Here is a 144,179-nt window from a genome sequence, read left to right on the forward strand (position 1 = left end):
AATCATTACAAACACACACATTTCCCTGAGGAAGTTAAACCACTCCAGCTTTAAAAGAATCAGTGGCTGAACCTTTGCTTTTATCGTTTTTGATAACATCTTAAATGTGTGTTACATTTTCACAAAAATGAAAATGACAAATGGTACGAAACTAACAAAAGCAAAAGATCCAACACACGCTGACCATCCTCCAGTTATCAAACACATTTTCCTGTGCATGTTTATATAACGCAGATATGACATGATCATGGCCCCAGTTTTGAAAAAAATATTCAAGAAAATTCAAAAGGTAGCAAGTTGAATTTGTGCGCAGGTGTACAAAAAAAAACAACACGAACGAAAACGTGTATTAGATGTAATTGTAGTAGAACATGCAACAACGTTCAAGCAGAAGTCTTAGTAGCAACCCACCGCCCCCTACAGGTGAGGAAGAGAAACTGCTAGCCACACCACACGATTCTGATGAAGACAAACTCAAAGATTAAAAAAAAATCTACAGCAAAAATTAAAAGTAATGAATTTTACATTCTCCAATCCCAAAAGTATACAGAAACGCATTCACATTTGTTGAGGACATACAGCACTCTAAAAATGGCTGGGTTATTTTTGACCCATAATGGGTAAATTGGGTTATTTTAACCCAAATGCTGGGTTATTATACCTCATGGTTGCATAACAACAACCCAACATTGGGTCATTTTTAACCCAGCACGTTTTCTGTCCAATATTTACCCATTATGGGTCAAAAAAATAACCCAGCCATTTTTAGAGCGAGGGTTAAAGAGATTGATGTGTTTTATCCAGACTCAGTACAGTAGATGGTGCGAGGAAATGCTGCGAGGTGATCATTTATAAAATAGAAACAGTTGTCTGTATACATCGAGAGTGATACCAGCAATAAGATTTGTTGTTGCCTCTTTCATTGAATGCCCTCGTGTTTAAAAAAAATACAAACAGAGAAAATATTGGACAGACATGGTTGAAAAAATTATAATAATAAAAATAATAAAAAAACGCAAACATGACAGATGATCAATATCATTTCAAATATTAAACAGTACCAAAATATATTGCAAAAATGTAGCAATAAAACTGATAGATTTAGCCCTTATTTAGATTAAACCAAACATTTAAAAATGCCCACAGCCAAGTAAAACAACTTGAGTTTGACAAAACTATAAATAAATATACAAAGGACCGTAAACTCAATATGATTAGTTTACAAGATTATTGTATCAACTTCAACTTTGTGGCTTTTTTGTGATGCAGTTATGCGTCACGATTCTGTCGACATGAACATAGCAATGGCTTTCGACAAAAGCTTTAGTAGTAAAACATGTCAACATGTTTCTTTGCTTTTGAGGAAATACATTTGGGTGAGTGTGTGTACATATTCATTATACACACACATTATATATATAAATGTAAACTTTATATATTTATAAGTTATAAATTATATATAACTACATATAGTTATAATCATATAATAATCATTTCCATAATAAAACCGCATTCTGTGATGGGAACATACGAAAAAAAATTGAGACTCTGAAATGAGTAACCAAACCTTATGAACACAATAATTAACATGAGCGATAATACAAATTGACAGTGTATGATGAACAAAGGTGATCACCTGATATTGCGTAGTGATTCATTTCAGGAAAACAAGTGTTGAAATATTATTTAAAAACCAAGAATGTATACACGTTTTTTTCACAATATCCTGAATGTGAAAGGTAGCTGGACTGCACTGAATAAATTATGCTAATTAATGACATCTGAAAGTGGGAGGAACTATCTGCAACCGTCAAAAAGAGACATGCGTCAAAGAAATACTGTTTACTGGCTTATTCAGTTCATGGTGTGGCTAGAAGGGATACAGCAAACGCCCAAATCTTGAGAAATCTCAATCCTACTCCCTGAACGCAATAATTCACGGGATTTAGGCAATCGCTGTATCCCAACTAGCCAGAACCCGTTTTCACCCTTAAAGGAATATTCCATTTTCTTAAAAGAAAAATCCAGATAATTTACTCACCACCATGTCATCCAAAATGTTGATGTCTTTCATTGTTCAGTCGAGAAGAAATTATGTTTTTTGAGGAAAACATTGCAGGATTTTTCTCATTTTAATGGACTTTAATAGAGCCCAACATTTAATACTTAACTCAACACTTAACAGTTTTATCAACGGAGTTTCAAAGGACTCTAAACGATCCCAAACGAGGCATAAGGGTCTTATCTAGCAAAACGATTGTCATTTTTGACAATAAAAATAACAAATATCCACTTTTAAAGCACAACTTCTTGTTTAAATCCGGTTGTGATGCGCCAACGTGACCCCACGCAATACGTCATGACGTCAAGAGGTCACAGAGGACGAACGCGAAACTCCGCCCCAATGTTTACAAGTGTTGAGAACAAGGACCGTTCCTACGTTGTTGTATGTCAACTGATACTAATTAATGTCTTTGTGTCAGTTTATTGTTTAAAATGGTCTGCAAATGTGCGTTTTATATATGTAACACGTGACCTCCCTACGTCACTACGCATTTACGTTAGGTCGCACTGGACCGGATTTAGACGAGAAGTTGTGCTTTAAAAGTGTATATTTGTTATTTTTATTGTCAAAAATGACAATCGTTTTGCTAGATAAGACCCTTATGCCTCGTTTGGGATCGTTTATAGACCTTTGAAACTCCGTTGAAAAAAACTGTTAAGTGTTGAGTATTAAATGTTGGGCTCTATAAAAGTCCATTAAAATGAGAAAAATCCTGGAATGTTTTCCTCAAAAAACATAATTTCTTCTCGACTGAACAAAGAAAGACATCAACATTTTGGATGACATGGTGGGGAGTAAATTATCTGGATTTTTCTTTTAAGAAAATGGAATATTCCTTTAACCGAACCCGAAAGCCATCTTGCGAGATTGCTGTATCCCTTCTAGCCAAAACTCGATTTCATGTGACCTGCCATTGTGCTAATTGCAACATTTGAAGGTAAAGATCTCATCAGCCCTCACACAAGGGCTCAAAATGTCTGCTGTATGATCATGTACTGTAAGGTTTGAACCGATAATGTGTGAAAAAACATGCATCTGTACGACAACTGTGTTGCTGTGTTGAGTGTAAATTTCAGTTACACTTTACATGACCACATTATTACTATAAATAACCCTAATCACAAGCTGTACCAGTAATAACACATTTAGCACAGATGATTCATATTCATATCGCATTATAAACATTGCAACATGAGCACTGATGTAAAGTGTGACTTCAATTTCTTCAACAACCGAGGCGCTTTTCTCTTCCTGTAAATTCCCAATACGATAAAATTCCCAGTAACGTGCCATTGTGATAATGATGATGGACGATTTACAGTGACAGTTTTTCTGTCAACAAAACAAACACTAAAGCTTCAGGGTGGACCAAATCACCAGATACTGTGCCGAGTGATGTGAACAAAACAAACGAACAAAATGTTTGGCTTTATGCAACTGAACCCCACTTGGTTCTTCCATGGGAAGAGATATGAAAGTAAAGTAAAAATCAGGTTTAAGTTTCCGTCTATGTTGAAATGTCTATGGCCAGATTGAATGATTTAAACTGGATTGGATTCTGTGAAGCATTACGGTATGGGTTGCTTTGTTCCACATGCAGCCTTATACGATGGTCCTCAAGGCATTAACATGCAGTAGAGATGGTGGAGATGACAGCATCATAATGCATAAAGTTCAATACAGAAGCTCCGGTATACTGTTGGAGAGGATGATGGAAAGAGCCATGTCTGATAATAATCACGGTTTGCTTTGTGTCCAAAGGTAATAATGGTGGCGTGTCGACATGGGGCGGAGCAACCACAGTTCCCAGCCTGTGAACCCCGCCCATTTCTTCCAAAAAATAACAATCATTGAGCAGCAGAAACAAAAAAATTAAAGAAGAGAACCATTGAGAAATCATTACTCTCTCCCTCGCAGGTTTCTGTTTTTTGGTGCCTTTTTGTATCTCTTGTATAACAAAATCGCCGCAGTTTCATTTTCTTTAAGAAATCCCTGGTGGTTCAGACGTGCAGGATGGAGTGCGCACGGGTAAATGCTAGGAAACGGCCTCGATATGATAAGAGCAGTTGTCCGAATGGGCAGCGGCTTTCGCTTCTGTAGTGCTCTTGGGTTTGGGTGGCCAGTCGGGGTCCACGCTCAGCTCCTGGGCCAGGTGCATGTACCGAGCCTTGGGGAGCTTCTTCCGACGACAACACAGCAAGGAGAAACACGACCGTCCGTAGACGTCTATCCCTTCCTATATGGAGAAACACATTGGCACGGGAAGGAGAAGAAAGAGATAACCTGTTTTTAACCTTTTCTTAAATACGACATTGAGGTTTATGTGCAGTAGCCTGATGTAAGTAGCCTACTAATATTAAAACCATCATGCCTGTGAGCACATGCAAGCGTGATGTCTTTTCAGTTTGATGCACATCTACAACCTCAGTTGGTAAAACAAATGAGGTGCTTTAATTAGGTTTCCGAACTCGAATGGTGTTGAAGGAATATTCCAGGTTTAGATCGGTGGCGTGTTGTCAGTTACCACAAAAATAATCCTGACTTAGTAGTAAGAAAGAAATCATGTGTCATGTCAATCAAAAAAAAATTTGACAGTAATGAACCTCCAAAAATCTAATGTGCTGCACATTGGGTGATTGGGGAGACCAAATCATTTAGCAATCTTGCCTGCTCTATCTGTTTCTAAGCTTTCATACGATATACATACTGTAAGGATATCAAAAAGTAACAGTTTTCATATTGAAAATTCAAGGGAAATATATTAAAGCAACACTATGTAGTTTCCATGTAAAAATGACTTACAGCTCCCCCATGTGGTTGAAAAGCGCAACAGTGCCTGGTATCAGACACTCTTCTGCAGGAAGGGGGAGGGGCGGGGCTGTGTTTCCTACCCTCCACTGCCACTTTCAGAGTGTGCTTGTAGCAGCTAGGAGGTTACTCAGGTTGCAGCAACAGTACAATTTGTCCAGTTAAAAGTTGTTCTATCCCTGAAATAATTTTAGAGACATTATTTAAAGGTAAAAAAACTACATAGTGTTGCTTTAATGTTATACACTGTGCCCCATAGACATCCATTGTAAGTGCATTACCATTACTGTACAGTCCCTCCAGTAAAACGTGATTATGCGATGGCATGATTTAACATTTGGGGGACGCATTTATTCAAGTACGGCACGGATTCGTAGCATAAATTGCAGATTTCCATCGGCAAAATATGCTGGGCTTGCATGATTCTCGCATTTTCCTAGCAAAAATCACATACATCTTAGCAGAAAGTTGAAAAATGTTGCATTTACCTCACACAAGCGCAGCCATGTCCCCTGTTGCCATGGGAACGTTATGAAGTGAAGAGAACATCATTGAAAAGCTGCAAAAGCTGCAAACTTTTGCAAGTTCCCGCAATTTTTGCAAGTTCCCGCAATTTCATTGCATAAAACTACATAAATATCCCGCATATTTCATCGTATTTTTTAAGAAAACGTGCCGCAAGATCAAGGATTTTTGGCTGCAACAACACAAAAAACTCTGCGTTTTCTGGAAGGACTGTAATGTTTTTATTGAATAGTTAATACCACCTGAGGGAACAGTTATTGTCAACCATTGTTAATAGTTACTTGGAACTCATGACCTTCTTTTGAAGGAATACTCCAGGTTATTACTAATTCAACAAAAACTTTATGTCAATTACAATATAATGACAACATGAACCACAGAAAAAGTGAATAAGGTAGGGCTGAATAACGATTAATCACGATTAATCGTTTGCAGAATAAAAGTTTTTGTTTACCGCATATATGTTTGTGTACTGTGTATAATGTATATATGAATACACACACATGCATATAATTTTAAGATTTTTTTTTTATATTTTAAGTATTTATATATATGTACAAATGTACATACACATGTAAACATTTCTTAAATATATATATAAATGCGTCTGTGTGTGTATTCATATATATACACATGATTATTATACACAGTACACAAACATATATGATGTAAACAAAAACTTTTATTCTGTTATGCAGCCCTACAAAAAGGTTACTTTGGCTTTAGACAGGAACCTAAAAAAAATATTCATGAAGCACTCATACACTGTAAAAAAACTTTTTTGCACTTAAATTTGTAAGTTTGATCAATTTGAAATCTTGAATAGTGAGAAGAAGCTATAATTTATATTAATGAAGTTGAAATAACTTCTAGTAGGATCTCTTGACCAAAATGCAATATAATATACATAAATATATTATCAGTGGTGTATAAAGACCTTAGATTAAATGAACTGTATTGTTTTTATTGTTTTAGAATGAATTGATTTTATTATCTACATACACGCGGGACCCCTTACCCCATGTTTCTACAGTAGCCCTAAACAGACAAACTATTCTACAGAGTGCGTTTTGTCCCTGCGTTGTCTTACACGACTACATGTTTGTCCTGCATTTTGAAATTTTCGCAATCTCACCACTAAACACCGATAAAATTCACACACCATCTTTAAGCAAGAGATGAAACTGTATGAAAATTTACATCACGGTTATAGTGACCAAAATCACCATTATGGTTTTGTAAACAATTTTAAGATATGTAAAAAAGTACGGATGCAAACCATATTTAAAATTGATTGACCATGTATTTGCAGTTTTGTTTGCATAAACCTTCGCAAATCAGATTTTCATATATAAATATAAATAAATTGAAAATATGGATCGGTTTTAAAGAGATATTAAATAAACTAGATTTCTCTAAATTAAAAGCAAAAAATTTGTACAATTTAAACGGTAATTTAAAAAAAAGAACCGTAATACTAACTTTTTTTAAGCTTATAATACTACCAACAACGGCCACTAGGTGTCAACGGTTTGCAGCATACTCTTGTCACAAATTATTAAATTACTGTCACCTCATTATAACAGACTACAAAAAGGTTTTGAAATATGAAAACTACATTCTTGAAGCTTTCAAACAATATATAGTTTGTCAACATTTTTGAAGATTTATGCTAGGATATAGTTTTATGAATATATAATAATTAATAAGCATTCCTATGGGGGGGGGGGGGGTCATGTAACAAAAACCTGTCAATTCATTATTTCTATCAACAGATGACCTTGAAATATGAAAACTACATTCTGAGAGCTTAAAATAGACATTTTTATCTATTTTAAGCTAATTTAACTTTATTTTTAGAATTTATAGCAACTCCTCACTAGTCAAGAAAGTTAAAATTAATAGTAAATGCAAGTTGATTAAACCTAAATTTAAGTGCAATAAGGATTTGTTTTACAGTGTAGCTTAGGTTAAGTTAAATGCCTAGTCTTTGGTTAAATGCCTAAATGTAAATGTAAAAAAGTATTCCCACAATTTTCGACACATCAAAATTATTTTAAAGTGGTAACCGACATACTTTCCAAAAATAACAATAACCTGCAATATTCCTTTTTACACAAAATACACAATGTTTTAGAAACCTGCTATGTGTTAGTGGTTAACATTGCTCAGTACATATTTGCACTATTACTCCAAACAACCGTTGTTAACAGACTCATAACTTACAGACGTATGCAGTAGTAGCCACTACAGAAGGAGCATTAGAGGAAAATGGGAGGGGGGCGGTGGAGCAATCGTAGCCCCCCCCATAGCATGACAAAGTAGCTCACTAGAGAGTTGGCGCATGCAAGGCCAAACGTTAAAACAGGTTGTTGAGTGAAAGGGAGTGACAGGAAGAAGTGTGAGAGGGAGTAGAGCGAGTGGAAATAGGGCGGAGTCAACATCAGGAAGTGAAAAGGCAGTGGTGAACAGAAGTGTCAGATTTTCCCAACCTGTGGCGTCGGGGCTGCAGGGGAGACGTCATAACTTCCCTGCTTGTCTCTGCTGAACACATGCTTCCATAAGATGACGTCAAGCACGACGGTCTAAAGAATATCGCAGTAGGACGGAAAGAATGAAGAGAGCTACGGATCACATGGCTAGTAAAAGCTTTTCTTACATCATTTGCTGCTTCTTTTTTCCATTTCAAAAGCAAAACTAAAAACATTTATTGAAAAGGAAGTGATTCTTTTTGTGCGTTAGTTAAATAAGAAAAGTGGAGGCAAGAGAATTACATTTTATTACTTTAAAAGATAACTCAATAAAAAAAAAAATCTGGATAATTACTAACCCTCATGTCATCCAAAATGTTGATGCCTTTCTTTGTTCAGTCGAGAAGAAATTACGTTTTTTTTTTTTTTTAAGAAAAACATTCCAGAATTCTTCTCAATGTAAAAGACTTTATTGGACCTCAACAGTTTACAGTTTAAATGCAGTTTAAAGGGCTGTTAACGATCCCAAACGAGGCATAGGGGTCTTATCTAGCAAAGCAATTCATTTTCGGTCAGAAAAATTAAAAATATGTACTTTTAAACCACAACTTCTCGTCTTGCACCAGCCATGTGACGCGCCAGCGCGACCTCAAGTAAATGCGTCATGATGTCAAACGGTCACGCATGACGTATGCGAAAATAACGCCCCAGTGTTTACAAGTGTGGAGAAAGAGGACTGTTCAGACATTGTTGTATGTGGAATTATAAAAAATGAATGTCTTTGCGTACGTTTATTGTTAAAATTGTCCAAAAATGTGACGCGTGACCTTTCGACGTGCTTACGCGATTATGTGAAGTCGCGCTGACGCATCACACAGCTGGCACTAGACGAGAATTTGTGGTTTAAAAGTGCATTTTATATTTTTCTTGCCAAAAATGACAATCATTTCCCTAGATAAGACCCTTATGACTCGTTTGGGATCGTTTAGAGCTGCATTGAAACAATAAAGTCTATTAAATAAAAAAAAGTAATTTTTTTCAACCGAACAAAGAAAGACATCAACATTTTGGATGACATGAGGCTGAGTAAATTATCGTGATTTCTTTTAAAAAAAAGTGGAGTAATCCTTTAAGGTAATTGGCACATCATATGATTGGCTGCTGCAGAATATTGTGCTTTACTGATTGGAGGGTGCACAGAATGGCTGTAAAGTGGGCACCCATGAACCCGGGCCGACCTGTAGTCAGCCCCAGGACGTTTTCGGGCTTTAAAGGGATCTAAACGGCAAAGCAAGCAGCCACTAGGTCACTAAACAGCAGTGCAATTGTGATTGCTGGTGTTTTTTAATCAGGGTGAGGAGCTTCGGTGTTTATTCCTCTCATTGGGATTTAAGGATGACAAAAGCTGCTGATATGAAATTGAATAGATTATACAAATCTTGGCTTGGCTATGCAGATTAAAATACATTCAATATTTATTTGCGACAGAATTATGCGCACATGTTTTCCTATAGCACTGTACATCCCATTATGTAAACTGAAGGATTTTAATTGGGCTACAGAAAGAGCAGTTTGTTTTGACCCTGGCTGAGGGGTCCACAACATTCAAGTGTCATATATCCTATAAAGATAAACATAATCCTTCACATAATACCTTCCAAAATGTATAAACTAGAGGTGCACCATAAAACACAAAGACATCATTCACAGACATCATTATTTTATCGCATTATGTATTTGTTTGTGCCAAATTTCTTGTGTAGCTTTAAATATTTTCAGTCAATGGATATTAGCTAAGATGCTCCATTTAACAGGGCTACGTTAAATAAAGTCAAACGATCTGTTCAGTATAAAACCATTGATGTGTCCTTACATTTTGCTTTCTTAAATTTTATCAGGTTGCCCAATCTGTCTGAAAACAGACATTTAATTTTCTTTCCCTACATAACGGCCAAAATAACACCCACGTACCTCGATAAAGAAAGACACTGCAGCGTTACTCAGTATAATAAGTAGCATAGCCACACGCCAGCTCAAAGGAATGCACACGAGCTGAGAAGAAAGCAGACAATGTAAATATATATCCTTATATTATATTTCTGTGTCGGACTTATGAATAAATAATGAGAGATCATTATGTAACACACCTCCAAAAATGTATAAATCCCAGAAACAGGAAAGAACATAATGAAAAATAAGAAAATGATGAGAATTATACACGAGAGGACGAACGGCCCTGAAAGAAACCAAACAGAGAGAAACACCATCAGATGAAAACTGAAGTACACCAGCATTTCTTAAAAACTAGACTTTTTCCGGCAAATACGATGTGTCTGCAAAACAATGTTCAATGAGGACCTATCAAAAAAGCAGTATGCAAATATTACTTAAAGGTATAGCGGAAGATTTTCCCAATTTTTTTTAAAGAACAGCCCCTCCACTTTAAAAAAAAAAAAAATGCACATGCGCAACACTCTACCTACTCCCAAGAGGGAATGCCTATAAATGTGTGCACGAGAGAGAGCATGCACGAACTTGTAAACTTTGTTTACAAGCTGCTGTAGGCATGTTTACCGTGTCTGCGCGGTTCGTGACTTGTGCCAGGGCTAGCATCGCTAATCATAGGTTACATCAACTTTTACTAGCAGTGATTTTAAATGGATTTCTCCAAATAGCATGCCAAACTTTACCTGTCGAGTATAAACTTTGCGAGGGAAGCCCAACCTGTGTTTTAGCGCACGCTAGCGTGTGAAATAGTCTCCAAAAAACACTCTCATCTTGTTTCTTTCTTCATAGGCCTTTCTCTTCTTGTCATACAATTCGTAGACACTTTTTCTCTTGCGACCCTCAGACATTTTGAAAAAACACGATGAGAACACGAGCTTCAATGAATGGCTGAAACCGTAGACCACCACACATATACACCTGAAAGTGGGCATGTACAGAAAGCAAACCTAGGGAGGAGTACGTACGACGGCTTTACGTCAACATATCACCAGAATGATTGACAACTGGGATGACCAATAGTCTTGATGATCCACACGGAAAAAGAAAACCTTCCGCTATACATTTAACATAATCGCTCTTACAAATTTTATAAAAGCACAATGTATTTAACTGAAAAATGGTCTCACTAAAGGCTCATAGAGACAGTGTTAAGACTAATTCATTCATGCTAATTCATTAAAATACAAAACCAAAATTAATTAAAATTGAAAAAATGTTGCAGCGCAAGAATACACCTCATTGTTATCTACTTCATCACAATGTGCTTTGAATAAATCACACTAAATAATGAATCACAAAAAAATATCAAAATCTTACAGTTCTTATAGCTGGGCTCACGGAAAGGTTTTCCTTTTGAGAAAACCATGGCAACTATGAGGTACTGAAAAGACGAGACGAAGAACAGCGTGGTGTTGACATCGCTCTTGATAATTTTTTCACGCACTGTTGAGTTAGTGATGATCCCTGTCTCACTGGGTGCTGTACAGTTGTAGATACTATTATAATAAACCACATTAAACAAAGAAAACAAATATTAGGGGTTTAGTAAGATAATCACTTTTTTAAATGCACAATGTATAATGTAAGGTTTAGGGATGTTCATATTGACCGGTTAACCGAAAGTAACAATTTAGGACCGATTAATATTGTCAGTCAAAAATTTTTTTTTTACGCACGTTGTGTGTCGACAAGTACCTACAAACATTTCGCCACTTCGGTGTCCGGTGAATAGTAGTAAATCGCCATCACCTGCTTTCAGATGGAGCAGCATTTACTACACAGAGCCGTATTTTTGAGAAAAACCCTACTATCGTTAAATTGTAAATTGCCTGTAAATTACGCAGATCATGTTGCCCTGGCGGTCTGGTAATCATTTGTATGAGAAATCATTTATACGGCATATATGTCCATGCTCGAATATGGTTTGGAAGCTGCACAAGAGTGTGTGCAAGATGACTCAGTCCATCTCGGTCTTGCGCACGTCCGGACAAATCTTCGCTGATCTCCTCTATCCTACGCCCTGACCATAAACATATCTCTTTTTGCACAAACAGAGTAAGACGACGCAAAAGCAAAACTTTTTGAAATGTGTCCTGCTTTAGAAATGGCCACTGTGGTAGATGATTAAGGGACAATCCGCCCACTATGGATATTAATCCTTTTGACTGATCGCGTGCTTTTTGATGAAGTAATAATTTGTCCTGGTCCTGGTTCTGTTGTTGATCTGTTGCTCCTGTTTGCACGTTTAAATTAAATAAAATGTTTGTATCGTTTTAACCGGGTTACAGACAACGCCAATGTATTTTTACTCAATGGCAATTTAATATTAAAGAGCACCCATTTCACTGCTACAAAACAATGTTATTTTGGGTATTTTATATTATACAATGTGTTCACATGGTTTATGGTTAAAAAAACACATTATTTCCACATAATGTACATTTTTGTAGGTCCAGATTTAACTCGCTTCCTGAAACGCATGGATTTGGAAAGCTCTGTGTCCCTGATTGGCCAGCTAATCTGTACGTTGTGATTGGCCTGAATACCTCTAAATGTGACCCTCTTTACAATGTTTTAAAGATTCGGTTGCTAACAGGAGTTAATTTACAGGCTGTGATAATGTCGGCCTGGTCTTCATCACCAATCCCAGGAAGGAAACTGTTGCCTACAATCTGTGTGTTTGTTGTAGTCAAAGAATTTTTTTTTAGCTTGAGACGATAACTCGCATCATTGTTTATTTTGGGGTTTGTACCTTTTGCATATCATTAGCATGTACTAATACAAACTTACACACCAAACGAAATTTAAAAATGTAAATCGGACAATATGTGCTCTTATCAATTAACAATTAATGTTCGGTTAACAAGCTGCGGTTGTTGGTCGGACGCATAAACTGAAATGAACATCCCTAGTAAGGTTTGAAAAAAAAAACACTAGCTGTTTATAAAGAACATGAAAAGCTGCTATATGTGTAGGGGTCAGACTTTATCCCACTTACTCTGACTTCAAGTACCAGTTCAAATTTTTGACCAAGTTGAAGGCCACAACCTGAAAACCCAGGCAAATGATAATCTGGGTCATAACTGAGCAGAGAAGAGGACCTGAGACGAGACCGGAGGGCGGCCGACGGGCAACAAGCTCCTTCCAGGCAGAGTTTAGACTCACTAGAAAACAAAACAGAGAAATTATAACACAATATTATACAATTAGCACATTAAATGCAAAGTTAAATTCAAATGTATTTATTTAGCACTTTTTACAGTTGCATTGTTTCAAAGCAGCTTTATATAATAAAGGAAACCACAGAAAACTTACTAAAAAATAAATATACAGAATAACATATAAAAGTATAAAATAGAATACATGATATTATTGCAAATGTTATTATTGTTTTTTAGTTGTTGTATTATTATTATTGTGGTTAATCTAAGAAAACCAGCATAAGTTAATTTTAGATGGTAAAAATGCTTCTGGCTAGTGCGATAGACTTTACAGGCCTGAAACTTACTGGTAAAGACTATAAGAAGAATGATGGCAATGTCAATAAATAGGAACTGGAAATCTCCCAAGTTACTGCGAATCTAAAACACATTTTTAACAGATCAGACAAAGGCAAAAGTGAATTAAACAAGAATTTATGACCATAATACCCAAAAAAATAAAGATCTTTCATTATTTCCTTAACCTCATGTGACGGATTCACATGGTACCCACACATGGTTCGGAGTCACATGAGGGTGAAAATAGTAAATGATGACAAAACTTGAACTCTTTTTTTCTATTTTAAGATTAATAACAATAAGTGTGACTTTAATGACAGGGCATCTCACATCAATGACTCACATTACATGAAATACGGTTAGTAAACTGATCGTGATTATTGCACTATTGTATTATAATACTATTAAAAGGGGAACTTACAGAGTATAGCAGGGCAACACTGAGGCATTGAATAATACTGTACAGGGCCATGAACTTAAACACACAAAATGAAGTGACGAGAGCAGCTCGACCCTCCCTGTAAGAGAAAAGAAACAAAACTAAGCATTTTGTATGTAAGGCATTTCTTAATGTATACATTATGAAGAACCCTTTCAAAATAAATGGTATGTAAATGTACACACCAAAATCAAAAGAAAATAAGATTTATGAAGTATATTTAGGACTATTTATGTAATTTTTTCATGAAAATTCAAGCAAATCCTCCACCTAACTCGCTTTTTTTACTACAATGCAAATAATTGTACTCTCTTTATTATAACTTGCTTATTTAACTCTTTCCCCGCAGCATTTAAATCCAGCACCAGCTTTTTTATTATTTTTAAGTTTAATAGTGTTAAGCCTAATTTCCTTCTTTAACTTTTTCACCACCAGCGTTTTAAAAAAAAGTTGCCATCCAGCACCAGCTTTTTTTTATTATTTTTAAGTATAAGAGTGTTAAGCCTAATTTCCTTTTTTAACTCTTTCACCGCCAGCATTTTTTTAAAAAGTTGCCAGCCAGCGCCAACGTTTTTCATGATTTTCACCAAAGTTTAATGCCTTCCAGAAAATGTTCTTCTTTAAATATATAAACATACAATATACCAAATGAAAGAACCTTTCATCCTACCTTCAGGGGTTCTTTTATAATCAGCTTTTGAATATGGGTAGGTTTCTGCAAAAACACCACATTTTGAGCAAAAAGCAGAGATAATTCCATTTTTGTGACGGACTTTTCATAGAGATCCCATTCAGAGCGATCTTTAAAACAGACACGGACATGTAGCCGCTTGCCATAGGGCAATACTTCCAGGTTTAAAAAGTTGTGGAAGGGCGCCACCTGGTGGATATTATGGCGGAAAGACGGAAAATCTCGTCATTGGCAGGGAAGCGTTTTCTCTTGATTGACGAGATATCTCGTCAATGGCGGCGAAAGAGTTAAATATATAAACATATTGATATAATATATCAAATGAAAGAACAGACCCTTTGTTTTCATCCTATCTTCATTTGTTCTTTCTTATCACCTCTCAAATATGGGTAGGTTTCTTCAAAAATAACAATTTTTTTCAGCAAAAAAATGAGATAATTGCATTTTTCTAAAGGACGATTGTTAGAGATCAGATGATGATGAAAACATACAAAGAGATTTTACTGTTTTTGGATCAGTGGATATTTCAATGTTTTATAAGTTGGATTAGAGCGGCACCTAGTGGATAATATCAGAAATATGGATTGCCATAAAAACTCATCATTTGCAGGGAAGCGTTTTCTCTTAATTGATGAGATAACTTGTCAATGGCAAGGAAAGAGTTAAATATAATTTCATATGAATGTTTTTCATTTTGAAAACTGATCTAGAAATTCCTCTGAAATTTACATTAATATGCAGGCCAGCCTGACTCTAGAAACATTACTGTGAAACAGTGCTGCGGTGGGGCGCATATACAACACCTGATCAAATTAGGGACACATGAGATGCTGGGAGTTGTGGAGGTGAATGGAGACGCCACAGATGCCTCCAATTCAGACAGGGAAATCCCGGCGTGAGCCCTCTTCAGTGCCTGAGGAGAAAGAGACAGACATAAAAAAAATCTCCCTCCAAAAGGCTAACTATTATATAGGATATAAAGTGAAAAGAACAAACAGTGACAGTGAAATAACTCACCCCACAATCATTTGCTCCATCACCACACATTCCTACGAAATAGCTAAAGTGGACAAAAGAAAATATTCAATTTTCTCAAGAAAATGTGAGCGATGTTTGCCCATGCAAAGCTCACAGTGAGGTTGCTTACTGGCTCGAAAAAAACAGCCCAAGTCTCTGATATTGTGCACCTCATATAAGAGAAAACAAGCGTGCGTGTATGCGTTTAATACTCACTCTACACTTTCTAATGTCTCAACAAGTTGAGTCTTCTGGTCTGGTGCCATCCTCGCGAACACTGTACCATGAAGAACCAGCTACACCAACAAACAAAGCATCATAAGCAGTGCAACATCATCACTTCAGAAGCGTATCATCAAACGTGTGTGTTTTCTACTGACCTTCTGCATCAGGTCTTGGAAATGCTCGGTTATAACGGCGAAAGATTTTCCACTCATAGCAAAATGATAATATTCCTGAGGTCTCGGCTCATCCACACAATTTCCATCTTCCATTATGATCTCCATCTCCTGTAACCAGGCAACCCAACACCAAAGTAAATCACGATAAATGCAAGTGGTTGAGAGTCTAGACACATATTGTCGATAGATAGCTTTGTGCAATAAATTAACTGCAACTGACTTGAATTAAATAAATGGCATAACAGACCACAAATCTCTCTATGAAATTGTACTGCAGTTACAGGGTTTGACCAGTAGAGGTCACACTGACCTCTAGCTTTGTAGGCTTATTATTGTGTTTGCTTGGTTTGTCGGCATAGTGCCAGGTGATCTTGGCAGCATGTCCGTCTTTTGGAGGCAGAGCGTCGGCGATAATGACTAAGTCTTGAGGCTGAATCATGCCGCAGTCTCGTGCTACGGAGATGGCTGTCAGCATGTTGTCACCTGTCCAGACACACAGAAGAAACACATTAATGGTACAATGGTTTATTAGTGTAGAGAGCAATGCACAAACTTTTAATGATATCTCACATGATCTTATATTATGTGAACTGGTAACTGGCATTGATCCAGTGTCCCTCATTGTAAGATCGAGTACAAACTCAATCTGCTTACATTCACAATGCATCATTCAGCCTTGTCTGAACTCGGCTGGTAATCTGAAGGGCTGAGAACCTTATTAGACCGGATTCCAGAAATACCTAATGAATTAAGCTTCAAAGCTCCCAGACTCCCGTCTGACTGTGGCTGGTCTGGATAGCTGGGTCTGAACTTCTATCTATAAACAACATGACGAATAGTCCTATCCTGATAGACCAAGCAAGAAACCTCTTCAAATGAGACAGACAGTGTGCTCAAATAGATGTGAGTAAACTAAAAGCAGTGCTTTGCTCTGGTAAAAAACTGTTTTTGACTGCGTATTCTTTATGGTCTTAAAGGGACACTCAACTTTTTTTTTTAAATATACTTATTTTCCAGGTTCCCTAAAGTTAAACATTTAATTTTTACTGTTTTGGAATCCATTCAGATGATCTCCGGGTCTGGAGCTATCACTTTTAGCATAGCTTAGCATAATTCATTGAATCTGATTAGACCATTAGCATTGGGCTCAAAAATAACCAAAGAGTTTCGATATTTTTCCTATTTAAAACTTGACTCTTTTGTAGTTACATCGTGTACTAAGACCGACGGAGAATTAAGTTTTTAATTTTCTAGGCAGATATGGCTAGGAACTATACTCTCAAACTGGCGTAATTATCAAGGGCTTTGCTGCCGTAACATGGCTTCAGTAGGTGCAATGATATTACGCAGTGCCCGAAAATAGTCCCCTGCTATTGAAAGTTACTAAGGGGACTATTTTCGGCTGTTGCATAATATCACTGCGCCTCCTGCAGCCATGTTACGGCAGCAAAGTCCTGGATTATTACACCAGAATGAGAGAATAGTTCCTAGTCATATCTGCCTAAAAAAAAACACACACAACTTTTAATTTTCCGTCGGTCTTAGTAAATGATGTAACTACTACAGAAGAGTAAAGTACTGAATAGGAAAATATCGAAACTCTTTGGTTATTTTTAGCGCAATGCTAATGGTCTAATCAGATTCAATGGATTGTGCTAAGCTATGCTAAAAGTGCTAGCGCCAGACCCGGAGATCAGCTGAATAAATTCCAAAACGGTAAAAATCAAATGTTTAACTCTAGGGAAGCTGGAAGATGAGAATATTAAATAAAAAATGGAGTGTGCCCTTTGAGAATATTTATTATTCGTATATATGAAAATAAAAATGTTCACTATTTACAGAATATTTACAATTACAAATACATGAGATGAAAAAAATATATAAAATTTATTGCAAATTTAAGAAGAAAAAAAACATTAGCCGATTGCTGGAAAATTTGTCATAATTTTTGTACCTGTGACCATAACCGTGCGTATGTTGGCGTGACGCAGGTCCTCCAGCACCCCGGGAGTCTCTGTTTTCAGCTTGTTTTGCATGATAATCAAGCCCAGAAAATCCATATTTTTCTCTATTTGATCCCTGTGGAATAATAGTACATAAACAATAAATTCAAAATAAGATTTCTAAATACCTTCCAAGTAGGGATGCTTAACGATTACTCGCGATTAATCGTTAGCAGAATAAAAGTTTTTGTTTACATCATATATGTGTGTGAACTGTGTATAATAACTTTGTATAAATAAATGTACACACATGCATGTATATGTTTAATATACATTTGTATATTTATGTATAATATATATTTTATATAAATACTTAATATATACATTTTTTTTCGTAAAATTATACATGCATGTGTTCATATTTATATATATACATATTTATTATAGATAGTTTACACACACATATGTGATGTAAACAAAAACTTTTATTCTGCTAACGATTAATCGCGATTAATTGTTTAGCATCCCTACTTCCAAGTAAATAATCCAAACATTTTACCTGTTGATATTCTGCACTTTGTGAAATGTGAGTTTGGACTCCAGCCGTCTGTGTGCCAGGGCGATAACTCTAAAGCCCTGTTTGGTGTAGTCCTCCAGAACCTCTGCAAAGTCCTCTGGTACTGTGATGCATTGTGGGAAGAAAACAACAAAAGTAACAGTAATGCAACTTCAATCTAATATTGATGTTAAGTGAATGATAATGCATAGGTAGGCGGTTGTTATCCCGGAAATAAGCCCCTTCAGTGTTATATAAGACCCTCCACTTTGCATCAGGTCCTAATCACACTGATAGGGCTAATTTCGTGATAACAACCAGCTGCTTGTACATTATCCCTCTTATTACACGGCTATTTACGCCATAAGTAAAGTTAGTCCATTAAATATTGATTTGCAATATTTTATTAGCTAATTTTGAACAAATGCAGATCTTCCATGAGGAAAACCCATTTATTTTTGGTTTTAAAGGTGACATAGAATGATTGAACGGAGTATTTATCCTTGTTCTGTGATGTGACATGTAGACAAAAAATTTTTTTTGTTTGGGTCTGTAATGCCTTAGAAGCTTCCTAAAAACCTCTCTCAGATAGCTCTATTAGGGTGGGGGATTTTAAACAAGTGGTTGTGCACCTATTTGGCTCCCCCTACTGGCTTAACTTGCAATCTCATTACTGATTGGCTGACATTGCTGCCACTCAAAAAATGTAGCCAATTATTTTAAAGTGGAGGGGCAGTGAGATGCCTGTGATGTCATAAGCATCAGTTTTTCAGATTGGGCTGTTTTCTGGCTGACATTTCTAAAAGAGGAATTTCTATAAGACTGAGATGTTTAGCATGTCTAGCACTTTTTGTATGTTTGTAAATGCGGGTAGACTACCATTATTCAACAAAGACAAGGTAAAAATGGTTTTTCATTCTCTGTCCCCTTTAAGATAAGATGTCACGAATGTGTACAAACTTCACGAACAGACTATTTGGTTTAAATATAAAGTCAAATATGTTATTATTTTTAAGATTATGTTTTTGAGTAATATTATACTGTAACTGTCAAAATAATTTGCAGCATCCGGGTTACTGTGTATTATTAATTGTGAGTGGTTGTTATATGGGTATAACATATTGCAAATGTCGCAACTGGCCAATCAGAATCAAGCATTTCAACAAGCCGAGTAATGATAATGGATGGATGACACACTGACCCGTCTCTTTCTTGCACAGGCTGGCCACGACCTCCGGTGCTCCTTTCAGATAAGCATCCATTCGGCGTTCTCCGATCTGTCGGACTACCACGCTCATTCTCTGCAGGGCGGAGGAAAAGGAGAACTGCCGTACAATACCAATCATGTATGACGCCTGCAGGATGAAAAAACAAAACACGGCATTTAAAAAAATCTCATGTTTATAACAAAACCAATAATTCATTAACAAACCTGCCTGCATACTTACAGAGAGCTCATAGAGGTCAGACAGCTCCTGAAAAGAAATCATTAACATATCAGCACATCATTATGAAATAGAAATACTTTATTATTATAAAAAGCATTCAGACACGTTTATCCAAAGAGGGAAACATTTCATCAGAATGTGTGCTCCTTCATACTATAACCTATGACCTTTGCTCTACTAAAACCAGTTGAGCTATTGATTGTCTTTGATTTATTGGATGGGGGTTGTCGCTCACCATGTCCTGCTCAGGTGATATGACTGGTGGTGGAAGAAGCTGACTGGGTGGTTTTACATAAGTGAGCTCAATACGATCGTGTTGAGCCGTCTCCTCTTCTGTGGCTTCAACGAGAATCTGAATTACATAGAGAAATATGTTACACAAATTAAAGGATCATTCTGGAATCTGGTGAGAGGACTACAGATTATAAAAACTTTATGGTCTTATATGGAGGAGTTAAAAAGTGAGCACTGGTTGTTGCAAAAAGTAAATGAGAACATTAAACCACACACTGACCCAGCCTGTAGCCTCAAACATCTTGAGGTCCAGGGGATCTCCGGAGAGCTGACCCTCGATCTTTGTGAGGGAGTGACAGGTGGCCATGCAGGATACAAACTTTGTCTTCACCAAGCTTTTTTCATCAGCTTTTTCTTCTGAATGGTGGAATCTGAAGAAGAGAGATTTTTTTGTTTGCAAAGCACAACGTGACCACTGTGCTAAATGAAGTAAAATATTTGATAAACATTTGCTTGTACCTGCCATCTTCTGACCGCTGAATGCCCCACATGTCCAGACCGTCTTCTGTGAGGGTTCCTGTCTGAAATGATGAAAAAACAATAAAATCAATTAAAAAGCCATATTGTAGTTCAGAGTCAGCATTATAGCATTTTTCTTCCACAAAAAAAATAAAATATTTTTTCTTCCTGAAAACACAGAAAGCTGAATTTTTGTGAATGACAGAATCAGTCATCATTCACTTTCATTGTATAGATATTTGAAAAGATGCAAGGTGGATAGCGATCGAGTAAGTAAGAATTACAGACCATTTTGCAAGATGTTAACAAAACTGGTATAGAAACACTTCCTGTTTAATGTTTGTAACCGTTTTATATATATCTTAAAGATGTTTGTTTAACTTTTTGATTCAGTTGTATATATTTTATCCTAACAAATATGTAGTGTTAAAAAAATTGAAACAGGAAGTGCTTCTGGACCAGTGTTGTTTACATCTTACAAAATGGTTTATAACATGAACTATACCTTTAGTTCAGTAAAATGCAACCACAACTAGTCACAAATTATTAAATCATTACAAATAACAGATTTTGCCTGATGCCCAAGTGTCTTTCTTTAAATACATCGTAAACATTTGACAACTGAAGTGCCACTGAAACACTTCAAGAAGTTTCAACTAGATGTCTTCACGGGTCCACGAGCTGGTTCGGGTCTAAAAGTTTTATGTGTGCTTTGAACAGGGGTCGGGTATAATATTAGCTGCCTCGGGTATTTAAAAATTAATGTGATTTGGCCGAACGAACCTGAGAAGACCTAAACATGTCTTATCGCGTGGATGCATCGACTCCTTTTCAAACCGCCCCTCAGTTTGCCAAGAGCACTTGCGACATCGTTTGGCTGACGGCAGGTTAATTTTTGTTGAGACAGACCTTTCAATTAATTTAAAATTTCAAACTTTGTGTCTTCTTTGGATAACAAAGGAAAAAAAAAATGGAGCAGCGGGTCAAACTGGATGCGAGATCAACGGGGTTTCTTTCTGTCTGACTGGTGCGTGCAGGGCTGCAGATTGCACACACATTGGTGCAGTTTACATTCGGGTCCAATTGGGTTAAAAAACATTGCCACTGGTTCGGGTCAGACTTGTGCATAATTTTCTCGGGTTTGTCTCGGGTCTTTCTTAAAAAAATAAACATGATTTACCCATGTCGGATTCAGGTAAAAAGTGATTTGGGTCATCTCGGGTCGGGTACATTTCTTTGGACCCGAGAAGACGTCAGGTTTCAACACATAAAAGACTTCAGTCTCCATGCTGTACCTTGTCGAAGCACACCAGGTTCAGCTGGCCACAGACGTTAATTCTCTGTGGACTGATTGAGAAAATTCCCACTTTCTTGAGGCGCCGTTGAGCGTAGACAATGCCGGCCGTCATGGCTGCCGGTAGGGCAGGAGGCACTGTGATGGTTATGATGTCAAGAGACTTGACAATGATTTCCTTTACTGATTCCTGTCAGGACACATACAGTATCACACCAATGAAATGAACATTCCCAAACTAGGTTCAAATCACTTACCAGATAAAATTCTTCTAGAATTCACATTTCATAACAATGTAACGTAAAAGCATTTTACAACACAGTAAATCTTATTTTCTAGATATTTCATAAACCTTTCCAGTTCATAATCTCTCTCTGCACATAGTAGTTTGTGTTTACTGTAACTGCTTTGCATTGTTTGCAACGATGTAAAATTGTGAAAAGTGCTATAGAAATACATTTTAATTGCATTAAATAAAGCAATTCTCCTACACTGCAAAAATTCCTTATTGCACTTACAGTTTTTTGTTAAATCAATTTGAAATTACAAAAAAATGTTTTACTTTCTTTATTAAGGACTTTTCTCACACTAGTCAAGAAAGTTAAAATAAATAGTTAATTTAAGTTGATTAAACTTAAAAGTCCCATTCTTTTTGTGTTTTTGAAGCTTTGATTGTGTTTAAAGTGCGCAATACAACATGTATTCTTGTTTTACGTGTAAAAAAGCTGTATTTTTCACACAATTGACTTATCTGTATAGCGCTGTTTTCATTGTCCTTAAAAACGGGCTGATGTCTTTCTTGTTCTATGAAGTCCCTCCTTCAGAAATACGTAACGAGTTCTGATTGTGTAGTTTTTTAGTGTGTTGTGATTCGATAGCAGCCTAGCTTGCTGTTAGCTTAGTTGGCGACTGATGTATTCCTGTGGGCGGAGTTTAGTCAAAAAACTGTTCTAGTGACGTCATTAAAGCAGAAAGTAAAGGGCTGTAGTCCAAACCGGCCATTCGCTGTAGGCTTTGAAAGGCGGATTCTGTTGAATATATCCGCTGGCAGTGAACTTTGAGCTTTATAATTTTACAGGTATTATTTATGCTATTATAGGAACATTACACACTAACTAGAGTTTACAAAATGGGATCAGGAAGAACGTGACCTTTAAACATTTAAGTGCAACAAGGAATTTTTGCAGGGTAGGGGCTGAAATTACAGCTTGTCCTCACTCCTTTGTTTATTTAAAGACAAAAAGGGTAGATAACAACCTGGTTGATGATTTTCATGATCAACGAATAGATAAAGACCAAGCTGGCCACACCCACGAGACACAGCAAGAACAGGTAGGCATCTCTGTACAGCTTGAAGTCTGTGGGTTTAGGGTACAGGATCGAGCGGATGAGCTGGCCTTTAGCAGTGCTGAAGCCTGAAAAAAATAGCATGAGTTATAAAAAAGCAAAAAACGCACTCCCAGGCTTTATTCCACAATATATTGAGCTAAAGTATAAACAGGGTTCCCACAACTTGGATAACTTCAAATTCAAGGACCTTTCAAGGACTTTCCAGGTCCAATACCCTCAAATTCAAGGACTAAATGTGGGAACACATTTCAAGTGAGAGCAAGGTTACTTTTTAAGATACATTGTTACAGTTCCCTTTTGTGGAAACTTGCGCTGCGTCACTGCGGTGACACTTTAGGGCGCCTCCAGTGGTAAGTGCGTCTGAATGTGTATATCAAATTCAACCAATGGTGAGGCTTAACGACAAAGACAGGGTGACGCGGAGTCAGGAAGTATATCGCTATGTGAAATATTGCCAATGACGGCGTTACATGGACGAAGGAAGTATGGCAAGGGAGACGCAGCGTCTCGTTCCCTTCTCAGGGAACAACAGTTACATACGTAACCCGAGACGTTTTCATGTGTCAAACACAACTATGCAAAAAAGCATTTTGGTATGAATCAACATTCGCATACAGAAGATATAAGCATTTAAAGCGAACAGTTAAGCACGTGTGAAGAATTTTTATGATATTATCCTACACTACACAGGAAATAATATGGATTTTTTTCCTAGAAAACTTCTTGCATTAAATAGATTCAAGCACTTTTAATGACCTGTATCTATGTATTTATATTTTCAAAAACTTCCCAGGGCCTTGAATTTTTCCCACAGATTCACAAACTTTCAAGGACCCGTGGGAACCCTGTATAAAGTAAAGTAAAGTAGTGAGCTGCCTGGAGCCTACAAAGAAAGAACAACCAAAAAGGAAAATATAAAATACAAAGGCTGTAAATCAAGTAAACTACATTCGAATTTGATAGAATGATGCTCAGATGACGTAAATGTATATCACAGGGGTCTTCACACACTATTTCATTTATCTCACACTGCATCAAAGAACACAGGAAATATATAAATACACTCATACCGGTTCTCACCACCACGGCTTTGACCATTTCTCCTGTGTAATAGCGGGTCTGAATGACATTTGTGCCGCAGAAGAGCGTGTGCCTCTTGTGTTCCTCCGTGCTATAGATGGCATCATCCTCCCCACCCCTCTTGTCCAGCTGAGGGTTCGGAATGTCCGTCTTTGTGACCGGAACACTCTCACCTGTAAACAGGACAAGAAAAGAGGACAAATATATCTGTGAGACACACTTTGAAGGTCTTTTATAAAAAAATCAAAAACATTCAGATATCATTAAAAAATAACTTATTTAACCTTGTTAGCAAATTAAAATGAATGGTAATACTTTACAACAAGCTTATATTTGTTAATAATGGTGTAATTTGCCATTTGTATCACCATCAATAAGAGTTCATTGACATCCAGATGACTTCACATCTGGTTGTGGCCAATCACCTGTGAGCATGCTCTCATTAACAATGCAGGTTCCACAGATGAGCACAGCATCACATGGCATGATGATCCCATTGCTGGGGATTACAATGACATCACCGGGAACCAGATCTGTGGACAGTGCTTCCTCCGTTTCTGTATGGCGCAAGCAAATAAAGCAGGGGACAGAAAGAGGAGAAAGAAGACCAATGAAATAAAGCACACCTATTCGGTCTCAACAGATCACTTATTACCCACGCTTCCTTTCACAGGATGCTGACTCATGATGACTTCTGCCACAGCCAGGTGTCCTGAAGAAAGGTTGTTACAAGCGTACTCATTTTAGTGTCAGGAAAGAAACTGAAACCTGATCGTACCGTTGTCGCCCCTGTAGATCGTAACTCGAACAGTACTGTGTGTCGCCACCATGTCGTGTAGCATTACGTATTGCTATAAGAGAAAAGAATAAACATTCCTGTGATGAACAAATAAACATTACGAAAGAAAGGATAACGTGATAGCCCAATAAAAAAACACGTTATCTGATAATACGCAATTATTATCAAAACAGTGACCTTGTATGCACTCCATGATATCACCTCATCCCCTTTGTTGTATAACTTTAAAGGCCTGAGTATAATTCACTTTTATGCATACGCGACATAGACTGTAAAAAATATTACATCACCCATATGTTTGTGAAGAGCTTTTTTGAAGCCAATAGTTGGCGAAACCCGCCGTTGCCATCTTAGCCGCACGTCACTCGCTTATAAACAAAAATTGGTAAAGAGGCGGGATGTGGGTGAAGCTGAGGTGGCTGGTTGCTGAAACGACGACCGCCTAGCTTGATGGTAGGGACAGCAGTGGCTGTTCACCTGTCAATCAAGTGGCCACGCCCTTAATTATGCAGAATTTCAAGGCCTAATATCATTGGAACGGATGAGTTACAAAAAAATTCACCCCCTTACATCTGCCAAAAACTACTTTTTGTACCAGGCTGCAAGCATATTAAATTTCTGCTGTAAACTTGGGCATTTTAACATGGGGGTCTATGGGAATTGACTTTCTTTTGGAGCCTCTGCATGCGCTGAACGCCTGTGTATGCGTACAAGTCAAAAGTCCCTGTACAACAAAATCAGTCATAAGGGTTGAAATTGAGATGTATACAATCTGAAAGCTGAATGGTTTGTTCGAATATTAAAATCTGCAATCTGAGGGTGCAAACAAAATATAAATATAGACAAAAATCGCCTTTCAAGTTGTCCAAATGAAGTCCTTGGTAATTATATTGTAAAATGTAATTATATACATTTATTTACAGGAAACGTACAAAATATGTTCATGGAAAATAATCTTTTCTTAATATCCTAATGATGTTAGGAAAAAAAAATCTCGCAAATTTTACCCCAAATTATTGTTGGCCATTGCTACAAAGGAAGAGTTTGGTTCCAAAACGCAATAAATCCATTTTGACTAATTTGGGTAAAAATGTGTTTTCACTACCAAGAAAGTAACAAGATGAAAAATTGTTTCACGTGTGCGCGCACGTGAAGCTATCGCGCGCACGTGAAACAATTTTTTATCTTGTAACTTTCTTGGTTCGATAGCTTCACGTGCGCGCACGCGATAGATTCACGTGAGCATGCAAAACTAAACTTTAAAAAAAAATTCTGCACATGAAGGTTTCGCGTGACCACATGAAAGTTTTTTCGTGAGCACATAAAAGTTTTTTCGTGAGCACATGAAAGTTTCGAGTGAGCACATGAAATTAACTTTATTTAAAGGGCCCATGTCACAGGACTTTTTTAAGATGTCAAATACATCTTTGGTGTCCCCAGAGCACATGTGTGAAGTTTTAGCTCAAAATACCATATAAATAATTTATTATAGCATGTTAAAATTGCCACTTTGTAGGTGTGTGCAAAAATGTGCCGTTTTGGGTGTGTCCTCTAAAATGCACATGTGCAGATCAAGTGCAAACACTGATCACAATGATGGTGGTTTGTTGAAATTGAAACTCAATTGTTCTGTGAATTATTTTCTCTCTGCACTAAATGGCAGTGCTGTGGTTGGATTAAGGGGTTGGATTATTATAATAAGAGCTCCTTATGACATCATAAGGAGAGCCAAATTTCAACGACCTATTTTTTCATGTGCTTGTAGAGAATGGTTTACCAAAACTAAGTTACTGGGTTGATCTTTTTCAAATTTTCTAGGTTGATAGCATCACTAGGGACCCGATCATAGCACTTAAACATGGAAAAAGTCAGATTTTCGTGTTATGGCCCCTTTCATTTTTGCTCCATGTCCCCTTAGGGGCTCCGTATGATACAATACTGATTTTGGTGGTAACTATTTTTTTTTAAATTGCGTTTAAAAATGGCGTCTTCAAATATACCTGTGCGACTGTTTTTGTGGTCCAGGGTCACATATACTTTGCAAGGCTGTGCTTTCGACGGTCAAAAAAACAGTATACTTAAAAGTATACTTAGGCCTTAACACTAACAATCAAGTGGATTCTGATAAGTTTAAAGTTGGATTTTTGAATGTAAAATTAAAAATTATTTTATTTAAAAAATGTCTCTGGTCTTGTTTCAAAAACATTCATGAAACCTGAAAATGCCAAAATCATTAATCAACCTTATAAACTTTTTTTGTTAAGCTATAAAGATGCAAAATATCTTTGGGCAAAATTGAGCAAATTCAATTTATACTGGTTGAGTGTTGCTAGTCCAAGAAATGTGATTGATGTAATGCAACGTTTCACATTACGTAACTAAAACACAGGTTCATGCTGTGGTTACTGTAAGTGTCGTTTACCTTTTTAATAGTGTAGAGAGAGGTAGCTATTGATATAACGGACATGAGGATTATGGCCATTGCATAGTAATAATATTCATCCGTACACCACAGGATAACACTGAAGAGCTGAAAGATGTAGAAAGGATTGAGGACCTGAGTAAGAGAAAGAAAGATAAATATCTCTTCCTTTATTTAAACTTCCTGAGAGAGCAAAAGAGAGCAGTCAGCAGTGCTACGTCATCCTGTCACGACACGGTCTGGATGGCTTTCACATCTCACATTCAAACACAGGAACCGAGTCCTCTTACCTCTTTAACTAGCAGCTTGAAAAGAGAAGGCACTTTCACATCTATTTCATTCAGTCCGAAAAAGAATCTCCTACAACGGAAAGAAAAGAAAGATAGGTGAGGTTTATGTTTGATGATAAACTTGAGCGTAATCCTTTTGGTTAAAGAGGAAGCAGTTCGAAATCAGTTGTGGTGGGAATGCAGCAGTGTCTGATGAATTAGGCAAAAACTCCAAGAGGGTCATTCATATTGTTTAGCTTAGCAATCACATTTTTTCTTTTAAAGGTTTAAAAATGTAAATGAAGCAGATTGAAGGTTTCACCTGTACTCCTGCTGGTCTTTGCTGAGCCCATTACTGTGCTTTGAATGAACGGAGGAGCAGGTCATGGCCAGATCTTCTAGACCCCTGTAAACCAATTTACACAACAGTATTATAAACATTACCCAGAATACCACAGAGCAAAATTTACACCAATCAATCAGCGTTTGGTACCACTGACGTCCTGTTTTCTTACTTCAATACTTCAAAGTTCTGTATTCCATCATTCCAAAAGTATTTAGTGCTGTGGAGGGTAAAATAACGCATCTGTAGGGAGAAAAAGCAAACATTAAAACAATTGACGATGATGGTTGAACCATGTTGGAATTTCGTAAAACATTCAATTAGGTGAGACCTGCACATGCTGATTCTCTGCAATAGGGATTTTCTGGGAGGCGGAGTCAGAATGGTTGTGGGCGTGGTCATTAGCCTGGGGGGTCTGAGAGGGCAGGCTGTCATAGGGGTTCTTCCCAGGGGCCATCATTATCCGAACCTTCGCCCGGAACCAGCGTTTAAACTCGTCCTACAACAGGATTAAAAATTAGCTTACAAATGAGCAAACTTTTGACCCTAATACACACACGAAATTATAGAAAAGCCAACGCAAAATGAAAAAAATAGTTTTGTCATTTGTTATTACGGCCTAATTTGCAACAAACTGACAAGATAAATTTATCCAAGTAAGGTCATTGTGCCATGACAAATATTAAAAGAATCTTGAAATATTTATTTTCAGCGATGGGGTAACGCATTACGTAATAATATAACTTTTCTGAAGTAACGAGTACAGTAATGCATTACTTTTTAAATGTACACATGAATATTTGAGTTACTTTTTAAAAAAAAGTAATGCAAGTTACTTTTTGATTTTAATAAATGTGATAAAAAAAAAATTATGTACTGAATTAAACTAAACGTAGTCACATTATGCACTCAGAAGCAGAGATGGCAGGCCAGAGCTCGACATTTTTGTGATGAAATATGCAAAACTTTTCAGTCATAAAAAACACCTGCAAGACCTGAAAGAGATCAAGCCTCAGCCAAGAAAAATTAATGCAAAAGTAACTAAAGTAACGTAAGAATTACATTGCATGAATAGTAACTAAGTAACGCAATTAGTTACTTTTTTGGGAGTAACTTAATATTGTAATGCATTACTTTTAAAAGTAACTTTCTCCAACACTGTTTATCTTTAAAGTGTGACTGTGTCAGTTGAACAAGTGTGGTACTGCATTTTGTGTCACTTAGATGACAATAAATACAAAATTACACACACTTCTAATTATAACTATAATTAACTAAATATTATTATAAGGTCTACTCATTCAAAAATTATCTGTGAATCACAAGAGATGCCTCAGAGGGGAGGGTTAGCTGTGAAGCAAGAAGAGGACATCTCACAATAACGTGAAAAAATGTCGTAAAGCATTACATAATTATTTAACTGAAAAAAAAATTAGGAAGCTCCATTCTTAAAGGAACATTTCACAAAAAATGACAAATTTGTGATACATACAGTGCTTCGTAAGAGGGCGACATCTGCTTCTCTGACGGAGGTCCGTGTGCAGGTGGCCTTCACACACCATTCGGGCATCCAATAGAGTAGCAGAAAAAGAAAACCGCCCGTGCAGATACCGCAAAATCCGACCAGCGCCAACTTCCATCGACACAGCCGATATCCACGAAGCTCCTTAAAAAGACAGAGAGAATGAATGATGAACAAACAAAAATATATAAAACAAATAAACTAATAGGAGGTAAATGAATGAATGAACTTTGAAATCCATATTGAAAGTCTTGCTAATGTAATCTGACATTGTGATCACAATGAACTAAAAAAAGGGAAAGATGTGTCTATGGCTACATACCATCTCATCCTCCAAACCCTTGTTGACAATCTTTACGTCTTCTTTCTCCATCCTGAACTTCAGTGATGGCTGAATAACTGCTGCTCTCCTGCAGACACACACAGAGATCACATGCTGAGTGTGTATGTGTGTGTTTGTTGTACAGTAAACGTTGTACGAGAATCTCAACAACAGCTGTTATATCATTGGGCAGTATCGTCCTGCGCACACATAAACACAAACACATTGAGGAACTGTCTGTCACGACTATGATCGCTACAGCTGAGTACCATGCTGAGAGAAACATTTTTCTCATGTACAACAGACTGACAACAGCTGTCAAACCACTGCGTTATTCAGAAGAGACAAGAACATGTGATTACAATTCATTGGTCTTTTAAAACAGTGATTCCCAAACTTTTTCAGCGTGCGGCCCCCCCTTGCGTACGGTGCATTCCTTCGCGGCCCCCCCAAAGAAAATTTGTGACAAAAACTGTTCTAAAACTCAACATTTTAATAAAAAAACATTAAATTATACAAAAAAGTAGTGCTTTTGGTTAGTAGCCTTATTTTGTTTAGGTTTAATTACACAGAATTCATGATAAATTAATGTATTTCATAAAATGTCATAAAACTGGGGCCCCCCTGGCACCATCTCGCGGCCCCCAGTTTGAAAACCACTGTTTTAAAGCACCTATAAAGAAAAAAAATTTCTTACAGGATATCTTCAATGGAACAGTGGCGGCCGGTGACTTATTTTTTCGAGGGCGCTCGATGCGAAGTTCATCACAACATGTATGTAGCTCGTCATGTGTTTGGTTCGTAATTTCAATATGTGTTCTGCGAGTCAAGTGATCCTATGTGCATCACGCGTCTTGTCAAAATAAGTGCCTGCTACAGACGCGTCTAAAGGGTTTATGATAAAAGAGACACTCGCGTTTGCCAGATACTCGCAAAATCTCATGCATAATCAGAGTTTACTGTTAAGGGAGTGTCTTGCGTGTATTTTGTAAACGTGAGCGTCTCTTTTATCATAAACGGTTTTGACGCGTGCAGGCACTTATTTTGACAAAACACGTGATGAGCATGGATCACATGACGCAACAAACACATATTTTGAAAACGCAAGCAACACACCACACTCCAAAAACTTATTTTGAATTTGCACCCCTCGGATGAGCAGTCACGAGCCGCCACTGAATGGAATTGAAAGCTGTTAGTACTAGGGCTACAACAACAAATCAAATATCCAATAATAGTCGATAACGAAAATAGTGTACAACAAATGTCCTTATTGATTAGTTTGTTGCAGTGGGCATCACAGACCAATGTGAGTTTTAAAGTCAGGCGCATTTGCGAAAACACAGACAAAGTCACTCAACGAAAAAAATGTACATTTAAACTTTTATTAACAAACATTGCGTCAAAAGGGGCGGCCACACTAGACCGAGCATGCGAATCATTATTATGCGAATAATTTTTTCGGATGTTGCTGTGAATATGGGCAGGTAGCACTACGTCCATCTTTGCTTTTCAGTAGAGAGAAAGGTCACGCCTGTGACATACTGGTTTTGTACTGATCACATGTCTCCATGGGATATGAAATCGCAGGAGTTTCCCCAGACTTGAACTTTGGTACGCAGCAAAATATCTTTGCATGAGCTTGCGTTTCCAGTCTGACACATTTGCATGCGTATGAATGGAAGTCAATAAAATGAAAAGTGTAGTGTGACCGCCGCTTAACTCCCACTGCTCTGTGCTGTATAATAGTGATACGTGGGTCAGGTTTTTTTCCAACCCGCAGGTCTTGCTTTTATAAACATTTTTGGCCCGCCTCAGCATCCCCTGCAACACTGTATCTACCTGTATAAAACTCGCCCCACGATCATTAAATAGACATAATAGGCATTGTAATGTTAAGGCTTTTTTCAGCCTAAAAGAGCTTGGAAACAGCTATTAGATTACATCAGAACTATTTCCGAGAACCCCGGTCCCAAACATTACATTTAGCAGATTGGCCTTCTTTTCTTTTAATGATGTAAATTCCTGACTTTAACTCATTCCCCACCACTCTTTTTTTTTTTTAAGTTGCCCGCCAACATTTTTGGTGATTTTCACAAAAGTTTCACAAAATGCCTTCCAGGAAAATTTTCTTCTATAAATAAATAAACATACAAATATATAAAATAAAAGAACAGCCCCTCTGTTTTCACACAAACAAACAAAATGGGGAAAAAAAAGTTTCATTCTATCTATATTTTTTTCTCTGCTTATAAACTCTTAAATATGGTTAATTTTAAGAAATAAATTATATTTTTTGCAAAAAGCTAAAATAATAGAATTTTTGTGAAGATCAGTTTATAAAATGATTATCAAAACATACACAGAGTTTAAAATTAGTAAAAAAGGCTTTAATTTTTTATTAAATTGGGTTTAGTCTAGTGCAGTGGTTCTCAAATGGGGGTACGCGTACCCCTAGGGGTACTTTGGGGTACTGCAGGAGGTACGTGAGAGAAAGTGGAAACTGACATTTAGGAATAAATTAATAAAATCAGTAATTTATGATGATAGTATTTTTATATGACATTAGGACTACACAAAGATGCATTTAAAAAATCATAAATTTAAAGCACATTGTACAAAATGCATGGGCGAGTTCAACCTGTTGACCTTGTCTGGCGCATGCACAAGGTTTTAGTTCAGCAGCTTCAGCAACGGAGATACATGGAGTCTGCTCCTGTTATAATTTCATACTTAAAGTTTACTTTCTTTTGTGGTGTTGCTGTGCGTATATATATGTATATATATATTCAAGTAAGTGACATCTGTCAGTGTTGTAAATATGTTTGAGTTTTATTTAAATGTACATTAAATCTAACATAATAACCTTGGGAAAGCAGCTGTATTCCACACAAATTTCGCGTCTTAATTGAAGGTAGCTCGCTCGTGGGTTTATTTATTTTCTGTGGTTATGGCGCATTTGGATGTCTGGTTACAAGCGCCTGTGATAAAGACTGGGTACGTGTTTGACGTCGCGTTGAGCTGTATCATATGACATCAGTAATTTAACATGTATGAATTAAAAACAAAAAGATAAGTCGGCGCACCCGCGCCGGACGATCCGCGCAACGCTATGAAGCCCGCGGCGCGGCAACCGGACGATCCGCGCAACGCTGTGAAGCCCGCGGTGCGGCAACCGGACGATCCGCGCACATCTCGAGTCGAGGCACTATGGTTAAAATGGATGCCGTCATTTTCGAATTCATTTTTGATAAAACGAAAATACAGTTGTCACAAGTTCAATATCATCTCATATTTAAACATCAAATGTCAAGAGATACCAGAGAGCCATACGTGACGTACATGCACATCCCTATTATAAATCCAAAAGCAGTAAATACTCTATGTTTGGATCATCTTTCTAATTCTGATCTTTAATAATTTATTTTTTTATTCAAAATGTGGTATTTTTGGACGAATCCTACCTATATAAGAGGTGATTAAAAAAAAGTATAAATAAAGACAACATGAAAGTTTTTTTGTTGTTTAAAAGGATCTTTTCTTTCATTTGATGTATTGTATGTTTATGTTTAAAGAAAAGCATTTTCTGGAAGGTATTACAATTTTGTGAAAAATAAAAAAATGCTGGCACTGGCTGGCAACTTTTTTTTTAAATGCTGGCGGGGAAAGAGTTCAAATCACAGTGAGTTAATAGACAGGTGTCTATGAACTCACTAATTTAGGTATAAGGTGACACAAGTAGCTCTCGACCACTTTTATTTTTTAGAAAGTAGCTCTCCAATAAAAAAATGTTGGAGACCCCTGATATATGTTCAGTACTGAGATCATTAACAGTATTTATTGAGACCTGAATCCAAAATCAGGAGCAGGGTCTGCGCGAAATAATAAAAGTTATGAGAGGTGGCTTCTTAAAAGAGGATGCTAAAAAGAAAAAACAAACCAGAGCCTCAAAAATACCACCAGTTTCGTGATGAATACTTATAAGCAATAAACCTGCTCTGGGGCATCAGATATAATAAATGTCTCACTCTCATTTCGCTGTATCTCAAAATCAAATGTTGTTGACTGGTTAAGGGGTACTTGGCTTGAACAAATCATAAAAAGGGGTACTTCAGCCAAAAAAGTTTGAGAACCACTGGTCTAGTGGATAATCGCAGTATTACAGATAAAAAAAACTCATCAGGAACACTTTTTTCATGCAAATATGTTCTCGAATTGACAAGATAACTATTCAAATAGATTGGAACTATTCAATCTTCCATCTTCACCTCCTTTTTTCCATTTGTTTTGTTGTTGTGGCTGGCAGCAGGAGCTGCTTGGCATTTCGTGACGCTAAGTCAAAGGTTTAAGGACATCACGCAAGTTGTGTAGCTATGTAGCTAAGTATTGTAACTTTATCATGAACCTAATAAAATACGAAAATATATATTCCCAAATATTTATATAGGCTATATACGGTTTCATCGGACGCATGCCCTGACGCGATACACGTCTGGATCCGAACTTTATTTCCGGTTTTGTTTTTTTAACGGTCTGACTAGTTACTAAACTGATCTCTTGAACAAATGCCTCGTCGAAAATAACAAATGTTTTGGTTTCCTAGGTAATCTATGTGTTTTTTTTTGCTTGTTAATAGGGATGCACCGATACCGATACTGGTGTTGGGTATCGGCCTCGATACCACATTTTCAAAAGTACTTGTACTCGTTAAAAGTCCCCCGATACCTGGAATCCATACCACGGTCTGAGAAATGTCTATGTTTGAGCAGTGTGTAAGGGGTTAATGCCTCGTGTTGTCCAAAGAGGCAGAGTTTACAACAAACTGGAAAACTAGTCCTTTGGTTTTTTTTTGTTAAATTATATGACTAAAGCTGTTACCTGTAAATTTAAAATGTATTTTTATAAAGTACTCCGTATCGGTATCGGCAAGTACTGAAATGCAAGTACTCGTACTCGTATTCCAAAAAAGTGGTATCGGTGCATCCCTACTTGTTAATATATAAATAAACTACGTTTAAAGGACTTTGTTGTTATTTATTCTTAGCGGAGTTAACTGTAAGTTACGTGCGGACCACGACAGCCACTTTTTTATGTTGTTACTGCTGAAACCGTCTATAGGGAATTGGACACACAAATAAAGTGACAATTTCTTTATCCGCCCTTACCCGACCCACGGGTTATGGGACGACCAGCGCATCACTACTGCAAAAACAAGGAGCTTGCTTTGTATGGTGCAAATCCACCTCTACGTAGCTCGCACTGTTGTGATGGGATGGTGGGCAAGTGACGTTTCAGATCAAATTAATCGATAAAGACATTCGTTGAATACTATATTCATCATCAAATATTATCAACTATTATCGAGTATTTGATAAGTTGTTGCAGCCTTATTTTGTACACGTGTCTAAGCATATTTAGATTTGATTTAAAGCGCACACCGTATGTGTGGAAACAAATAAACATTGTAACAATTACACTAGTGATGCACCGATGTATCGGCCGCCGATATTAATCGGCCGATTTTTAATGAATTTGAAACCATCGGCATATCGGCAATAGCACGAGAAAGGCCGATACCGATTGTTTATTAATTAACTGCATAAAGATATTCATTATATGTAAAAAATGGTTAATGTTGTTAATAAAATAAATGCTGAATAGCTAAAACCACCTTTGAAGGTTGTCATGCTGTCTTATTATATTTGTTTTAGCTTAATTTTTTGTTTTAGCTTAATTAATTAAAATAATTTGATGCAGAAATAAACTAGCTAATAGACCAATATAGTATTGTATACAAATGTTTAATATCGGTATCGGCATCGGCCAGAAGTTGTCTGTTTAAATCGGTATCGGCCCAAAAAAATCCTATCGGTGCATCCCTAAATTACACTCTATTCATAATAGTTATCACCCGAGTAAATATTTATGGCTCAAAGTCCATTTTACCTGCTTATGCTGCTCTTCAAGTGCTAATTATGGACCCTTAATGTTCATAAACTGCTAGATGACAGAGATTAATGGCTGAATATTTCATGACTCAGTGCAATTCAGAGCTGCAGTTGTCTTGAGGAGTGACAGGAATGTACAGTCAGTGTGTGTAACCTAAGAGCTTTCCGGAAGAACGTGTAGATGGCTCTAAGGAGACTCGAAAGATTGGGTTGAATTATTTAACAAACTTATTTATCACCTTTCATAATCATTAGATACACTGATCTGTTGTTTTCAGACAGACAAAGTTTCGGCCATTAGATACTTAAAAGAATTCTAATAACCTACTTTAGGTAAACCTTTGTAAGGTTGTTATCCTTAACTATTATCAGTTTCAAGCGTTTAATCCATTTGTAAGTGTGAATCTCATGAAGCTTGTCCAGATGATGTCAAGGTCATGTGTTACGCTCAAGAAGAAAAAAAAAATTATATAAGTGGTAATCTGTAACTTCTTGTGTTTATATGTTATAAAAAGTATTTTAAAGTTTGTTTCAAACAGAAATTGTGATAGAGGCGCAAAAATAACAGATTTCAGCTTTAAATTACGTGCACATAAAGGAATTTTTTGTGTTATGCCATAACTTTACGACAATTAAGATATTACAGTTTACAATAATAGGAATAAGACTTTTAGGAAAATATCATTACAAACATCTTAATGGTCCTACAAATAGGTTTTTTAAATCATTTCAAGGTAAAACCACATTTTATACAAGCCGTGCAAATATATAGAAGCACAATTTAAAAATATTAAGTTAACTCATTCGGAAAATGAGCAGAGATATCAGCCTTCATATAGACTTCATTAGTTTCACATTAACCAATCAGAATACAGCATCTGCTATTGGTCAGGTTCAGAGCCAAAAACGCAGCATGTCCTTACAAAGGAAAGGAATGCTCATTGCATGTTGTCAGATGGCCATAAAAATACCATGACATTACTGAAACTCCATCCCCTATTTGCTCACTGATTTCATGAATCACTAGATTAGTAAGGTTACCAAACCAAAACATAGTGAGCTCCTTACATAGTCAGCACTTTAATCATCATGACTGTTTAACTCCAACATAAACATCATATAAAAATAAACCCATAAGATAACCCATAACATAACACATAATTAAGCAATATCGCTCAAGTAGGAGTCTTGTGATATAGCTCTATGTCATTGTCATTACGGCTGTGACAGGGAACTACTTTCTGTGCCACTGATTTGAAGACCAGATTGACTGGCAATTCTTTCGGCTGTTTGTTTTGAATGTCATAATTAGGGGTGTGCCGGTTTCAGAATTGGTGATGACGGTTATGACGTGAGTCAAATGTGACGGTTCATAACATAACCGTCTGTGGGGGGCGTTTAGCTCGTTTAAATGCTTGTGGATTGACGCGAAAGTGTCATTTTACCATAAAATCATGAATGTGATTCCAAGTGTATTTTAAACAGTAATGACTTTAAGCAATTTAACAGAAAGCAATGAAATATTTAAAAACACACTGTTGACAGAAGACTGCGCTGTCACTCTCTGCTCAGCATAAATGAATCCTCTCTCATATTTTGATAATCTTCAGAGAAACAGATTTAATTGTGTCTATATCTGTCATTACATGGACCAGAATGTGGGTTAAAAAGCGTCTTGAAGAGGTTTTGCTCATAAATGCATGTAAAGTAAAGTAATATGAACTTGAGATTTTTATACTGTTAGTAAACTGCACAGTATGCGCAGCAAACGCAGCCGACAATGGCCACGCGCGGCAAACGCTCCACATACAGTACGCGCTGTTCAGTGCTCACACTTGCGAAGTAAACCGGCGTTTGAATAAACAAGACACTGATTAGCTACTTACTCTACGTTTATTTAAAATTAACAGCAAGACAAGCAGTGAATCTGCTTTCAGGAGAGTTAGTAGATTAGCATGGGAGGATTTGAACTTGAAAAGAGGAGTGTACTGACGCCTTTCCGCGGTTAAGACAACATTCCTTCTTATGGTCATTCATGTTTATTTGATGCTATAAATTAACTAGAAGGAAGAGATGATTTGAAAGGTGAGACTTTGTTTAATACGTTTAATCTCAAAAGTAACCGAAAAGTAACCTGGTCTGTCCTGTATGTCAGCGAGTTGTCAGTGTCTGCTCCGCTCTGTATTTTTCACTGCGTGAGAACATGGTGGGGCGTATAACACAGACTGTTAACAATTGTTTTAAATCGTATTTAAAAATTCTTTATGATAAAAATGTTTTTTAAATATTTTAATAACACGGTTTTGCCGGTTATAGAGTTCTAATGACGGTGTTCAACTATAACCGTCGGTCTCACGGTTATATAATGACCGTCACAGCCCTAGTCATAATAACCCAATAGACGGTTTCTCAATATTACCATTTCTTGGTCACAAAGAGTAGTTTAAAGATTAGTTCAGGCGAGAATGTATGTATAATATTCAAATCTGCAGTCGATTAGTAAAGATATCGCTTATTTGAACATTTGCTTACAAAGATTCGGACATGAGATCCAGACGTGGCCAGGGGCGTCAGTGTTCGTTACCCCGCTGACTACAGCATTTTCTCGGACACTTTAATTACTTTGATGTATCTGTGTTTGATGGTCAAAAATGAGATTTTATTTGTTTTGGGTTGATTAAACGCGCAGTATTTAGTCTCATGAATCTTTTACTTGCTTATTTTATTCATATTAGTGTCTTTTTGTGTTGTTTGTTTTGCACTCTCTTTTTACTGGACTTAGTTTTTTGTCAGTACTACATGAATAATTAAGTGTTTTATATTGTAACCATTTTTTCTTTTTTTTTATAAGCCAGAAAGATGTTTCTGCGTGCTGCTTATTAATATCATTGGTGTGATATCTCACAACATGTTTAAATAGTCACGTAACCAGAAAATAAATCATCAAGTGTCCTAGGGGTGGGTGATTAACCGGTAGATATTTGTCAACCGGTAGAGATTTTGGACTATCGTCTGTTTTGAGGTTACGCGCCCACATCACGCTCCTGTGCGCGTGGTCACAAAAACGTAATGTTTGTACACGTATTTAAGCACCGCAGTTTTAAAACAAGTTATTTTAAGTCATTGAAACACTAACAACAGATCTACAGTATATATATAAACAATTAATCACGATTAATCGTTAGCAGAATAAAAGTTTTTGTTTACATCATATATGTGTGTGAACTGTGTATAATAAATTTGTATAAATAAATGTACACACATGCATGTATATGTTTTAGAAATGTTTAGATGTGTATATACATTTGTATATTTATGTATAATTTATATATATAAATATAAATACTTAATATATAAAAAAAAATTCTTAAAATTATACATGAATGTGTTCATATATATATATATATATATATATATATATATATATATATATATATATATATATATATATATATATATATATATATATATATATATATATATATATATATATATATATATATATATATATATATATATATATATATATATATATACATACATATTTATTATACACAGTTTACACACATATGTAATGTAAACAAACACTTTTATTCTGCTAACGATTAATCGCGATTAATTGTTTAGCATCCCTAATATACATATAAATATATACATATATATACTAGAGGTCGACCGATTTGGTTTTTCTGTGGCCGATGCCGATTTTTAGAAATCAGGGCAGCCGATGGCCGATATGTTTGGCCGATTTTCTATATGTACATAATAATCAAAATGTTCTCATCATTAGCAGATATTTTAAATGTAAAAATGTCACTATTTAAGTCAAAGTATTTTAAAAAATTATGACTGGTCTTTCTGAAGAGTTTTACAACCTCCTCTGCACCATGCATTTATCAGACACAGATATTACCTGACACTATGCTGTCATCATCTTTGATCAGTTTTTTACCATGGCTTTTATTGTTTTGTAGGATAAAATCCTTATTTGGTAGACCTGATAAATTATTTATTCATCATAAAGTTAACATAGTAAATGTCTATGTTTTTTAGTTGAGACTGTTATTTAGGGCAAATCTTTCTAAACACATTTACATTCTCATTTCTGAGGTGCTATAAGTGACTGCTTGTGCTGACAGTGACGTCTTTTGAGTTTAGTGTTGGGACAGATCTGTTGTTTCAACCGTTCATTCAAACAAATCCGTTCAAAGGAGTCAGTTCGCGAATCGGACGCGCTGTGTTCTTATCCAGGCTGAGCAGCGCAAAACTGTAAACAAAGTGTTACTGTAACAACACGAAAAACATTTCCTCGGTGGATATGATTTGGTCTTCCGACCTTTCGCCATCGAGTCAGTGTTGTTTTGAGTAATAAAAGCAGGGAGACTGTTTAAAGACAGAAAGTGCGCGCGGCTCTGCTCTCTCTGGCATGCAAACAAAAGTCATCATCACTCATTAATCACATGAAATGAGCCTAATCTTTGCATGGACAGTGCACCGCGAGACATAACCCCGTCGCGCTGTTGTACTGGCTGCTTAATTCGCGCGATCCCACCATCTTTTACTAAAGCTGTTTGTGAACAAGTCATGGCTGCACACACACGGGACGTAAGCGATCTGCTTGAAGCAAAAGGCAGCGTCACGAGTTCTACAACAACGCTTAGGTGCCTGCAGATGCGCCTGCCTATTAATCGGCCTAATTTTGCAGCAAAATCGGCCAAAGCCAAATTTTTAAAATATGCCAAAAATCGGCCGGCCGATAAATCGGTCGACCTCTAATATATACATATATGTACACAAATATACATACAATTATACATATATACATATATATATATACATATATAATTATTTATTATCATTCCTTTATCATTGACTGTTTATCTTAAGAGAGCTTGAGTATTGTTTGTTTTTATCGTCTTTTTATGCCTCTACTCTACCGTGATACATATCATTATCATGACATAAAATGAATCCTATCATGATAATTTTGGTCATATCGCCCCCCCCCCCCCCTAAAGTGTCCTAATGTATAGTGAACCAGTGTCCATACCTTACCAGTTTCAAACTGTGTTTTTGCATCCTTTTAAGGACACTTCTGGGAGAAGAGACGCGTAAACAGATGCTCCAGATAAAGAGAAAATGATTGTTTTCATTGCTTTATTTGCCAAGTGTATTTTAATCGTCATGATATGACATTATGGCGGTACTCCCTCTGAAGTTTACATCCAAGAGCTCTGATCTTCGAAGGGATTAGGGCATAGGGATAATCACTTCCGATTAAGATTCACAGACTGATTTACGAGCTAGGGAACTTATTAAGACATACGGAAAGTGTTTAAAAACAGTGTTTGTGCCCGTGGATATGTATGAGTGACCATCCGCTCTGGTGGCAGCTTTTCCGGTCACAGATATGCGAGCGTATGGCTCAAGTGTTTATAGAAGCCTCCCTCACCAATTCTAAAATGACCAGTAGGTGGCGTAATGATACAAACAGTGAAGCGGTTACTGTTATGTCATCAGTAGCATATCTCACGGATGGAAAGAGATCTTAGTCCATCAGAATCGAGAACCATAAAGAACTGTTGTATACATTTCTCTTAACATACATTCTTTCAGCCAAAAATTTAAACCTTGCATGTATCTCTATCTGAGTGCACAATCCCGTATTGCATTGCAATGAGATCATTTCAAAAATCATTCCAAAATGTCAGAGGGTTATTCATATTTGGCACAAATAACACGGAACAAAGCAGGGAAAGTGAGGAATGCTTGTGCTATTCAAAGGGGTGTCAGTGGCCATACTCTGCCCCTGCCACTGGCCCTGATCTTATCTCCCTCCTGCACCCGTACAACACACCACGGAAATGGGAAACCGAACTCAGGGCCGAGCCCTTCCTACCATTTTCCCTGGCTCAAGCGGCCGCTACGAGGCCACGTTTGCTGTTGGCTACAATTTATATTGAATATTGCGGGTGCAACACGCTGGGCTTTTTACTCTTTACTTCCTCCTGAGCAGACTGTAGAATGAATACAAGGAAGCATTGCAATCATAAAACTGATGGATATATTTACCAGACCATGACAATGTGTCTCGCGTAAATATGCGAGCGATCATTTAGTCCACTTTTGAACCACCCAGATTTGGGTGTCTTGTTTAAGGATACAATAGCAATGGTTCATGTAAGATCACGGTCATATTGGACTTACCTTTAGATCTTGGGCACTGTGGCCCTGGGCAATCCTTTCGCCTTTAAAGTGGCCTCTCTCTTGTTCTCTCTCACCACACAGACCTGGACTCCTGAGAAGAAATGAGAGGAAATTTTAATTAAAGTCCATGAATCACAAAGCCTACTGTGGTTTAATGGCAGACTTCTGTAGCTTTTTTACATGAGATATGAGGAACATAGATTTATTGTCTTTCTAATCAAATGTGACAACAGCTCCCAAAACATCTTTCCAGATTTAAACATCCAAACAAAGGCACTAAAATGGAGGACACGGGGATCTGTACATTAAGATATATAGAAAACAAAGACATAAAGGTCAGGATGAAGCCTGCAGGACATTTATATGCGGAGTCTATTATTCAAAACATCTGATGTGAACAAGGACTGAACACAATAAAGCTTAGAGATGTTTCCATGCCATCCTGACTTATCAGCGTTGACACTGCACTTTTACATTTACATGTATTCACTTGGCAGACAATTTTATCCAAAGCTTAGACTTTGGAGCCGTTTACTCGATTATGCACTTCAATGCATTTGGGGGTCATGAAGAAAAAACTTTTGAAATGTGTTTCAAAGTGCTAGTTTTGAAAATGATAGTGTTACTGTGTAAGCACTAGGTGTGTGACGAAACATGAGATTGGGTTCACGAGAACAAGACGAGACAATATTTTTACACTTTTTTAGAAATCCTCAATGATAAAATAAATGAATAAGAAACTGAAATCACATCATTTTTAAAAGTTTTAACTAATCAAGGACTGTCCCTGACAATTATTTTGCTTACTGATAATAAAGTAATTTGTTATTTTTGGGTAATAAAAATAGACTTAAGTGAGCAGTAGCCTTTTAAATTACATAATAACGAAGATGCAATAATAATTGGTTCAAATAAAGTATTAAAACCAAGTTACATTAAACAACATTACATTAACAAACACATTACATTGGTGTCCTATAAATAAAAAGCATTATGTATGTATTATAACAAATGCCTGCAGGGGGCGATAGTGGACTCGTCTCGTGGACGCTATCTTCACTTTTACTTTCGACGGAGAGAAACACTTATTTTTAGCCGAACAATGTTTAAACCCATTTGAATATTTAATATATGTCCATTTCTTTACAATAGAAATGATACAGCCGCTGTCATTTTTTAGCAAGAACATGCAGACATTAAATCATGTAAACTCTGAGTAAGGGTTTAATCTGCTGAGACTTCTGACAATGATCAGACAGACAAACACAACCATCTCAGACTTCACACGAGTTCACAAACGAACATTATTGGAAACCCAAACAAAAAAGGAAACGCTGTAAAAGACAGAATATAATGCATGCACTGTAAAAGGTTCAAACAGAAAGCTGCATACTCCGGAGGTCGGATATGCCGGCTGCATACTTTATCAAGGTTTATTTCAGTTAATTATCTGAGCATCACATTCGCAAGTCGTGAGCATATTACAACAAGTTGCAATTAACTAAATAATTAGTAAACTTTATAATTGATAATATTCTCTAATAAGACAGTCTTTATGAAGTAAATGCAGTTTAAAAATGCGACCTCCAAATGATGCAGTCTTTTATTTGAGAAACGGCCAGCATTTCACCTCCAGAAGAAATCTCGTGAGACACATTTAATCTCGCAATATCTCGTCGCACGAGATCTCGTCACATCCCTAGTAAGCACCAATCTGTAAAAACCATGACGTCATGGTTGTGAAGCACATGCGTGAGACTAAAGTCACGTAACTGCAGTGATGCGGATTACGTACAACGCGGTCGACGTGTTATCTGGTGCGCCCCAGCTGTTTTTTTTGTGCGCCCTGGCTTCGTTTACAGCGTGAGGTAGACGCACGCTGTAAGTTTGAAAAAAATCTTTGCAAACATTTCTGAGGATTACACGTCATCCGCGTCACTGCCGTCACGTGACTTTAGAGAAGACAATGCTGAATAAAGTCGCAAATTTTGTTCTTTTTGGACCAAATGTATTTTCGATGCTTCAACACATTTTAACTGACCAACTGATGTCACATGGACTTCTTTGATGACGTTTTTATTACCTTTCTGGACATGGACAGTATACGTACATAGATTTTCAATGAAGGATCAACAAGCTCTCAGACTACATCTAAAACATCTTATACTGGTCGTCTTATGAGTTTGGAACGACATGAGGGTGAGTCTTTAATAACATTATTTTCATTTTTGGGTGAACTATCCCTTTAATGCCTTGTTCTGCATGACCATGTTTTACGTCCCTTAATCCAATACCTAAACCTAACCACTACAACAACTACCTAATTAGCTATTAATTTGCAGTAAATTAGCGGAGTTTAAGGAGTTTATTGAGGCAAAAGTCATAATTATTAATCAATATGTGTTCCCCATTCTAAAGTGTTACCCCGTGCAGCCCTAGTATACAGGCATACGCGATTACTTAACAACCATAAAAAGTGTTTGTGCTACAGTTTATTACCAACACCTGGACCAAATGCCATTGCTATAGAAACCAATCCAGCTATTTCAGAAAATAAAAGAGAGCGCTACAAGACAAACAAATGGGATCTCAATAGTGGTGATACACAGTGTGTGGACAGTGGGCAATTCATATCGGATATGTGGGAAAATCGGATTAACAGTGTTTTTAGTCGTCTTTGTGGATCTTTGTAAACATAGATAGTTTTGACAACATTGTGGAATGCAAAAGGTTTCAAAAATGCAAAAAAAAAAAAAAATGTTTTTAGTACAAAAAATATGTAGTACAAATGTTATAATGTATACCCTATAAATGCCCTTACATTGCACTACAAGGTGTAAATGTAGTCATCATGTGTACCTAACCGCACTGTACCTCAAGTAGTATGGCACTTTATCAGCTTTGTTGGTAAAACATTACCTCAATGTATTAAATTACTAAACTGAAATCAGGCGCTTTGCTCCAACAAGCAATGTTGGCAGTGTGTAAACCTACATCTTACTTGGCAGATTGTACAATACATAAATGTTAATGTCACATAAACAGCGTTTTCCAATTTAACTAAGAATGCCTAAAGAGAGTGACAACTAGATAAAACAAGTCCTGTTAGAGAAAAGCTCACGGTCCATGCATGGCTTATTCAGCTGTCTCGCATCCAGCTGATTGATGGTCTAAGTTTTCTGAGAAGCTCTGCACGCTGAGTCAGTGCTCTGGAGGTAGCTCCATTTACCGTGAGTTTCGCAAGAAAAACAAGCCGTTTCAGCATTCAGACACAGTCGGCTTTCCCTTTTGGAAGTGAAACTGATGCCTCCAAACCCTGTGTACCCTACCCATGCAAAGACAACAGAACCACAATGCTTAATATCCTAGCGAAGGATCCCACGATCATTTGTGAAAGCCATCAGAAGAGAAAGTTCAGCTGCTGTCATGTTTTGGGTCTAAAGTGCTTTCTGTATCCTTCTTTATCTCAGCCCATTAGAACAAGAGGTTTTGTTTCTCGCTATGGTGGGTCACAGGCACCCTGACCTTAACTGTAGTCTTGAACTCTTCCTCTTTCAGACAGTTTGACACCGTGGTCATGACCTACACTTTTAGACTCCAGTATCACAAAGTTCAAAAATTCGTCATAACCCATAGACAGGAGGACAATCCTTTAGAACAATGACAAAGCAAATCCACTGTATATTTTGCAGATAAGCGGTAAAATAGTCGTACGGGTTTAATAATTAGAGTCCTAGGAGTGAAGTTAACCGATGGGTTAATGTGTAACAAAAAAATAGGCGTGTTCCATTGAGTGATTTACTTCGTCATCATAAAGATAAAACTGAGCAGGACAGAAGATAACATGACGACGAAACAATAAACGTTTCTACAACAACAACAACAACATATAATGCTCACACATAGGCAATATTAAGATCAAAAAAGGCTTTTTAAATTAAACTTATTATGGTTGATTCTCACTAAATCCAGATTTAGAAGGTGTCCAGTATCAGATTTTTTAAAAGCCCTTGATGCCAATTTTTTTGCACATAAGATTAAGGTCTGAACTTACTATAACCATTATTTTTAGAGGATTTAAAAATATTTCCTATAGAATTTAGTTTTTTAGATAATCATTACCGCAACATGATATTACATTAAATATATGCATTTACAAACTCATGTTTCGGTAATGAGAACTAAAAAGTTTTCTAGGTACTATGACAAACAAAATTTCAACTTTTATCTGAGGAGAAAAGATAAGAACTGCTTACCTGGTAGCCATCTTGAGTGTCACAGTCAATTATGTCCCTTCCAACAATTAAATTTTTTTGAAAATGTAAGTTCCTTGAGGGCTTAAACAAATTTTTCAAAATTGTTGCGGAGAATGAGAAAATTGGTCTTGGACACATTTATATTCCTGATATTGTCTCTACATTTACCAATGATCACCAAATACCACACGTTTCTTTACTGTAAATGTTTATAGTATAACATGCACTGAAGCTTTTTATTTTTTAGATTTTTTTTATTATAAATATTTCCATGTCAAAGAACCCAAATCCAGTAATGGACATGTTGCGATAATGAAAATGTTCCCCTTAAATGTGGAAAAAAACAACAAAATTGATTTGTATGATGTCATTTGAAATCATGTGCAAAATAGAACATGAAGAGATGTTTGTAACTGTATGCTTCTTATTTTGATACTCCTACTTTGCATTTACTTTATCAAAATGTTTCATGACACCTCGTAAGTCTAATTTCGTGAGAATCCCCTTTTATGTTTTGTTGATTGGATTTAAAAAGGCTGAAAACGTAACTCTTGCAGCGCTTGCGTTAACTTTGATTTCGTAAGTTTATCGCGCAACATCCTGAAAAAGTAAATGCTGAATAAACCAAATATGGGTACATTTTTTAAAGCAGGATTCCTTCTGGTAAGAATGTTTAAGTTTAATGCAAGTCTTTTAAATACTTCTCACAACAACTTTATAAAAAGTCATGCTACTGTTCATAGACACAATCAAGATTTAGAAAAAAATTTTTACTTTTCTCATACATTACAAAGGGATTTAAAAAAACAGAATATATTTCTAATCTGATTAAAGTCAATAACTTTGGTGAAGAAAGTATGATCAAAGTAGATTGGTGGATGCAGGCAAGGGGGAAAAAGAAGAAAAAAAAACGTATCTCAAAGCATCTGACCATAAGAAATGTTCAAAAAGAGAAAATGCTATTGTTGTTTTCCTATTTAAGAAGCTAAAGTCGTGTCGATCAAAGGTTAAAACATTTTCAAAATCTGGTTTAGTTTACATCAAAAATATAAAGTAATTTTGACAAAACCAAATGTTAAATGCTCTATTATTCAGTGAGTCCCTGTGGATGAAACTAGGGATGTCCCGATCAGGTTTTTTTGCCCTCGAGTCCGAGTCCGAGTCATTTGATTTTGAGTATCTGCCGATACCGAGTCCCGATCCGATACTTCTATAATACATTAAAAAAAAAGAATAAAGAAGAGCAAAAAAACAGAACCAGTCCAGGATGTTCCTTATGTCATGCCGCACGCATTGCTGTTTCTGTGTGGAGTCAAAAGAGTCTAACTCTGTGCCAGCGCATAACTACAGATGTGTTAAAAAATAATGAATATATACTATATATGTTCAGGGGTTAAATTGGGGTTTGTTTTGTGGGGATGCTCTGTTAGGAGGGAGGGTTCGAGGGGTAACATGTTTAATCCTGATGACAGCAAAGCAACTGGGTGTGTTTCAATGACATTTTGTATCTCTGATAGGATTTTATAAGTTTCAGTTTTAAAGCTGTGCCACATGTTGACCCAAACTTTAAAACCTGAACTTTAAATTATGCAAATCTATGAGTCTGACACCCTATATGCATTTGGTGCACATGTCATTATGCACAATTGATCAAACTTTGAATGAAGTTATAAGACTTAACCTCCTTGACTCATTCTAGGCATAAGATAGGCTACCCAAAAAGACTCAATTAACAAGAAAAACAACATACTGATTCAGCAATATATCTTATAAATTAGCCATAGAGATTCCCTAAGCTGGTCAGCTGTTAGTTAAACAATCACTATAGTTAGGTCGTAATTGATTTGTATAATCAAAATACATTATTTTATTAAACTATACAATCAGTTGTATCCAGTTATCTAGTTAACATTTTGTAATGAGATGAGTGACATGGCTATACATACTTTAATACTTTGTTTCTAGACTTCTATTAAGTTTTTTCGACATGGGCACCATTCTTACCTCTCTTTCTCTCATCTCTACAGTAATGTCAAATGATCCTGCGCGAATGCGCGTTCTTGAGGTTCTGAGTGAGACGCGGAGCTGCGTCTGAGCACATGTTGACAATAACGATCAACGCGTCGTTTAAATGAGCGGTAAAAACGCGGTTTTGTCGTGGGTTCCTTGCACGCACGAGTGTGTGAAGCCTATGAATGAAAGCACGTCAATAGGCTTGTTCGACTTCATGCGGCGCCGCAACACTCGACACCCTGGTGACGTCAAACTACCGCGAGAGTGATCCGCGAAATCATACGGAGGAGTTTGCTTTTACATCGTTCTCGCGGAACTTTGACGTCATGCAGCACCACAAGAACCGGCAGCCGGATGAAGTCGAACAAGCCTATTCTCTTCAGTTCACACGCACCAGCGCAGCGCGTACACTGGCGCGGAGCAGAGCGAGAACTTAATGGATTTTAAACCCTGCATATGTATCCGAGTCCTGATCGGGAGGTAACGTCCGATCCCGATCGAGTCTGAAACCACGTGATCGGGGCCGATTTCCGATCACGTGATCGGATCGGGACATCCCTAGATGAAACCGTCCGCTAAATGAATAACAGTGTATAAAAATCGGTTAATGAATTTTAAAGTTAGGTAACCCCACAGCAAGATAAAGAGAGTCATCAAGCATACCTGCCAAATTTGTCTTATCTCCAGCTAGCAATTATCCAGTTAAGTTTCTGGCCGATAAGTCCATCAAAAAGGCTATGCAAGCAAAACCTTTGATGCACTCCAATACACTTTCACCAAAGATATCAGAATGTCTTTTATCATCCAGCCCCACTTTATAGCTAAGGAGAAAGGCATTGACACGTCAAGAAAGCTTGGATGGAAAGAAGATCAGAAAAGTGAAAGATTTTGCAAAGTCGCCCTTCAGGAGAGTGAAGCAGTACCAGCTGAGAAAAAAAAAACGTTCAAAAGATCTGTGGTAGGCAGAAAAAAGATCAAACAGAACAGGAGACCAAAGTCACGCTACATAGTCTTGGATTAGCAGCTCTTATACTCAGTCCTGTTAGGGAAAGTAAAAATTTAGCTTCAAGACATAACATTATATAATGTTGATGTTTCAAAGTACCATTGCCTAGCGTAAATGACCCTTCATAAATGTTTTTCTTATAATTTTATACAACCTTTATCAGTGGGTAACTACAAGATTAAACTATAGTAGATCTACAGTATATTGTAAAATCCTTAAATGCAAAGGACTTTGCCTAGTAATGAAAAGCAAGTACTAAAACATAATGTAGGAGTGCACCGATAAATGCCGATATACTCTTATAATATGTGGCTACTGAATCGCACAGCTGATATTATTCACAACTATTTCATGTACTACGGCTCAGTAAGTCCTTATCGATCTGAAATCACTGTTAGTTTGAGTCGATTATAACATGCATTTAAAAAAGCAACACTCGTCAAACATAATCATTATACATATTCTTTTTTATCATGAAAATACCTAAAAAGGTTTGAAGAACAGCAATATAAATATATCCTTAAGCCATTTCCTGGTTCTGCGCGTGTATTGTTCTTCGTCTACAGCGCATAATGAGTATCTGCACAAGAGCGTCCTGGATGTAGCGGCATTTCACCGAAATTCATTGAGAAGCATAGCAAGCATCATTGGCCGATATTTCGGAGCACCCCTAACCTAATGCATTGCATAGATGTTAATATAAAGAGCTCAGAAGCCAATGCCGCTAAACGCCACATCAGTCAAAAAAGGGCATTCAGAAATACTGGTTTGTTGGCAGAATTGCAATGAAATAGGGATTTTGCAATGGTTTACTACGTCTTGTCCAAAGAAGTGGATTTTTTCATGCACTTAGAGGGCTTTGCAGCAAAAACCATTCAAATTTGTTAAATACCAATGAAATTACTAAAGTGAAAATAAGGCATATCAATTACTGACAAAAAGTCTGTTCACTGCCATTAAAAGGAAATGTCTGAACCTAAGATTAAACAAAAAAATTAGCACTTAGAAATATAGATTATGACATTATTAATAATTCATATAATATGCATCACCAAAACCCATAGGCTGTCATTTAACCTGGTAGCAAAATGCTAAAAAGTTGAAAACTCACAAATTTTCCTTTAACTTCTCTTGATGCCGTGCTTCAATTGAATTTTTGACTTTGACTCTTTTGGCAGTAATTCTGTGGTTTTTGCCTCACACTTTGGTCCTAAATTCTACATTTGTTACTCTTTCATCATGCCTCCCATGGACAGAGACTGTTTTTTTTTATTCTCGTTGCAGGTAAACCGCACGTGGACAACCAGAAAAGTCCCATCCATTTCGTTGCCTTCGAGGATTCTGAGAGCAAACAACCAGAGAGCTGCTCAAGAGACTAACACCATGTCACGATATGTGGCACCTCGGCTCTGATTCAACACTGGCAGACTTTCTGTCATACGCCGATGTCTTACAGAATTCTGTGAGTAATCTCGGCATCACCTCAAAGCTTTTCGGGACATGACAGTAAAACCACAAAGGCAAACTTTTGAATTCCAGTTCGTCCATGTAACAAATATATATAAGCAAAGGGATGGAGGGATCGAGTGTTTGGTTCTGCTCAACAACGTGACCATACAGGGGTCAAGATGAGAAGTAGTTAGGGCTGGGTATTGGCAAGGGCCTCACAATATAATACATATCATGATACAATGTATCACGATACGGTATGGCACCTTGCATGTTGCGATACATTGTAATACTATTTTCCCTTTTTTTATCAAAAATGTAAAAAATAGAGCTGATTTAAAAAAAAAATTGTAAAAGCAAAAGTGCTTCATTTTCAAATTTTCTGCCATTTTCTCACTCCCGCTAACTTCCGAGACATTGGCTGAATGGTCGTATATGACAGACAACTGGACAGGGACAACTACAGCAGTGGCGGAGAAGGTCGTTGAACGCACACAGAGGGTTTTTAAAATATCGGCAGTAGAGATCTAAATATCGTTCACTATCATGGAAAAAATTATCACGATAGTTAGCTGTATCAATATTTTTGCACAGCCCTAGAAGTAGTGCTGGGCGGTTTGACCAAAAAGTAATCTGTATAAAGTAATCTGTAAGTAATCTGTATAAAGTTGTATTTTTAATGATGGTGGTTCTACGATTTATCAAAGGTTTACCTAAAAAGATTTCTGAATTTTACCATTACTTTAAGGAGCACTTATTACATTGCTAAAAAAAAACTTTATTTTGTACGTTACAAACGCACTTTTTTGTACAACGCTTATCTTTCTGAAAGTCGTAGTGTCATCCGATTAGCCAGCTAATCTGTATGTTGTGACTGACCTGAATTCCTCTGTCTTCAGTCGGAAATGTGACGCTCCTCGCCATGTTTTGAAGATTAGTTTACAATGCAATACTGACAGGAGTTAATATCGTCTTTACTACCTTATCAACCGGATCAGATCCAGCAAATTCAGATGACCAGATTGATCGGTCAACTTTGCGCACGCAGCTTGAGAAGGACGTAACAGATTTGTAAGGTAAGGATACTAAAACATAAAACCATGTCTGCATTTGTGATCATAGAAATGACAAACAACAAGCACTACTCTGCACTGCTTAAAACTTGCATTTGAATAACGCAATTTTAAAATTCTTTAAATATGAAAACATAGACTAATTACAGGCTATAAGTCAGAAGTGGGTGGAGTTATGATAATGACCGGCGTGTCCACGTCAACTGGCCCAGAAGGTAAACTATTGCCTACAATTCGTTTGTTGTAGTACACGAAAAGAGATTTTTTTGACTAAACTCCGCCCACATGAATACTCAGTCTCCAGCTAGGCTAACGGCAAGCTAGGCTGCTATCCAATCACAACAGACAAAATAAGCTACACAATCAGAACTCGATACGTATTTCTGAAGGAGGGACTTCACAGGACAAGGAAGACATCAGCCCGTTTCGAGGACAATGAAAGCAGAAGTATACAGATAAATTGTGTGTAAATTGTGCGAAAGGTACCGCGTTATTTACACGTGAACACAATATATTGCGCACTGTAAACACAATCAAAGCTTCAAAAACACAGAAAGAACGGGACCTTCAAGTTGTGGTTCATTATTATTTTTAATGAAAAAAAAAACTTTTTTACAATGACAAACTCGCTAGTAAACAGATAATTGAAACTTTTATTAACAAACATTCTCTTGCGCTATTTGATCTTGAGCTTCACTTTTACGTTGCATAGCCAATCGTACCAGTATGCCGTTTTACAATGTACATAATTCAGACCATTTTATTGTTACAACCGGTATATCACAGAGCACTAACTAAAAACTAAAAAAATTGACACATTTGTGGACAGGTAGAGAATCAAAATGTGTCTGTAAAGTGTGAATAGACAAGACAAAAATGTTTATTTAAGATCAAAAGTGTCACACTAAACCCCTAAATTTTACAAATAAATAAATAAATGAATAAAACATTTACCAAATTCTAATTTTTAATTTATTGTAGGTTTATATTCAATTAAACTACAAAAAAAAAGAAATTACAACTTTACTACTTTATTGGGTATTTTCCTAACACGTTTTTTTTTTTCTTTACTTTCAAATGTGTTAAGCCGTTTCTTTATCAAAAGCTCCTCAGTCAATAAACCATTACATACCCTAAAACGTTTCAATGGATTAGCCATACACTTGACCTCACTTATCAGACATAAACAAGTCCTTTTCTTGATGTAGAAAAGAATGTGATGGCAAAACTGCCCTTTGATCCAAAGTGCTTAAACTTCAAAAGCTAAAGTTTAATCTTAGAATCATTTAAGGAAAGATGCCAAATATCAACTTGACAGTAACAGTGTAGAGGTTTTTGTCAACTTCATGATCTTAGGTTAGAAATAATATATTCACAAACCAAACAGTTAAAATGTTACATATTTCACTGCCATTTAACAGATCAAAAATAAACTTAAAAATACAATCAAATACCCAAAATAAGGAGAAACACCTCCTCCAGACAAACCCAACCCTGATAAACGACAGGTGGATCACTCATTCAATTCCCTCTAAGCATGACACATTCACTTTACGAGCATTTATGTGTAATCTAGCAGCTGTTAACAATACATAAATACATGTTTTTAATGGAGATAAATTAGATTAGTAACGCAATTCATTTGACTAGACGTAAAGTCTTTAACGTACGTCGTGCAACACGATACTCATTTACCTAAAAAAACACCGAAGTGAGCAGTAAAATCCAAAGAACAACATATTCTGCACTACAGTTTTACTGACCAATACACATCTCCATAAAGAAATACAGACAACCATATAGCGTTACAAATACGATGACTCATATCCATTCATATATTAAAATAAAACCCTAACGGGAAACATGAGGGTGAACGAATACAGGCAGCCATGACTTCATACTGACACATCAATGAAGAGATCCGTGTGTGTGTGTATGACACGTGCGAACGCGTGTGTACGCGTGTTTATACGTTATTAAAATCACACTCACCCAGCAGCACCGGGACCGAGGATCACCTCTGGGTCATGATGAACGCGTTATAATCACGGACAAAGAAACGCGGGGCTCGTATGTTCTGTTGACAGCAGATGAATGTGTGTGTATGCGCCAGACTGCCCAGATCTGGCTCAGCGTGCACAGGAAGTGACGCACAGGACGTGAGGTCACCGTGGAAACTGCGTCAGGTGCGTGTCGCGAGTCGAGCAACAAGCTCTAGTAGTGCAAAAAAAAAAAAAAAAACTCTAGTAGTGCAGTAGAGAAGTAAGGATTAAAGAAATTGAAGTTATGTAGCTATCGTCGTGTTGATATGGTGCCATTAGTCATGAGATCATGGCAAGATAATGTATCTTTGTAATATTCTAAAAGTAGTTTTAGTAAAATCATACAATATATATATAGTCTCTTTCTGTTGTTATTTGTGAAAAAGCACAATATATTAACCATGCCAAATACTAATAATAAATAGCAAAAATTATATATATATATATATATAACATAAAAAGTAAATCGTGGTTCTCAAACTGTGGCCCCCTGTGTAGCATCCCTTTGTGGTCCCCCAAAGAAAATGTATGACATAATTTTAAGTTTGAATTAAACAAAACACATATTAAATGATACAATGTAAGTAGTTGGTTAGTAGCCTTATTTTTCAGAGGATTAATTGCACACAATTTATGATAATTATTTTTTCATAAAATGTCACTACACTGGGCACCCCCGCAACATCCCAGGGCCCCCATTGAGAACCACGACTCTAAACATTGTTTGTCCCCCCACTACCCCATTTTCTAGACCTTGGCATTACTAAAATATTATAATATATACCAAATACTAAAAATATCTTAATTATAAGATATTTTAGCTTTTTGTAATGCTTTTTAAATTATCTTATTTTAAATCATCTTAAAGGGACATCCCACTTTTTTTGAAAATATGCTCTTTTTCCAGCTCCCTAGCTTGCAAAAATTAAACATTTGATTTTTACCATTTTGGAATCCATTCAGCTGAACTCAGGGTCTGGTGGTTGTACCACTTTTAGCATAGCTTAGCACAATCCATTGAATCTGATTAGACCATTAGCATTGGGCTTAAAATAACCGAAGAGTTTTGATATTTTTCCTATTTAAAACTTGACTCTTTTGTAGTTACATCGTGTACTAAGACTGACGGAAAATTAAAAGTTGTAATTTTCTAGGCAGAGATGGTTAGGAACTATACTCTCATTCTGGCGTAATAATCAAGGACTTTGCTTCCGTACCATGACTGCAGGAGGCGCAATGATATTACGCAGCGCCTGAAAATAGTCCCCTGCTATTGAAAGTAACCAAGGGGACTATTTTCGGGCAGTGCGTAATTTCACTACGCCTGTTGCAGCCATGTTACAGCAGCAAAGTCCTTGATTATTACACCAGAAAGAGTATAGTTCCTGTCCATATTGGCCTAGAAAATCGCAACTTTTTTTGTTGATCTTAGTACACGATGTAACTACAGAAGAGTCAAGTTTTAAATAGGAAAAAATATTGAAATTCTTTGGTTATTTTTTAAGGTTAATCAGATTCAATCTATTATGCTAAGCTATGCTAAAATTGGAAATGCCAGACCCAGAGATTTATGGATTCCAAAATGGTAAAAATCAAATGTTTAACTCTAGGAGAGCTGAAAAATGAGCATATTTTCCCTCCCTTTAAGCCATCTTGAGGCGCCCTTGGAAGTTTGTTAAGGCCCACAAAGAGCTCCGGACCTCATAGCGCGACCTTCAGACTGATGGCAGATCTTCCATAACAGCTTTTATTGGCCAAGGGCCACCCAAGAGCCCAATAGATCAGATGTAAAGCAACAAATCACCGTTCACCTTTGTTTACAGACTAGCCTTTATGTTTTAGTAATATAATGAATCATTTCACTTTTCGTAAGTGAGGCTTGTTGGAGATCAGCTGGCCCTTTGATAAAGCATTATCTTATCATACAGATCATAATGAAATGTCCGGGTGTGAGATAAACTTAAATTTATTATATGAAGTTATACATAAATGTATTTACTGTATACTGTGTGGGTCATAAGGTCACATATGCTTTGCAGAAGCTGCTGAAATGATACATTAGTGATAGCTCACCTAAAAATAAAAATTCTGTCATCATTTACTTATGTTCAGTAGCAGCACATGACTGCTCTTCAGAGGGGTGCAAATTCAAAATATGTGTTCGGAGTGTCATGTGTGTTACTCGTGTTTTCAAAATATGTGTTTGTTCCGTCATGTGAACCATGTGCATTACATTTTGTCAAAATAAGTGCCTGCTGCACACGCATCAAAACTGTTTATGATAAAAAGAGACGCTCACGTTCACAAAATACATGCAAGAAACTCTCTTAACAGTAAACTCTGATTACACAGGAGATTATACGATTATCTGGCAAACGCAGGGCGTTGCTTTTATCATAAACCCTTTAGACGCGTCTGCAGCAGGCACTTATTTTGACAAAACACGTGATGCACATAGGATATCTCGACGCGCAGAACACATATTTTGAAATTACGAACCACACACATGACGAGCTACATACATATTATGACGAACTTCGCATTGTGCGCCCTCGAAAGAAGAAGTCACCGGCCCCCACTGCTCATGTTGTTCTAAACCTCCCAAATTCTTTATTCTGAAGAGATTTTGAATAGTCATGGTAACCACAGAGCTGACAACACCCACTGACCTCCAATGCCCGAAAATAGTCCCCTGCTATTAAAAGTTACTAAGGGGACTACTTTTTGGCTGCTGCGTAATGTCATTGCGGCTCCTGCAGCCATGTTACGGCAGCAAAGTCCTTGATTATTATGCCAGAATGGCAGTATAGTTCATAGCCATATCTGCCTAAAAAATACCAACTTTTAATTTCCCATTAGTCTTAGTACACAATGTAACCACAGAAGAGTCCAGTTTTAAATAGAAAAAATATCCAAACTCTTTGGTCATTTTTGAGCGCAATGCTAAATGGTCTAATCAGATTCAATGGATTGTGCTAAGCTATGCTAAAAGTGGTACAACCAGACTCAGAGATCAGCTGAATGCATTCCAAAATGATAAAACTCAAATATTTAACTTTAGGAGAGTTGGAAAATGAGAATATTTTCAAAAAAAGCGGAGTGTCCCTTTAAGGACCATATTTATTCATTTAGTAATGCCCTGACAGATATCATTCCATTCAGTGCAGAGTATTAAGGATCAAGTATGTAAACTTTGGTGTGTGTGTATCTATTTCCCTTAGACATAATACCAATTGTAACTTGTAAGGTTATTTTAATAAGAAAAGATTTTATTAAAAGTAACAGAATTAAATAAGTTTGCATAGTCCACTTAGCCAATGAGCAGTTTTGGGTGTTCAGTTTGGAGGTTTGCACAGGACATGGATAAATATTTATTTTAATGACAAAGCTAACAAAGTGTATCAAAATGGGCCTAAAGTTAGAGCTTGAACTTACTGCACCTGGTTCTGTCCCCCTACAGTGAGTTCAAAGTGATGTACAAGCCGATCCAGAAGAACAACAAGAAACCCCACACAACTGCAGCTTCAGATGTTTTAATCCATGCTCCAAGTCAGATGTGCAAACAGAATTCCACCTATTTAAACAAACTGGACAGTTTGCTTTCATTTCTCCAGGTTCAAGGGGGAAGAGGATTAAGCGCAAACCCAGGCTGGATCCCTGCTGACGCCCGGGCAGTGTTTTGTGACGTCAGAGGGGAGCAGCATCTATGGCTTGTTATGTCAATGGCTACTCTATGAAATCTTGGCTCAGTTGTCGTCTTAGTCCAATGTCCAAGAGCAGATTTCAAAGATCAAAGCAAAAAGAACCGAATAAACAAGGAACAATTGTGTGGCCAGTGCTTATAAATACAGTATACCCAGGTTCAAGGTTGGCCTGGTTATATCCCAAAACCATTCCACCCCCTCATCCTCTCAAATATTGCAAGACTGAAACTACTAATATTATATATATATATATATATATAAAAAAAATGTAAGATATACTATACAAAAGGTCAAGCGTAAGTTACAGATTAACATTTCGCATTAGCAACTAGTTAGTTGAAATACTCTAAATCGACACATTGTCTTGCTATCAGACTTTAAAGGGACATTCAACTTTTAAAAATATATATATTTTAATTTTCCAGCGCCTCTAGAGTTAAACATTTGATTTTTACAGTTTTGGAATCAATTCAACTAATCTCCGGGTCTGGTGCCAACACTTTTAGCATAGCTTAGCACAATCCATTGGATCTGATTAGACCATTAGCATAAAGGGCTCCTCAACTTGGCTCATCTTTGTTTTCACCGTCTCAAACGGAAATACCTATGACGCAGTTTTTTTACCTGACGGGAGGGGTTCTGGTGGACCAATCACAGCGTTTACGGTCCACGTAGAGCCGACGCGCTGTTAGAAATTTTGTGAGGTGCGCGTCAGGCTACGCAGAGCTACGCACAGGCTACGGATAGCTTACGCCGTAGCTACACCGTAGGACCTACGCACGACTATAAATCGCCCTTAAGTGGAATGTCCCTTTAATGAAGTCTCCTGAATGCAAGTCTTTCAAACAAGAAAGACTGAGACACAAAATCATAGGAGGCAAAGTCAAGTCAGACCTAGTCTGGAGACCTGCAATGACATTCGTCTCGTCCGTGTGTTATCTTCCACCGCTGGGCTTTTTCCAGTCCAGCTTAAATAAACCAACAGAAACCATAAAAATAAAGGAAATGACCCTGTGACCTGGCAAGCCTGCAAACTGGTGATATTGTTTTTATTAGGGCAGTCAATGTGACACCTCCCTTCATTTGTCAACGTTCTGTATCGTCTATCAAAACGACAGGCCTGATAAGCATTTCAGAGCCATCCAATTAATCAGTGGTGTGCTTCTAGAAAGGAAAGGGACCGACAATGGAAAAAGTGGTCAGTATAAATGACAGTGAGACTGAGTCTCCCAGCACTTCCCTGAGAAAAGGCCTTCTAAAGCTGGTAACAATATTTAGACCAGCTTTGAGGTTTAAGATTTTTTTCACCTTATAAATTTGTAAGTTGTAGCTTGGCATGCTAAAAACAGTAAAATAGTGTGTCAGAATATCTTGTTTGTAATGCAAAATATGCAAGAAATGAAGAATATTTATTATTAATCGTTACATGCACTATAACTGAATACACAAAATCTGAATGCATTTTTAGCACATAGCTTAGTTGTTGTTTGATTTTCTGGACACCAACTTCTCAGCTAACTGTGCGCGGTTACAGAGGCAGACGTTAGAGCCAGGTCTGCTGGTTGACTTTGAACCTGGACTCACTTGCCACTCTTGGAGAGGGAACGCCTCCGTTTTCTGTAGCTCTGCAGGGGCTTCTTCTACTGGGATCCATGGAGTTTTTGTTTCTTCAAAGTCCCACTGCATGATGAGAAAGAAATGTTTAAAACAATATGCTTAAAAGAAAAATGCATGCAAAAACTTTGGTACAAATAATAAATCTTTACATAAATAACTTCATCCTCCATCCAAACAAAAGAAATGTAAAGCAAATGCATCTTTTGAGTTGCAAATTAGCTCCTAAATCTCATTCACGCTCGCATTTAAATATGGGAGGTTAAGGTATGTTGCATCAGGTGTGACACATTTTCACGTGGCACATGTAGGTGTAAATTCTACAGAGATTAACATTATACAGTGGGAAAAAAATAAGCATTTGACACATCAGCATTTTTATCAGTAAGGGGATTTCTAAGTGGGCTATTGACACAAAATTTCCACTAATTAATTCATACAAAGAAATCAGAACATTTAGGTATACAAGTTGAGTCATAATAAGTTTTGTATATTTCAGACCCCACTTTGACACATTTAAAACTTTAAACTATGATTTCAGCTTATACAAAAAATACAATTTTCAAACTTGGCCCTCGCAACTGAATGCAGAGCTTAGTTTCGGTAAACCATTTTCTTCTAGCATGTGAAAAAAATAGATCATAAAAATTGTCCACACTTGTCAGAATCTGCACCATCCAACCACGGCACTGCCATTTAGTGCAGAGATCAGCTCATTTGCATTTAAAAGGACACACCCAAAACTGGCACATTTTTGCTCACACCTACAAAGTGACAATTTTAACATGTTATAATAAATTATAACATGTTAAAATTGTAAAAAATTATGAAAAAATAAAAAAAATGTATGAGATTTTGAGCTAGAACTTAACATACGTATTCTGATGACCCCAAAGATTTATTTTACATCTTAAAAAAGTCTTATGAAATGTCCCCTTTAAGATCACCCTGGCTCAGACACCTCTGTTCTCTATGCATCGGCTGGGCAACAGACCCAGTCTTAAAATAGCAACGGGTCAAATCTCCTGTAAACTGAACGAGCATTTTGTAGCACTTCCGAAGCAGAAAGGTCCAGCCCTGTTCCTTTATCATAGATCTTAAACAGCAGAACAATCAAGCAGCAACATGAATTTCTGGAACACCAAACCCACTTTCTTTATCACAATCGCTTACAGTAACGGACACAATGGAATGGCAGTGCAAGCATCTGGCACGTTGATTTGTTGTAGACAAACTCAATTGCCCATAAACTAGTTTTCCCTGTGTTCAACAATGTATGAGCCTAATAATGTTCACAATTGTGATCCTTTGATATCTGTGGGTGTGAACAATGAACATATACATATTTAAAGCATGCAATGTAAAAAAATAAAAAATGTATAATGTGTTAAAGACTTCACACAACGTCATACAAAAAAGATTTTTAAATTATTTGAACTCTAAGAAAATCTGTAATGAGTGCTTTTGTTTTCTATTGCAATGCAGTGCTTGAGAGTTGTTATGAGTGTTTATGTTTTTTGTTTTTTTTGCTTTGCCATGTGGCTGCTTACTGGTCCATAGTCTTGTGTCCTCAATGTCTGGGAAGCATGGATGCTTTGAATGCCCAAGAGGCCATATGAATGACACATAAAGCAACCAATCACGTCACTTTGTGCCACTTCATGCAGGGCGAGGACAAAACACAATAACAGACCGGTGTGCAACGTCTCTGAAGTTCATAACAACAATGGCAAAGGTGTAAAAACCTTTCTTTTAGATTGCACTAATTGCGTCAAGCTAAATTCTTGGACTTTATGCCGCGAACCTCGCATTTGTCCGACTTTGTGTTGTTTCCAGGCAGACCGTTAAAGAACGCGGCACACACGTCTCTCGAAAATCCTGAATAATTTAACCAATCGTGAAACGACTTCGAAGCTACTGAAGTATATCTGGAAATGCATGCCGTATGCATATGAGTGTGACGTCTAAGGCTGAGACTGACTGGCCCGATATCTTTAAGACTTTAGTGTCTATGGACAACCATCTATAGTGTGTGATGAATGTCTTGTCATCCGAAATCTGTCAGTAGGATTCACTGCATGCCGTTTTTCACATTATGATAGATGTCATGGTTATGAACTCTGGCCTGTACTTTATCTCACACAGACTTTGAGGAGGTTCACATGCTTCGAGTTTTTCCTGTTTAGTGAATAAAACAGAGTTCAATTGTTTTCGCTCGGGGCGATTTGCCTTTGTTTCAGATTAAATGACATCCTTAATCACTTGGCATTCTAAACAGCCACTTAAAGTGGCAAGAAAAAAACATGTTGCATCAACATTGTTGTGACTCGTGTAATTTAGGTTAAGATGTTATATAATTTTCTTGTGAATGTTTACTGTGCAAGCCATATGCTGATTAAAGATTGACTATGGATAAAGCCTTGTCAAAATGTGACCATATTTGTGAAAAACATTGAGGCTCCTCATTAACAGATGATGAGACTTTAGCCTGGATTTAACAGACAGTGTCACATATTATCAAAAAATCTATCATAAAGGTTTATTTATAACATTTCACATGTGATTTGATTCAAGTCACTTTTCTGCTTCAAATCTCTACTGCCACCTAACACTAAAAAACATTACTGCAGCATTTAAATACAGTAAAGGTCTGTGACTTGGCACAAGCATGAAGGTTTGGGTCAGTTTCTTAACACACATTTATGAGTTTGTATTGGGTTCGGGTTTGTAATTAATTCAACAATCATAAATATGTTATGTTTAAAGGAAATATACCCAAAAGTAGGAAATAAAAAAGTGAAAAAATTTCTAATTCAGTCCTGCAATTTGAAAACACCGGTTGTAGGGCTGTCATGATTATGAAATTTGGCTGACAGTTAATTGTCTAATAAATTGTGATGATTAATTGCCTGTTTTATTGCTTTGACATTTAATTCTCAATTTATTTATTTTTGTTCATGAAATTATTTTTACACATTGTTGTGATTACTTAAATTAAATATTTTGCAAGGTTTACCTGGCAGTAAATATTAATACACATAACACATATTTAAAAAAAAAACTTATTTAATGAATATAACTTAAAAACTGAAAATTTTCATAAGAAATAAACACAATAAAGTGTCTGAAAAATAACTGAAAATAAAAATGCAATCAAAATAAACTATACCAGAACAGGCCTTAAATAGTAGCCAACTAAGACATATTTAGTACTGGACCACATGTCTGAAGTGGCTGCAAAAAATAAATTCCTCACAGATCCTTAGGAATAGCATCCTTGACTTCCCTAAATTTTGAATTGCTGTTTTCCCAATGTATGTTTGACCTAGCAGTTCATACTGCTTATCAAAGTTTTGCAGCATTTCTTTAAATGCCGGTTTTTCCACTGTATTGAATGGCTTTGACATTGCCAGTTAAGGAGCGCTATCAGATAATACAGTCTCGTTAATACAGGCGCTGCAGCACCCCCTTGTGTTTTTAGAGAGATGTGCAATCATTGCGGTGATCGGAAATCATTGCGATGAGGTCAAACAATCACGATGAGATGATTATTTAATGATTGTGACAGCCCTGGTCACAAGGTCTCAATTTAAGGAAAGATTCAGGCTTTTAGTGTTGCTAATGTGTAAACTACTTTTAAAAGTACAATGAATGATATCATACATTCACTTTTTTAATTTTGTATAAGCGTTTATTGTCCAAATGCACTAATGCAATACATTCTTTTTATTTACATGTAAGTAATGTAAGCTCATTCCCTGAAAATTGAGCCCTTGGTGTTGCTAGTGCCACCCTCGACCAAATAAGCAACAGGAAAGCTAACCTCTAGTTCAGAGTTGAGGGACGACGAATCAGAAGTGCCAGAAGAACATGGTTCATCAACCCGTACCACTCTTACTGTACTTTTAAGAGGAAGAGCATCTGATGATCCATCTCGAGAGATTGTCACCTCCTTTAAACAAACCTGAAATAGGTACCAACCATACTTTCCTCAGTATACAATAGCATAACACACATATACTGTAGCTTATCCTTAACATACTGTAGTATAATACAGTAGGATACAGATACCTGCCAAAAATATAGTGAAAGCAACACTACATTAAATAAATAACATGCTGTGTCAAATTCTGTAGGTCAAAAACATACAAACCTTTCTCATTGGCTGGATGTTGACATCCATGTAGAGTCCCATATCAGTGCCCTTAGAAGAGATGCATCTTGCTAACGAATCACAGTGCTTCTTTCTGTAGCGTTCAACATTGTTGTTGCAAAGCTGACTTGTGGCAGATGTACCTCCAAGTAAAGACTCTGTATCCGAGTCTAAAGGCCGAACAGAAGGACGTTTATGGTTGGATCTGTAACAGGCGAGGGCCACAATCTAAATCAACGTCAAAGAATATTATGGCATTACCCAGAGGATGGAGAATACAGGTTTGCCATATTTATATCTTAAGTCTCATGTTGCATAACCATAAATATTTTGCTACAAGATACAATAACAGCTTAAGTGCATGTGCTTCGGATCTATCATTCTATCCAAGTTTGGGTTTTTAACCCATTTAACAATTCACCATGCAAAACTTCTCATCAAGCCACATGATTTGAGGTTTCATTCATGTCTGCAACACTAATGGTGTGAAATGAGTTGTTCACCATTGTACAATACTCTTTGCCATCAGAAAGCCAGAGATTCAGCCACAGCCTGTGTACAAGGATACAGCTAAATCCATTATAGCACAGCAGATAGCTGTGAGTATCCATGGCATGGCTTTGACAACAGTTCTTGGCTGTATGTCATAAAGCAGAATGGAAGCAGCGTATAAACCTCCGGCGACAGAACACAGAAGTCTAGAAGACACCTGGAGAGCTGAACTCTGTTCTCCTCTGTTCTGAAAGAGACAAAAAATACATCATGTGGCAGCTTGCATTGTGTACTCTGCAGGTTTGTGGTCTTATTTGTGTTCGGTTCACATTAAAGGTATAACGGAAGATTTTCCCAATTTTTTGAAAAGAACTGCCCCTCCACTTAAAAAAAAAAAAAAAAATGCACAGGCACAACACTCTACCTGCTCCAGAGAGGGAACTCCTATTAAACGTGTGCACGAGAGAGAGCATGCACGAGCCTGGTTCTTCTCTTTGCTCTGTTTACAAGTTGTTTACCGTGTCTGCACGGATCGTGACTTGTGCCAGGACTAGCATCGCTAATCAAAGCTTACATCAACTTTTACTAGCAGTGATTTTAAATGGATTTCTCCAAATTGCATGCCAAACTTTACCTGCGAGTAGAAACATTGCGTGGGAAGCCCAACCTGTGCTTTTAGAGAAGCCAGCGTGTGAAGTATTCTCCCAAAACACTCTGGTCTTGTTTCTTTCTTCAGATGCCTTCTCTTCTTGTCATACAATTCCTAGACACTTTTTCTCTTGCGACCCTCAGACATTTTGAAAAAACACAATGAGAAAGCGAGCTTCAATGAATGGCTGAAACCGTAGACCACCACACATATACACTTGAAAGTGTGCATGTCCAGAAAGCGAACCTAGGGACGGGCACGTACGACGGCCTTATGTCAACATATCACCACAATGATTGACAACTGGGATGACCAATAATCTTGATGATCCACACGGAAAAAGAAAATCTTCCGCTATGCCTTTAATGCATTTTGTTATTCATATTCCGGATAGGGCTCATCTTAGTCCCAGACTAAACTGCATGTTTGAGATGCACCTTGTACTGACGTCAGTGCTATTGTTTTATCTCAAGATTCACACTGGTATTGTTTTTTGTAATGTTTGTTTGTATAAACTATCTAAATGTCCTAATATAACTAAGGCCTAGTTCTTGATTAATCTAAACCCTGTCTGGGAAACTGCCCCTATTTGTAGGGGTGAGCGGGGCACAAACTAAGGCAGGGTTAATTGTAACATATTTATATAGGTCTGGTCCGAGCAATCTGTGCTTTTGGTGTTTTTCTCTTAATGTCAGAAGATGATCCCCTTTTGATATTGGTTATCAACCTTTAGTATATAGACAGATTTTTATGTAATTGTTTGTGTTTAAACTAAATTTTCTAGAAGGCGTTACAACAAATCCCCTGTTTGTTACATTGGAAATATATGTAGCGTTGGAAAGCTATAACGCTTGCACTCCTGTCACTTTCGGTGGAATAACGGTAGGTCCCACAAACAAACTTTAAGTGTTCATTAAAAAAAAGAGATGTGTAGTAGTGGAGACTTTGTGCCCCGCTCTGCCCAACTTTTTTAAGATTTATATCTTATAAATCTTTTCAATCAGCCAGTTAATCTTTTTTTTTCTTAAAGCCCCCTCACCTAAAAAAAATGCCCTTTTAAATGTGTTTCTAGCAGAAAATGGGTCACCAGTGTGCAGAAAGAAACATCCTGTTATTATACAAATATTTTCTACTTTGTGTATTCTCCTTTAAGCCGCAAATGTCACACAAAACAGGCTGTTGGAGATCCCCTAGCAATGTGATGTCACATTGACTACGCCCCAAACCATAACCACTCACAGACTCCGCCTAATGAGCCCGTAGTTCAACCTTATGCCAGACACACATGTTTTGATGTAGCCCAAACCACATGTGTAAGCGTTCCACCACCTACTTTTCATACAGAGAGGGGAACAGCAGCTTTCTTTTGATTTAAAGAAACACACACAAAAACAGTGCGTTTTTCATTGTAGCCACAAATGGCCATGTTCAACATCGTATTATGAAAGATCTGGGAATAAATTCTGGGAATACCAGTAATTATTTTATAGTGCTGAAAACACCTAGGTTAGAGGCCCTTTAAAAACATGCAAGTGTGCAGAAATGTCACTCACCGCTTTTAAAAAGAAAGGAAACTTAGCAGTCCAACTGATCGCAAAAGACAGAAGTCCCAGGATGTAGCCGAGGTTCTCAATATAGTCCTGAAAAAACAAAAAAGGCAAAAGTGTAAGATAATATTTCTGGCTTAGAATAAACCTATGTTTGGCTTCAAAATTATGCATATTTCCTTAGTCAGGTTTGCATTTGGATCAGACAGAGCTCAAGGTTTCAGATTTATTAATATTGCGTAATTTAACTCACTGCTTACATCAAGAAAGAGACTGAGTAGCTTTCTCCTGGATGGAGATATTACTGGACTCAAATGAGAAGGTGAAGTCAGGTAAACGCTGCCCCCCATGACAAACAGTAAAGACACAGCAAGGAGATTCTGCCTCCTTCTCTTGGAAATTATTCTCATGGTCTTTCCTACAGTATGAAAATAAAATAAGTACACATGAACAGGAAAATAAGCAGGTTACATTTAAACATTAATAACTACTAAGTAGCCAACGTATGCTTTTTCTGTGAGCTTTTAGTTTCTCCAAGCATTTTTTACATATCAGAATAAAACATATTTTCCTGATATTGCCTTTTTGCCAAATAATCGTGCAAAATCAAATGTATTGTTGTTTTCTTCTTTTTGTACCATACTGTACCCCTAATTTTTCATGTTTGACTCAATGGGGTCATTAAAGGGATACTTCACCCAAATATGAAAATTCTCTCATCATTTACTCACTCTCATGTTGTTACAAACCTGTATACATTTTTTTCTGATAAACACAAAATAAGATATTTTAAAGAATGTTTGTAACCAAACCGATTAGAGGCCCCACTGACTTCCATAGCAGGAATAAAGAATACTATGGAAGTGAATGGGGCTCATGATCGGTTTGGGTACAAACATTCCTTAAAATATCTTCCTTCGTGTTCATCGGTACAAAGACATTTATACATGTTTGTAACAAAATGAGGGTAAGTAAATCATGACAAAATATTTATTTTTGGGTGAACTATTCCTTTAAAAGCAAATATTGTTCAAACATCCCCTCATGACATCACTTTTGACCATAACAATGTAGGTTACATGTCAATTTAACATCTACCTATTTTTGACTGATACCATAAGTAAATGGCGCAGGTTATTGACAAGATATGGACGACATCCAGTACTGCCACATATGAAGCCATGGAAATCTGAAAAGATGCAGAGGATAAGTTATACAAAATACAACAATAGTGACAAAATAAAAACATAATAGCTACATGCTAAAAATGTCTCACCACAAATGCAAACTGATTGGAAAGCAAAGCGCCCACTGCGCTGCATAAATTGCCAACAAAACAATACAAAGCGCATGCTGCCTCATCTCCCCAATGTCTGCATCTCATTCTGCATCTGTGACAAAGAAGTCTGACAGGGAGAAACAAATGTTGCATTTTTATCCGTTTACAGACCTTGTAAAAAATAGTATTGTATCACCAGACACTTACAGTGGACATGAAAGCAGCCATATGAAAGCAGACAGGAGGTAAAATGCAGCTGAGATGCAAACATGTTCTTCATATGCCGAAAAACAACCTTTGCCAAACTCTGGGCTCCATCGGTAGATGATTTCTACAACTGTAAACTTGTCCATAAGGTTCACTTCTGGGGTCACACATAGGAGTAAAACAAGTTGAGTAAATAACTTCGGTGATTACATTTGGTAACTCACCTGTTAGCAACGCCCACATGGACATTGGCTCATAAATATTAATGATGTACGGTGACGTTCGAAAAACAGGCTAAAAAGTAGCCGTTAATGTTATTAAACAATGGCTGTGTCCAAAATAGCTTCATATACCTTTAAACAGCGCACTATTTGGCGGGACATTTTGTAGTGGTGTCCGAAATTATAGTGGATTTTATCGAGTGCACTTTTTCAATCCCACGACGGTCAGCCACTACTTTACTGTCAGGCGCGTGCCAAATGAACTCCCGCGTCTCGACACAAGATGGCGCCCGCAGCGCTTCCGGCGCTCAATCCGAAGCCTGCAGCCTCCGGAGGTCGCGTATGCAGGATGCCTTCATCGTCAAGTCTTGTTAATTTAAGTTAACTGATGACATTCTCAAGCCATACGCTTATTACAAAATTGTACAATTAAATAAGAATAATAGTCACATTTATCATTGTTAATATGCTGCAATAAGACTTGATGACGTATGCAACCTGCAAATACGGCCTCTGGAGGCTGCAGCCTTCGAACTGCTGAATTCCCTCATTTAACTAGTGAACGAGGAATAGGGGGCTATTTCGGACACATATCTTAAATGTATATAAATGTATTCCTTGTAATGCAAAGAAGGAAATAAAGTTCAAACTCCAGCTTGGTTATGCTCAGACTGTTTGTTTGGTAGTGGTTTATTTTAATAATTCCTCTAAAGGCTACACAACCTAAAGTATTATAATAAAACATTATTAGGAAGATATACCTTTAAATATTCTTAAATTGACAAAAATATTTATTATGTGAAATACATATTCATGATAGTATGCTTGCACAACAAGGAAAGATGTGTTTGACAGATGTGTGTGTATTCCAGTAAATCCCGATAAGTAAAGAAGAATAATTTTACATTTTATGATATTGAAAGGAAAGCTTAATTTATTAGCATTTGAATATTTTGGGAAAAGTTGACACCATGAATCTCTTTACACTATACAAAGATGAAATAACAGTGATACAGTTTGTAATTTATCATGAATGTGATCGTTTAAAATGAAGAGAAATACATTTTTCAAAAATTGAATTGTAAAATTCAATTGAGATTTGGAATGTCCTTATTATTAACACATCCAGCCAGGCACGAGTATGTGTATGCATTACCAACATATCCAGTCCAAACACTGTAGATAAGAATTACTGTGTTTACATGATTAGAAAAATAATCACGCATCCAGATGTTTGTTGAGTCTTCTAACTTTCTCCTTCTTGTTCCGGTTACCATGTTTTTTCCAGGGCTTCCCAACCTGCTGTTCTGAACCTGCATTTCCAGGCCCAACTGGGCCACTTCCAGGTTTATATCCCATCACCGTCTGCACTCCCTTCGTCAGCGCTCGGACATTTTCCTATGAGGGATCATAGAGTTTTGTGAGACATAGAAATCTAGTTAAATATTCCAATTAACACAGATATCAGCTCACTTGATGAAAGAAATTTTTATCCACTGTGTTTTCAATGCGTTTAACTTTGGATGGTTTGTCGACACCACTGGAGGTCTCTTCAGTTCCTCCCATCTGCCTGGTAAACTTGGCGTGCTGAGGCTGAAAGTCTTTGGGGTTGATGGAAGGTGGAGGATGGCAGTACAGGAGTTTGCCCTTTAGATCATTACTAAGTTAGTATCTGCTGTTCTTCGTATACAAAATTGTTCATTGTAAACTGGAAGAGGTACTTACGCTAACATAGTCTTTCAAAATATAACGAGCTGATCTTGATTGGTCCGGCTGGCCATGGGCTGTCATGAAGCCTCTCATATCTGCATAAACAAATTTGAATACATTTTGTAAGGTAATGTCAGAATCATGTTATAGACACATTGCCAATCAGACAGTAAAAACACTCACATCCGTATGCCATCAGCAGCTCCTCATAGGTAGGTATTCGATCAGGGTCCTCGTCTTCCCTTGGTCGGATGATGTTGATACCATATGTCCCTTCCAGTACAGCTCGAGGGATAGTCTGACATACGTATTTAGGTTAAGGGCAGCACTTTGCACACAAATAACAACCAAATGGGTGATTCTCACGAACTCCAGACTTAGAAGGTGTCCAGCATAAGATTGTTTTAAAAAGCCCTTGAAGCAGATTTTTTTTTTGCACATATAAGATTAAGGTCTGAACTTACTACAACCATTATTTTTAGAGGATTTAAAAAATATTTCCTATAGAATTATTCAAATTTTTTAGATTATCATTATCAAAAATTATCATTACCGCAACGTGATATTACATTAAATATATGCATTTACAAACTCATGTTCCGGTAATGACAACTAAAAAGTTGTGTAGGTACTATGACAAACAAAATTTAAACTTTTCTCTGGAAATAAAAAATAAAAACTGCTTACCTGGTAGCCATCTTGAGTGTCACAGTCAATTATGTCCCTTCCAAAATTTTTTTTAAAATGTTAGTTCCTTGAGGCTTAAACAATGATTGAAAATTGTTGCGGAGGATGAGAAAATTGGTCTTGGACACATTTATATACCTTATTATTGTGTCTACATTTACCAATAATCACCAAATACCACATGTTTCTTTACTGTAAATGTTTATAGTATAACATGCACTGAAGCTTTTTATTTTTTAGATTTTTTTCATTATAATATTTCCATGTCAAAGAACCCAAATCCAATCATGGACACGTTGCGGTAATGAAAATTTTCCCCTTAAATGTGGAAAAAACAACGAAATTGGTTTGTATGATGTCATTTCGCAATCATGTGCAATATAGTACATGAAGAGATGTTTGTATGCTTCTTATTTTGATACTCTTACTTTGCATTTACTTTTTTTTATCAAAATGTTTCATGACATCTCATAAGTCTAATTTCGCGAGAATCACCCAAATGAGTCTGCATAGTCTGTTGGTAGTAGTCTGGACCATTGCATGCCTTGCAAAAGGGGATATGCATGCCTTGCAAAAGGGGATATTAAGAGACCCGTTTAAACCAATTTACATTATAAATGACATTACATATCTTGATGATGTCTGTTTAAGAAAGGATATGAAAGAGATGGCTGGAACGTGATCCCTTATCTGATCTATGGGCAGAATACCGCTGCAAATCATCTCAGCTTTGGTGGACACAAAGGAAGGCATGACGAGTCCGGGACAATCACAAAGGCAGAGACCGGGTTCAACAAAAAGAGTCTGTAACACATACAGTAAGCATACCATCAGTCTACAAAGCACTATGAAAGGAACAGAACTGGGTCTTCAAAGCTTTGTTCAGACTGCACATCTATTTTGGTTGCTATAGAAACGATATAAGCATCAGGATGATGTCAAGACCTTTTGTTATACGTTCATGAAATGTATTCACTGTGGTGCTGATATCAAAAGATGATAGGAAAATCAGACATGCCCAAATATTCGATTTTAGCAGCCTGTCTGAACCGAGCCAAAGTATACTCACCTGAAAGTGTTTTGTGTGTCCAGGTGTAGCTGAAACTGAGACTTTCTTGTTCCTTAGGATGGTGTTGATGGTGGAGCTTTTCCCAACATTAGGATACCCCACCTAAAATATATATAAAAACGTCTTAGCCTAGCTGACAGATATTTGCATTACTGTAATTATTAATGTTAAACTCACCAGTCCTACTGTGATTTGTCCGTCTTTGCTTGTGGACCCGGAGTGTGCAGATTTGAAAATTTCCAAAAGCTCATTTTTACGTAACAACCGACTTGAGTTGTAGAAAGATGAAGCAGCTGTGGTGTTTGTGTGCTCCTCTTCATCTCCAGATTCATCAGAGCATGTCTGCCAGTCTGTCTCATCAACAGAGCCATGGACTCTTCCTCCCTCATCTTCCTCGTCTTCACTTTCTCCTCTGTTTTTCTCATGAAGATTTGAGGTATCTTCAGAGGCTTTCTCCTGTTCTGCATCACTTTGATCTTCTTGATCCAGCTGCTCTTCTCCCTGTAGGAGAAACTGAAAACTGAATGCATGCACTGAGGATCAAAAATGTCGAAGATAAAATGTGTCAAATCCATATGTGATGTTCCAGCACTACCTGACAGCAGGTACATCATTGTAAATCAGTCTTACCTTTTCTTCTGCCTCGAGTCGTTGAGCTTCAGCCAGAGCGGACCAGAAAACTGCTCTGATGCCCTCTTTCTGAAAATATCGGGCCCAATGTCGCCGCTGTTCTCTAGTGAGCAAGTCGGCTTTGTTCAGCAAAAGCATGTTTACTTTGTGAGCAGAGACTTCTTTTACATATTTTTCCTGAAGGGGACAAAAAGATATTTGTATTAAAATGGGTCTAAGGAACCATATTTTTTTGGATTTTAAAGGAACATTCCACTTTTTTTGAAAATATGCTCATTTTCCAGCTTCCCTAGATTAAAAAAATTAAGTCTTACCATTTTGGAATCCATTCAGCTGATCTCTGGGTCTGGCGCTAGCACTTTTAGCATAGCTTAGCACAATTAATTTAATCTGATTAGACCATTAGCATCGCCCCAAAAACTTACCTAAGAGTTTCAATATTTTCCTATTTAAAACTTGACTCTTCTGTAGTTACATCATGTACTAAGACCGATGGAAAAAATTATATTATAAAAATATAAATAGTCCCCTGCTATTGAAAGTAACCAAGGGGACTATTTTCGGGCAGTGCGTAATATCACTACGCCTCCTGCAGCCATGTTACAGCAGCAAAGTCCTTGATTATTACGCCAGAATGAGAGTAGAGTTCATAGCCATATTTGCCTAAAAAAAATCACAACTTTTAATTTTCTGTCGGTCTTAGTACAAGATGTCACAGAAGAGTCAAGTTTTAAATAGGAAAAATATCAAAACTCTTTGGTCAGTGTGATGCTAATGATCTAATCTGATTCGATGGATTGTGCTAAGCTATGCTAAAAGTGCTAGCACCAGACTCGGAGATCGGCTGAATGGATTCAACAAAACAGTAAAAATCAAATGTTTAACTCTAGGGGAGCTGGAAAATGAGCATTATTAATAAAAAAAGTGGAATGTCCCTTGAAACATTTTGGGCTAACGTCTCCTTCACTTACGAGGTCTGGGCAGCGGAAGAGAAGTGGGTTTCTGGCATCAAGTATTTGAACCACAACATCGCTGAGTAAAAACAGAAACTCTGTTAGTAATTACAAAACATAATCCTGAATGTGGCTTTAACATTCACACACTATTATCTAAATCATGACAGTAAAAGTAATGTAAGACACTTACCTTCTCTCAATAACTCTCCATAGTTGCCTCCAAAAATCCAAATTCCTTTCAAATGGTGTAAGAATCAACTTCTGTTCTTCTTCTAACCTAAAACAGAAAGTGTAATTGTTCACACAAAAAAAAAATCGAACAACCCTGCGTACAAAATTGCATACTGTGGCAGTACATACTAAAATAGGTGTGGATTACCTACTCATCGACTGTTAAAGGCAAACACCTCCGTTTTTCAATATTTCAATATGTTCTTACCTCAGTTTAGACAAATTAAAACATACCTAATTTTTCAATACATAAACTTTTAATCTTTGTACAGCCCTTGTGAATGTGTTAGCATTTAGCCTAGCCCCATTAATTCCTTAGGATCCAAACAGGGATGAATTTAGAAGCCACCAAACACTTCCATGTTTTTCCTATTTAAAGACTGTTACATGAGTAGTTACATGAGTAAGTATGGTGGCACAAAATAAAACTTTCGTTTGGAGCCATAGGAATGAATGGGGCTAAGCTAAATGCTAACACATTCAAGAAGCGCTGTACAAAGATTAAAAGTGCACGCACTGTAAAAAGATAGGTATTTATTAATTCATCTAAGTTGAGGTAAGAACATAGTAAAATATTGAAAAAAGGTGGTGTTTTCCTTTAAAGGTATTGCGGAGGATTTTATTTTTCTGGGTGGATCATCAAGACTATTGGTCCTCCTAGTTGTCAATCAGGAGTGTTGCGCAATTGCATTTTTAAAAAAGTGGAGAAGCCGGTTCTTTTCTAAAATTCGAGAAAATCCTCCGCTACACCTTTAAGAGAGTACATTCTATATAGCAGTGGTTCTCAAACTTTTTCACCCCCCCGTGTATGGTGCATCCCATCGTGCCCCCCCCCCCCCATATATATACCATGTTGGATACTAGCTTTATTTTTCAGAGATTTAATTGCACAGCATTAATTATATTTTTTATGTCAATAAACTGCAGTTTGAGAAGCACTGCTGTATAGTATGAATAAAAAATTCTGACATATTTTTCTTATGGATTTACATTGGAAAGAAGCTGTGTCATCGTTTTCCGACATTTTTTAATGTGACTCCTTTATCTTATTTGGGTGTCTACTCTCCGGGGTGCTCACAGGATAGTAAAGTGTTTATCGAATGCACACTTCTAAATTTGCCAAAAATTTTTGGTCATTCGGTACTTTTCACCTAGTGTTTTTTGGATACTATAAATTCAGATATACTACTCGCCTCGCATACTATGTATTATTAAAGTATGCCATTTCATAAGCATGTTTTACCAAGCATATTTCTTATGATTGTTAAAGCATGGTAAAAGAAGCACCCGTGTCATAGATTTAATTTCTAGGGAAAAAGTACACTTGAAATAAATGCACATGCACAAACACTAATCTGTTAAAGGGATACTCCAGCCAATAATTAAAATTACCCCTTGATTTATATACCCTCAAGCAATCTGAGATACATATGTCTAACATCTTTCAGACGAACACATTTGAAGTTATTTTTGTAAAATGCCCTTGCTCTTCCAAGCTTTATAATCCTAGAAAACAGGGATCGGGGAACCACTTCTGACTTTAAAAACACCAAAAAACTGCATTCATCCTTCACAGAGGTAATCCACATGCCTTTAATGGTTTAATAAAGGTCTTCTGTGGGTAATCAATGCAATTTTGTAAGAAAATTATCCATATTTCAAACTTCATGTCCAAGATGGCGTCGGTACCAGAAGCTTGTTATTATAGTTTATAAAGTTGAAAATTTTGATATTTTTCTTATAACATTGCATCAATTACCCACAAAATACCTTTGGAGTCTTGTGGATTACATCTGTAAAAGATGGATGCACTTTTTGGGGCTTTAAAGTCAGAGGTTGTTTCCTGATTCCTGTTTTCTCCCATTATAAGCTTAGAAAAGCACGGACATTTACTAAAATAACTCCAAATGTGTTTGTCGGAAAGATGATGGATGTATCTCGGATTGCTTGAGGGTGAGTAAATTATGGGATAATTTTGGACATTTGGCTGGAGTATCGCTTTAAGAGAGTTAAACGGTCTTATATTATCACATATTTACCTAGCCAATTCTCTTCTCCATACAAGAAAACTGTCTCTTTCAGTTTGCTGGAGAACCTCAGGACTTGTGTTCTCATCCCAGTGAGGTCTGCAGTGAACAAAACAACAAAAAGGAAAAAATCACAAACTCCATAGGAACTATAACATTTGCACTTAACTCACATAAGCAGCGACAGCCCTGTGGCAAATATTAGACAGCTATACATTAAATATACAAAGCATGTATTCCCATTTAGATTTCATTACACAGTAACCCTGCTCCTGGAGTGTGTGTTCACAACTCACTGGTATAGGATAAATGCAGAGGTCACATTTCAAATATTGGTTAAAAACATGTCACACTTTTTCCCTTTCATACCTTCGGGGTATTCGTAGCAACTCTTTGTTGTCTTCGTGTAATTTCTTCAGCCGTCTGGACTCCTCACTGGACAGCAGACCAGCCCTTGCTTCAGCTGGGACAAATTTAATGTTCATCTTCTCTGTAAAAAAATAACACAACGTCTTACAATTCACTTCTGTTACCACATATGATCTAAAAACTATCATGAATGATCACAACATCAACCCACCTGCGATAAATTCTGTTCCAGCAAGTTCTGCAGTGGCCAGAAAGTCATCGAGAGAGCTTTGCTCTGTCACAGACTGCAGGTTCAGGCGGCCCCAGTCATAACCATCATTCAGTTCACTGGTGTGGAGCTAACACATACAGAACAATTAATATGATTTAAATGTGGAGATCAATCCCTATTTGTTATTAATAATTAATTTATGCATTTAGTTTATTTATTATAAAATATATTTTCCACAATTTCTATTAAGAAATATCTGATGCAATCAGATATATATTAGAAAATTATTGGACCTTATATAAAATTTATACCCAAAAGTAATGTTTGACCAGAGAGCTGAAGAAGTTAACTGTCACTGTGTCATACCCATGTGTCATTTCTTCTGTATCCACGTCCTGCGTTTAGTCTCTCCTTTATCAAAGCTCTCCCCAAACCCGAGCCCTCTCCACGGGTCGTTTTCTTCTTTCCCATATCAAATCCCTTTAGACGATTAAACAGCAATAAAAATGTGTCAGTGAGCTGTTGATCGAGACACCACGAATCAGCGCTTCACCCATGTGATATGTTTGTTGTGGCAGAGGAAGGAAGTTCCCTGGAATAATCCATTTAAATAACGTCGGTTTATATTATGTATAATGTTTAGTGTTTCGGTTTTAAATGTTGTCGTCAATGCTTTAGAAAATAAAAGGTTGACAAAGCGTAGAAAGAACTGTGAAAGAATATAGAACGAAACGTTAATCGTTAATGGTTTATTCCAAAGTGTCTCACTCAAATACTTCCGACGAAATGCCGAAGACTGAACTTCGCATAGTTCCGGATGGTAAACGTTTTATTTTTATTATCAACAACCCCATACATAACTTAAAACAGCATACTTAAGTAAATCTCGTTGTTTTGTTTTTGATTTGCTAAGTTAAAATATTCATTTTATACTCAAGTATATTTTATGTTTCATTTGTACGTGCATTTAACCGTTCCTCTAATTGTTGATATATTTCTATACTGATATAACAAAAATATACACATTCAAGTAGGGGATAGCATATTTTAAAATACAAAAAGTATATTTGTACAACCTCAGTGTCTCCTAGTTATATTCACATTTAAATAAAATCATAAAAAGAAAAAACAAACAATAACAATACATGGGGAAAAGGCAAGGAATAGATGTAAATTTAAAAGGAAAGGGATTCATAAATGTATAAATTTCACAGAGGGATGGAATATTATTGGATATTTATTTTAGGGATAATACTTAATTTTGAAATCATTTTTAAAATTATTTAAGGAATGAATATTGTTACTCCTCTTATATTTATGTATATAGTATTTTCCCATCATCATCATCATAATGTTTAGCATCACTGACAACTTTTAAGAAAAAACTTCCACATAATTTTTTTATCTATAGATACATACACTTTATTAATAGCTACATTTTGCAGCTTGTGCATATGTGGCATTCCGCCAGAAGATGGCAGCACACAACTAAGTTGCATTGCAGCACCTTTCGAGCTATTCCGCTGAAAAGGAGGACTAGTACTGATAAAAATATCAGAGAATTATAATATCATAAAAATAAATTCTTACGATTTAATCCATAAAAATATCATTATTTATTGTTATATTTATGTATTATTATTAATATAATAATTAAAGGGGACATATCACAAAAAAATGTATTTTTCCATATGCTATAATTGGGTCCCCCGTGCTTCTATCAACCTAAAAAATGTGAAAAAGATCAACCCAGTAACTTAGTTTTGGTAAACCATTCTCTGCAAGCATATGAAAAAATAGCTAATTGAAATTTGGCTCCCCTGTGATGTCAGAAGGGGATAATTCCGCCCCTTAATCTGCACTATGCTAATTTGCATTTTAAAGGACACACCCATTTTTTATCAAACCTACAAAGTGGCAATTTTAACAGCTATAATAAATTATCTATATGGTATACCGTATTTTGATGTACTTCACGTACATACTCTACACCAAAGGCGTATTAGACATATTTTAAAAGTCTTGTGAAATGTTCCCTTTAATAATATTGTCGGTAACAATTTTATCAATAACAATATTATCAATAATAATAATAATAATAAATAACAACAGAATTTTTATTGCCAGCAAATATATATATAGACAAAAACAATCTACTGTAGTAGATACAGAACAACACAAAGAATCAAAATATATAGCGGACGCTAATAAATAACTGGGCGAAACATTCCAGAAACACCTTCAAATTCCTTCTTGGTACTTTCCTCACTCTGTTGACCCCTCTGACAGGTTGAGTTGGTTGAGTCCGGTATTTAAGTCACTGCTTCACACTCGTACTGTACAGTATGTTATTTTGTGATGCCTCGGTAACAACAACGCGATACTTCTCTGCCTATGAGTGCTTTGCAACTTTTTAAAAAATGTCTTTAAAAATGTCAAGCTGATAGATGACTACAGACTGTTTCGAGGCGAAATTCAGACGCAACAGAGTCACTTGTATAGATTTAAATTCTTTAACACGACCAGCATGTTGCCTTGGAAGAAGAACAAGTTCGAGCTGATCGAGGAAGACAAGCAGCAGTCCAAGCAGAAGGGCTATGCGGTGAGCCTCAACTACTCCGCGCTCACCTCCTTCGCCAAATCCTGCCCGGAGAGCGCGCTAAATCGAGTCGGGAGCATGTTCAAATCCAAGAGGAAAAAGGTCAAGATCACCAGCGAGGACCCCACGTACACGGTGCTGTACTTGGGCAACGCCACGACCATCCAGTCCAAGGGAGACGGATGCACGGACGTGGCCGTCAGCAAGATCTGGGCCAAGAGCGAGATGGGCAAGAACGGAACCAAGATGAAGCTGACCGTCAGCTCGCAAGGCATCCGTATGGTGCACGTGGACGAGAAAACCAAGAGACCTGGACATTTGTATTTATTGCACAGGATCACATACTGCGTCGCGGATCCGCGCCTCCCCAAAATCTTCGCCTGGGTGTACCGGCATGAGATGAAGCACAAGGCGGTGATGCTGCGCTGCCACGCTGTGCTAGTGTCCAAGCCGGAGAAAGCGAAGGCGATGGCGCTTCTCCTCTACCAGACCTCGGCGACAGCTCTGGCCGAGTTTAAAAGACTCAAAAGAAGGGACGACGCCAGACACCAGCAGCAACAGTTGATAGGGGAACAAACCATCCCTCTTGTCCCCCTGAGGAAGCTGCTTAACGGACAATGTTACTACAAACCTCCCGTGGAGCGCAGCCGGAGCGCACCCAAACTGGGCTCCATCACGGAGGACTTGATGGGCGAAGAGGAAGAGGAGAAAGCCATGCACTTCGAGTGCGAGGATATTTTGGACTCAGACAGTGACTGTATGGCCAACGGCAAGCAGGAACTGTGCCAGATTATCAATGATTTAGGATCCATGAGTATAGGGAACGATGTGCAGACGCTGCGGGCAGACATGCGTGTTACGCGCTTGCTGTCTGGAGAGAGCACGGGCAGCGATTCCTCCATAGAGAGTAACCCGGAGTCTGCGACTATTCCCGATGGCTGTGGGGATGGAAAGATGCAGGAAGTGGGCTGATTTCGTTAGCTAACTGCTTTCAAGAAAACAATAATGACTTGGGATAAAAAAGAGGGTTTGGGAAAAGTGCCACATCCTTATGACTTGAAAGCGCACTGTTTGGTGTGTGGATTAATAAAGCTAGGCATCATTTTAACTATCATGCATACTATCCTGTGTGGTTAGGTGGCTCGATAGGATACGTGTTCAGAAAAACCCAAAATGATGTCTAGGTAAGCACCTCATTAGGTTTTGAGACTTTTTGGACACTTGCACAATAATCCCACATAGCTGGGGCCTGAAAGGAAGCACCAGAGTTGCTCTGCGCAATAATAAGTCTCTGTTTAACCTGGTGTAAGAGAGTTTAGGAAAGATCTTGTTTACCTAATATGTTTTTCTAAAGAAAATGCTTTTATAAACACCAGTCCTACTTTCACTACTTTTTTTTCTTTATGGATGGATGAATGCTATCCACGTATGTAAACATGATCCTTTCAGGATGTTCTGTTTGTATTTTTTTTTTTTTTTTACTTTGCACTGTGGTGGAACTCGGACAAGTATTATCTTATTATTTATGTGCATAATATTGTTTTCTATAAATGTTCTTACAAACATAAATGTTTATCTTTGCTGTGCAAAAGAAAAATGATCCCAATGTACAGAGATGTGTATATATAAAATGCATAATGTGTAAACAAAATGCATTATTTTTTAAAGAATGTGGTTTGTTTCTGTGAAGACCAATAAAAAGTAAAATGGATATCAAAGACTCATCAGATAAATATTTGATATAATATGATAAATCAGCTAAATATAAAACTATGAAAAATGCCAACTGTACTTTTAGACAGGACCTTGCACTGGATATGCAAGCTTTTGCATTAATACACACAGCTAATAACAGCCTGTGTTTACAAATCCATAAATTAAGCCTGCGTGCAGTAACACAGATTGGCATTTGCAGTTAAATGTACTTGACAGACTCTCATGCATTTTGCTGTGTTTGTTTTATGGTCCCTTTGCTGTCACATTTTTTCTTGTCACTTATTGGAGAGCTGCACATTCCCTGCGGTGATCATTTATAATAATGGTAGAGATAAAGAAGCAGTAGTGGCACAAATTTAAGCTATGCATTTTATCATGGTTTTCTTTTCCTTAAGTACTACAGTTGCAAATAGGTTAAAAATATGTAATATGAATTAAGAAGGAGTATGTGTAAATCAATAGGGTGTAATATGTTAAAGTCTATTTGAAACCTAAATACATCTGAGGGCTGGGGGATATTGACCAAAATTAATATCTGGGTTACTTTGGTATGGATTTCTGTATACAGTACATATTGCGGTAATCTCTACAAAGAGGGATGCATGTCTACATGCAAGTCAAGGCTTTATAAGATGTTACAATCACATTTATTGAAACAGCTAATGAAAATTCAAAATTGGGAACTTTGGGTTGGAAAGCTTACGTCAGACCTCTGTGGCAGAGCTTCTCTTGCCGATATAGAAAGTATTGTCTCATCCCATGTACCACTGGGAAAAAATACCAATATATTGTCAAAACTCTATATAGCGCTCACTCTGATGTGTCACAGTTTAAGCAAGGCAAAGTAATGCTTTTAGCTATGACTTGCTTTTTCATACTAGCTCTCTGAATCACCCAACTCTGAATCACCATAAAAAGCTTTTGTGCATTTGACACAGCACTTTGATACTGCTAAAATGATCTTGCATATGACATAATAAGTCTATATGCACGCAGATAACATAACTATTAATTTGTTTTTCAATTATAGTCCTGTTGCTCCCCTTAAAGATCTAATTGATTACATATAACTCATTCTTTTAAAGTATATGGTTTAATACAGATACATTAGCAAAAAGGAAAACCTGTTCAATTTCTCATTAATGCAATTATCTCAACCAATCACATGGCAGTTGCTTTAATGCATTTAGGGGTGTAGTCCTGGTCAAGACAATCTCCTGAACTCCAAACTGAATGTCAGAATGGGAAAGAAAGGTGATTTAAGCAATTCTGAGTGTGGCATGGTTGTTGGTGCCAGACGGGCCGGTCTGAGTATTTTACAATCTGCTCAGTTACTGGGATATTCACAGACACCCATTTCTAGGGTTTACAGAGAGTGGGAAAAACATATGCGGCAGTCCTGTGGGCGAAAATGCCTTTTTGATGCTAGAGGTCAGAGGAGAATGGGCCGACTGATTCAAGCTGATAGAAGAGCAACTTTGACTGAAATAACCACTCGTTACAACCAAGGTATGCAGCAAAGCATTTGTGAAGCCACAACACGCACAACCTTGAGGCGGATGGATACAACAGCAGAAGACCCCAACGGGTACCACTCATCTCCACTAAAAAAAAGGAAAAGAGGCTACAATTTGCATGAGTTCACCAAAATTGGACAGTTGAAGACTGGAAAAATGTTGCCTGGTCTGATGAGTCTCGATTTCTGTTGAGACATAAAGATGGTAGAGTCAGAATTTGGCGTAAACAGAATGAGAACATGGATCCATCATGCCTTGTTACCATTGTGCAGGTTGTTGTTGGTGGTGTAATGGTGTGGGGGATGCTTTCTTGGCACACTTTAGGCCCCTTAGTGCCAATTGGGCATTATTTAAATGCCACGGCCTACCTGAGCATTGTTTCTGACCACCATGTACCCATCCTCTGATGGCCACTTCCAGCAGGATAATGCACCATGTCACAAAGCTCGAATCATTTCAAATTGGTTTCTTGAACATGACAATGAATTCACTGTACTAAAATGGCCCCCACAGTCACCAGATCTCAACCCAATAGAGCATCTTTGGGATGTGTTAGAACGGGAGCTTCGTGCCCTGGATGTGCATCCCACAAATCTCCATCAACTGCAAAATGCTATCCTATCAATATGGGCCAACATTTCTAAAGAATGCTTTCAGCACCTTGTCGAATCAATGCCATGTAGAATTAAAGCAGTTCTGAAGGTGAAAGGGGGTTCCTGATCCTTTAGGGGAGTGTATAAAACATTAATAATCATCAAAATATCAAAAAATCTTTCTTTAAAGTTTATTTCAAATATAAGAAAAAAATATATATAGATACAAAAGATTTAAATACTACTGCAGGTTCAAACCATTTAGTTAGATGAGAAACTGGACTCCTATTACCTAAACTAGTTAGGCGGATGGACAGATCTATTATTTATAATTGTTAAATACTTTGTCTATAGCATTCTGAGGCCATGATGAAATAAGTACACAAAGTGAAAAGCTTTTATTATTTGTATGGGAGTGATGATCTTCCTTCAACATAACATTTTTGCTGAGATGGGTTTGGCGCGGCCATGAAAAGCAATATGCGCTTAAATAATGCAGGCTGTTGTTTAAAGTCATGCAGTCTCACAGGTTAGTCTCCTCTTGTTACACCTGTCTAAGACAAGAATGCTCACCCACAACCTCTCTCTCTCTTTCACACACATACACAGGATTCCCCAATGTTTGAGTCACTTTTTTGCGTTGGCGTACATGTACACAGGAACATTTATGATGTAATCGCAAATACCCTCTGTGACAATGTAGATTACAGGATCATATTGATGTTAACAAAGCATTTTTAACTAGACCACAACATGTATTCAAGTATTTGTGGATTCTTTGAAAAAGTAAGATAAACAGATTCAACAGAAAACATATCAATATAATAACAAACACAGTCCAGTATAGACAGAGAGAGACAGATACTTGTAGATTTACAAACACAGATCGAGTTTCAAGTTTTATTAAACACAGACACATGCACAGTATGTAGTGAAATACAGCCCGCCAGACAGATAATCTATAAATAATGAATTTCTAAAAATAAACATGAGTTTATAAAACTCACACGACGGGTAAATGTGTTAAAGCAAATGTTGTTTTGAGACTACAAGAATAACCAATACTTTACGTAAACTAGCAGATATTTTAACTACAATCTTGTCTTAGATGAGATAAAAACTGGGCTTCATCTGTCAGAGATACACACGCACCACCAAAAGCTAAGGCTCAAAACAAAACATTCATTCTGAAAGTGTAAACAAATGTTATCACGGTGCTTGATGTGGGTGTTTCCAAAACATATGTATGCAGTCAGAGAACTGTTCTTTTACATCCTCTTCCTGTCATGCCCACCTTTTCACAAGTTAGTGCCATTGTCACCGCGTTCATAAAATATTAACGCCAGCCGCCCAAAGCGAGCGTCGTCTCTCTCTCCTAATGTTTTTTCCACACAAGCAGATCCCCCAGAGGGCAATACATTTCTGTACGGCTATTTTAATCCTTCCACTAAAAGACAGGAAATGAAATAATAACAGGGAAACAGGAAAAATTACAAGACACACGCCAATCTGCACGCTCAGATTAGGAGATTTCATGGAAAATTCCCTCTCCGGGCGATGCATTTTTATTTTTATTCGCACACAACACGGCATTCACTTAGCACTGTATGTTCCAAAACCCATCAAAAATGTCCTAATATACAATTTAGCTACAGATATGCATACATTTGGTACCAATATGTACATTTGAGATACTAATATGTATCTTTAAGGTGCAGTAAAATTGATTTTAAATCAACATATATATTTATGTTACTTAACTTCTTTAACTCTGTGGACCCTGTACCGGGTCCAGAATTATCTTATTTTGAGTTAATATAAAATATTCCTTTAATTTTTAATGGTCTGTCATGGACCCAGTACCACATATGAGATACTGTTTGAAAGCTTAGAGTCTCTACTTTCTGCAGATATGCATCACTTTGAGATATGTTTTACTGTAAGAAAGTTATTTACACTTAATTTACACTATCACCCCCCCCCCCCCCGACAATTTATTATATGATTTAATATTCACATATTTCATATTTTTCAAGTATGACAAACATGGGCAAGTCTTATATCAAATGAAAGCTCTCACTCTCAGGAATAAGGCTACATCGTTATTTTTGCTCTTATTATTAACACATATCCAACAATCCTCGAATGAATAATAAGGTAAAAAATGGTCTTTTGTAAACATATGGGAAACTTGAGTGTGACCTGCCTCAGATTTCACATATAGCCACAAATGATACACCATCTTTAATTTTAGGTCCTACTCTAAACAATGAGTCCATTCACAGCATTTTCTTTGGTTGTGTGCATAATTAATCCCTTGCTATTTATTATATGTGCAAAACAAAAAATTTATATTTATATGAAACATTTATTTTCGTACCCTTCAGTAAAATGAGAATAACTTTTGAATGCGACATGCTAAAGAGTTCATTCTTTTTTTGGGTGTTTACTGTCTGCTGCTGGTAACAACCAGAACTGTCTGCAGTCTGCTAGAGCACCCAGAACCAGAGTTATACACTATCAAAGGCAGTATTTACAACATAAAAAAGAAAATTTGGTGTTTTATCATATGAAAAACAACATAAATAACACTATTTGTCACAAACAGCAGCTTTTTATGTAACTTCAAAGGGTTTTCTGCAAAATGATATAAAGATATTGCATTTATTCCACTGTATGTGGTTATGGGAGCCCTTGAAATGTTTTTAGGCAGAAATTGTATACAAAAAGGGTATTATTCCTCCCATCAGTTGGAGTAAAATTACTTTTGCATTTATTATGATAGAGAAAAAATTCCTTTTTCCTCTGTAAGCTGGCAATTGCTGGAATCAAACAAAACTGTCTGCAGGTTTCGTTACCACTCAGGGCCAGAGTTATACACTTTTAAATACAGACTTTAGAAAAAAAACATCAAAAAGCGCCTATTTATTTTTGTGTTTATTAGAGGACTGACAACACATATAACCATGTTGAGCACTTTTAACAGTGTTTTATGTAATTTCAAAGGGTTTCCTGTAAAATGATAACAAACTTTTGTATGTGCACCTCTGCTTGTGGGTATGAGAAGCTTTTGAAATTGGGTAGGCCAAATCCAGGCGGAAATCCCCAAAATAGCCTCAGAGTTAATAAGTTACGTCAACTTAAGTCAAAACTTAAGCTGCATTCAGACTAGTAGCGGTAGCACAGCGACACAATCTCATTTATTTTATTGGAAGTTTGTTGTGCCCGGCGAGACGAGTGACAGTAACCATTGGCTACTGGATGGAGCTTGTTGAGAAAAGTTTACTATATGCAAATTATGAGCGAGTTTCGGGAGCAACTACCAATGAGAGCGAAGCAGTGGAGTTTACGTCATCCATCTCTCGTCAGTTACTGGAGTGGACAGTACTCATTTGTTTATGGCAACCAGATTTAGAAACCCCTCCTAATGACCTTATTGAAAGAGACGAGCGACACACACTGACAAAATCACTTATAATGTGAATGTACCTTTAATAACATCTTAAGTTGAATTAACTTGCAAAACTTAGTTGTTTAAACTTCATGCTGCATTTGACAGTTTTTAATCTGAACTCTATAGGTGCAAAGGTGTATTTTTTTGAAAGGGTATCACAGTGACAGATTGGGATCATTTTACCATTTCAGAATGATAAAGTACATATTTCCTTATTTTGTTGCACAAAATTTAACATTTATTAAATCATGTATTCAAACCAAAAAATCTTTTGAATAAACATACAAAAATGGACAAAAAAGTTCAGAGGTTGGTTTTTCATAGCTCAGGAGATTTGACGGAAGTTCTCAGTTGTGTTTTTTTATTTATTTTTATTGAGTCTCAGATGTTTCTTTCTAAAATTGCTTTAATGAGACAATTGTTAAAATACATTTGAGTATGGAGCTGTAAAGTTAGTTTTGCATGTATAGATAGAACAATCTGGATTTATGTAAATTTGTTGAAAAATGTTTATGTTCGTATTAAAATCTTTAATAATATTGACTTTTCATGCAGACTTGCAAATCTGAGCTCAGTTTGTGACATTGTTGAGATCTTTACAGAAATTCTAATTGAACCATTTGTGAGATTTTTCTCATGAGAAATATCTGAGACACAAGAGACTTGAGCAAATGTTTCCATTTGCTCCCCTTTTAATCCCATTGATGAAAAAAAGTGAGCATAAAACAGATCTCATGTGTGATTTTTCTTTCCGGGTGCTCCCATATGGCAAAAAAAAAAAAATTTCTCTGGCCAAAAATATATTTTAAATATATGCTAAATAAATTGTCTAGAATGTTATAAATTTTTGAATTTAGAAATATATTTAGTTTTAACCTTTATATATAAACACACACTGTAAAAAATCTTTGCTGCCCTTCATTTCTTGTTGAATCAACTCAGATTTACAAGTCATGTCAACTTTCTATTATTTATCTTGGCAAGAGATAGGTTGCTACAACTTATAAAATATAGGAAAAAAAATTCATTTGATAAGTTAACAACTCATCTGTAGTTATAACAACTCATCTCTAGTCAAGATAAATAATAGTAAGTTGACATGACTTGTAAATCTGAGTTACTCAACAAAAAAAAATGTAAGGCAGCAAAGTATTTTTTACAGTGTATTTCAAAATGTATTTCAAAGGCAAGCAAATATATTTCAAATTTTACATCCTTATGGCAAAAGTGCTTTTTTTTGGCCTAAATATATTTTAAATATATTCTTAATACAAGTTAATTTTATAAAGTCTATTTTTCAAGTTGAAAATATATTTAATTTTAACCTTTTTAAAACTGTTATGTTTACAGGTTCGAAAAAGTTTTTCTTCCCATGCGATGTGAATATATTGCCTTGGATTGACATATGGAGAGCTAAATATATTTTTTATGCTTTATAATTTATTTACTTTTAAAATATGTTTTAAAATATACAAAAAATGGCCAAAAATATATCTGTGAAAAATACATTTTTGTAAACATATTCAAAATATATTTTTGCACCATTTTTTTATATTTTGAAATGTATTTTAAAATATATTTTTGCCATATGTGGCTTTCCATTACAACTTTAAGGCAGCAAAAAGTACAATGCCATGGAATCTTACATAAATAAACCAGACAGCATCACGCCAAACAGTTGTGGTTTATTGTATTGTATTCAATATTAGGTTTTAATTTTTCATTGTATTCACTTAGAAAACACACATACATACAAAGCAGCAGATAGGAATCTCAATAAAAACAGGATCATTTTGACTAATTCACAAATGAATGGTGTTATGTTTCCTTAATGGGAAAAGTATCTTATCAATCACTTTCAGTTTCTGGGCATTAACCGCATTGCTTTACCTTTTCACTTCTGAAAATAACATTAAGCAAAGGTTAACGTAGGAGTTAAATTTCTTTGATGTACTAGTGCATTGCAGGGCCGCCAAGCCGGTAAATGCAGGTAGGAGGCTGCAGTGATGGAAAAACCAATGGAAATCTCTGCAATACCTATAGTTTTGGGGGCTTTCCTATGCAGTATGGTTGATTTTGTCACTAGATATCAATCTCAACACCACACAGTTGCGGTCTGATCAAGCTATTCAAAGCCCACAGAACTTCAAAGGATCTGACTCACACAAGAAGACATGAAGGCTCATTAGTGGCTGGGGTGTCTGCTTACGCGCACGACCTTCACAGGATCTCCGGTATTTCAAGGAAGAAGCTGGAGCAGATGAAGCCATGGACTCGGGTGTGAATGTAAACAGAGTTTTGTCATCCATCAGCTGTTTATAATGAGCTGGAGAAAACAACAGAGGAACCGAGAAGCCAACAGTAGGTCAGTAGGAAGATAACCAGAAGGCTGCTACCCCAAATGCACCCGAAAATCCATGTTTAGATTGGCCTTTCTTACCTCTCCAGTAGATGAAATGTAATGTACACAAAGTTATTTCATTCCCAGCATGCATGCAGTAGTTCACATATTTCCATGCATAAAATTGTAAAGCATTGAGATCAGCAACGGCAGCAAAGACATTGCAAGAAGTCTTATGTGACATCAAATCAAAATCCTCCAAAAGCAGCATTGTCCCGAAACATTTCCATTGTTGTTAATGGTGAGAGACAGAGAGGTAGACTGTAAATCGCCATCACTTCCTTCCTGTTTCCTTTTCATTCAGATTTCCTGTGAACTTTAAAGGTAAACAATCACAAACAAAAGGAGGACAAACAAAAATAAGTGCAGTATTTTATTGTGCATATATTTATATGTATGCATTTGGCATGACAATTTCATCCAAAGTGACCTACAATGCATCAATACTGTATATCAATTTTTATCAATATGTGAGTTAAACCTACTGTATGGCCTTCACATTACTTATGTAATGTTTACCATATGCATTAATACTACCGTGTGAAAATAAGTACAACAGCACCAGACCTCTCAAACTTGATGTAAACAAAGTAATTTATTCTGAATGACAGTCCTAATCTTCGTCTGTTTTGCTGAACTGGCTTTAACTAGTATGCAACCGGTTTGTCTCCTTGTTTAGTTACAGTAGAGCGCCTGTGAGCTTTGCTGCATGGGACCACAGCTTTAAAGTGCAGGAGAAACACTGCTGATACAGGTATGTAGAAATTCAGGTAAGACTTGTGATGAGACTGAAGTTTTAAAGTTTCACTTGGCACGACAACAGTGAAATGTTTGTGTACCGTACAGTATGGAAACATGGATGTATGCACGTCTCATCTGTAGATGTTAACAAGGCAGTATCTATGATTAGTGTTGAAAAGCCTGCTATGCAAAATACAGTGAAGACAGCTATTAAAAAGCTATTAACAAAAATGCATCAATTTAGGCATAAACACCATCTTTAGTGAAGGGAGTAACAAAGCCCCTGCACAAAACCTCTGTGCACAAAGTAAAAGACTGAGTATGGTTTAAAAAGCTTGACTGGCCTCCAGTCAAAGTCCAGACTAATGGATTAATGTCCATGGTTTTAAAATGAAATGCATTTCTGTAGCTCAGCTGGTAGAGCACTGTGTTGGTTTGATCCCCAGGGAACACACAGACTGATAAAACGTATGTTAAATGCACTGCAAGTCACTTTGGATAAAAGCCAAATGCATATTAAATAAATGCTCACCAAGCACATATGGGTGTAGTATGCGCTTCTTTTTTTTGGCTTGGAGAGACAGTAAAAAATTATGGGCTGGTCAAAATGAATGTTCTCACCTGTAGCCCGGAGCATGGGAGGATTTCACTTTATACTTCATAACATACATACATACATACATAACATTAAACTTCTCTTCAGACTTGATTTTGTGACCAGAGTTATTTCTCCGATTATCATTCTGCAGATGTAACTTTATACTTCATAGTTGGTTGATGTGATCTAGATGCATACTATGCATTTGATGTATATAGCACCAGATAAGATGAGAAAACCGTAAGTAAAGACAAAACCATTCGATGAATGTCATTATGTGGATTATGTAGAAAACATATGCAATCATTTAAAAATATGCAAAAGAGAAACGAGACCCATACAGAATCTAAACCAGCCTAATTTCACAGAAAGCTTTGTAGGTTTCCAGGGAACTCGAATGCCCATCATTCTTTATATTCTACATGTTCACCACCCCTTCCGTAATTGTTTAATGAAAGGGTTTTAATTACATATTGGCTAATTGCTGCCGTGCTACCTACATACAGCAGTTATATATTCGAATGGAGAGCAAATTGCTCCTGCTTCTCAAAATTTTCTCATGGGAAGCCTTGAAATCTAATGCTTCAAAATGCGTTACAGAAGAATCACGAGATTGTCTCAAACCAACCTGATCTCACACGATAACTTATCTATTTAACATGGTGGAGATTTTGTATGAATGTGTGCGATGTAAATTGTACTAAAACCTAAGATTATCAGAAGATAAAAGCATAAATGAAACCCCACCCCTAACACCAACGTCACAGGGGCGAAAGCAGATTGTACTAAAACCTACGTATGACATCATACAAATTAATGCTAATTAGCAAGCATGTAAAATATGTCATGAGATTGTATTCCTCGAAATGTGATTACGCTCAAAATATAACAAAACCCTGCTGAAAAAAACAGCATCAAACCAGCATGGACCAGCATGGGAATTATGCTGGTCTATGCTGGTTTAGCTGGTGGTCACAGCATACCAGCACCAAAACACAACATATGCTGGTATGACCAGCATGGGATGCTGGTGCTAATGTTGGTTTAGCTGGTGCTAATGCTGGTTTGTTGCTGGTTTAGCAGGTGCTAATGCTGGTGCTGATGCTGGTTTAGCAAACCAGCACCAAAACACAGCATATGCTCGTCTGGTTTTTTCAGCAGGGAAAGGAAACCCAACCCATTGGGTTGTAAGTTAATCTATGTTGGGTTGTTTCAATCCAAAATGTTGTGTTATTTTAACTCATTGTTGGGGTCAAATAAAAACAATTCTGGGTTAATTTAACCCAAAGGCTGGGTTTTATTTCTTTCTGACCGTGCATTTTTTAAAGTGTAGATTTAGTTAAAGAGTTTTATGGTCCAATTCACGATTTTACATTTCCTTTGGGTGTTATCGTCTCCAATATAAATTTATTTTCTTGGACTACAACAAACACACGGATTGTAAGCAACAGCTTACTTCCTGGGATTGGTGATGTAGACCAGACCGACATTATCATAATTTCTCTCGCTTGGACTCACAGCCTGTAAGTTAACTCCTGTTAGCATTGCATTGTGACCGAATCTTTCAAACACTGTAAGGAGCGTCACGTTTCCGGCTGACGTTAGAGGTATTCAGGCCGATCACTACGTACAAATTAGCTGGCCAATCAGGGACACAGCGCTTTTCAAATCGATTAGTTTTGTACAAAATCAATGTGTTTGAGGAAAGCAGTATATCTGCAGCTACAAAAATGTATGTTATGTGGAAAATAATGTTTTTTTTTAAAGGAAAACACCACCGTTTTTCAAAATTTTATTATGTTCTTACCTCAACTTAGACGAATTAATACATACCTATCTTTTTTTTTAATGCGTGCACTTAATCGTACAACTTAATCGTAACGTCATGAATGTGTTAGCATTTAGCCTAGCCCCATTAATTCCTTCAGGATCCAAACAGGGCTGAATATAGAAGCCACCAAACACTTCCATGTTCCCTTTCAGTCAGTCACTACGACGTCACGTCGTGACCGACGAATTGGGAACTCGCTTAGAGAGACCAATCTGCTTCGAATACTACTAAAACGCCAATGAACTTGGCATTGAGATATTTGCATAATGCTGGCGCCACCCCGCCAGGTGCGTATATAAGCAGCAGGTGCAAATAGGGAAATTAGCTTTTTATCGCTTCGAAAGCCGGCAGAATCTGCTACTGAGAAGCTACTTTACTCTGTTGGGATTCGATTGCTGAAGTTGGTTGGACTAGCAGTACCACAGCGGACGCTTCGCTTAATTCCACGACTCTTCATCTGTTTGTTGTTTTGAGTTTAGTGTGTGCGTTGCCTTTCCCTGTGCGCATCATCAACTGAGCATCTGAGTGAATTTCCCTAAAAGAGTGATACGAGAGAGCTTTGTGCCTTGTTAAAGGCAGCCACTCTCTCGTATATCCGGACATCAGCGTCCTTTTCAGGATGGCTTTTCGTCCGTGCGATCTTGGGTGCGGCAAATACATGGGTCCGAAGGACGGTCACGAGCGTTGTCTTTCGTGCTTGGGCATCGAGCACGCAGAGGCAGCGTTCGCTGGGGGTAAATGTTCTCACTGCGAGATCATGTCCCTTGTGGATTTGCGGAGACGGTTGTCTTTCCTCCGGGAAAAGCGCAACCCTCGTCATGCGAGTGCTGAACGCCGCCACGGTGCGGCTGTGAAGCTCTCTAAAGACGACCTCCGCATCACTGTGCTGAGCCGGTCGGGGGATTCGTCCTCCAGCTCTCAGCCTCCTCATCCACAGCCGGTTGATGTGCCGATGGAGACTTCAGCGTCGTGTTCTACGATGACTCTAGAATCCATCGTGCCGCCCTCCGGGTCCACCGACGCCGCAGCATCCGAGGGTGGGCCTCCTCCCCCTGACGTGGACCCCGACGCCCTTCCTCCCTCTGGTCGGGTTGGGACGCCGGAGTTCGATCCCGAGATGGTGGCCGTGCTCGCTCGAGCGGTGGAGACCGTCGGGTTAGAGTGGGTTCCCCCCCCTCAGCCCGAGCCGTCCCGCCTGGATGATTGGTTCTTTGGAGCTGCCCGGGTTTCACAACCCTCTCCACCGGTGCCTTTCTTCCCCGAGGTGCACGAGGAGCTGACTAGAACCTGGAAATCGCCGTTTTCTACGAGATTACGGCCGTTTCAGCCCTCCCCCCTCACCTCCCTCACCAGCGGAGCCGCTAAGGGTTATACGGGGATCCCTCCTGTGGAGCGCGCGGTCGCGATGCAGCTGTGTCCGGCTAACGCTCCCTCTTGGAAGGACCGCCCAACCCTCCCCTCTCGTGCCTGCAGACAGTCCTCCGGTTTAACGGGCGCTGCCCACCAGGCATGTGGAGAGGCGGCTTCAGCCCTGCACGCAATGGCGTTGCTGCAGGTTCACCAAGCGAAGGCCTTGAGGGATCTGCACGAGGGAGGACACGACTCGCCTGTCCTTTCGGAGCTCCGGGCTGCCACTGATCTGGCTCTTCGCGCTACGAAGGTGACAGCGCAGGCAATTGGTCGTGCCATGTCCACGATGGTGGTCCAGGAACGCCACTTATGGCTATGTCTGGCGGACATGTCGGATGCGGAGAAGAACAAGTTCTTGGACGCTCCAGTGTCCCAGGCTGGCCTCTTCGGTGAGTCGGTGGAGTCTTTTGCCCAGCAGTTCTCCGCCGCCCAGAAGCAGACAGAGGCGATCGCTCAGATCATGCCCCGGCGCAAGCGACCTGCATCTCGCCCTCCAGCGCCGGCGGCCCCGTCTGCTCCTCGCCGAGGGCGCCCTGCGGCGGCTGCCTCCACCCCCCCCCCCAATAGAACATCTTCCAGGCCACGGAGGGGGAACAGCCGTCGGCAGCCCGCCCCGCCCGCCCCACCCGCTTCCCGTGGTAAACGGAAATCGAAGCGGCCCTGAGACGGGCGACCTGGATTTGGATGGGATCACTCTACGGGAGACGGTGATGGCATCGCTCCCTCCACCGGTAGAGGGCCGGGTGGAGAATCTTTGGTTTCGTTTTGTTTCTGTTCCGCCGGCTTCTCAGCCGGCACCCACAAAACCACAAAAGAGTGCATTCCTATTCCTTCTCCAGGTCTCCAGAGGATCGAGAGAGATGTGAGCGGGCATTCACATGCTCTTCCTCCCTCTCCTCTATCGCCAGCGGGTGTCCTGAGAAGTCCCAGCTCTCCGCTGAGGAGACGGGACCACCAGCACCCTCTTCGGAGTCTGTGCTCTCCGCTGAGGAGACCAGACGACCGTCACCCTCAGCGGGCTCAGGTCAGTGTCACACACACACATACTGTAAATACTTATGCTGTCACAGCAGACGTACCGGCAGTTCCGCCTGTCCCGCCTCGCCGCCCCACCGCGGGTACACCTGTAGTGCCGTTAATTCCTCTCGTACGGTCCCTGGGGGCTTGGCTTCAGCTTCCCAACCCGTCTCGTTGGGTTTTACGCACTGTCCGCCTCGGTTACGAAATACAATTCAACCGGCACACACCCAAATTCTCGGGCATTCGTTTCACCACGGTGAAAGCGTCCGATGCACATGTACTGCGTGCAGAGGTCGGAGTCCTGCTGGGGAAGGACGCGATCGAGCCGGTCCCTCCAACCGAGATGAGGGCGGGTTTCTACAGCCCGTATTTCATAGTACCCAAAAAAGGCGGTGGGTTGCGACCGATCTTGGATTTGCGCGTTCTGAACAAATCTCTGCAGAAGAGGTCTTTCAGGATGATAACACCGAAGCAAATATTCAATTCAATTCGCCCCCAAGATTGGTTTGCGGCAATAGACCTGAAAGACGCGTACTTCCATGTGTCCATTCTCCCTCGTCACAGACCGTTTCTCCGGTTTGCATTCGAGGGTCGGGCATACCAGTACAAAGTTTTACCATTCGGGCTATCCCTCTCTCCCCGTGTGTTCACGAAAGTAATAGAGGCGGCGTTAAAACCCCTCCGAGAGAGCGGCGTTCGCATATTGGCTTACCTCGACGATTGGCTTATAATAGCGCATTCTCGACGGACGCTTTGCGAACACAGAGATTTAACGCTTCGGCATCTCGCCCGTTTGGGTCTTCGGGTCAACTGGGAAAAGAGCAAACTCTGCCCCACGCAGAGGATCTCTTTTCTCGGTATGGAACTGGACTCGATCGATTTATCGGCGCGTTTAACAGAAGAGCGCGTCCAGTCAATTCTGACTTGCCTCGGTTCATTTCGAGGGAAGAATGCGGTCCCGCTGAAACAATTTCAGAAGCTCCTGGGGCATATGGCAGCAGCAGCGGCCGTGACACCGCTCGGACTGCTCCATATGAGACCGCTTCAGCGTTGGCTTCACGATCGAGTCCCGAGGAGAGCGTGGCGCGCCGGCATTCATCGTGTAGCTATTACACCTGCGTGTCGCCTAACATTCCCCCCGTGGTCGGACCCCGCGTTTCTCCGGTCCGGTGTGTCCATGAGACAAATCTCCCGGCATGCTGTTGTACACACAGACGCGTCCGACACGGGCTGGGGTGCCACGTACGACGAGCTTACAGCTTCAGGGGTGTGGACAGCACCCCAGTTGCACTGGCATATCAATTGCCGAGAGTTGTGGGCAGTATATCTGGGACTTGTACGCTTCGCTACGGAGCTGCGAGGGAAGGATGTACTAGTACGCACCGACAACACTGCGACCGTTGCGTATATCAACCATCAAGGCGGTTTGCACTCCCGTCACCTGTCGCATCTCGCTCGTCATCTCCTCCTTTGGAGTCAGAAGCATCTGAGGTCCCTTCGTGCCATTCACATTCCGGGCTCGCTCAATACAGCGGCGGACGCGCTTTCTCGAGCTGCGCACCCCGGCGAATGGCGACTCCACCCCCAGACGGTCCAGCTAATTTGGAAGAAGTTCGGTCGTGCGCAGATAGACCTGTTTGCGTCGCCGGACGATACCCACTGTCGCCTATTTTATTCACTAACCGAGGGCAGCCTCGGCGTGGACGCATTGGCACACAGCTGGCCTCGGGGGATGCGCAAATACGCATTCCCCCAGTGAGCTTAATCGCACAGACACTGTGCAAAGTCAGGCAGGACGAGGAGAGCCTTTTACTGATCGCCCCGTATTGGACGAGCAGGAATTGGTTTCCAGAGCTAATGCTCCTCGCGACAGCCCCTCCCTGGCGGATTCCCCTGAGGAAGGACCTTCTTTCTCAAGGAGGGGGCACATTATGGCACCACATCTCCATGTGTGGTCGTTGAGCGCGCGCAAGGTTTAGGTGATTTACCACAAACGGTATCTAACACAATCGACGCGGCTCGAGCTCCGTCCACAAGACGGGCTTACGCGTTTAAATGGAACCTTTTCGTCACCTGGTGCTCTTCGCAACGCGAAGACCCCAGAGAATGCTCTGTTAACATCGTGCTTTTATATCTTCAACATAGGTTAGACGGTAGGCTGTCACCCTCCACCATTAAAGTTGATATCGCTGCTATTTCTGCTCATCACTCACTTATCAACGGCAGAACAGTTGGCCAGCATGATTTGGTTATTAGATTTTTAAGAGGCGCTCGTAGGCTACACCCCTCGCGCCCTCCTTATATTCCTCCCTGGGACCTGTCCATGGTGCTGAAAGCCCTTCAGGCCCCCCCGTTCGAGCCTTTGCAGTCTGCGAGTCTGAAGCTTTTATCAATGAAAGCTCTGACCCTGCTAGCATTGGCCTCAGTGAAGAGAGTAGGTGATTTACATGCATTCTCTGTTGACGACTCGTGCCTTCAGTTTGGTCCTGCTGCCTCGAGTGTAACATTGAGGCCCAGACCAGGCTACGTGCCCAAAGTTCCCACCACTCCTTTCAGAGACCAGGTGGTGAGCTTGCAAGCGCATGCCTCCGGAGGACCCAGACCCAACCATGGCTTTGTTGTGCCCCGTACGCGCACTGCGACTCTACGTGGATCGCACGCAAAGCCTCAGGACCTCAGACCAGCTCTTTGTTTGTTATGGTGGCCAGCAGAAAGGGAAAGCTGTCACTAAGCAGAGGATGTCTCATTGGATAGTTGATACTATCACCCTGGCTTATAATCTTCAGGGTATTCCTTGCCCCTTTAATTTGAGAGCGCACTCCACACGGAGTGTTGCCTCATCTTGGGCTCTAGCTCGTGGTTCCTCGCTAACAGACATCTGTAGAGCTGCTGGTTGGGCGACATCTAATACGTTCATTAGATTTTACAGTGTTCGTATCGAGCCTGTATCCTCTCGTGTTCTTTCCTCACCAGGGAGGACACGGAGAACAGCCTCGCAGGTCGGCTTGCAGCCTCCAACTGATGCTTCATAACTGTGTCAGTATGGAAGGCCTTCAGAACAAAAATGCGTAATGGTTTGAATTGTTCTTCCTCCGCTGCCTTGGCAGCCTTTGTTGCGGAGCATTGGCTGTCAGCCTTCACTAGCTGTATCCTCGCGAACCTACGTGTTGGCTCGGGCTCCACATTGTGTCCCATCGGGTTCCTTTGTGAGTATTTTTCCGTGGGGTTAATCCTACCAGCCCACATTTCCCTTAGCAGAGCACTGCTTTGCTTACACAGCCACGGCTGTCTTTATTTCTTATCGTCCACCATTAGCCCTTAAGAGGGGCGGTGGCTTCCGCAGCGTTCCTATCCCGCTCAGGTAGGGCGCTTCCCAGTCGCTGGCACTTCTGTGGGTTAAAGGAACATCTAGTGCCCGGCCTTTCTGCCCTATCTTATTTCTCCAATTTCCCCGAGGGGATTTTGGAGGATTTTCTGCAGACACTGGAAGAGGTCAGCCCCTAGTGGCATTTTGGTAGGGATTCCCAATTCGTCGGTCACGACGTGACGTCGTAGTGACCGACTGAAAGGGAACGTCTCGGTTACGGATGTAACCCTCGTTCCCTGAAGGAGGGAACGGAGACGTCACGTCCCGTCGCCACAGGTGCTGCCACCTGCTGTTACGGCCGGTCACACTTTCCGGCTTTCTCAGCGAAAAAGAAGCTAATTTCCCTATTTGCACCTGCTGCTTATATACGCACCTGGCGGGGCGGCGCCAGCATTATGCAAATATCTCAATGCCAAGTTCATTGGCGTTTTAGTAGTATTCGAAGCAGATTGGTCTCTCTAAGCGAGTTCCCAATTCGTCGGTCACGACGTGACGTCTCCGTTCCCTCCTTCAGGGAACGAGGGTTACATCCGTAACCGAGACGTTTTCCCTAAAGACTGTTACATAGTTACACGAGTAAGTATGGTGGCACAAAATAAAACTTTTTTTGGAGCCATAGGAATGAATGGGGCTAGGCTAAATGCTAACACATTCAAGAAGCGCTGTACAAGGATTAAAAGTGCATGCATTGAAAAAAGATAGATATGTATTAATTCATCTAAGTTGAGGTAAGAACATAGTAAAATATTGAAAAACTGAGGTGTTTTCCTTTAACCATAAACCACACAAACACATTGTATTATACCAAATACCCAAAATAACTTTGTTTTTAGCAATGAAATAGGTGCTCTTTAAAGTCAAATCTATACAAATTCAATCAATCCTTCAATATCAGTACCAACTTTATTTTAGTCAAAAAATGGTCCCTAAAAATGGTCACTAAGGCAGTACCTTTTCAAAAAGTACACACCTAAAAGATTCATTTTAGTACTTCAGAGGTACCAAATATACACATATCTGTACCTAATCAATACATATTTGGACTTTTTTTACTGTCCCAGTGATAGCCTGTGGTCATTTTTGACTATTTTTCGGAGATTGTGCATGCTTATGCATGCCAATATTGTCCTAAACATTTCAGCAAAAAATCTAAACTACAAAGTGACTTCAAGAATACAATACAAATAAAAGCTTCAGTGAATTTTGGACAGGTGACAGGGTATAAACAGTAAACGTATATACGGTAAAAATAACATAAAAAAATCCTCAGCCTTTATACGTAGCTTTCATGTAGGCATTTCTAGAATATAAAGAATAGCATGGCATCAACACATCTCAACCTCTTCCTTTTTTGGTACCAAGAACACAGTGGGGTTTTGAGACTTGTGAAAACAGTTGTGCCACGTGTTTTTACATCTGTTCATTTTCAGCACAGATGCAACACATGTGTGAATAAGCCTCAAACTAACTCGCTTGCACTCTTGCACAATAGATTGCTGTAGAATAAAGGGCACTGACGGGCGTGTTCAATGATATGGAAATACAACAAACAGTACTGACTTTAAAACCTAATGCTTATACCCATTCAATGCTTTATTTATCTGCCTGCCACTATAATTTAGGTTAATGTCTTTGAGTTATCTTCATTTGAGTGTTTTCTCTGAAAATATTGATATATTGATCATATGTGACCCTGTCATGAAATCCAATTGTGAGGAGCATCCCGGTTTGATTTTAGTCATTGATTTTATATTGATTTCAATTTTTCTCATGGCCTTATTCAGTCAATATCAAGGTTATATTTTCACAGAATGTTCTTTACATTATGTGGGATGATTTTAATCACTAAAAAATACTTTAGCTGGGTTAGGTCACATACTGTATATTCATATACTGATATAGCTTCAGTCTAATAGGGACAGAATGTACAATCTCCGGGAGTCTGATGCCCCCTCATACGCATTGGACCGTTTGCATGGAAAGATCTATCTGTCATTTATAAAAAGCTAACTCCTTTAGCCTACTTACTTTAAATAGGACACAAAACAGCCCCCGCTTCCCTTGTACATTCTCAGTGCAAGCGTGCAAAACCTATACACGTTCAGTAAACAAATGAACAGGGCTAAAAATAGTGTAGGGAAGGCTGTGGTCGCCTAAGGAAACCCACTTTGGGATATAGAGAACAGCTGGCCTTGGTTTCTCTCTCTCTCTCTCTCTCTCTCTCTCTCTCTCTCTTCTTGACATACTGGTCCCCAAATGTTCAGTAGGACTCATTAGCATCCATGCTTTACCGGTTTAGTTGGTCATTGGCTAAGGCAAAGCTCCCAGGCCCGTACTGACAGATGCACAAACTGATGATTTATTGCAATAGCACAGAGGGAGGAAGAGTGAAATAAAAGACGGAGGAAAAATGGAAAGGCTGGAAGACTTGAAAGTCCGATGGAAGCAAGGGGAGAGAGAGTGATGAAAAACAGGAAAGACAGAACAAGCAGAGGAAATGAAGGAGATAAACAGGTGTGATAACGGACAGCACAGGCGCCAAGACGTGTGGCGCGGAGTTGATTTTCTTCTCTTTCATTTTCACAAACTCAATACATTCCCAAGTTCTTCTATCCCAAAATCAGTATGTACTACATCAAAAACACCAAATTGAAAACTTGGTTCAAACTTTTTAGGTGCAATGTGCAACCTTAGAGAAAAACTGTTAACACATAATAACGGCCCGTAACGCTTCCCTATTTTGTTTCTAGCCTTGGTTTTGTGTAGCTCTTGCGCTCGTAGGCCAGGGTGTAAACAGGAAGACGATGTGAAGGTTTGAGTGCTCTGGGGAGGCCTGAGGTCTGAACAGAGATCATGACCACCAGCAGCAGAGGGGAAATCAGTCGGCTGCTTGCAGCTAGACAGAAAACAGCTTTACTTCATCTGATGGATGGCTTGAGCATCAGAGGAATGTCAAGAAAACAATGGCTTTGAAAGTTGATTACCGAAACAAAGGGATTTTCCGTGATTTTCCTTTGGCATGCAAATAAGAGTTATGAGAGGATGACATTGTTGGGTCAGACTGGATGGTTAGTCTGGTCTTTTCAGACGTCATTACGAGTTTGGTGGTCATAAGTGTTAAATTCACAGTGTGGTTGCTAAATTTTGCTAATATGTCTATAAATTTAATTTACATTTATACATTTAGCAGACACTTTTATCCAAAGCGACTTAATGTGCATTCAATCTATACATTTCTTTTATCAGTATATGTGTTCTCTGGGATTGAAATTTGGTTCTTACCGTTTTGGAATCCATTCAGCTGATCTCCGGGTCTGGCGGTACCACTTTTAGCATAGCTTAGCACAATCCATTGAATCTGATTAGACCGTTAGCATCGCGCCTAAAAAATAACTAGAGTTTGGATATTTTTCCTATTTAAAACTTGACTCTTCTATAGTTCATCATGAACTAAGACCGACAGAAAATTAAAAGTTGTGATTTTCTAGGCAGATATGGCAGGAACTATACTCTCATTCTGGCGTAATAATCAAGGACTTTGCTGCTGTAACATGGCTGCAGCAGGCGTAGTGATATTACGCACGGCCCGAAAATAATCCCCTTCGTATCTTACAATGGTAAGGGACTATTTTCGGGCACTATGTAATATCATGTGTCCCTTTAATGGTGGTAGTAAGAGAGTGTATATAAGCATTTCATGCATATACTTTTATGCATTTCGCAAACACTTCATCCAGATCAACTTACTGTGCATTACAAGATATACATTTTCTCTGACCTTTTGCACTGCTATACCACAGAGCTATCCAAGAGCATTTGCTAAATCTAAAACTGTTAACTAGTTTACTTATTTACTGTCACAAAGTTTGCTATATGCAAAAAAGAGTTTATTCAGAGCAGCAAGACAAAATTTGCACATATATTGCTACTCATACACGGTATAGTTGTGGTTGCATCGAATTTGAATCCATTCAATTCTTTATAGTACACTGTCAGAAAAAATAGTCAAAAAATGGTCACTGGGGCAGTACTCTTTAAAGGGGACATTTCACAAGACTTTTATAAGATGTAAAAGAGTACGTATATGAAGTTGAAGCTCAAAATACCATACAGATAATTATTATAGCATGTTAAAATTGCCGCTTTGAAGGTGTGAGCAAAAATGTGTCACTTTTGGGTGTGTCCTTTTAAGTGCAAATGAGCAGATCTCTACACTAAATGGCAGTGCCGTGGTTGGATAGTGCAAATTAAGGGGCAAAATTATTATAATAAAAACTCCTTCTGACATCACAAGGGGAACTAAATTTCAATGACCTATTTTTTAACATGCTTGCAGAGAATGGTTTACCAAAACTAAGTTACTGGGTTGTTCTTTTTTTTACATTTTGTAGGGCGATAGAAGCACTAGGGACCAAATTATTGCACTTAAACATGGGAAAAATCAGATTTTCATGATATGTCCCCTTTAAAAGGTCCTAATACGTACTGTTTAGGTACAGATATGTCTACATTTGGTACCGGTATGTGTCTTTGAGATACAATAATGTACATTTAAGGTACTAATATGCACTCTTTGATAACAATATTTACCTCTGAAATAAACGATAATATTAACTCTTTAGGTGCAAATGTGTAGGCTATTTGAAAGTGGAAACTATAAAGATTACAGCATACAATCCTAATACACCAAAAAGTCAGCTATTACTACGACTATTATTATGAGTATTACTGTCAATAAAGCTACTTTAGTCACATCTCTCCTTCACAATCTATAAAATTTTAAGGGGACATATCCTGAAAATCTTACTTTTTTCATGTTTAAATGCTATAATGGAGTCCCCAGTGCTTCTATCAACCTAGAAAATGTGAAAAATAACAACCCAGTAACTTAGTTTTGGTAAATCATTCTTTGCAATCACGTAAAAAATAGGTCATTGAAATTTGGCTCCCCCTGTGATGTCAGAAGGAGATAATACCGCCCCTTAATCTGCACTATCCAACTACGACACTGCCATTTAGTGCAGAGATAAACTCATTTGCATTTTTTATTTTATTTTAAGATTTAAGATTTATTTTACATCTTTAAAAGTCTTGTGAAATGTCCCCTTTAAGGCACTCATTTATGTTCACACTTAACAGTGATGCAAGCCAAATCATATTTTTTGGAGCTTTCTGTTTTACCTTCATAAGTAGTTCATGATCCCTCCTGTACGTGTTTCAACTTTTTTTCTTACCTTCCACATTTTTACAAGTATGACTCAGTTCTTTTACTTTTAACTCCTTCAATTATATGTGGTTCAGATCACCACACGCTTTATTCAAAGTCACGCCCTTTGTGTTGTAAATAAACTATATTTTACCAGTGTGACAGGTTTAGGCAACTGCTCTGGAAAGAGGAAATCCAGATAGACAATGATGACAACAACAGCCACCAAGAACTTGACAGCTTACAAAGATCTATGAGATCTATGGGTATTCACACCCATGTCACACGTGTTGCCTGATTCACAAGGGTTAGGTTAAAACACATTAAGGTCTGAGTCATTTAAGTTACAACACTTCATGTGCAGGTATGACCTTTGGCACATTTTGTCCCACCTGGTAGAACAAAAATCACACGATGAATGACACACCATTGATTTAGTAGGAACATATACTTTACATGTCCTTGTTTAACCATTAACAGCATTATACACATTGATTACATTTCAAACGTGCATGCTTTGATTAACCTTACGGGACCACCGAGTGATGCCAGATCAGATCTAGTAAATCGGAGCATTGTGGGAAATAGGCGGAAATACGCTTTTACCTGTGGCCTTCATGACTTAGTTTGATTGTTTTTTGGATGGAGCCCTGGAGCAAACACACACAATTCCTGTAAGAGGAGAAATGGAAGTGGAGTTATTGTTTTTCGGGATGAATAAAATGGCATCATGGCAAGAGGAAGCCAAAGTGGGAAATGCCCTCCATCTGGCAACATTTTAAACAATAAGAACAAACTCTGACTAACTGCTTGTTGAATGTAGTTGAAGAAAGTTAACTTTCTCCAGCAGACTCTAAAATGTGATAGTAAAACTTCAAATAATAGCCCAGGCTTTTATTTTCCCAAACCTATCATCACACCAGGCGTCTAAAAGAGACAGGCTTTTAATTTAATTGTTCCAGCATGACTGCAGGAGGTTACCACATATTACGTTTTATTTTTAATTTGAATGTGTTTAACAAATTAGTTTGTGTAATAACAACAGTCTTAAATTATTGGCAGTATAAATAAAGCAAACAATTATATGTTTTTTTATTGGTTGTTGCGTGAAATCTTACCCAGATACAACAATGCTATTTTCTGATTGGCTATTGTGTAGCCTCTTTCTCTTTTTTTTGTATTGGCTCGCTCGACTAGAACTCTAGGGAAGACGGGCTTGATAGAGAGAGAGAGCAGTGCGGCCAGATACATTTTGGGCGCTGCAGCATATTAAATATGATAAATAGTGTTTCCGCGCGAGAAATACAATGTGTGGCGGGAGTGCATGCATGACAAAAGACTGAAAGCCCGGCTATTATCAGCGGCCTCAAAACACTACCGGCCCACCGGGAAAAGTCCCGACTCTCCTGATTGCCACTTCGCTACTGTCATCATCACCTCAATCCTGGCGACGAAGCTTGTTGTGTTGTCATAGTGATGCTTAACGAACGCCTGCGTCTGTCACGTGACATCTACCGGTAAGCAAAAAAACTTTAGCGTGTTCAATCTGCACCACAGAACTGTCTTAAACAGACTAACTGACGGGTTTTAGAAGATTAAATACAACCCGAAACAAAAAAACAGACCAGGCCTTTATTTGAGACAGGCGTTTATTTACCCAAACCTGTCGTCACACCAGGCGTCTAAAAGAGACAGGCGTTTTGCGGTATTTAGCTTACGTGATCAAAGCAAGAAGTGTGGCATTTGATATTTTTTTAATGCAAAACCATCTTGACCGAAAAAGTAAATCTAACAGCTATTTTGAGAGCTATTTCAGCACTCAGTGAAGTGATATAAAGTTACTCTTCCACTAAATGCAAAAAGCCACTAACAAATTAAGTTTAACTGTCCCTGACAGCCACTAATAGTGTTAATATGGGCATATGCGGATGTTTGTTTCACACTTCAGCCACAAACTTTACACAGAAATTACATTGATGTCATTCCTAGTCATGCATGAAAGCAAGCGTTTCGTTGGTTTGAATGTCTCAATGTGAACTTCACGTACGTTTACAGTATTGAAACACACACATCCGGCTGCACAATGAGAACAAATCCCACACCACCTGTTACATGCGATCAACTCCTCAAATAATCTCATTAACGGCTATTCTGCAATCCATGCGACACTAAGCAAAAGATGCAACACAGGTGGTCTTGAATGGGAGTTCAGTATGATAACAACTAATGACACAGTTATTAATTTTGGATTAATGATTTGAAGCCATACACATGCCATGTGAATTACATTTCTCAGGAAGTAAACATATAGCTAAAGGATCTTGTAGCAGAGTAAGACTGGGATTATCTGGTAATGAGCTCTGTCAGAGTTTCTTAACACTGTAAGCCAAGACAGCTCGCTGAGAGGCCATCTGTAACTTCACTACGATTGCTTTAGAGCAACTTGGCTCGGCTTTCATTCACTCACGCAAGCACACGGAGAAAAACTAGAGGGCGAGACCTCTGCAAGCAACACATTGGGAAATTGGCATCTACTACAGCAAAGGCGAGAGAACATGAGGGTCACTCAGTAATAGCTATGCTGAGTCAGCTAACATCAGAGGAAAATGCGTTTTACCTACGTAGCCTTTGTCCATCTCCATTTTCTTGAGCATTCGTGTTTTCTGCACTGCAAAAGCCGTCTGACCTTAAGTTCACAAAAACCTGTGGAAGCAAATACATAAGAGAGCTTAACATCTGATTCTGAGCTTTCAAACTATGAAAGCAAACTGTGTCACTTTGTAAAACCCTGAAGTCAACAAGAATAATAATTCGATTTACCAATTGATAAAATTTTTGTGATAATAATAGATTCCATTCTGTTATGGGACGCCCACTTTTAATGATGACACTGGCAGCACGACTAACATGGCAGGGCATCTCTGGGTTCAAGGTCAGATATTATATTTCATTAAAGTCTAGTCTAAAAATGGCATAGCAACCTGTTCTTTTAAAAAAAGAAGTAAAAATTGAAAATTAAAAACGAACCGTGACCTTAGAATCGAACATGTAATCCAATCGAGGATTTGGAGAATCGTGACACCCCTATTGAAATACAGGTAAAGCTTAACTCTATAAAGCCACCAAAACGGGGCAATTTTGAAATTGACCTCTTGTGAAAACCCTCTGGGGATCTATTTACAATATAATAAAAAAGACCAAAACATTATGTTTCTCACACATTTAATCTGCTCTCTAAGATTAATATTTTCAAGAAGCGCAGCTTTCTGCCATAAAATCTCATTATATGCCTCATGATCACATTTTATTTGGATAAAAGAATTAAGATAATATTCTTGGCCACGGCTTTCCTTCACTGGATGATGTAACTTGCAAAAAAGGGGCAAACATCTATAAAACATTCACATGCTGTCTATGCGCCATAAAAATGTTTTTTTAGCTACTCTCAATGTTTGTGTAACAAGTTGTTCAATAAATGCATCATCACTGTGAACTACTGTTAATAACCACAAAAACTTCTTACAAATCAAACACACGCCTGTACTTTATACAAAAAAGGGGGGGATTTCAGATGAATGAGATAATTACAGCCTTATTGTGATGGTATCAAACAGTTATCCATAGTACTTTGACGTATAGTAATATGGTAGCATTCCTCAGCACTATAAAAATACTACACTGCAAAAATTTACATCTTATGTCTAGATTTTCAGCAAATATCTAAAGTTTTATATCAAGATGATGAAATAACCCAAGATATTAAATCTTATTTCCTGGAAAAAATTGTTAGTTTATGCCTAAGGAAAATGAACTTAAATTAAGTTTCTTTTCCTTACCCTGCTGGCAGATTTTTTTTATCCATTTTAAGCATAAATGTACTTGACTTTTGTGATTTTTTTGGGAAAACAAGACACTATTTTTGCAGAGAAAAATAAAAAAAACAAATATATTTTCAAATTAAATGCATATTTACATTATCATAGCAATATCATGGTTGATGGTGCGATGAAAAACCTCATTCTTATGCACATGATCAAAGCTTGATTTAATGTCACAATGTCCGACTTAAGAAATCATTGCAACATTTAATGAAATGCAAGGTTACACAATATACACCGACTGTCGATTTTAACAGAACGTCTAAAGAGAAGCAGAACTAAATGAAGTCTAAAACAACACAAGTATGACTTGCAGTAGATTTGTACTGTGCCTGTTGTCATAAACATTTCTTGAAATTAATTGAAAACGCTCGCTCAGTGGAAACTAATGCTATCTTATGAGAATTTTAACATATTTTACAACTTGGCTAATCCATATTAATTCATATACGACCACATTCGTAAGTTTTGGTATGATTTGCCAGATTGACTTTGTGTTAGCATTTTGTGAAATCACCAGTTTGGGATTTATTTTGTACAAAGTTCAATGTATTTGAATGAGAGATGCACCAATATATATCTGCGATTAATATCTGCCGATCTTCCGATGCCAGTTTGGTGGTTATACCTGCATTAACTAAATGCTGAAGATTAGATTAGCGTTATTATTCATATACTGACCATTATTGATCATTAAACTAGTGATGTTTCTTTAAATTTTCTATACACAGAGCTCAAATTCATTGCATTTTCTTGTTCTCTTTTGATTGACAGGATGTATCGGCCATGACTATTGGCTGTTTTTTAAACTGTGGAAATGGCTTTTATCGACCGATACTGATTATTGGCTGATATATCGGTGCATCTCTAATTTGAATATAACTAGACCATTCCTGATATGCGCAATATATATTGTATACTGTATGATATGTTTGGAGGGGTTTGTCACTGTAAAACCTTTAGTAAACACTGCTTAAGGAAAAATATTTTTAACCGATCATTAGTCATTTGTGAGTCATTAATAACTATTTGGTGCACCCATAGTTAAGCTATGGATTCTTAACCAACTTGTTTTACAACTTTAAAATGCTCGGAGGATAATCAAAATGTTGAACATTTTTAAGGCCGTGTGACAACACCTGCTAAATGGGAAATCCTGGGGCATTATTTATACAACTAACCTGTCAGACCACCCCAAAGGTGAAACAGAGGACACATATGGGTCAAAGCTGTTTTGTTTAGTACACATTTTTGCATTTGACACATTTTTATTTAAAGCAACTTACAGTTCAATCAATCTATATGTTTTATCAGTTTGTGTGCTCCTGGGATCGAACCTTTGCATTGCTTCATTCATTGCGTATGCATTGCATTACTTAACCTTAAACTTAAATAATAATAAAAAAAATATTAATAGCATTTAAAATTGCTTTTGCAGTTTTGTAAAAAGAAAAAATGGAAAAGCAGAGGGGATGATTTTGGTATATATGTAACAGAGATTCACTTGTTTTGTAGCGTTTCCTACACTGCAAAAAAATGACTTTCTTACTTAGTATTTTTTATCTGGTTTTAAGTATAAACATCTAAAAATTCAAGATGCATTTTCTTGGTGAGAAAAATGCCATAAAAATAAGTCTAGTTTTAATAAAATTTAAGTGAATTTGTGCATAAAACAAGCAAAAAAAATCTACCAATTCATTTACCCATTGCCAGATTTTTTAGCTTGCTTCATGCACAAATTAACTTAAATGTGATTTTTTTTGTCTAAAAACTAGGCTTATTTTCGTAAGTAATTTTGTTCATTAAGAAAATGCATATTAATTTAAGAACTTTTAGATATTTGCACTAAAAACAAGACAAAAATACTAAGAAAGAAAGTCATTTTTGCAGTGTACATGGCCCAAAATCAACAGCTGCAAACATGTAACAGATCTATGCACCCTACAGCCTGAACGCTTTCAAATTCACCCTTACCAAAACAAGACCGCTCACTGCCCTTCCTGATGAGAGTTTTATTGAATAACAAGAGATTTTGACATGTTTTGAAGGTTATAACCGAGCGGGGCTATTGTATTTTAGTTATTTTTAACAGCACAGGGGGCCAGAATCTTCAGCCGGACGTGTGGCCTAAATCCATACTTCACAGTAGTTATATAAGCAACAATGAAATGGACTTGACCCAATACCACACAAACACATTGACTGGGACATAATTACACCACATACTGTATGAGCACACATCCTAATTTCATCAGCCCTAATCAAGTTGTTAGCAGTTCGCTGGTAATAGCCACACTCGCTGCTCTCAATGGCTTAAAGCCAGAATATATTTTAATTAACGTCTAAAAACTCTTACGGACACATATGACCACCATTTTTTCACTGGGCTCTCACATTAGGGGATGGGGTTACATAAATACACCGAGCTGATAATAGAGCTTGTTTTCAAGTTTGGGAAATCAGCAGAGAGCCTCTAAAAATAGCGGTGAGAGATCTCACACAGAATATTTGTTCTCTTTTTCTCTCTTTTCTCCATTTAAACACGTTCTTCTTTTGAGAAACTGCATTATCACAGTCACCACGACCAGTCATCCAAGTCACACTTTGTGGCCGGGCTGCATACACGGATGAACTGCAGATAGTGAAATGGATTATGAGCTATAACATCTTGTAAAGTTTTTCATATCGTTGCCTCCCTAAAATGAATGACTGTGTTGGTTTCCTCACCAGTCAATTTGAATAAAAAAATAAATGCCTAAATGCAGTTTATTTAACTTAGATTTGGAGCAACACCCATACGGCAAAAAAAATAAATAAAAATAAATAAATTCATTTCACTGGGCAAAAATATATTTTAAATATATGCTAAAAATATTTTGTAGTAAGTAATGTTCAAATAAATATATTTTTGAATTTGGAAATATATTTAGTTTAAATATATTTTAACCTTCATATATCAACATATATTTCAAAATGTATTTTAATCGAAATTAAAATAATTGTTTTTAAAATATATTCCAAAATACACAAAAAATATTTTTTGTAAACATATATTTCAGCAATTATATTTCATCAATCAGCACAAAAATGTCTCAGAGAAAAAGTGCACTGCAAAAAATGATTTCTAAGAAAAAAAAAATTCTTATTATTTTCTCTTGTTTTAATTTTTATAAAAATATCTAAAAATTCTTAAATTAAGATGCTTTTCCTTGATGAGCAAAACGACCCAAGAAAATAAGCCTATTTTTAGACCAAAAATATTAAATGTAAGTGATTTTGGGCATAAAAAGCAAAAAAAAATTGCCATTGGGGTAAGCACATTTTTTATTTATTTTTTTCTTGAATTTAGTGTTTAAGTAAAATGTTAAAGATTTTTTGCTTACCCCATTGGCAGATTTTTTGCTTTTTATGCACAAAATTACTTATACAAGTATTTGATATTTTTGGTCTAAAAACTAGACTTAATTTCTTGGTTCGTTTTGCTCATCAAGAAAAAGCATCTTAATTTAAGAATTTTTAGATATTTTTACTAAAAACAAGACAAAAATACTTAAAAAAATACTTCTTGAAAATATTTTTTGCAGTGTATAAACACTGTCGCTGGGCCAGTTACCTTTTAAAAAGTACACCTTTGTATCTTAAGAGTGCATATAAGTACTTTAAAGGCACATACCAAACATATCTGTACCTAAACGGTACATATTAGGACCTGTGTAAGGGACAACTTTTGTACCTTTATTTTTTGAGAGTAGCAACCCCTCACTTCTGTCCTGTGACAGTTTGTGCAGCATCTCTCCTCCACCCCATGCCTCACTCTCAGCTGGTACCTATCCCAGTTAAGAAGGGGGTCAGAGGCTAAAATTCCCAGATTGGAGCCCTCCTCTGGGAGAGCACGCCAAATATGCTTTTTTATCATATTTGATTATGTTAATGCAAACTTGTAAAATGTAAATGTAAAGTCATTGTTGACACAGCACCAGTCTCTGCACATTTTGAAATATAATTATTTTTACACAGATTGGACATCGTTCTTGCTTCTAATAGAGACTAAAGTGTGTAAGATGTAGTCACAACACAGCTGGGTTTTTTACCCCATTTGGCATCACGAACAGAATGCCAGTGAGGACATCCATCTTCATTAGCATGCAATGACATGAGAAATGTCTCAATGCCAAGTTTGACTCCTCCCACCAGTCTGTTCATCTTGGCAATGGTGAAGAAAACTTGCCCGGCTTAATGTGACCAATGAGAATAGTCAGAATAATACTCATGAATAATAATATTTAAGAGATCATGTTGATGATGACAGAATACCTATTTGTGAAGGCAACAATAAAAGGTTTGATTGTCAGGCAGGCATCCTGTTGCACAGAAAGTTTTTTATAGTGGACAAAAATGGTCCCAAGCTGTCACTGGGGGCAGTACGGTACCCTTTAAAAAGGTCCTAATATGTACCTTTGAGGTACTAACATAAACTTTTTTGTACTTTTTAAAAGGGTAAAGCCCTATAGTGACAGCCAGGGACCATTTTGACCATCCAGGGTTGCGTTTCCCAAACAACGATATAACTCGTTGCTGAACAACCATAGTACGATGCATCGTTGGAGAAACAAACTACCTTGTCAAGACTGTTTCCCGAAAGCATAGTAACGTTGTCGCACATTCGTCGTTTGAACCATGTTGGTTTAAAGCAACACTATGTAGTTTCCTTTTAAAAATGACTTACAGCTCCCCCATGTGGTTGAAAGCGCAACAGTGCCTGGTATCAGACACTCTTCTGCAGGCAGGGGGAGGGGCGGGGCTGTGTTTCCTACCCTCCACCGCCACTTTCAGAGTGTTCTTGTAGCAGCTAGGAGGCTGCTCAGATTGCAGCAACAGTACAATTTGTCCAGTTAAAAGTTGTTCTATCACTGAAATAATTTTAGAGACATTATTTAAAGGTAAAAAAACTACATAGTGTTGCTTTAACAACAAAGTTGATGATGTCACGTGGGAGGTGAAGTAGTAATTAATCTGTGGAAATCGATGTAATATCAGATTATTGCTGTAAAAACATATATTGCATCGGAAGACGGATTTTGTTATCGTGATTTAGTTATCTGTTGTATATTTTAAAGATATTTTATTCACGCACAAGTTCCCTCTTATGTCACTCCTCCCAGGGATTCCCCAGGGTCTTAAAGCTCCTAGGCTCGCACATGCGAAGTTTTTTAATGCAGCGCTTTCATTCTGATTACAAATTTAAAGACGTAAAATAAAATTGTTATATATTTAGAATGATGGATATTGACTGTACTACATGTTTTTTCCTTATTTTGTTCAAAAGCACGATCAACGTAAGTCTACATATGATAATAACAAGTAACGACACAAGTTAGCGATGCAGTTTGCGAATGTTCGTTTGAACGATGGTTTTGGGAAACACCAAATCGTTGAACGATGTTAGTAACGATGGAACTTACGATGTTCGTTGGCTAACGTTACTTTTGGGAAACACACCCCAGACTAAGAAAAAAAATGTTGTTTTAACCTTTGACTACAATGCATTTTTGTGTTGGGTTCCAAAAATGGTTGTTCTGTGGGATCGATGTGAAAAACACTTTTTATCACCATTGTTTTTACGAAAATTTCATGGTAAAAATGAAATATTAAACAGAAAACTCAAAAAATCTGATTTTAGATTTATATATTATATTTTTGGGTTTAGTTTACAAAAAAAATCCAAATTCCGTCATCATTTACTCACCCTCAAGTTGTTCAAACCCATATAAATGTTTTTGGAAAATATTTTAAGCAATGTTTGTAACCAAAGTGGTACAAAGCGTTTTTTTCTTTCCTACTATGGAAGTCAATGGCGCACTTGTTTCCTGCTTGATTACAAATATCTTCTTTTGTGTTCAACGAAACAGGTTTGTACCAACTTGGTTGAGTAATTAATGACAGAATTGTAATTTTTGGGTGAACTATCCATTTAAGCACATTTCAACCAATCATAATGAATAATAAATAATTCTTATCTATATCGAAACTATGTTGTTGTTTTTTAAAGAGCACCTATGGTCCGATTCCCGATTTTACATTTCCTTTGGTGTGTAAGTGTGTATTAGTACATGTTAAGGATATGCAAAAGGTCCAAACCCCAAAGTAAACGATGCTGCGAGTTATCGTTTCCAGCGTAAATCTCTTTTCATGGACTTCAACAAACACACGGATTGTAGGCAACAGTTTACTTCCTGGGATTGGTGATGTAGACAAGACCGACATTATCATAATTCCTCCCGCTTTGACTCACAGCCTGTAAGTTAATTCCTGTTAGCATTGCGTTGTGAGCGAATCTTTCAAACATGGTAAGGAGCGTCACATTTCCAGCCTGATGTCAGAGGTATTCAGGCCAATCACAACGTACAGATTAGCTGGCCAATCAGGGACACATAGCTTTATACATTCCCTGCAAACTAAGGCATCTAAGCAGCTCTGTGTTCAAAAGATATTAGGAACCCAAAACATCCAGACATCAAAGAGAGAGATTTTCAGTCTCCCTTGTGGTGGTGAGTCCCGACGCATCAGTGGATCTCGCCTCCAGCTCTTCTCTGTTCAACGGTGGGATGCAGGAGATTCGTGAACAAAGCACACAAATGTTTTTAAGTAATGCCACCATATCCTTGTTAATTTTGTTCTGCACAGGGGGACAAAACAGCAGGGACAAATTTGTGCTACCGAGGACAACGAGATAAAAATAAAACAAAAACGTAAAGAATCGATATAAAGGTCTATTCTGGGTAAGTTCTTTATCTGGGCACAGACAGTAATAGGTACTGAGCATTTCTTATGAAACAGGAGGTGGCCAAATAGATGTGTGTGTTGACTCGGTTTGTGTGAGATGTGTTGAACCATAACGGTTGTTTTTCCTTCTTAATGTCTTTTTGTCGTCTTATGAGCACTTTAAACACTCCCTGCAGGTTGTTGTCGTATATTTGGCCATACAACAGCAACTAATTCAATCTTCTCAGGTTTGCCTCCTACAAGCGGTTTGTCGATTAAATTGAATTTCCTTCCCAGACATTGCTCACTGACAAATGTGTTAAATGACTTTTGCAACACTTTCAACAATTAGGCTGTGGTCACAAGGTAAAGTAAAACTAAACTTAACAAACAACAATTATGATAAGCATCCATTGGTGGTTTCAAGCTTACTTGCAGTAATGCAAATGATTGCCAACACAATCTCATTGCAATACGTATCTATTTTATGAGGTGGATAATTCTGATGTATTCATACAATCATTTTAGGGCCTGTTTACACGAGAACGCTCAAGGGTGAAAACGTAAAAATATTAGATCTGGTGTGCCTTTCGTTCAGACGGCAACTAGGGCTGCAGCTATCGATTCTTTTTGTAATCGATTAATCTAGCACTTAATCAATCGATTAATCTGATTTACGTTATCTTGTTTCAGCGACGCTTGGTAAAACAGCAGTGGATGTTTTCGGTTCAGATGCTGAATGTAATGTAATGATAAGAATGTAATGATCCCAAACTTCAGATATTCTCTGCCGTTTATGGACATCTTTACTCTGTGCCATCGCGCCAACTAAATAAAAAATGTATTACGCGCTATGGTGTGCTTCCTGAACATTGAACAACATGTGAATCAGTTCCTGCATGTAGAATGCACGTCATATGAATTTAACAAGGCTTCGAGGCAGAATTTGTGTAATCAAGTTAATCGAGTAACTCGATGAATCGTTTCAGCCCTAGCGGCGACAGCGATTTTGGGGCTTAAAAACGCAAAAAAGTTAAACCACCCTCCAGAGTGGAAATCTTAAAAACGTTCTACCGCCGCGTTCTCGTCTAAAGTGTAAAAACGCAAAAGTCTGCTCACGGTGGCTCTCTTACGTCACAGGCATGTGCCTGTTCAGGAAAACAACAACAAACATTTCGGATTATTTCGATACGTCAGACCTTTGCAGCTCTAATAAATATACAAGAGTCTTTTCAGCAGTTGTACGAAATATTCACAGCAAGTATTACTGATCAGAGAAGGCGCATTAATTACCTCCATCAAATTGTTGATGCGCCAATTCGCCAGAGCCAAAACAGACGGCTTTGGATGAGACCTGGGAGAACAAGGAAGAAAGTTGTACACAGGGGCGCAGACTTGGTGTTGTTGTGTGTCGGTTGCTGGTTGCATGTGCTTCACATTGCCACCTAGCCGCTTGGAGTGCATACTACATCGAATATCACACACTTTTGCATTACCATATGCACGCAGATTTCCCCCTCAAAACGCTCGGATAAAAGCGAAATAAAAAGTGATAACGCAACACCACTTTTGCGTTTTCTTTTCAGATGGTTTCCGTGTAAACGTAGCCTTAGTACGATCTGTGAGATCAGGTTGTGATAGCTTATTGTGATAGAAAGAGAATCCTTGTTATTGGTGCTTGATCATTTTAAATGCAAATGAGCTGATCCTTGCACTAAATGGCAGTTCCGTGGTTGGATAGGGCAGATTAAGAGGAGTTATTATCCCCTCCTGCATCATAACAGGAACCAAATTTCAATTACCTAAGTTACTGGGTTGCTCTTTTTCACATTTTCTAGGTCGATACAAGCACTGGGGACACAATTATAGCACTTAAACTTAAGCACTTAAAAAAGTCAGTTTGTCCTGATATTTCCCTTTTAAGTCAACTACTTTAAAGTCACTTATGGGAAGCAAAAAAGTTTGTTGTTGTCACATTTGGTTAGATTCAAGTCCTGCATTCCTGGCTGAACATTCAGTACTCTAGATTAAACGCAACAGGTCACCTGAGGTCTAAAATAAAGTCAACACACATTTATCTTTTGTTCCTCTATTAGCACTTTTTGGTATTGATTGACCACAATGCAGCTCTCTGTGAATTCACACTCCCACATACACATACCACTGAGTTCAATACAGTCGCTCAGAGACAGCTGGGTAACTCGCCGGTTTGTCCTGATACGCTCTCAGTTCATCGCTCGCTATCACTTACTGATCTGCATTTGTTCGAAGACACTGCACCACGCTGACCTTTACCATTTTAATTGCCAGCCTGTTCTCTTTTTTAAAAGCCACGTCATCTTAAATGAGAGAAAAAAAAATCTAAATGGCTTCCGAGACGGTTTAAATTACTTGCCCCTGTGTCATCTTTTGATCTCAGCATGTCATAATTCACAGCTAGCCATTGATAAATGTCATGAAAGTGACATTTGTGTATCTCACCATAAGTTTAGCTCATTATAGCTCTGGCATTATTAAATTATGGCTTCATGACCCGTGTGTTTCAATTTTACAGTCTAGTGATTTTTTGTGATTTACTGTTTTCTAAATCATCCTACTTAAAGGTGCCAAAAAATGCATTAAAATAATATGTTAAAGAGCAGATGACGCGAGTTATTGTTTCCAATGTAAATCTCTTTTCTGGGACTGGTGATGTAGACAAGCTCAACATTATCATAAATCCTCCCGCCTCAGACTTACAGCCTTCAGACTTACAGACTTACTGTGCATTCAGACCGCCACCGGCGAGAGCGCCAAAGTGGCCGGAAGTCATTGATTTTCAATGAGAGCCGGCGGCGAGCAGCGGCGCGGCGGGTCATGTACAGCGTGAGCGTCGAGGAGAGTTTTAATCAGCTCAACTTTATGGTAATGAGAAATGACACGGTTCGGCGGCAAGCAATCGGAAGGCGGAAATGTTCACCGGCAACCAATCGGAAGGCGGAAACCTCCGCCTGAGAGGAGTTCAGATAATGCATTTGAGCTTGCTAACGTGACTCTCTGACAGTATATTAAGAGTTTAAACAAGGACATCATTCATCATTAATCCAAGCAATAAAAACGCCGATAGAAACCCCTAATAATTCAATTATAAGACTTTACATATAAGAGTCACATATATTGTCGAAGGCCAATAGATATTAACTAAAACCCACAAAACTCTTATCTTATTTCAGAAGATCAGATTTTCAATAACTTATTTGTTATCTGATCACCTACACATATTACTATGGTAACAGGGAGATCCACCTCTTTATCTGGCTTGTTATCATTATTACAAGTGGTCATAAAAATCTTAAATATTTGATGATGTACAGCAGCACAATGTGTTGATACTATATCTTGAAGATTCCATAATCCTGTCACATAGTTCTGAGATGAAATTGATTGCTAGCTTTGTGGTATTTTGGCAGTGATATTGATCTGTCATTTGGTAGAAGAAAGTCAGAGTAGATTGCGATTGCGAAACTAAACAAAACTAAGGCAGGAAAATGAATAATGTATATTCGGTCTTACCTTATTAGGTCTCTGCAGTTCATTGTAATATTAAAGGAATGTGTGATCTTGACAAAATTTTGGAAGGACATCAAAGTTAACGTTCTTAACTTCTAAGTAGATTAAGTTCACTTCTTATATATCAAGTGCAGGCAACACAGCTTAAGGATCACAGTGCAGACTTTAGTACTAGGTGGAAATATTTGAAGGATGAAATTTATCAGCTTTGACAGCAGAATTATCATCACATCATCAGATGATGACTGGAATCTAAAGCATCATGCCAGATTTTATTAAGAAAATTCTTCATGTTTGCTGTACCTGAACCACTGAATAATTTAAGAAAATAAACTACAGCCATAGACACTAGACATTATATGAAATAAAGGGAACACTACAATAAGGTTGTTTTTGTTACAAAGTACTTTATAAAGTCTTGAGAATTTAAGGTTATTTATTTTGTAGGTGGGAGTGGGCCTTTATGATGCATCAATTACATTTAAGTTCACTGATCTATCTTTCATTCAATAAACGTTTGACATCATAGCCAACATTCAGGCAGAGTGAGTTAAAGCTAATGAAATTGGACCTTTGAAGATCATTTCCTTTCCTCCTTACGGTTTCCAAATCTCCCTGAGTCAAGGCCCAGAGTCTAAACTTAGTAATGAATCAGATCATAGCATCCCAGGGTGTGGAGTCTGATCTTTTAGACAGGTTGGGTTCACAATGACTTTATCAGCTTAGATGTCATATGATGAAGAGAAGGGTCATTTTTAAACTCAGGTATAGATCAGGTAAAGGGTCTCTACAGATATAGAGCAATGATTTTTAAAATATTTTAAGAATGTAAATTGAGTTCTTAAGTAAGCTAATAATAATGATTTATATTGAGCGGGGGCACAACGCTTTTTGGTCAAAATATTTGAGTTTGATGAATTATATTTTTACACAAGCAACACACACATATCTGTTACAAATGAACATTTGAAGTTTGTTTCTATTACTTACCATTCTTTGACAATTACACCAAACGTGACAGAAGTGCAAACGTTACAACTTACCCCATAGGTGGGGTTAATTGTAACAGGCAGGGGGTTAGTTGTAACACTTGCTAAAAATTTACTTTGCAGGCAAATATTTAAATACTATTTTGTCTGTATACTTGAAGTGGATATTGTTTATATATCTGTCTATAATAGACAGGTATCCACACTGTTTTCATTCATCCAGCCCCTTTCTAACAATAGTTCAATTATAAATGGATACAAATGTCTAAATATGTGAGGTAAATTCTGAGATAATGAGCATCACAGTCTGATTTTAGCCATTTATTTCATTATGATTTCAATCTTTGACATGATCTTATTCAATCAATATTAAAGATTTTTAAAAAATTTGACACATGATTTTTGATAAGACAGGTTCATTTATTTTGTTGGCAGCCAGCAATCATTCATGTGTAGCCTATTTAAAACAACGGCAAGAATTACGCTAACGTTAGCAGTTTTCATATCGTAAGTGCTGAGGGGTAAGTTGTAACACAGCGTTATAATTAACCCTACTGGGTCAAAATATTTTCAAGCCCACCAAAAAAGTTGCTAAGAGCTGCAGACATATTTCAAAACAATGCTATGTTTTAGTCAACAAGACACTGATTAAGATGACATACCATTGGATTCGGTATCTTACACACCCAACTTAGAAACCGAAAAAACATATGATGAAAAAATTTACTTACATGCCATCAAAACACTCGTTCATCAATAACTCTCTGGAAAAACATTATACATTTCCAATAATTTGCGGAAGATCGTCTTTTGGTAGCGTGAAAAAAATACTGGGAAAACAAAATGCTTGTGCAACAATGTAAACAGTACGTGTTACAACTTACCCCATTTTAGTTTTTCCCCCGTGCACCCCTACTATTTCATGGGTAAGTTTGCACATACAGTAAAGTATGTATCAAACAGAGATGGCAAAAGAGACACGGATTGGAGATTTAACTTCGACAACTTAATTTTTGAATTTCTTAGCAATATTTAGCAGAAGCAATAAAATGTAATTTACACAATATTATTGTTACTGTTGGAACAAAAACACATCATTCGTAGTTCAAGGACCTGAACAGCTCAGAGTTGAAGGTCATCACAAAATAACGGTTAATACGATATACGTAAACGCAGTGTATATCCCAGTGTGTGCACTCTTTTGCTTTGCTCTCAAAAGGATTTACTTTCCCAACATAAAACAGTACATACTATTTGGGCCGCAGATCTTGTCAGGCATGTGTCTCCATCTCACCAGATATAACACTGCCCTGTTATTGGACAGTTATAGCATCAGCGGTAACCACTTTCTGAGAAAATGACTCAGAATTTAACCTCAAAACATTTCATGTTTGTGTGTTAAAATATATTTTAGAAACGGCAAAGTCACATCTTCTGAAATATTCAGGATATTTTTGAAACTGGGTCATTCATGTTTTCATTGACTTATAACAAATGAATATGACAAATCAGAAATGAATGAGGAACAAAGCGCTGATTATTCAAATGTCACTTTTAAACAAGGACAAAAACATTTGCCAGAGGCACAAATTCTGCTGGGTTATTTTTAACCCAATGCTGGGTAAATATTGGATAGAACACATGGTTAAAAAAATAATTTTAATGCAATGTTGGGTTGTTTCAACTCATGGTTGGGTTAACAACAACAACCCAGTATATATACCGTCAATTTATAACCCAACTTGTTTTTTGTCCGATATTTACCCAGCATTGGGTTAAAAATAACCTGGAGTGTGAGAAAAATGACTTTGCATTTCACGTGTGAAGTCGGTATTCATATGTAACAAATGAAAGCTGGCTCGGCCAGTGTGCAATGGAAAATGAACCTCCTGCTGTTGCGGGATGAATATCCACCTGTAATCTTTATTAACTGTGACTGCACGACATGTGCAAAACCTTAGGTATAATCCAGACATTTACCTCCAAGACTTTGAGCTCTTCAGCAAACCAAATCTGACTCTTGTGGCACCACAGACATAGTGAGCTTTGAAAATAAATGGTATATTTTTTATCAACTTTATGTAGCACCTTTATTTTTAGGAGTATACTGGTTATGTACAGCATCATTTGCGGTATGAAATTGACAAAATATCATCATGGAACATGATCTTTATATAATATCCTAATGATTTTGGCGAAAAAGTCACGCTTTACTTGAAGGGGTGTTCATAAGACTGACATGACACCTTCATAATCATGACAAGACACGTGCTATGAACATGAAGGAGATTTTATGCACATTTTTGACAACGGTCAATAAGTGTCATTTGATCAATTATGTCATTTTTAATGCAAAGATGACATTGTTTGAAATGTCTTTGTTATGACAACGTGACATAAACCAATTTATTATAACTAGTAATAAATCTGTCATAAACACGACATAGCAGAATAATTATCAAACTTCAAGGGATAGTTCGGCCAAAAATCATATTAAACCAATGATTTACTCACCCCCAAGCTGTCCGAGTTGCATATGTCCATCGTTTTTCAGACAAACACATTTTCGGATATTTTAGAAAATGTTTTAGATCTTTCAGTTGATTAAATGTAATGTTACGGGGTCCATGGTCCACGACCTTCAAGTCCAAAAAAGTGCGTCCATCCTTCACAAATTAAATCCAAATGATAAACCAGGATGATAAACAAAGGTCTTCTGAGGGTAAGCCGTGCGGTGTTGTTGTAGAAATATCCATATTTAAAACTTTATTAACGAAAATAAATACCTTCCGGTAGCGCCGCCATCTTAAGGGCCGGGTATACTTTTTTCCGCGTCCGCGTCCGGCTCGCGCGCGCACGCGTCCGCGCAGCTTTCCGGGTATAGTCCCCGCGGCTACACGCGGATGGCCGCGTTCGACACTATACGCAATACAAATGATTTCTTATTCAAATTATTAGTCTAACAGGCTGTCAGGGCAGCACTGATTTGGTGACATTTAGAGTACATTAAAACATTAGGATAGGTGAAGAAAAGTAACTACTGATCCACCATTGCAAACACAGTTTAGAACAAACAAGAAGACAACAAAGAACAGGAATCAAACAAACATGCTCCAGAGCTTTCTGTTCTTGGAAGAAGTAAAAGTTAAAGAAGAAAAATGATAGTGTGTGTGCAAATGCTGTTTATTTCCTTTGTATAATTGTTTATAGTGGAGTGTCCTGTCTAAATATTTTCACGCGCATGCGCTGTCGTACACGGACTGTACGCGCACTGTCCGCGCGGTCTCAAATTTTGGGCTGCACGCGGACGGTCCGCGCGGCCGTCCGCGCACCCTCCTGATTACGAATATGACGTCATGCGGACGGCGCGCATACGCGGACGTCCCGAGTATACTTTCGGCTTTAGACTCCTCTGTATTCAGAAAAGAGTATTAGCGTAGTGTACGCACTTTTCTTAGTGACGTATGACAAATTCGGAGGGCGGGGACACGGTGCAGCAGCAGAGTAGCCTTCGTAGGCTGCGTAAGCTCTCATCCTGAATATGGATGCGACTAAGATGGCGGCGCTACAGGAAGGTATTTATTTTCGTTAATAAAGTTTTAAATATGGATATTTCTACAACAACACCGCGCGGATTACCCTCAGAAGACCTTTGTTTATCATCCTGGAGCCGTTTGGATTTATCTTGTGAAGGATGGACAGACTTTTTTTGGACTTGAAGGTCGTGGACCCTGTAACATTACATTTAATCAACTGAAAGATCTAAAACATTTTCTAAAATATCCGAAAATGTGTCTGAAAAACGATGGACATATGCACTACTTTAGCTTTTTTTAATCAAAAATGTAAAAAAATAGAGTTTAATTTTTTTTTCTTTTTTTAAAACGTCTTCCACACTTCGGCTTTGAAAGCTGCAGGTGTTTTTACATTTTCTGCCATTTTCTCACTCCTGCTAAACTTGACTTGACTGAGACATAATTGAACGAATGACACTTAATGACAGTTGTCATGAACGTGCATAAAATGTTCATAGCATGTGTCATGTCATGATTATAAATGTGTCATGTCAGGCTTATGAACACCCCGGCTTCAAGTTAAGTATTACCAAAACGGCTTTAATTTTGACCCATACAGTCTATTGTTCGCTATTGCTACAAATATACCCGTGAGACTTGAGACTTAGTTTTGTGGTCCAGGGTAGCATGTATCAAATTTCTTAAATGGGTTTTCGCACTTAAGAGAAAGACATTTCTTTCATTTAACAAAACTCTCTCATATTGAAAATCTAAATGATGAATGAATTGCAATAAAAGGATTCATCACTGTTCACATTCTCTCTATTCAGATGCAGTTGACACATGGGGCGAGTGCTCAAAGGAAAGCAAGAACAAAGCATTTTGCTTCACAGATCACAACTGGGTTCCACTTCCTACAAAACCTAATAGCATAAATTAAAAGTTGCCAAAAAAATGACAATTTACCAAACACTGCAGGATCTTATATGCTGTGCAGTAAGTACAGCAACTAAAATACATCTGCCTGGCAACAAAGCAGACAAAAAACCTTTAGCCAATAGAAAGCGCCTTCTGGTGTGATGAGAAAGCAAGCAGTTTTTCTTGCACTAGCCTTGCATCATTCTCTGCAGAAGAGGTCTCATTCTGTGAAAACTGTTGAACTGACTACTCCAATATAAATGACTTATGGATTTCGACATATCAGGCCTGACAGCACACAGGTGTGTGGTTTCCACGTGGTGTCAGAAACACTACTGCCAGGGAATTTCTCAAGGTTGACGGTCAACGGCAGTGAGACTCATTAAAAGAACAGACACCCTTTCTAAAACAGATCATTAAACAAAAAATGGTGAAAACTTTGTAATCAGTTATTTGATGTACAAAAATTTAAAATGAAAATCCTGCATTTATCATTTCTTTTTTCGTATTATGTATATGAAAGTAGCTTTAAAATACTAATAAACTAATGTCAGAGCCAATATGGTGCTGCAACATATGGTGCAACTGTGCTTCTGGCAACTCGAGTTTCGCTTTCAGGATCAAGGTCCTGTGCCGACCCTATTCCCCTCTCTCTAACCTGTACTTGCCTGTCTAAACTATACTGTCCAATCAAAACAAAGGCATGAAAGGCCATGAATATAACAGTAAAACTTTAAAATAAGGCTGTATTTACAACCCGTATCACAAAATAATGTACCTATAGTCACGTAAATTTGTGAGTCTTTTGCGTGACACCGACACGGTTTTCCGTCTTTTTGCGTTAACATGTCACGCATTTCTGTTTACGTGTCACTGTCACATATTTCTTACTCAACTGTTTTGTCCTATTTTCAAACCATTAATGCTTCGGTTTGGGGTTAGATTTGGTGTTTGCGTTAGGATGTTCGATTTAAGTATTGGTTAAACTTTTTTTTAATGATTTATTTTTTATTTATTATTTTTAAACCATTGTCGCCTGGCATTAGGCATTAGGGCATTGGGTTTGGGTAAGGATGTCCTTTTATGTAAATCTAACCACAAAACAGTTAACGTGACAGTGACGTAAACAGAAATGCGTGACATGTTAACGCAAAAATGCAGAAAAGCGTGTAAGTGTTATGCAAAAGACAAATTTACGTGACTATGGAAAGTCATTTCGTGATACTGGGTTGGTATTTATTAACATTAGTTAATGCATTATTTTGTTAAATCCTTTTTTCTGATTGGTTGAGAAATGTTCCATTGGTGTTTAATCTTTTTCTGTAAAATGCACAACTAAGCTGTCAAAAGTCTTAAAATAACCACCAGAGCAATGTTTGTGGTAACCGTGGAATAATTGATTATATTAATATTATATATTTTAATGGCTATAATTAAATGGCTCGTCATCAATTATTCCTTTCGTAAACATGAACTAACAATGAACAATGGCCCGTGACTTCTCTTCTGAGGGATGCAAATTCAAAATATGGGTTTGTTTCGTCATGTGAACCATGTTCATACTCAGACCTGCCAACCTGTACGCATTTTGCGTAGCAGGTACTCATTTTGACCTCAAAGTACGGTGGTACGATTTGTCACTCTTAACTACGCAAAAACCTGATGACGCCCTTTGCCGCGCGAAGTACTCAAAAGAAGCAACAGAAAAAAGAAAAATATGTCCAATCATAGCACTGGGCTCATCCACCACATAGAAAGTGGGGATGATTGACAAGTCGTATGGCCAATCAGTAACAAGAGTCTGTTATCGATGGAATCACAAAATCCAGCGTGATCTCCTTCCTCCACCCGCAGTTTCTGACCATCTTTTTCAACGGAGAGTCAAGACGTCTGACCCGCTAAGGTAAAGTGGTCAGGGTGGATGTGCAAATAATGAAATAATGCATTAGCTTAATTCTTTGAAGCCGACGGTCGCCGGGCTCCATTTCATACCGTGCACTTGACCGCAAGATGCGCTAACATTACTTCTGATTTGTAAATGAGCATCATTTATAATTGAGCGCTTACGAAAAAGTACAATGATTTTACCATGCAGAGAGCATCCAGTTTTAGTCAAATAAAAACGGAAAGTTCACTCTCAGTGAAGGGAATCCACCTGACATCCGAGTGAAGCGGATTAAATGCGTTCTGAAATAACGCGCTCTTGATAATTGTCAATAAAATAAAACGTCATATACAAACCACATCAAATAAAGTTTTATAAATGGAGAATATCTCGTGTCTCGAGCGCCCACGTGATAGGTGCCTATGCCGTACTGTACTGCACTGTAAACAAAGCTACAATAAATTAAAGACAGACATACAGTTAACAGCACTACTGTCACAGTTATGGTTGAATTTAAAGCAGTGTTAACTCTAAAATACTGTCTTAAAGGGATAGTTAACTTAAAACATGTAATTCAGCCATAGTTTACATAACAGAACAGACCATCCAAACATTTATGAGTTTCTTTATTGTGTGATACACAAGTTATTTTAAAGAGTGTTGATAACCACAGTGTCTGGTCCCCACTCCATTGTATTTTTTGCTAGTCAGGGAAAAACAACATTTAAAAAAAAAAATTTTTTTGTGTGTGTTTCACTCAAGAAAGAAATCATGAAGGTTAGACACAATATGAGGTTGAGTAAATGATAACACAATGTCATTTGTGGGTTAACCATCTCCCACTATTTAACAGGAATATCACTTTTAACAGTGTTTGTGCAGACATGCTAAACTTTGGAGAATACAGTATTTAACATTAATAATGTTATTAATCACCATGTAAGGCAAATTTAGTTAAACATGATTTTATTCACATTTATAATTATTTTTAAAGCAGATTATGGCAGGATGGGGAAAAAAGTGCAATGTGCAGCATGTTACCTTGAAAGTTACCAAGAGGTGTGTGTGCGTGCATGTGCGCGTGCATGTGTTAAATTATATGTTAAAAACCCGTGTTCTGTCCTTTCGGCCGATGCTACTGTACTAAAAATTCCAAGGTTGGCAGGTCTGCATACTGCGTCTTGTCAAACATTACATGCCTGCTGTATGCGCGTCGAAAAGGTTTATGATAAAAGAGATGCTCACGTTCACAAAATACTCGCAAGACACTAACTTAACACTAAACTTAACGCTAAATGCATGATGAGATTCACAAGGGTCTCTTAAAGGAACACGCCCACATTTTGGGAATTTAGCTTATTCACCGTATCCCCCAGAGTTAGATAAGTCCATACATACCTCTCTCATCTCCGTGCGTGCTGTAACTCTGTCTGACGCAGCCCCCGCTAGCTTAGCTTAGCACAAAGACTGGAAATGCATGGCTCCAGCTAGTATACTGCTCCCAATAAGTGACAAAATAACGCGATCATTTTCCTATTTATGTGTTGTGATTTGTATAGTCAAACCGTGTACAAATAACAAGGTGATATGAGACACAGCGATCTTTTAACAGTATACATACTGAGAACTATATTCTCTGAAGACGAAGCACTGCCGCATGGGCGGAGTGATCTGCTCGCAGCACACGAGAAGCCCCTGGTGAGGAGCAGAGAGTTCGGTCAGAGTTGTGCAAATCATGTATGGAGGTATGTATGGACTTATCTAACTCTGGGGGATACGGTGAATAAGCTAAATTCCCAAAATGTGGGCGTGTTCCTTTAAAAAATAAAATTAAAACATTGAAATAGGCATTAAAACTTCTCAAAGACTGGCTAAAAGAGAAAAAAATGGAGACAGACAAGTATGAAGCAGAGGATCTAAATAAGGTATTACGATCATTTTATGCATATGTGCAAAGTTTTGCGGAAGGACAAAAATGTTAATTTAAAACAAATATGCCAATAAAATGTTTCAAATTCATATTCATGTCCAGTTTTTTTCTTATGTGGCAAGTTGCCGTGTTATAAGTAAATAAATATTACTTAACAAAGATTAATAAATGCTGAGAAACTCATTGTTTTTTTATTGCTCATTGTTAGTTTATGTTAGCCAATGCTTTAAGTACTGTTATTACACGACTAATTGGAATGCTTGATTCTGATTGGGCAGTCAGTTTCGACATTTGCAGGTGTGTTATTCCCAGATAACAACCGCTCAAAATAATAATACATGGTAACCCAGATGCTGCAAATCATTTTGACAGGTACAATTTAATATTAAATAAAAATGTAATATAAATATGTATTTTAATAACAAAATTTACAAATGATTAAACCAAATATGTGTTTGTGCATTTGAATGTCTTTTCATAAAGCTGTTCCCCACGGAAGGTCTGCATTTGTTAAAAATTTGCAAATCATTTAAAAATCAATATTTAATGTTTGTTACTAAATAGGCATGTAATAAGTGAGAAAATGTACAGGCAGCTGGTTGTCATAGTGAAATAAGCCACTTCATGGCACATCTTTAGTCTTTATATCCTCCAAACAGCATGCAGGTGAAAAACTCCCAGGAGCTGAGATGAGTATTTTCATTTTTTATGTGAACTATTCCTGTAGCACACTCAGCTGGGTGTTTTTTTACCGTACATGAGTGTAATGTGTGTGCACAGCTGGTGTGTCACAGTATATATAAATATCTCAGAATTAATGTGTTATAAACAAGTGTCCTGTACTTATTCTACAGTGCCGTAAGTGCATTGGTAGGTGTGAAATGTAAAAGTGCAGCGTGACCTTGTTGAATGATTACAATGGAGTAATTCAGCTCTAAAAAGAGCACAGTAGTATTATAAGAAGGGTTAAATAAAGCTTAACTCTGCTTACAGTCACTGGGTGAGACCGTTGACTTATTTATAGAGACCTGAGAGGAAGTCCTAAGTAACCGTAACAGGAAGAAAACTTTAGGTCAGCGCCACCATCAGCAGCTAAAGCGGTGTTGAAAACAAACAAAACAATCATCCATGGTAAAAATAACTTTAAAATATGTGGAATAAATGATGCCTAATGGATTTGTCAAAAGAGGCCATTTAAAATGTTTGATGCTTAAAGACGGATAAATAAAACTATTCTTACCCAAAAAAAATGAATTTTATGTTTTTTACAGGACGAGCACCATCCTTATGTATCTCGAATCCATTACGTGGTGTTATAATTGAAATGAAGCTGATGCTAAAAATCAAAACAGATACAGTTTGTGTTTTCACTTGAATTCCTCATATCAGGCAATTGCAATTATTTATTTAGTTTCATGTTGTAGGCAGCTAAAATGCTTTTTTAGAATATTGTAAGTATGAAATCACAAAAAAGCTATCTTCTGATTCATCCGGTGTTTTTTATCTGAACCCCATGACCTATTTACACTGAAAAAAATAAAGGCTGGATTTACTTAAAAATATAGTGCATAATTTTTCCAAATGTGCAATTTATGCAACTGCTTAAAATCTCAAGTTAAACTTATTTAAAAAAGTGGATGCAAAAATTATGCACTGAGGTGGTTTCCCAAACAGGGATTAGACTAGTCCTAGACTAAAATAAATATAAGAGCTGTCCAAACTGAAAACAACTTGCACTGACATATCTGTGATTCTTGGGAATTTGGATAAAACAGGTTTAAATTTTGAAAAAAAAATTTTGTTAAATTACAAAATCTGAAGGTATATCATTATAGACCAATGTCTTGGCTGTTCAGCAATTTACTGGTGCAACTTCCCCGTTCGTATTTTTTTCATAAATTAGGCGTTTTTCCAGTTATTACTCATACAACGTTTACTTTAAGCCTAAATAGAAAAAGTAATGATTTTTTTATTTAATAAACATATTTTTGTATTAATAGAGACTATTAATTTAATAACTCAACAGCACTGAAGAAACATATTGTAAGCATATTCATTTAAAACACATAAAACTCCGTCTGACGGCGGTGACATTGGCCCCATTTTTCCAAAATGTATACCACTCAAGTCAATGGCTTCTTGCTTAAACTTTATGTAAATATTTGGTCCAAAAAATAACAATCCTGAGCACTGTGATGAACAAATATCAAATCATAACTTCCTAAAATACATAAAACCTGACAGAAAAGACAGAAAACCTGACGGTGGTGACATCTGATGGTGGTGACAAAAACCTAATATAGATAAAAAAAATAGATGAGTTGTTCACATTAGCCATCTTGTTTCCCCTCTGTTGCTAGCTACTTCAGACCTCTTCTTAAAAATTATACATTTATTTCATAATCTAATCTAATATTTTTTATTACAAAGATGACGGTGTTTACATGTTATGGTTGTCACAGTAGCAATGTCCAAAAATATGAACAAGTTTAAGAGAAAATAGCAAACATACAGGAGCTTGAGTGATCTTGACGCATGCAGAAGAGCTGAAGGTTTGAAAATGGGGTCCTCAGGAATGCAGTTGACCCTGTAGTTGTCTGATTTTATTGCTTTTTATAAATATCTGACGGTGGTGACGAATATGTGGGACACATTTTGAGCAATCACAAAATAATAGTAAATATTGTCAAAACTAACTGTTTGTAGTTTTTAATACATATTACAATGTACTCTTTCATGTGGTAAATATATTATTCAATTTAATTATTACTTGTGGCTTTTTTAATCAAGTTGAAATGATTATCTCTTAACCGAGGACAGCTGATTTTGTAGGCAATGGGCCAGCATATAATCATTAAATTAATAAAAAATAAAAATAAACCTATAAAAGAACCTTACATATGTGCAAAGGACCCCCTGACTATAACATTGATTCTTTTTCTTCATGAAAATGTTATTAATTTCCAACAAAATTAGCACTTTTCTTAGTGGGACATGTTTTTGCCAAAGTTTCAAGAAAATACATCAGTGCCCTTTGTAGTGTCTCAAAATGCACAAAAGTGATGTTTTTAGTAAGGCATGTTTTTTTTTTAATAGTTATAGTTTAATAGTTATATTTCCTAATTAAAATGAGGCTAGTCCTGGCTTAAGTTAATCCCTGTCCGGGAGACCACCCCTATATTTTTAAATAAATCCAGCATATTATTTTTTACAGTGTACTTGAAGTTAGATTGTAAGTATATTTCTATATTTCAATAATTTCATAGCACATTTGCATGTTTAACTTCAAAAACATTAATTTTTTATTCGTTTAAAAGTTTTTATCAGTTTCAAAGTGTTTTACATAGTCATTGATATTCCTACCTATTGTTGAACTTTAGCTGGTAATTTTATTTTAGTGTATCTGTCCATTTTGCATGAGCTCTCAGTTTATATATATATATATATATATATATATATATATATATATATATATATATATATATATATATATATATATATATATATATATATATATATATATATATATATATATAAATTTGTATTTAATTTTATTTAATATAAAAATTTTGTAATTGGTATTTTTGGTATTATATGTGTTTGACTTATTATTTGGTTTAATTACAATTAATTCATTGGTTTTCATCAACTCATGAACCCTTGCAAACCACAGTTTAGAGATCAACTGGTAGAGCATTGCGCAAGTAGTGCAAAAGTCATAGGTTCGATCCCATGGGAAAATGTAAAAAGATATGTTACTACTTTAAAGAGAATAAACAGGGGATTAATACCACAATTCAACATTTTGCACTTATTTAATGTTGGGAAACACACAGCCAGTTTGCATTTTAAATTAGTCTTATATGTGATCCAGCCATGACCTGTTAAGACTGGGTTTTGAATTTGTTGTAGTCAGCGTGTGTATTTTGTTGTGGTGTTGGACCACTGGCAAACAGAGCAAAATGATCTTGTCACAAAAATATGAGAAAGCTCTAGGAACATTGTGTAATGCAGTAATATACTAACAGCTGAAAAACAAACGCATTTCAGATTGACCAGACTGTTGAACAAAATGTCTTGAGTGATAACTTGCAAAAAAAAACCCACTTAAATTATAAAGAAAAAAGTGTAGTTACCTATCTATCTCTGACTTGGATAAAAACATGACACTTGTTATCTTAACCATGGGTGTGCAGGTACTGCACAACACCAAGCCAAAGGAATGACAGCTTCATCCACAACGCTTCATGTCTGTGACAGCCGTGTTATAAATCCCTTTTTCATCAGGAACTCTCTAAGCTTCCAGACTGGGGCGTCTCTTTGTTGGTCTCCAAGCGTCTATATGTCTGATAACCTACAAGCCCCTCACGCGTTTAACTTGTGGGCAGTTTGCCAAGGAAGTCTGACTTACAAAGAGAGAGACAAGATAGATGTGATATAAATAGCAGACCTTTCTCATACACTCATGTTCTTTTTTCGGACGGCCCGTGAGTGTTTTTAGATGAAGACAATGGGGTCACTTAGGTTTGAGTGGAAAATCCTTGGATGGTATCCAGCAGTGGATTATAAGAAAAAGAAGAGGCAGCAACCATTGTTTGTTTCATCGTTGCTATCACAGTTTATTAAAATATTGTACTTGATACACCACCAGTAAGTGTGACTTAAGCACCGAAAAATGAACACATCACCATGTCTTTATTAAACATTCCTTTCTATATAAACATCAAAAGGAGATAGAGATAGCTTTTTCCATACAATTTAAAAATAAGCATAAGTTTATTTATAAGAGCACTAAAATCGAAAAAAAATTTCCATAGCTCTCAAATCTCTGGCAGCACATCACAATTTTTATACGTTATATTACATTAATGAGGTTTTATTTGTCATGTTTGGAGCGTAGGGGTGCGCGGCACAAAAACTAAGGTGGGGTTAGTTGTAACACAGACTGTTTACATTGTTGCACAAGGTTGAGCGTTTTGTATTTCCGGTATTTTTTTCACGCTGCCAAAAGACGGTCCCCTGCAAATGATTGGAAATGTATGATGTTTTTCCAGAGAGTTATTGATGAACGAGTGTTTTGGTGGCATGTAAGAAAATTTTTTCATCATATGTTTTTTTTTCATCATATGTTTTTTTCTAAGTTGGGTGTGTAAGATACCAAATCCAATGCTATGTCATATTAATCAGTGTCTTGTTGACTAAAACATAGCATCGTTTTTAAATATGTCTGCAGCTCTTAGCCACTTTTTTGGTGGGCTTGAAAATATTTCACCCAGCGGGGTTAATTGTAACGCTGTGTTACAACTAACCCCTCAGCACTTACAATATGAAAACGGCTAAGGTTAGCATTATTCTTGTGGTAGTTTTAAATAGGCAACACACAAATGATTGCTGGCTGCCAACAAAATAAATGTGCCTTTCTTATTAAAAATTGTGTGTCAAATTTATTTTTGTTCATATCTTTTATATTGATTGTATAAGGTAACATCAAAGATTAAAATTATAATGAAATGAATATGAGAAGATCATATTTTGTGTTTCACAAAAAAAAAGAAAATATATGTTGAAATTATATAAAAGTATGTAAGTGATAATAACATTTGATAAACATTTAATAAAAACAAAAATAAACTTTTTAGGCTGACTCTTTTATTTATTTAAAAGTCAACATATTGTAGTTGGATGGTGGTCCAATTATAATTCTGCTTAAGTTTTGTCTAATTTTTTCTAATTCAATAACCAAAGGTTATTAGATCTCAGTGCTTTCCAAGAACAATATCACATGGTTCTGTACAATGACTAAGACTTGACACCCCAGGCAGAGCAGGGTCAGATCTTCATAAAACCATCTGGACGGTGACAGACTGAGATAAAGGTTAAAGAACCAGTAGGTTAAAGGGTAAAGAGGCTCATGGCCGGTGGTGTTAAGTCTCAAATACTGATCAGAGTGTATTTAAAATATAACACATGTGCCTGAAATCAACACATATCAGTTACAGACATAAAGTGATTTTAACTTGTTAGTGTAGCTCAATTGGAAGAGCATTGCATAAGCAGTGTGAAAGGACATGGGTTTGATCCCAGGAAGACACATACTGATAAAATGTATACATTCTAATGCACTGTAAGTTGTTTTGGATAAAAGCGTTTGCCAAATGCATATATGTAAAGTTATATAAGGTAACACTTTACTTGAAGGGGTGTTCATAAGGCTGACGTGACACCTTCATAATTATGACATGAGGTGTGTCATGAACATGAATGGGATTTTATGCACTTTTATGACAATTGTCATTAAGTGTTCAATTATGTCATTTTTATAAAAAGATGAAATTGTTTGTATTTTCTTTGTTATGACAAGTTGACATAAACCAATAAATCATAACTTGTCATAAATCTGTCATAAACATGACACAGCAGAATAATTATGAAAACTTAAGAAACTACCTAGCATGGCTTAACCCATTATTGTACTGTTTTCATTTAATTTTAGATGAATCTGTCTCCAAATGCAATAACATATAAGTTTTTTAATTTAATTATTATTATTATTATTATTATTGAATTATTGATTTTTATTTGTTAAACACATGGAGGAAACTTAAAAACATTATGAACTAAATAATATTCATGATGTTGTTATAAAACTATTTGACAGAGTATTAAAACTTAATGACATTTTAATGACAAATTATATTTGTAGCACTCTAGTTGAGGTCAAGAAAAATATTCATGATGCTGTTATAAAACTATTTGACCAAGTATTAACACTTAATGACATTTTAATGACAAATTATATTTTTACGACTGTAGTTGAGGTCAAGAAATATATTGATGACATTGTTATAAAACTATATGACAGAGTATTAACACTTAATGACATTTTAATGACAAATTATATTTTTACGACTGTAGTTGAGGTCAAGAAAAATATTCATAATGATGTTATAAAACTATATGACAGAGTATTAAAACTTAATGACATTTTAATGACAAATTATATTTGTACAACTGTAGTTGAGGTCAAGAAAAATATCCATGACGCTGTTATCAAACTATATGACAGAGTATTAACACTTAATGACATTTTAATGACAAATTATATTTTTACGACTGTAGTTGAGGTCAAGAAAAATATTCATAATGATGTTATAAAACTATATGACAGAGTATTAAAACTTAATGACATTTTTTTAATGACAAATTATATTTGTACCACTGTAGTTGAGGTCAAGAAAAATATTCATAATGATGTTATAAAACTATATGACAGAGTATTAACACTTAATGACATTTTAATGACAAATTATATTTTTACGACTGTAGTTGAGGTCAAGAAATATATTGATGACATTGTTATAAAACTATATGACAGAGTATTAACACTTAATGACATTATAATGACAAATTATATTTGTACAACTGTAGTTGAGGTCAAGAAAAATATCCATGACGCTGTTATCAAACTATATGACAGAGTATTAAAACTTAATGACATTTTAATGACAAATTATATTTGTACCACTGTAGTTGAGGTCAAGAAAAATATTCATAATGATGTTATAAAACTATATGACAGAGTATTAAAACTTAATGACATTTTAATGACAAATTTTATTTGTACCACTGTAGTTGAGGTCAAGAAAAATATTCATAATGATGTTATAAAACTATATGACAGAGTATTAAAACTTAATGACATTTTAATGACAAATTATATTTGTACAACTGTAGTTGAGGTCAAGAAAAATATCCATGACGCTGTTATCAAACTATATGACAGAGTATTAGCACTTAATGACATTTTAATGACAAATTATATTTTTACGACTGTAGTTGAGGTCAAGAAAAATATTCATAATGATGTCATAAAACTATATGACAGAGTATTAAAACTTAATGACATTTTAATGACAAATTATATTTGTACCACTGTAGTTGAGGTCAAGAAAAATATTCATAATGATGTTATAAAACTATATGACAGAGTATTAACACTTAATGACATTTTAATGACAAATTATATTTTTACGACTGTAGTTGAGGTCAAGAAATATATTGATGACATTGTTATAAAACTATATGACAGAGTATTAACACTTAATGACATTATAATGACAAATTATATTTGTACAACTGTAGTTGAGGTCAAGAAAAATATCCATGACGCTGTTATCAAACTATATGACAGAGTATTAAAACTTAATGACATTTTAATGACAAATTATATTTGTACCACTGTAGTTGAGGTCAAGAAAAATATTCATAATGATGTTATAAAACTATATGACAGAGTATTAAAACTTAATGACATTTTAATGACAAATTTTATTTGTACCACTGTAGTTGAGGTCAAGAAAAATATTCATAATGATGTTATAAAACTATATGACAGAGTATTAACACTTAATGACATTTTAATGACAAATTATATTTTTACGACTGTAGTTGAGGTCAAGAAATATATTGATGACATTGTTATAAAACTATATGACAGAGTATTAACACTTAATGACATTATAATGACAAATTATATTTGTACAACTGTAGTTGAGGTCAAGAAAAATATCCATGACGCTGTTATCAAACTATATGACAGAGTATTAAAACTTAATGACATTTTAATGACAAATTATATTTGTAGCACTCTAGTTGAGGTCAAGAAAAATATTCATGACGCTGTTATAAAACTATATGACAAAGTATTAACACTTAATGACATTTTAATGACAAATTATATTTTTACGACTGTAGTTGAGGTCAAGAAAAATATTCATAATGATGTTATAAAACTATATGACAGAGTATTAAAACTTAATGACATTTTAATGACAAATTATATTTGTACAACTGTAGTTGAGGTCAAGAAAAATATCCATGACGCTGTTATCAAACTATATGACAGAGTATTAACACTTAATGACATTTTAATGACAAATTATATTTTTAAGACTGTAGTTGAGGTCAAGAAAAATATTCATAATGATGTTATAAAACTATATGACAGAGTATTAAAACTTAATGACATTTTAATGACAAATTATATTTGTACAACTGTAGTTGAGGTCAAGAAAAATATCCATGACGCTGTTATCAAACTATATGACAGAGTATTAACACTTAATGACATTTTAATGACAAATTATATTTTTAAGACTGTAGTTGAGGTCAAGAAAAATATTCATAATGATGTTATAAAACTATATGACAGAGTATTAAAACTTAATGACATTTTAATGACAAATTATATTTGTACAACTGTAGTTGAGGTCAAGAAAAATATCCATGACGCTGTTATCAAACTATATGACAGAGTATTAACACTTAATGACATTTTAATGACAAATTATATTTTTACGACTGTAGTTGAGGTCAAGAAAAATATTCATAATGCTGTTATAAAACTATATGACAGAGTATTAACACTTAATGACATTTTAATGACAAATTATATTTTTACGACTGTAGTTGAGGTCAAGAAATATATTCATGATGTTGTTATAAAACTATATGACAGAGTATTAACACTTAATGACATTTTAATGACAAATAAAATTTTTATCACTGGTAAAAAAGTGGTCAGTTATGTTGTCTTGGTAATGTCAAGTTATCATGACAAGTGATGTATTTTGTTAATTTGAAGTTGTCATAACAAAGACATCTCACACAATGTCATCATTGCATTAAAAATGAAATAATTGAATGAATGACACTTAATGACAGTTGTCATAAATGTGCATAAAATCTCCTTCATGTTCTTAGCACGTCATGTCATGATTATGAATGTGTCATGAGTCATGTCAGTCTTATGAACACCCCTTTATAAAATGTAAACTATGGCTGCGTAACATATATCGAAATTATCCAAACACCGCAAATATTCATATCGCAATGGTCGGCAATAATAATGTATGTTGGTTACAAAACTTTTGGTTTATAACTTTTTAATATAGTTCAAATGGATGTCACACACTAAAAGCATTATCGTATTGCATTATTTAGAAAGTTATCGCACATCATGCAGCCCTAATGTAAACTACAGGTATTGGTTAAATGTTCATATGACACTATTAAAGAGACTAATATATCTTCTTGAATATGTGGAGAACAGATGCCACTTGTACTTGCAGTGCTACTAACACTTATATCACAAGGATATCATGGTTTGAACCAGCATGTAAAAACCTGCAGGCAGAAATGGGGGGTGGAATCGGCCGTGGTCACCTATTGAACCATGTGTCAAAGCCTCAAGGCTATATGCCACTGAATACAAGTGTTCATTGTTTGTCTAAGCCAATTTAAAAGACTCATTATTTTTCTTTTGGTCTGAACGTTTACCATGTTATAATTGAGCGGCATATTTCAACAAACCTATCACCAAAAGTGCACGCGGAAAATGATCTCATCCTTTCATTCGTCTGAGTGTTGATGAGAATTCCTGTAATGCCATTGAGACACAGTATCTCAATTAGAGAAGCACATCTGACCTCTCGGTTCTCCTGAATAATAGCAAGCCAAATATGTTCCTCTTTCCACAGCATAATGCCTGACCTCGGCAGGACCTTTCCGAGCAATCTTACCTAACTTTCCCATCTCCTCTCTGGAGTATTTGCTATCAGACAAAGTGCTTTGTTTACGAACAATTGGGGGTCTGCTTAAAATGGCGTGATGTAATTATGATGCATGCTTGACCCATATTCATAACTGGAGTTGTGTCACTGTCCTCGCGCAATCTGTTATGCTGGTACGACCACATGCCTGCCTGCGAGAATGCTGGTCTGCCCTGCAGTTACTAGAAATGAAAGCACAGCGCCGCATCTAGTTTCCTTTAGTCATGCTACTGTCTGTTCAGCCACATGCATTTTATATCAAAAGTCTGTAAGGGGATGTAATGTAATAACATTACATTTTCGCAAATTAAATCATTTTATGGTTATAGTTCAATGGTAAACTCCCTACTATTAGGGAATATGAGCCAAATACAGAAAATATGAATTATGCATACAACACTACTGTTGCACAAGAGGTGTGCAATAGCGCATTGGGAAACCCAAAGGGATCTTTCTATTGAAGAATGCAACAAACAACTAAAGCTCAGCCAATCACAGCAAAGCTCTAGGTATTATTACAGGGCTCAGCCTATCATAGTAGAGATCTGGTTATCACTACAGGGCTCAGCCAATCACAGCAAAGCTCTGGTTATCACTTTAGGCCCCAGCTTATCACAAATAAGTTCATTGCATTGTTTGATATTCTCAATTAGTGCTGTGATCATTTAACTTATATTAAGGTCTCATGAGTATCACTGGCCTATTTATGCAAACACAGATGAAACATTAATTCAATGTGTTCTATTCAATATATACACTCACCTAAAGGATTATTAGGAACACCATACTAATATTGTGTTTGACCCCCTTTTAGATTCAGAACTGCCTTAATTCTACATGGCATTGATTCAACAAGGTGCTAAAAGCATTCTTTAGAAATGTTGGCCCATATTGATAGGATAGCATTTTGCAGTTGATGGAGATTTGTGGGATGCACATCCAGGGCACAAAGCTCCCATTCCACCACATCCCAAAGATACTCTATGGGGTTTAGATCCGGTGACTGTGGGGGCCATTTTAGTACAGTGAACTCATTGTCATGTTCAAGAAACCAATTTGAAATGATTCGAGCTTTGTAACATGGTGCATTATCCTGCTGGAAGTAGCCATCAGAGGATGAGCACATGGTGGTCATAAAGGTTTGGACATGGTCAGAAACAATGCTCAGGTAGGCTGTGGCATTTAAACAATGCCCAATTGGCACTAAGGGGCCTGAAGTGTGCCATGAAAACATCCCCCACACCATTATACCACCACCACCAGCCTGCACAGTGCTAACAAGGCATGATAGATCCATGTTCTCATTCTGTTTACGCTAAATTCTGACTCCATCATCTGAATGTCTCAACAGAAATCGAGACTCATCAGACCAGGCAACATTTTCCAGTCTTCAACTGTCCAAATTTGGTGAGCTCGTGCAAATTGTAGCCTCTTTTTCCTATTTGTAGTGAAGATGAGTGGTAACCGGTGGGGTCTTCTGCTGTTGTAACCTATCCGCCTCAATGTTGTGCGTGTTGTGGCTTCACAAATGCTTTGCTGCATACCTCGGTTGTAACGAGTGGTTATTTCAGTCAAAGTTGCTCTTCTATCAGCTTGAACCAATCGGCCCATTCTCATCTGACCTCTAGCATCAACAAGGCAATTTCGCCCACAGGACTGCCTCATACTGGATGTTTTTCCCTTTTCACACCATTCTTTGTAAACCCTAGAAATGGTTGTGCATGAAAATCCCAGTAACTGAGCAGATTGTGAAATACTCAGACCAGCCAGTCTGGCACCAACAACCATGTCACGCTCAAAATTGCTTAAATCACCTTTCTTTCCCATTCTGACATTCAGTTTGGAGTTCAGGAGATTGACTTGACCATGACCACACCCCTAACTGCACTGAAGCAACTGCCATGGGATTGGTTGATTAGATGATTGCGTTAATGAGAAATTGAACATGTGTTCCTAATAATCCTTTAGGTGAGTGTACATTCATATTTTAATTTTTAACAATAATGTTAATGTTGACTTTGCCAGGGAAAAGAGGCTTTGCAGATTAGATTATTATTAAGAAACTCAGATGCATTTATGCATCTTTAAAGCGGACATACAGTGAAAATCTGACTTTTTCCATGTTTAAGTGCTATAATTGGGTACCAGGTGCTTCTATCAACCTAGAAAACATGAAAAAGAATAAACCAGCAACTTAGTTTTGGTAAACCATTCTCTGCAAGCATGTGAAAAATTAGCATTTGCATTTTAAAGGACACACCCAAAATTTATGCTCACACCTACAAAGTGGCAATTTTAACATGCTATAATAAATTATTTATATGGTATTTTGAGCTAAAACTTCACATATGTTCTCTGGGGACACCAAAGATTTATTTGACATCTTAAAAAAGTCTTGTGAAATGTCCCCTTTAATTATACATTTAGTAAAATTATGGGTCATACAACGATATTAAAGAAAGATCTGAGGAAAACAAAGTCAGGTTTCTGTGTTAACAGTGCCCATTGACAGTGATTCACCTTTTTCGTCACCTTTGTCTACTTGCACTCAGACATTTCTCAATCATAATAGATCAGAATGTGAAAAATGTTTTTTTGTCTTAGACATTTCCTTATAAACATTTGACAAGCATGATGCACCATCATATCCACTAGGACTGGGTCGATATGTGCAGGTACATCTTTGCACATTTACATCCATATATAAACAAGCACAAGCTAATAAGCTGACATACTGTAAAGGTTTTTTACAGTCAAGTCCTGTACATAAAGATAAATCCTCTGTTAGATAAAGACCTTAACAATCAATAAAGGGAAAGATAATAAGAGCTGCAATAAATGCCACCTACTGTGATATATTCCTGTTCAATTTGTCACCGAATAAAATCATGTCATCTTCCAATCTCATTTAATAAGCTACATCCAATCCAACCATTTTACAAATATTCTCACCTCATCTACAGCAGCCGATACTAAATGACAGATCATTGTGTTAAGGGAGGAATAAAATTCAATTTTTTTTTCATGAATTCAAAACTTATTGAGTCAATGAATTCCTATGCCTTAGATATATGGGAGGAAAAATATAAGACCAGAAATGTCCCTCTGGCTTTTGCATGACTTTAAAGGGGACATATCATGAAAATCTGACTTTTTCCGTGCTATAATTGGGTCCCCAGTGCTTCTATCAACCTAGAAATGTGAAAAAGAACAACCCAGTAACTTAGTTTTGGTAAACCATTCTCTGTAAGCACGTAAAAAATAGGTCATTATAATTTGGCTCCCCTTGTGATGTCAGAAGGGGATAATAAGCACTAACCACGACACTGCCATTAGTTCAGAGATCAGCCCTTTTGCATTCAAAAGGACACACCCTAAAATGGCACATTTTTGCTCACACCTACAAAGTGGCAATTTTATGCTATAATAAATTATCTATATGGTTTTTTGAGCTAGAACTTTACATATGTACACCAAAGATTTATTTGACATCTTAAAAAAGTCTTGTGAAATGTCCCCTTTAATGAGCTGGTTCTGAACATCATGTACCGAGCTGCTGAGATGGACACTGGCACCCAAGGGCCCAACACAACCTTGATGACACACAGAATAATACACCAAAAAAAAGGATTTGCTTTAATAAGTTAAATTCCCAAAGCAGTTGGGAAGGTTTTGTCGCTGTGCAGTGAGCTTTCAAAAGAAACAAACCCAGTTCACATGATGCATGACTCACATTTTCTTTATATGAATCCAAACAGTCAGAGTAATTCCCGTGTTGCTTTCAGAACGAGAAACAGCATTCAGCTTCCTGATTTGGGTTTTTGTTTCAGCCACTTGAAGCAGGTCAATGTTACAGTGGCACACTGTTTTCAGAAGAAGCATTTTCAAGTGCTTCTTATGTGCCTCACTTTTATAAAGAGATGATCTATTGTGAACAAGAATAAAATGACTCATATTTAGAGATGAGAACATTAGAGAAAATATTTTCTACCCTAGAAACTCGTTTGTAGCATCTGTTCAGGTACCAATTCTGACCATCAGACATTGTTTACAGTCTGTATTATAAGCCACCAGGGGCGATTATAAATAAAACCCATTTTTTATGTGTACGCAAACATATGCACACAGTTGAAAGCACACTTATACGTGTCGATGCAAGCTTTTGTGCCAAAACGCAATGCATCTCCTGGACTACATACTCCTGTATATGTATGCATGACCTACGCTTTCAAAGTATGCACGGTTTCAAAAATCCTGTGGTGCATGTAGTGGGCACATACTATTCTAAATTTGTGTCACGCACACTGTACTGTATGTGGACCCTCACGTATATGCATAAAATGGACCTATATTTCTAGTTTAACCCTTAAAGATGCTTTAAAGGACAGTTCACCCACAAATAATCACAGAATGCAATATAAAATAGATTTTTAAAAAAATTGAATACATGCAAATCTATTGAACTATGGCAAATATTTTGGTCACTTACAGAGCTCAGCAACCCTAATCCACATGCACTTTCATTTAGACTCATATTTAGACTTATATTTTGAATAACAATGGAAATGTTTGATATTTTTTGTATAGCCAAAATGTTAAGGTATGTGTCTAGAAAAAAATAATCTCAAAAATATACCACCACTTAAAGGGGAAGTCCAATCTAGACATTTTAGCCTGTTTATCACGGGTAATTTATGTCCACTTTGCATTATACATGAGGAAAAATAAATAAATTTGCACGATTTCGATTATTAGATTGATAGTGTATTGAAGCGGAATTTTCGTAACGGTCTTTAATGGACACAATTAACCAGAATGCACTGCGCGAAACTGAGTCATTAGCTCCACCCACTAACCACTGTTCGATGCAGTCGTCAGGTTTGTTTGACTTCATGCGGCGCCGCAGGAACCGACAGCTGGATGACGTCAAGGTTCCGAGAAAAGGATTTAAAAGCAAACTCCTACGTATGATTTCGCGAATCGCTCTCGCGGTACTTTGACGTCATCCCGCTGTCGATTCTTGCAACGCCACATGAAGTTGAACAAGCCTAATAACTTCTTTTACCGCTCAACTAGCTCTCAAATCAACTCAAGTCAACTTGAAGTTAGCCGGCAGACGAACCCATCCAAAGAGTAACTCCGCTTTAACCGTCTCTGAGGGGGAAATCACCAAAGCCCTCGATAAAAGATGACTAGAACCTGTGCAGTATGTGGATGTAAGGACAACAAATTCAGGCCACCGGGAGTTTTTAATAGGCTTGTTTGAGATGCAGCTTGCCTCGCCTGAAATATAGGCGAGAGTAGCCGGTTGCAGTGAGGGGAGGAGTGAAAAAAGTGTAGGCAAGCCGGACGATTCATGAATCTCGCTGTGTTGTTGACTGCAAACGTCAGCAATGGAAGAGATCGCGTTCGCGTATTTTATCGCGGATTAAATAGATGCAACTGAAATACCAACAAATGCATTCACATTAAGATGTTTATAAGGGGAATCAACAAAGCTGAACTGTTTATTATTGGAAAAGGCTTCTTAGTAAATGTTGGGATGTAATCTAAGTCTAGACGTAATATAAATTCGTTTCTGTGTGAAATATAAACAGCACACAGTACAAATAATACAACACCAATACAACAGTTTAAAGGAATTTATTAATAATATAAATGTCATAAGTCAAGAACAAGTTGAATAAATATAAAAACTACTACAGGAAGTGGAGTTTTTAGAATTAAAAAGTCATCAGCTGACATTCCCGGGCAAATGAGCATTAAGCTATGTCGTCAGCAAGTCTTTTCCCATCGTGCTTTTCGTCAACGCAGTCGGTGGAGAGCAACTGCGCTCGGTTGTAGAATCTGACGAGCCCGCCTCTCCATCGCGAGAGTTATTTTGTACACGTCAGCGTGACATCAGAGCAAGTCGGACGTAAGTCGGACACTTTTCTAACCGGAATGCATCTTGCGCTGATCACCGGTGATCGATTCTGCGCAGAATTTGCTCATCTCAAACTAGTGATGGGAGAAACGAAGCTTTTCGAAGCTTCGAATCAATTGAACCAATTGCTTTGAAAATTGATTCAGTTTTTCGAAGCAGTTCGAAACACCACACACGCTGGCGACCCCTGCTGGTCAAAATAGTGTAAAGCAGATATGGCCAAACATTTTACACTTTTTTTTTACAAAATAATAGCAAGATTTTTATTAAAATATTTTAAAAAAATTATTTAACTTAATTTAGACATAGTTAAAAGTGTATTATGTGTTTTTAGTTTTATTTAGGGCAAACAAATGATTAAAACTAACTACCCTTTTAATTATGCACATTTTTGTCATTAAATCTGTCTATAAACAATAAATAGACAAAATGGCAGTGTTATTAGTCAGAAGGATAAATGTTTTATGAACTTTTATAATAAAACTGGCCCGAGTTCACCGAAACATATAAGACACTGGTCATGTGATCAACTCCCCCTAGTGGTGAATCGTCGGATTTTCGAAACGTTTCGAAACAGTTATGACGTAATGAAGCCTCGTTTGCTAAAATCACGTGACTTGGGCCAGTTTGAAACAAGCTCCGAACCACTGATTCGAAACAAAAGATTCGTAAATGTTTCGAAGCCTCATGAAGCAGTGCTTCGAAAACGACCATCACTATCTCAAACAAGCCTATTGTTGACATCAACGCGACCCTCAGCTGACCCACCACTACACTACTTTGAATATGCAGCCAGCACTTTCGTCAGGAAGATTTTGAGTACTGTTTTCAGCCCAGTTTTTCCGCGGACTCAGGTAATGTAAAATTGTTAAAATATCTAAAACATCATTTGGCTTAGTTGTTGCTTGTTTTGTGTAACTACGGTAAACATACTACGTAGAAAGTTATTATCATGTTGTTGTTATTATAAACACGAGCAAAGCAAGCTAACGTTAGCTCCTGTGCAGCTGTCAATCAAAAACGTTATCATCTACTGTCAATCATCTCGCCTCAAGACCCGCCCCCATTTAGAACATTCAGAATTAATGTAGTCGTGCATTTTTCTTCCGGTGATTTGATGACGCGTCAAATCACCGTTACTGTAGCAGTTAAAAGCTTTAATTTTTTATATGGAGTTAGTACATTTGATGGCAGCACAATCAACTACATATATGGCATGAAATATGTTGGAGCATAATGTTGTTTTAGGGTGGACTTCCGCTTTAAAAGTATTCGATGAATGAAAAGTAACAAATTTATTGAAAAGTGTGACAGCCAGGACTATTCTCCCCTATGCCATACTGTATATCGTATACTGTACATCATTGTTGTGATAAAAAGTTTGCTGTATAAAAGAGATCCCCATTCGGAAAAATTTTTTTATTTCACTGTCCAAAAATATATTTGAAATAAATACATTTTCTAGAATGTTATGCTCGATTAAATATATTTTTGATTTTAGAAATATATTTTGTTTTAACCTTTATATATCAACATATATTTCAAAATGTATTTCAAGGGCAAGAAAATACATATAAAAATTTTACATTCCATATGGCAATTTTTTATTAAAATATTTTTTACATATATGCTAAATACAAGTTCATTTTATAAAGTTGAAAATTGTATTAAAATATTTTTTACATATATGCTAAATACAAGTTTGTTTTATAAAGTTGAAAATATATTTAATTTTAACCTTTTTAAAACCGTTATGTTAACAGGTTTGTAAAAAAAACAAAGGTATTCTTCTAATATGACGTGAATATATTTCCTTGTATTGAAATATATAAAGGGCTTAATTAATATTTTTTATGCATTTTTTTTCTTTTAATATATATTTCAAAATATACAAAAAATTGAAAAAATATTTATTCGTGAAAAATATATTTTTGAAAAAATATTCCAAAATATGTTTCAGCAAATATATTTTTTGGCCATTTTTGTATA

At 37.2% G+C, this 144,179-nt stretch overlaps 4 protein-coding genes across 6 annotated transcripts; 1 reads left to right on the plus strand and 3 right to left on the minus strand.

Moving 5' to 3' along the window:
• Positions 1-2,860: 2,860 nt before the first annotated feature.
• atp13a3 (ATPase 13A3) lies at positions 2,861-54,117 on the minus strand. 3 transcript variants are annotated; one of them, XM_065241003.2, is made up of 34 exons: positions 53,970-54,117; positions 42,181-42,271; positions 30,026-30,113; positions 29,674-29,847; positions 28,513-28,680; positions 28,354-28,424; positions 28,161-28,244; positions 27,860-27,929; positions 27,570-27,704; positions 25,127-25,199; positions 24,774-24,905; positions 24,339-24,521; positions 23,176-23,333; positions 21,920-22,108; positions 20,625-20,686; positions 20,386-20,536; positions 20,107-20,223; positions 19,872-19,898; positions 19,625-19,778; positions 18,427-18,547; positions 17,879-18,003; positions 16,235-16,407; positions 15,904-16,032; positions 15,740-15,819; positions 15,524-15,566; positions 15,310-15,419; positions 13,798-13,894; positions 13,385-13,457; positions 12,875-13,040; positions 11,194-11,372; positions 10,017-10,105; positions 9,841-9,921; positions 7,891-7,983; positions 2,861-4,301 (listed from the first exon to the last, which is right to left on the minus strand). In XM_065241003.2, exons 3-34 carry the CDS (start codon positions 30,074-30,076, stop codon positions 4,101-4,103), a joined length of 3,759 nt encoding a protein of 1,252 aa, XP_065097075.1. In that variant the 5' UTR covers positions 30,077-30,113; positions 42,181-42,271; positions 53,970-54,117; the 3' UTR covers positions 2,861-4,100. The 3 variants fall into 3 exon arrangements, with proteins under 3 accessions (XP_065097075.1, XP_065097076.1, XP_065097077.1); XM_065241004.2 differs by lacking the exon at positions 7,891-7,983; XM_065241005.2 differs by lacking the exons at positions 7,891-7,983; positions 9,841-9,921; positions 10,017-10,105 and having other exon boundaries at positions 4,183-4,301.
• A 5,019-nt stretch (positions 54,118-59,136) lies between these two features.
• tmem44 (transmembrane protein 44) lies at positions 59,137-68,133 on the minus strand. The gene is made up of 10 exons (XM_065242094.1): positions 68,018-68,133; positions 67,665-67,821; positions 67,455-67,584; positions 67,277-67,367; positions 66,439-66,596; positions 66,185-66,271; positions 64,059-64,229; positions 63,491-63,718; positions 63,161-63,301; positions 59,137-59,403 (listed from the first exon to the last, which is right to left on the minus strand). Exons 2-10 carry the CDS (start codon positions 67,808-67,810, stop codon positions 59,200-59,202), a joined length of 1,356 nt encoding a protein of 451 aa, XP_065098166.1. The 5' UTR covers positions 67,811-67,821; positions 68,018-68,133; the 3' UTR covers positions 59,137-59,199.
• A 522-nt stretch (positions 68,134-68,655) lies between these two features.
• On the minus strand, positions 68,656-76,461 carry lsg1 (large 60S subunit nuclear export GTPase 1). Its single transcript, XM_073811823.1, has 14 exons — positions 76,142-76,461; positions 75,776-75,902; positions 75,565-75,685; positions 75,208-75,294; positions 73,128-73,214; positions 72,953-73,013; positions 71,982-72,158; positions 71,529-71,852; positions 71,352-71,453; positions 70,943-71,086; positions 69,779-69,902; positions 69,611-69,690; positions 69,359-69,532; positions 68,656-69,283 (listed from the first exon to the last, which is right to left on the minus strand). The coding sequence occupies exons 1-14, from the start codon at positions 76,244-76,246 to the stop codon at positions 69,104-69,106; spliced, it is 1,893 nt and encodes a 630-aa protein (XP_073667924.1). The 5' UTR covers positions 76,247-76,461; the 3' UTR covers positions 68,656-69,103.
• Positions 76,462-78,105: 1,644 nt separating this feature from the next.
• fam43a (family with sequence similarity 43 member A) lies at positions 78,106-80,085 on the plus strand. Its single transcript, XM_065241001.2, has one exon. It carries the CDS (start codon positions 78,303-78,305, stop codon positions 79,344-79,346), a length of 1,044 nt encoding a protein of 347 aa, XP_065097073.1. The 5' UTR covers positions 78,106-78,302; the 3' UTR covers positions 79,347-80,085.
• Positions 80,086-144,179: the final 64,094 nt, after the last annotated feature.

The sequence above is a fragment of the Paramisgurnus dabryanus genome, chromosome 14 (genome assembly GCF_030506205.2).
Source record: "Paramisgurnus dabryanus chromosome 14, PD_genome_1.1, whole genome shotgun sequence".
Taxonomy (NCBI): Eukaryota; Metazoa; Chordata; class Actinopteri; order Cypriniformes; family Cobitidae; genus Paramisgurnus; species Paramisgurnus dabryanus.

Excerpts from the sequence above, each read along its gene's own strand:
- atp13a3 (XM_065241003.2), bottom strand. The coding sequence starts at position 30,076 with ATGGAGAAAGAAGACGTAAAGATTGTCAACAAGGGTTTGGAGGATGAG. Across the intron at positions 27,705-27,859 it reads TCAAGCTGCTAGTTAAAGAG|GTCCTCAATCCTTTCTACAT; the intron begins GTAAGAGGACTC and ends TCTCTTACTCAG. Across the intron at positions 15,820-15,903 it reads TCCAAGACCTGATGCAGAAG|CTGGTTCTTCATGGTACAGT; the intron begins GTCAGTAGAAAA and ends TTGTTGGTGTAG.
- tmem44 (XM_065242094.1), bottom strand. The coding sequence starts at position 67,810 with ATGGACAAGTTTACAGTTGTAGAAATCATCTACCGATGGAGCCCAGAG. Across the intron at positions 67,368-67,454 it reads CCAATCAGTTTGCATTTGTG|ATTTCCATGGCTTCATATGT; the intron begins GTGAGACATTTT and ends GCATCTTTTCAG. Across the intron at positions 64,230-66,184 it reads TTCCTTTCTTTTTAAAAGCG|AACAGAGGAGAACAGAGTTC; the intron begins GTGAGTGACATT and ends TGTCTCTTTCAG.
- lsg1 (XM_073811823.1), bottom strand. The coding sequence starts at position 76,246 with ATGGGAAAGAAGAAAACGACCCGTGGAGAGGGCTCGGGTTTGGGGAGA. Across the intron at positions 73,014-73,127 it reads TGGAGAGTTATTGAGAGAAG|CGATGTTGTGGTTCAAATAC; the intron begins GTAAGTGTCTTA and ends GTTTTTACTCAG. Across the intron at positions 71,853-71,981 it reads GACTCGAGGCAGAAGAAAAG|GGAGAAGAGCAGCTGGATCA; the intron begins GTAAGACTGATT and ends TTTCTCCTACAG.
- fam43a (XM_065241001.2), top strand. The coding sequence starts at position 78,303 with ATGTTGCCTTGGAAGAAGAACAAGTTCGAGCTGATCGAGGAAGACAAG.